We start from the raw sequence: 144,179 nt of genomic DNA, 5'->3' as shown, positions 1-144,179 counted from the left end.
CCTCCCGTACAGGACATTGTCCAGTACAGGATACTCTCCAGTACAGGACACTCTCCAGTATGGGACACTCTCCAGTACAGGACACTCTCCAGTACAGGACACTCTCCAGTACAGGACATTCTACAGTACAGGACACTCTCCAGTACAGGACATTCTACAGTACAGGACACTCTCCAGTACAGGACATTCTACAGTACAGGACACTCTCCAGTATGGGACACTCTCCAGTACAGGACACTCTCCAGTACAGGACATTCTACAGTACAGGACACTCTCCAGTACAGGACATTCTACAGTACAGGACACTCTCCAGTATGGGACACTCTCCAGTACAATCTCCAGTGCAGGACACTCTCTAGTATTGGCCTCTCTCCAGTACAGGACACTCTCCAATACAAGACACTCTCCAGTACGGAACACTCTCCAGTACAGGACACTCTCCAGTACAGGACACTCTCCAGTACAGGACTCTTTCCAGTACAGGACACGCTGCAGTACAGGACACTCACCATTACAGTAGACTCAACAGTACAGGACATTCTCCAATACAGGACACTCTCCAGCAGAGGAGTCTCTCCATTACAGGACATTCTCCAATATAGCACACTCTCCCATAAAGGACATTCTCCAGTGCAGGACACTTTCCCATACAGGTCACTTTCCAGTACAGGACAGTCTCCAGTACAGGATACTCTCCAGTACAGGACAATCTCCATTGCAGGACATTCTACAGTCCAGCAAACACTCCAGTACAGGATGCTTGCCCATACAGGACACTTTCCGGTACAGCATACCCTCCCGTACAGGACATTGTCCAGTAGAGGATACTCTCCAGTACAGGACACTCTCCACTACAGGACACGCTCCAGTACAGGACACTCTCCAGTACAGGACACTCTACAGTACAGGACACGCTCCAGTACAGGACACTCTCCAGTATTGGACTCTCTCCAGTACAGGACACGCTCTAGTACAGGACACTCTCCAGTACATGACACTGTCCAGTAATGAACTCTCTACAGTACAGGACTCTCTCCAGTACAGGACACTCTCCAGTACAGGACACTCTCCAGTACAGGACACTCTCCAGTACATGACACTGTCCAGTATTGGCCTCTCACCAATACAGGACACTATCCAGTGCAGGACAATCTCCAGTACAGGACACTCTCCAGTACTCGACAATCTCCAGTACTGAACTGTCGACAGTACAGGACTCTCTCCAGTACAGGACACTCTCCAGTATAGGACACTCTCCAATACGCGACTTAGGGTCTTGCGGGCTTTGATCAGTAAACATTGGTTGAATGGTGACAGATAGTGAGAAGGAGAATGACGTGGATTGGATTGTTGGCCAGTCTTGGAAACGAGATATTTACAGTGCACCTGTTGACAAATGGTTGAATACAATCCTGGAATTCATTGAGAGGGTGTTTCCGAGTTGGCCAAAACATATATTATCTAGAATTACAACACGGAAACATCAATTTTTCCAAACCAGACTGTACTTACTAATCCTGGGCTGAGCCCAGTGGAAAGTATCTTGAAGCACAGCTAAGTGTTTTGGCAAAAGCTGACTGGGATCAGTGAACTAAACACAGAGCGGAGATGAATCCCAGAGTACCCGATACAAGTGAGAATAGCTAACTGAAAATTCTCCAGTACAAGAGACTCACCAGTACAGGACAGTCTCCAGTACAGGACATTCTCCAATATAGCACATTCTCCCATAAAGGACATTCTCCAGTACAGGACACTCTCCACTACAGGACACGCTCCAGTACAGGCCACTCTCCAATACAGGACACTCTCCCGTAAAGGACACTTTCCAGTACAGGACAGTCTCCAGTACAGTATACTCTCCAGTCCAGGACACGCTCCATTACAGGACAGCCTACAGTCCAGCAAACACTCCAGTACAGGATGCACGCCTGTACAGGACACTTTCAGGTACAGGACACCCTCCCAGACAGGACATTGTCCAGTGCAGGACACTCTCCAGTACAGGACACTTTCCACTACAGGACACGCTCCAGTACAGGACACTCTCCAATACAGGACACTCTCCCGTAAACGACACTTTGCAGTACAGGACAGTCTCCAGTACAGGGTACTCTCCAGTCCAGGACACGCTCCATTGCAGGACAGCCTACAGTCCAGCAAACACTCCAGTACAGGATGCTCGCCTGTACAGGACACTTTCAGGTACAGGACACCCTCCCGTACAGGACATTGTCCAGTACAGGATACTCTCCAGGAGAGGACACTCTCCGCTACAGGACACTCTCCAGTACAGGACATTCTACAGTACAGGACACTCTCCAGTACAGGACATTCTACAGTACAGGACGCTCTCCAGTATGGGATTTTCTCCAGTACAGGACTCTCTCCATTAGAGGACACTCTCCAGTACAGGACACTCTCCAGCATTGGTCTCTCTCCAGTACAGGACACTCTCCAGTACAATCTCCAGTACAGGACACTCTCCTGTATTGGTCTCTCTCCAGTACAGGACACTCTCCAGTACAGGTCACTCTCCAGTACGGACCACTCTCCAGTACAGGACACTCTCCAGTACAGGACACTCTCCAGTACAGGACACTCTCCAGTACAGGACAATCTCCAGTATAGGACACTCTCCAGTACAGGACTCTCTCTAGTACAGGACCCGCTCCAGTATATGACACTCTCCAGTCCAGGACACTCTCCAGTACAGGACACTCTCCAGTACAGGACTCTCTGCAGTACAGGACACTCTCCAGTACAGGACACTCTCCAGTACAGGACACTCTCCAGTATTGGACTCTCTCCAGTACAGGACACGCTCCAGTACAGGACACTCTCCAGTACAGGACACTCTCCAGTATAGGACACTCTCCAATACGGGTGTAAGGGTCTTGCGGGCTTTGATCAGTAAACATTGGTTGAATGGTGACAGATAGTGAGAAGGAGAATGAGGTGGGTTCGATTGGTGGCCATTCTCGAAAACGAGATATTTACAGTGCACCTGTTGACAAAAGGTTGAATACAATCCTGGAAATCATTGAGAGGGTGTTTCAGAGTTGGCCAAAACATATATTATCTAGAATTACAACACGGAAACATCCATTCTTCCAAACCAGACTGTACTTCCTAATCCTGGGCTGAGCCCAGTGGAAAGTATCTTGAAGCACAGCTAAGAGTTTTGGCAAAAGCTGACTGGGATCAGTGAACTAAACACAGAGCGGAGATGAATCCCAGAGTACCCGATACAAGTGAGAATAGCTAACTGAAAATTCTCCAGTACAAGAGACTCGCCAGTACAGGACAGTCTCCAGTACAGGACATTCTCCAATATAGCACATTCTCCCATAAAGGACATTCTCCAATACAGGACACTCTCCAGCACAGGAGTCTCTCCAGTACAGGACATTCTCCAATATAGCACACTCTCCCATAAAGGACACTCTCCAGTGCAGGACACTTTCCCATACAGGACACTTTCCAGTACAGGACAGTCTCCAGTCCAGGACACGCTCCATTGCAGGACAGCCTACAATCCAGCAAACACTCCAGTACAGGAAGCTCGCCTGTACAGGACACTTTCAGGTACAGGACACCCTCCCGTACAGGACATTGTCCAGTACAGGATACTCTCCAGTACAGGACACTCTCCAGTATGGGACACGCACCAGTACAGGACACTCTCCAGTACAGGACACTCTCCAGTACGGGACACTCTCCAGTACAGGACACTCTCCAGTACAGGACACTCTCCAGTACAGGACATTCTACAGTACAGGACACTCTCCAGTACAGGACATTCTACAGTACAGGACACTCTCCAGTATGGGACACTCTCCAGTACAATCTCCAGTGCAGGACACTCTCTAGTATTGGTCTCTCTCCAGTACAGGACACTCTCCAGTACAAGACACTCTCCAGTACAGGACACTCTCCAGTATGGGACACTCTCCAGTACAATCTCCAGTGCAGGACACTCTCTAGTATTGGTCTCTCTCCAGTACAGGACACTCTCCAGTACAAGACACTCTCCAGTACGGAACACTCTCCAGTACAGGACACTCTCCAGTACAGGACACTCTCCAGTACAGGACACTCTCCAGTACAGGACACTCTCCAGTACAGGACTCTCTCCAGTACAGGACACGCTCCAGTACAGGACACTCTCCAGTTCAGGACACTCTCCAGTACATGATACTGTCCAGTATTGGCCTCTCACCAATACAGGACACTATCCAGTACAGGACAATCTCCAGTACAGGACACTCTCCAGTACTCGACAATCTCCAGTACTGAACTGTCGACAGTACAGGACTCTCTCCAGTACAGGGCACTCTCCAGTATAGGACACTCTCCAATACGGGACTTAGGGTCTTGCGGGCTTTGATCAGTAAACATTGGTTGAATGGTGACAGATAGTGAGAAGGAGAATGACGTGGATTGGATTGTTGGCCATTCTCGGAAATGAGATATTTACAGTGCACCTGTTGACAAAAGGTTGAATACAACCCTGGAATTCATTGAGAGGGTGTTTCAGAGTTGGCCAAAACATATATTATCTAGAATTACAACACGGAAACATCCATTCTTCCAAACCAGACTGTACTTACTAATCCTGGGCTGAGCCCAGTGGAAAGTACCTTGAAGCACAGCTAAGAGTTTTGGCAAAAGCTGACTGAGATCAGTGAACTAAACACAGAGTGCAGATGAATCTTAGAGTACCCGATACAAGTGAGAAAGCTAACTGAAAATTCTCCAGTACAAGATACTCGCCAGTACAGGACATTCTCCAGTACAGGACAGTCTCCAGTACAGGACATTCTCCAATATAGCACATTCTCCCATAAAGGACATTCTCCAGTACAGGACACTCTCCACTACAGGACACACTCCAGTACAGGCCACTCTCCAATACAGGACACTCTCCTGTAAAGGACACTTTCCAGTACAGGAGAATCTCCAGTACAGGGTTCTCTCCACTACAGGACACGCTCCAGTGCAGGACATTCTCCAATACAGGACACTCTCCAGCACAGGAGTCTCTCCAGGACAGGACATTCTCCAATACAGCAAACTCTCCCATAAAGGACATTCTCCAGTGCAGGACACTTTCCCATACAGGACACTTCCCAGTACAGGACAGTCTCCAGTACATGATACTTTCCAGTCCAGGACACGCTCCATTGCAGGACAGCCTGCAGTCCAGCAAACACTCCAGTACAGGATGATCGCCTGTACAGGACACTTTCAGGTACAGGACACCCTCCCGTACAGGACATTGTCCAGTACAGGATACTCTCCAGTACAGGACACTCTCCACTGCAGGACACTCTCCAGTACAGGACACTCTCCAGTACAGGACAGTCTACAGTACAGGACACTCTCCAGTACAGGACATTCTACAGTACAGGACACTCTCCAGTATGGGACTTTCTCCAGTACAGGACTCTCTCCATTAGAGGACACTCTCCAGTACAGGACACTCTCCAGTACAGGACACTCTCCAGTACAGGACACTCTCCAGTAGAGGACAATCTCCAGTATAGGACACTCTCCAGTACAGGACTCTCTCCAGTACAGGACACTCTCCAGTACAGGACTCGCTCCAGTACAGGACACTCTCCAGTACAGGACACTCTCCAGTACAGGACACTCTCCAGTACAGGACACTCTCCAGTAGAGGACAATCTCCAGTATAGGACACTCTCCAGTACAGGACTCTCTGCAGTACAGGACACTCTCCAGTACAGGACACTCTCCAGTACAGGACACTCTCCAGTATTGGACGATCTCCAGTACAGGACACGTTCCAGTACAGGACACTCTCCAGTATAGGACGCTCTCCAATACGGGACTTAGGGTCTTGCGGGCTTTGATCAGTAAACATTGGTTGAATGGTGACAGATAGTGAGAAGGAGAATGACGTGGATTGGATTGTTGGCCAGTCTCGGAAACGAGATATTTACAGTGCACCTGTTGACAAATGGTTGAATACAATCCTGGAATTCATTGAGAGGGTGTTTCCGAGTTGGCCAAAACATATATTATCTAGAATTACAACACGGAAACATCCATTTTACCAAACCAGACTGTACTTACTAATCCTGGGCTGAGCCCAGTGGAAAGTATCTTGAAGCACTGCTAAGAGTTTTGGCAAAAGCTGACTGGGATCAGTGAACTAAACACAGAGCGGAGATGAATCCCAGAGTACCTGATACAAGTGAGAATAGCTAACTGAAAATTCTCCAGTACAAGAGACTCACCAGTACAGGACAGACTCCAGTACAGGACATTCTCCAATAAAGCACATTCTCCCATAAAGGACATTCTCCAGTACAGGACACTCTCCACTACAGGACACGCTCCAGTACAGGCCACTCTCCAATACAGGACACTCTCCCGTAAAGGACACTTTCCAGTACAGGACAGTCTCCAGTACAGGATACTCGCCAGTCCAGGACACGCTCCATTGCAGGACAGCCTACAGTCCAGCAAACACTCCAGTACAGGATGCTCGCCTATACAGGACACTTTCAGGTACATGACACCCTCCTGCACAGGACATTGTCCAGTACAGGATACTCTCCAGTACAGGACACTCTCCACTACAGGACATTCTACAGTACAGGACGCTCTCCAGTATGGGATTTTCTCCAGTACAGGACTCTCTCCATTAGAGGACACTCTCCAGTACAGGACACTCTCCAGTACAAGACACTCTCCAGTAAAGGACACTCTCCAGTATTGGTCTCTCTCCAGTACAGGACACTCTCCAGTACAATCTCCAGTACCGGGCACTCTCCTGTATTGGTCTCTCTCCAGTACAGGACACTCTGCAGTACAGGTCACTCTCCAGTACGGACCACTCTCCAGTACAGGACACTCTCCAGTACAGGACACTCTCCAGTACAGGACACTCTCCAGTACAGGACAATCTCCAGTATAGGACACTCTCCAGTACAGGACTCTCTCCAGTACAGGACCCGCTCCAGTTTATGACACTCTCCAGTCCAGGACACTCTCCAGTACAGGACACTCTCCAGTACAGGACTCTCTGCAGTACAGGACACTCTCCAGTACAGGACACTCTCCAGTACAGGACACTCTCCATTACGTGACACTGTCCAGTATTGGCCTCTCACCAATACAGGACACTATCCAGTACAGGACACTCTCCAGTACAGGACACTCTCCAGTATAGGACACTCTCCAATACGGGACTAAGGGTCTTGCGGTCTTTGATCAGTAAACATTGGTTGAATGGTGACAGATAGTGAGAAGGAGAATGACGTGGGTTCGATTGGTGGCTGTTAAGTCTGTGAATTATTTAGTTAATTAAGACACAGACTAATGAGTAACAATAAAAACAGTTCTTTACTGGTTGGAGGTAGGGACTATACTGAATACAAGATTACTGCACAGTGCTTATATACCGGTGTGTTCACCCCCGGTATTACGTCTACAGCAGCCTGAGAAAGTAGTACATCTCTTAAGGTGGAACAGGCTTAAGCTCTCTTAAGGTGGAACAGGTTACATACACAACACTCCTCCCTGCTTAGCTTTATAGTCATCCCTCCATTTAACATAACGTAATAACATATATACATATATAACTTCATGTTTAACGTAACATATCACAGATTCAGTCTCTGCGGAAAACAGTTCACAGATTCAATCTCTGTGGTGTAGTCGGTTCACGTTACTCATTCAATAGTCCTTTCATGGATTTAACAGCTTGAACTTCCGAACTGATTTGGCTCCGTTCGGAGGGACCACGTGTGTGATCTGGTAGAGGTGATAATGGTTCAGATGAGTCATCTTCTGTTTTTACTTTTCCTTTTCTGCTTCTTGGAGACTCTCTGGGCTCCATTGTCAGCTGCCACAGCTGCCAGCTGCATGCGCAGTTCCTCCTTCTCTTCCTCCTGTATCCGTCATAGAGCCAGCTTCTCCCGATGTTCCGTAGACTTTTGGTGCTCCTCCATGATTTCTGCACTTTGGGAGTCGAAGTTACAAGCTGGGCAGGACAGGACATCGTAATATTCGGTGTCTTCCACCAGGTCATGGTAATATTCGGTGTCGTCCTAAGCTAGACCAGTGAGAGGGTCGTCTATTTCCTCCATACCCAGCTGGACGTTAGCCAGCTCTTGTTCCAAATCCAGACATCTTTCCTGAAGAGACTTCTTCATGTGTACCTCTGCATCCAGCTTTTTCTGGGCTTTCAGCAAGTCGTTTACTAGTGACCTCATTTGTGATTTTAATACTTCAACTTCCTTTGGAGATTGATTGATCGGACTATGCAATCCCTCTACCGGAGCAGCTGTTTCAGCGGTCTGTTGTTCTACATTGACGTGAGTCAGCGTACTTTTGGCATCCAATGGCTGCTCTGTTGCAGTCGTTTCAGTCTGTGTCATCACATCAGCCATCTCAATGACTTTTGAGAGCTCCGAACCCTTTTCCTTTGAAGATCGCAGCTCGTGTTCAAGTTTTTCCCATTTCAGAGTCTTGTCCCTCAGCATATGAAGGAGTTGGCTGACCGTTAACTCTTCTGACACCAGATTATGGCACGCACCTTCAGAACCTGAATCAGCTTTGATTCGTTCGGCCTCCTCGCGCAGATGGTTGGTGTGCTCCTGCTCCATTTTCTCCATCAGTTGCTTCTGTTGCCTTTCCAGATTCTCCCACTCTGTAACAAAGAACTTTTTTATTTCATTCATCTCTTGCTCAAAACGACAAATCATTTGTTCTAATTGCTGTTGTAGTTTGAAATGGAGTTGAGTTCGAGCCCAGTGTCCCTCAAAAATGTGCATATCAGTAGACTTGACAGACTCAGAATTCTCTGTTAAACTATGTTGTTGTTGCTCAGTGGAATTCTGTGCTGAAACTTTGTCTTTTGCACATGGGTTGGTCTTACCATCATCAGTTCTAGAGTCTGGGCTGATTATCTGCACTGAGTTCTCACTCTTTATGGCTTTTAGCGAATGCCAGTCCATATTTATGTTTCTAAACCACTCCCGGCCTAGTAGTGGTGGACCTCCCTCCGGTAGCACATATAAGTCCATTATTTGACTTCCTTCGCCCTTGTTGGCCACTGCAACCTTTATTGTCCCGATGGGGTACACTCTCTGCCCCGTGTAGGTTGTCAATATAATCTCCGTATCCTGTAGGGGAATATGTTGGAATAACCTTCTGTAATCTTTCTTATTCATGACCGACAATGCCGATCCAGTGTCCAATTCCATTTTTACTTGGACTCCTTCTATCTGAAGAGTAACCCAAATTGTCTGGAGGTCTGCACCCTTACCAACGTTGAGTACCCTTAAGCTAGCCAGTTCAATACTGCTTAAGCCAGCCAGTTCATTACTGCTAGCGTCTGAATCGGACTCCTGTTCGGCCACCTTGTGTACCTTTGCGTATTTCCCTTGCGGTGACTTCTTGTTGCTGGTCTTCTTCCCTGACCTGCATACTCTAGCTATATGTCCAAGCTTACCACATGTTCTGCATTCTTGGTTTTTAAACCAACACTGGTTCTGATCATGCGTTGTCTTTCCACAACGATAACATTTAACAGAACTCACACCCAATTTGTGTGCACTGAGCTCCGGTGACCGTAGCTGCATTACTGCCATGCCTCTCGCTGCGGCTTCGTGTGCTGCTGCCATAGTGACCGCCTTCTCAAGCATCAGCTCATTCTCCTCGAGCAGTCGCTTTTGTGTATCCTGTTTAAATAAACCACACACAAATTTGTCTCGTAGTGCATCTGTCAGTCCCGTTCCAAACTGGCAATATTTCGCTAATTTACGCAATTCCAGCAAATATTCAGCATTGCTTTCATGCTGTAGCTGCCTTCTGTCGTAAAATTTAAATCGTTCCGCTAGCATCAGCGGCGTGGGGTTTAGATGATCTTTCAGGACAGTAACAATCTCATCGAACGTCTTATCCGCCGGTTCATCTGGTGATAACAGGTGTTTCAATTGCCCGTATGTCTTCGCACCCATTAAATTTAATAATGTTAGAGCTTTATCTTGGTCACGAATTTTATTGGCCTTACAATAATTTTTTACTCTTTCAACATATATGGCCCAATCTTCGAGGTCACTATCAAAGGTGCTAATATTCCCGTGTTTAGGCATTGTAGATTTGCAATTTCTCAGATTTTATTTTCTTTACTTGTTATCAAAGATGGCGGCGTCCCGCTCTTGCCGTCGTCCTCCGCCCACAAAATGGCGGTTTTCCCGCGCTTGGCGGTCTTCACCCGTCCCCCGACGCTGTCTGTAAGCCCGAGTGCGGCCCTTATCTTTTATGCGATCGCTGATCGCGAAGCGGCTCCCGACCAAAGCGGCTCTCGGCCCTTATCTGGAGTGCGATCGCTGGCTTGAAACGCCTCCCGCTCGAAGCGGCTCTCGCGCCCTTATCGCAGATGCGATCGATTTGAAAGCGGCCCGGCCCTTATCTGCCGATCGCTATCGCCCTGTACCTCTGTCTTCCCCAGCCCTGTCTTCTACTCCGGTTCACAAGCTGATGGAGGCTTCAGGGTCCTAATGCCTGTCGCTTCCAGTGGGGTGGTGAGTGGTGAGGTTTGAAGCCTCTCTTCAACCGCCGTGGAATAACTGCTGCAGGGTAAGAACCTGACTCGTCGCCAGTGTTAAGTCTGTGAATTATTTAGTTAATTAAGACACAGACTAATGAGTAACAATAAAAACAGGTCTTTACTGGTTGGAGGTAGGGACTATACTGAATACAAGATTACTGCACAGTGCTTATATACCGGTGTGTTCACCCCCGGTATTACGTCTACAGCAGCCTGAGAAAGTAGTACATCTCTTAAGGTGGAACAGGCTTAAGCTCTCTTAAGGTGGAACAGGTTACATACACAACAGTGGCAATTCTCGGAAGCGAGATATTTACAGTGCACCTGTTGACAAAAGGTTGAATACAATCCTGGAAATCATTGAGAGGGTGTTTCAGAGTTGGCCAAAACATATATTATCTAGAATTACAACACGGAAACATCCATTCTTCCAAACCAGACTGTACTTACTAATCCTGGGCTGAGCCCAGTGGAAAGTATCTTGAAGCACAGCTAAGAGTTTTGGCAAAAGCTGACTGGGATCAGTGAACTAAACACAGAGCAGAGATGAATCCCAGAGTACCCGATACAAGTGAGAATAGCTAACTGAAAATTCTCCAGTACAAGAGACTCGCCAGTACAGGACAGTCTCCAGTACAGGACATTCTCCAATATAGCACATTCTCCAATAAAGGACATTCTCCAATACAGGACACTCTCCAGCACAGGAGTCTCTCCATTACAGGACATTCTCCAATATAGCACACTCTCCCATAAAGGACATTCTCCAGTGCAGGACACTTTCCCATACAGGACACTTTCCAGTACAGGACAGTCTCCAGTCCAGGACACGCTCCATTGCAAGACAGCCTACAGTCCAGCAAACACTCCAGTACAGGATGCTCGCCTGTACAGGACACTTTCAGGTACAGGACACCCTCCCGTACAGGACATTGTCCAGTACAGGATACTCTCCAGTACAGGACACTCTCCACTACAGGACACGCACCAGTACAGGACACTCTCCAGTACAGGACACTCTCCAGTATGGGACACGCACCAGTACAGGACACTCTCCAGTACAGGACATTCTACAGTACAGGACACTCTCCAGTATGGGACATTCTACAGTACAGGACACTCTCCAGTATGGGACACTCTCCAGTACAATCTCCAGTGCAGGACACTCTCTAGTATTGGTCTCTCTCCAGTACAGGACACTCTCCAGTACAAGACACTCTCCAGTACGGAACACTCTCCAGTACAGGACACTCTCCAGTACAGGACTCTCTCCAGTACAGGACACGCTGCAGTACAGGACACTCTCCATACAGGAGACTCAACAGTACAGGACATTCTCCAATACAGGACACTCTCCAGCAGAGGAGTCTCTCCAGTACAGGACATTCTCCAATGTAGCACACTCTCCCATAAAGGACATTCTCGAGTGCAGGACACTTTCCCATACAGGTCACTTTCCAGTACAGGACAGTCTCCAGTACAGGATACTCTCCAGTACAGGACACTCTCCATTGCAGGACATTCTACAGTCCAGCAAACACTCCAGTACAGGATGCTTGCCCATACAGGACACTTTCCGGTACAGCATACCCTCCCGTACAGGACATTGTCCAGTAGAGGTTACTCTCCAGTACAGGACACTCTCCACTACAGGACACGCTCCAGTACAGGACACTCTCCAGTACAGGACACTCTACAGTACAGGACACGCTCCAGTACAGGACAGTCTCCAGTATTGATCTCTCTCCAGTACAGGACACTCTCCAATATGAGACTTTGGATCTTGCGGGCTTTGATCAGTAAACATTGGTTGAATGGTGACAGATAGTGAGAAGGAGAATGAGGTGGGTTGGATTGTTGGCCATTCTCGGAAATTAGATATTTACAGTGCACCTGTTGACAAAAGGTTGAATGCAATCCTGGAATTCATTGAGAGGGTCTTTCAGAGCAGGCCAAAACATATATTATCTCGAATTACAACACGGAAACATCCAATTTATCGAAACCAGACTGTACTTACTAATCCTGGGTGTGCAGCCTGCGTGCGTGTACCCGATGCAGGCTGAGGATTTCTAACCTCGGGTTGAATCCCAGCTGCCTGTTTCCCTGCCTCCAGCTTAAACAGCTTACATTGATTCACATGGAACCATTTTGTGCGCCGGGGCATTTTTACTGCGTAGACCATGGGGCCGGCTTTATCGACTATGCTATAGGGTCCCGTGTACAGTGGCTCTAAACTCCCCACTCAGGCGTAGTTCCTAACCATAACTTGGTCCCCTATCTCCCACTGGTGACTCTTGCTAGGCTCGAGCAGCAACCGGTTATTCCGATGCTGCTTCCCCATGCTACTTGAAGCCTGTTCATAAATCTGTTTCAGGCGCTCGAGGAGTGTTCGGGCGAATTTATCCCGATTTATCTCCCGAAGCTGCCCTTCAGTAAGAACTGGGCTAACTTATACTGGTCCTCCCTCCTCAAGGGGATGGACCAAAGCCCATTTGAAATATCCAGCAGCGTGAACGTGGTCGCAGATGCTGGAATACTCCCGATGAGGTCGGCCACTGCTGCCACTGTGGGGGCGCACGCGGGGATATTGCTATTGAGCACCTGATAGTCCACCGTGGCTGTCCATGAATTGTCCGGTTTTCTGACCGGCCAAAGCGGAGAGTTAACATGGGTGGCTATGGGCCTCAACACCCCCTGCTGTACTAAAGAGGACATGGCTGCCTCCATGTCGGGCTCTGCTTCTCTGGGGAAGTTATACTGCTTCTGGGGCCGGGCCATGGGGTCCCCGTCTACTCTGACCTCAAACCCGGTGACCCTCCCGCAGTCGTGTTGGTGCGTGGCAAACACAGCTAGATTAGCCTGCCCGAATGCCTGAAATTCCCCCGGGACACTGTCAACCATGAGCCCGAGGTTGTAACCTTCTTTTGGCTTCACAGTACACAGGGTCCCCTTCCCTTCCTTGCTCGGGATGACTACTACACCTCCCCCTTTACCCGTGTTAGCTCCCCAAAGGCAATGATTGCGGAGATCCACGAGGATCCCGTGGCCCATGATGAAGTCGGCCCCTAGGATCCCCTTTCCTCCCTCCACTTCCCACTTCGCCAGAATGCATGTCCACTTGGTCTGGAGCGTGCCGAGCCGGATTGAGAGCGGCTTGGAGAACGCTCCCGCCTGTTCCTTGCCTGTGAATCACGATAGGACGTATGGAACCCCGCTAGACAGAGGTGAGGTGGTGGGGTTAGCTGCGTGGATCACGGTGCATGATGCTCCCGTATCCAGCAGATAAGTTCCTTTAACCTTCTCTACCTCCATCTGCACGAGCGGTCTCCTCCATCCATCATACCGGAGAGCACACAGGTGGACAGGCTGCACGGGCTCCAGTCATTGTGGGGCGTCAAAGGGGGCCGAGGGAACCACTACACCGGTGGTGGCTGCTATTTTCCCCTGGCTGGTCAGGAGGAGAGATCGTCGGGACTGTATCGACTCCAAGAGTGGCTCGATCGCAGCGGGAGGGATACCTGGCTCTGCCTTTTGGGCTGGGGCTGTGGAGTTCTTTACTTTATTGTCTTTCCATGGATTTTTACAGTCCTTGCGCCAGTGGCCGTCCTTCCCGCACCCGTAACAGTTTCACTTAGTCTGGGAGGGACGGTTCCCCTCCTGGTGCCATTCTCTATTATTCTGGCCCCCAGGTTTAACCTCATGGACTTTTCCCTTGGGTTGGGGCGTCTCGATACCCCTCATATTCCTAAACACTACCATGAGCTGGCGGATCACCGTTTCTTCGGTGGTCTGGGGGCTTCGGGGGTCAAACCAGGCCGCAGGCAGTTTGTCATTAGACAATGGAGCCAGTGGGCCAATTGGACTTGGATCAGTAATGTCCGCGCTGGCATTCCCGGGCATGCACTCCGGTAGACTGGCCACAGACTGTCTGCGAACGCCTGCGGGGACTCCCCTGGGAGCTGTACCGTTTTTTCCGCCTGGGCGAACGGACTACCGTCATTGAGTCCCATGGCCTCCAATATCTCATTCCTGAAATCCTCATAATCTTTCTGCCCCTTTTTACTATTCATCATATCCTGCAACTTGGACTGTTATTGCTATACTTTCTGCTTATTTGCTTATTGTTTTTATTTATACTTGTTTTTATTTTTTGCTTTTATATTTATATGCTTGTATTGTGGGAGTGAGTGGGGAGTAAGCATTCCTTTGTACTAGTTACATATGGCAATAAAATGATCTAGCCCTGTTCCTGGGACCAGGGACAGGGTCACTGGCAAGGCTTGCAAAACTAAGCAGAGCCAGGCCTGGTTAGGTACCTGCAGGGGTGACCATCAGGGAAGACCAGGTGCAGAAAGTCACAGAAGAAGCCCCGAGAAGGGGCGGTTGGTGAGAAGGTCACGGATAGGAGCCCCGAGGAGGGGCGGTTGGTGAGAAGGTCACGGAAGGAGCCCCGAGGAGGGGCGGTTGGTGAGAAGGTCACGGAAGGAGCCCCGAGGAGGGGCGGTTGGCGAGAATGTCACGGAAGGAGCCCCGAGGAGGGGCGGCTGGTGAGAAGGTCACGGAAGGAGCCCCGAGGAGGGGCGGTTGGTGAGAAGGTCACGGAAGGAGCCCTGAGGAGGGGCGGTTGGTGAGAAGGTCACGGAAGGAGCCCCGAGGAGGGGCAGTTGGTGAGAAGGTCATGGAAGGAGGCCCGAGGAGGGGCGGTTGGTGAGAAGGTCACGGAAGGAGGGGCGGTTGGTGAGAAGGTCACGGAAGGAGCCCCGAGGAGAGGCAGTTGGTGAGAAAGTCACGGAAGGAGCCCCGGGAGGGGTGGCTGGTGAGCAGGCCCAGGCGTTGGGCTGAAGATATGAGGAATGGTGGAAATGGAATGGCGGTGCGCACAGATGCAGCGGCTTTGCTTCTCCCAGGACAGTGCTATTTACATTAATGTTAATGTTATTTGTACTGGACTCATGGGAGCTTGCAAGATCACATTTCGTTGTTCATGTAATTGTACAGTGACAATAAAGTTGAATTATTATTGAATCTTGAAGATAGGGTCTGGAGGAGATCACTACCCAGAGAAAACAGCAGCATCTTAGCTTGCTCTGCGTCATCGCAGTCATTAGCGCACGCTGCCTGTTCTATGTCCCTGAAATGCAGAGAGGGGTCTCCCTTTTCGGTGAGCTTGGGGATGTGACTAACCATGGCCCTGGGCTGTTAGGTGACATGCGGCACCACAAACTGATTTTGGATGGCCCCTGGGTCCCCGTCATCAACGGGCGGGCCGTACCTCCTTTGTCGGAGGGGGGTACACCGGTCCTGGTCCCGGCCTATCTAGCGGGGCCGGCTGTGCTTCCCCTACCGCTTCATCCTCCACCCACCCTTGCTGCCAGAACTCCTGAAAACTCGGAGCTATGGGTAGCGGCCGTGGGACCTCTGATTCCCAAACCAACTTTGTTCTGGGTGCTGCCTGTGGGACGGTTCTGTTTGGGTTGCCGGTAAAGTCCAACTGGCCCGCCTTCAGGCTGATGAGGCATACCATGCCCTTTGCCCTCGATAAGGCCATGCCCAAGCTTTCTATCTCCTCCCTACAGGGCCCGTGATCTGCCTTCTCGAACCCCCGGTCGCAGGCTAGCTTGTATGCTGCCTTTACCTCCCTTACTTTCTCCTCCTGCTCTTTTAATTCTTGGGCGAGGTCGCAAATCATGTTCTGCAGCCTTATCTCACTGCCCCTCACCTCTCTGACCTGGTATTCTAAGTGCTCCATCTTGCGCCTAGCGCTGGCTTTAGTTTCAGCGGCCTGGTATTCCAGGCGCTCTACCCTTGCCTGATGTTCCCGTTGCGCTTCGCCGGCCCGGTCCTCCAGGCACTCTACCTTCGCCTGGTGTTCCCGTTGCACTCCGAGGGCCCGGGCCTCCAGGCGCTCTACCTTCGCCTGGTGTTCCCGTTGCACCTCGAGGGCCCGGGCCTCCAGGCGCTCTACCTTTGCCTGATGTTCCCGTTGCACTTCACCGGCCCGGGCCTCCAGGCGCTCTACCTTCACCTGGTGGTCCCGTTGCACCTCGAGGACCTGGGCCTCCAGGCGCTCTACCTTCGCCTGGTGTTCCCGTTGCACTCCGAGGGCCTGGGCCTCCAGGCGCTCTACCTTCGCCTGGTGTTCCCGTTGCACTCCAAGGGCCCAGGACTCCAGGCGCTCTACCTTTGCCTGGTGTTCCCGTTGCACTCCGAGGGCCTGGGCCTCCAGGCGTGCTACCTTTGCCTGGTGTTCCCATTGCACCTCGAGGGCCCGGGCCTCCAGGCGCTCTACCTTTGCCTGGTGTTCCCGTTGCACTCCGAGGGCCTGGGCCTCCAGGCACTCTACCTTTGCCTAGTGTTCCCGTTGCACTCCGAGGGCCCGGGCCTCCAGGCGCTCTAAGTTTGCCTGGCGTTCCCGCTGCACTCCGAGGGCCCGGGCCTCCAGGCGCTCTACCTTCGCCTGGTGTTCCTTGGCCGTCTGCTCTCTTTCTTGGCTTCACGCCCGAAGCGCCACTAGCACCTTCTCTTCTGCTAAAACCTTATCCTGCATTTCTAGGGCCAATTTCTTGAGCTTGGCAGCCTGTGCTGCTACAACCCTGTCCAGCACTAGGGCTTGGTTCTTGTAACATATTAACCAGACTGCCTTTTCAATTGCCCTCCTATGCTGTTTACTCGCCGTCCACTGGGCGGCGGCGTCTATGGGACGCTCGGCCTGTAACATAGCGCCCACCCATTTCTTGGCGATATTGACCTTTCTGCACACATAAGTGGACAACCTCCCTTCCATTGCGGTTTCTTCCTCCGCACCACTGTCTGTCATATCGTATACTGTCGCCGATGCTCCTACCTGGCTCGCCATTTCTGTAGGGGGTTTTTGGTTTGGTGTTTGTGTCTGGTCAGTCGTGTGCCTGAGCTGCTCCAGCCCCGTGTGGTTCGAATCACTTCCCCTTTTTGGTTCTGAGCACCGGAATTATTTACAAGTAGCGATATAGACAAACGAGACCAGTGGTTCGGTGCAAAGAAAACCAATGTTTCTTAAAATAGAGAAACAATTACTATACAGAGAAAATCACTATGGATGCAGCACAATTACATTAACGGATGAGGAGAAATGGACACATCGAGGGAAAATGACTAAAATGACACTTTAGCAATTCCCCTTAACTCCCACCCTTTACACTTATCTAGGTTATCTTATGATGGGCCAGAAAATTGATGCTCACCAGTCTAGGATGTTGAAACGCCTTCTCCGTGCCCTGTTGCCTGCTGATGTCTTAGGTTTTCACTGCCTCAAAGCAGAGATACCCCAGTAATTTAAACATAACTGCGGGTATTCTACTTCCCTGGATGGGCTCTTCATCAACGGTCCTTTTTGCTGGGTTGATGGTAAGGCAGGGCACCAGAGGCGAGGCGGGAGAGAGAGAGAGAGAGATACGGCTTCCCGAGGGATTAGTTATACCCTTCCCAGTAGCCCTTATCTCCTGCCAGATCAGCTCATTTCTTTTGTCTAATCTGGACGTATTGAAACTTATACAATGGGACCATTGACCTGGATGGCCGGTAATCGGTTTGAATGATCTCATCAGTGTTCCCCTTTGTCCAACTGGTTTCGTGATGGGGCCACTCCAGTCTGAATGCCCCGTTGATCGTTTGTAAACAGTCTTGATGTTCTCTAAACAAAGGCCTGAATGCTGCTGAGCTTGTCCCACTGCATATTCAATAGGCCCTGGCTGCTGTTGATTGTTTGTGCAAACAACCTTGATGGCTTTTAATCAGAGGCCCGAATGCCACTGGGTTTGCTTCTAATGCATAAATGCAGAAGGTCTGTCTGCATTCGAGTTCTGGAAAGTTCCATCTCACAGTCATCAGAATACAAGCTGTCAGTCCAAACTGAAACTTACAGGCTTTTGCCATGAGGCTGACCGCAGCCACCTTGTTGTGCCCTGGATTTTAAACTCAGTCCAACCAGGGTTTCTTTTTAGTAAACCAAAAGTAAATCTTCGGGGGAGACATGAAATTTGTGAATCCTTTCACCAGTACAGCACACTCTCCAGTACAGGACACTCTCCAGCACAGGACTCTCTCCAGTACAGGACACTCTCCAGTACAGGACACTCTCCAGCACAGGACTCTCTCCAGTACAGGACACTCTCCAGTACAGGACACTCTCCAATACGAGACTTAGGATCTTGCGGGCTTTGATCAGTAAACATTGGTTGAATGGTGACAGAGAGTGAGAAGGAGAATGACGTGGGTTGGATTGTTGAACATTCTCGGAAATGAGATATTTACCGTGCACCTGTTGACAAAAGGTTGAACACAATCCTGGAATTAATTGAGACGGTTTTTCAGAAACATAGAAACATAGAAGATAGGAGCAGGAGTAGGCCATTCGGCCACTCAAGCCTGCTCCGCCATTCAATGTGATCATGGCAGATCATCCAAATTCAGTACCCGGTCCCTGCTTTCTCCCCATACCCCTTGATCCCTTTAGCCTTCAGAAATATATCTAAATCCTTCTTGAACATACTTAATAAGTTGGCCTCAACTGCCTTCTGTGGTGGAGTGCTCCACAGATTCACCACTCTCTGGGTGAAGAAATTCCTACTCATTTCTGTCCTAAGTGGCCTACCCTTTATCCTTAGACTGTGTTCCCTGGTTCTGGACTCCCCGACCATCGGGAACATCCTTCCTGCATCTAGTCTGTCCAGTCCTGTCAGAATTTTATAAATTTCAATGAGATCACCTCTCATTCTTTTAAACTCCAGCGAGTACAAGCCAAATCGACCCAATCTCTCCTCATACGTCATTCCTGCCATCCCAGGTATCAGCCTGGTGAATCTTCGCTGAACTCCCTCCATGGCAAGAACATCCTTCCTCAGATAAGGCGACCAAAACTGCACACAATACTCAAGATGTGGTCTCACCAAGGCCCTGTACAACTGCAGCAAGACATCCTTGTTCCTATACTCAAACACTCTCGCTACGAAGGCCAACATACCATTTGCCTTCTTAACCGCCTGCTGCACCTGCATGCTTACCTTCAGCGACTGGTGCACAAGGATACCCAGGTCTTGTTGCACTTCCCCTTCTCCCAATCTATTGCCATTTAGATAATAATCTGCCTTCCTCTTTTTGCCACCAAAGTGGACAACCTCACATTTATCCACGTTATATTACATCTGCCATGTTTCTGCCCAATCACCCAACAGCAAGGTGGCATAGTGGTTAGCACTGTTGCCTCACAGCGCCAGGAACCCAGGTTCGAATCCGGCCTCGGGTGACTATCTGTGTGGAGTTTGCACATTCTCCCCATGTTTGCGTGGGTTTTCTCCGGGTGCTCCGGTTTCCTCCCACAGTCCAAAGATGTGCGGGTTAGGTTGATTGGCTATGATAAATTGACCCTTAGTGTTAGGGGGATTAAATATGTGGGGTTACGGGGTTAGGGTGGGATATGTGTTGGTATAGGGGTTACGGGGATCGGGTGGGATTTGTGTCGGTGCAGGCTCGATGGGCCGAAATGGCCTCTATCTGCACAGTGGGGTTTCTGTGATTCTGTGATATCCAAATCATCCTGGAGTTTCTCGACATCCTCCTCACAGCACACACGCCCACCCAGCTTTATGTCGTCTGCAAATTTGGAGATATTACATCTAGTTCCCTTGTCTAGATCATTAATATATATAGTGAATAGCTGGGGACAAGGACCGATCCCTGCGGTACCCCACTAGTCACTGCCTGCCACTCGGAAAAAGACCCGTTTATTCCAACTCTTTGCTTTCTGTCTGCCAACCAGTTCTCTATCCAAGTCAATACCTTGCCCCCAATCCCATGTGCCTTAACTTTACACGCCAATCTCTTATGAGGGACGTTATCGAAAGCCTTCTGAAAGTCCAGATACACCATATCCACTGGTTCTCCCTTACCTATTTTACCAGTTACATCCTCAAAAAATTCCAGTAGATTAGTCAAGCATGATTTACCTTTTGTGAATCCATGTTGACTTTGTCCGATCCTATCACTGTTTTCCAAATGCTCTGCTATTACATCTTTTATAATGGACTCTAGCATTTTCCCCACTACCGATGTCAGGCTTACCAGTCTGTAATTTCTTGTTTTCTCTCTACCACCTTTTCTGAATAGTGGGGTAACATTAGCTACCCTTCAATTCATGGGTACTGTTCCAGATTCCATCGAATGTTGGAAGATGATCAGCAATGCATCTACTATTTCTAGTGCCACTTCCTTAAGTACCCTAGGATGTAGCCTCATTTATCTTTCAGCTGTTTGTAAAAATTATCCTGTTTCTAAGAATAGCAAGTTCTCCCAGTCTCCTGGCCAACATTCCTCCCTCAACAAACACCATCATTGTTTAGCAGATCAAAGACCACGTGACATGGGTTCACCTCTCAATGTGAAGAAAGCTGCACATTCAGTTATTGCACATGGCTCGCACTCACTCTCAGACAGATGGGAAGAGGGACAGAATAATAAAGGATGTGGAACAAGCCTCAAAGGTGTAGGGTACTTGGGATTAAGACAGCTACTCCTGTGGAGGAGAGACACCAGTACAGACTGGTTGAGCCGAATTGCCTGTTCCCAGGGTATCATTCCAGGTAGCTCCCTGCTTGGGCAGCCCTCAAACACCCTCCCAATGAATGCCAGGATTCCATTAAATCTGTTGTCAACAGGGGCATGTTCATTATCTCATTTCCAAGATGGGCCAAAATCCAATCCCCGTTGTTTTCCTTCTCACTATCTGTCAAAATTCAGCCAATGTTTATTGATCAAAGTCACATGAACCAAAGTTTTGAATTGTTGAGTGTGTGTACCAGAATGTCTCCTGTACTGGAGACTGTTCTGTACTGGAGAGAGTCCTGTAATGGAGAGTGTGTAGTACTGGAGAGCATTCTGTACTGGAGTGTCCTGCACTGGAGAGCGTTCTGTACTGGAGTGTCCTGCACTGGAGATCGCCCTGTACTGGAGTGTGTCCTGTACTGGAGTGTGTCCTGTACTCGACAGTGTCCTTTTCTGGGGAGCATCCAGACATAGAAGATAGGAGCAGGAGTAGCCCATTCGGCCCCTCAAGCCTGCTCCACCATTTAATGAGATCATGGCAGATCATCCAAATTCAGTACCCTGTCCCTGCTTTCTCCCCATATCCCTTGATCCCTTTAGCCTTAAGAAATATATCTAACTCCTTCTTGAATATATTTAATGAATTGGCCTCAACTGCCTTCTGTGGTAAAGTATTCCACAGGTTCACCTCTCTCAGGGTGAAGAAATTCCTCCTCATCTCAGTCCTAAATGGCTTACCCCTTATCCTTAGCCTGTGACCCCTGGTTCTGGACTCTCCCGTCATCGGAAACATCTTTCCTGCATCTAGTCTGTCTAGTCCTGTTGGAATTTTATAAGCATCAATGAGATCCCCTCTTATTCTTCAAAACTCTAGCAAATATATGCCTAATCGACGCAATCTCTCTTCATACATCATTCCTGCCATCCCAGGTATCAGTCTGGTGAATCTTCGCTGCACTCTCTCCATGACAAGAACATCCTTCCTCAGATAAGGCTACCAAAACTGCACACAATACTCAAGGTGTGGTCTCACCAAGGCTCTGTACAACTGCAGCAAAACATCCTTGTTCCTGTACTCGAATCCTCTCGCTATGATGGCCAAAATACCATTTGCCTTCTTAGCCACCAGCTGCACCTACATGCTTACCTTCAGCGACTGGTGCACAAGGACACCCAGGTCTCGTTGCACTTCCCCTTTTCCCAATCTATTGCCATTGAGATAATAATCTGCCTTCCTGTTTTTGCCACCAAAGTGGATAACCTTGCATTTATTCACATCATACTGCATCTGCCAAGCATCTGCCCAATCACCCAACCTGTCCAAATCATACTGGAGTTTCTCTGCATCCTCCTCACAGCACACACGCCCACCCAGCTTTGTGTCATCTGCAAACTTGGAGATATTACATCTAGTTCCCTTGTCTAGATCATAGCACTGATCCCTGCGGTACCCCACTAGTCACTGCCTGCCACTCGGAAAAAGACCTGTTTATTCCAACTCTTCGCTTCCTGTCTGCCAACCAGTTCTCTATCCAAGTCAGTACCTTACCCCCAAACCCATGTGATTTAACTTTGCACGCTAATCTCTTATGCGGGACCTTATCGAAAGCCTTCAGAAAGTCCAAATACACCACATCCACTGGTTCTCCCTTATCTATTCTACCAGTTACATCCTCAAACAATTCCAATAGATTAGTCAAACATGATTTACCTTTTGTAACTCCATGTTGAATTTGTCCGATCCTGTTGCTGTTTTCCAAGTACTCTGCTATTACATCTTTTATAATGGACTCTAGCATTCTCCCCACTACCAATGTCAGGCTTACCAGTCTATAATTCCCTGTTTTCTCTCTACCACCTTTTTTAAATAGTGGGGTTACATTAGCTACCCTCCAATCCATGGGAACTGTTCCAGAGTCTATAGAATTTTGGAAGATGACCAGCAATGCATCTACTATTTCCAGGGCCACTTCCTAAACTACCCTGGAATGTAGATTATCAGGCCCTGGGGATTTATCGGCCTTCAATCCTCTCAATTTCCCTAACACCATTTCCCTACAAATACTGATTTCTTTCAGTTCCTCCCTTTCATCAGACCCTATGTTCCCCGGCATCTCTGGGAGGTTATTTGTGTCCTCCTTTGTGAAGACAGAGCCAAAGTATGTATTTAATTGGCCAGCCATTTCTTTGTTCCCCATTATAAATCCCCCTGATTCTGACTGCAAGGGACCTACGCTTGACTTCACCAACCTTTTTCTCTTCACATATCTATAAAAGCTTTTACAGTCAGTTTTTATGTTCCCTGAAAGCTTTCTCTCATATTCTATTTTCCCCTTCTTAATAGATCCCTTTGTCCTCCTTTGTTGAATCCTAAATTGCTACCAATCCTCAGGATTATTGCTTTTTCTGGCCAATTTATATGTCCTCTCCTTGGATCTTATGCTAACCCAATTTTTCCCTTGTTAGCCACGGTTGAGTCACCATTTTTGTTTTATTTTTATGCCAAACTGGAATGAACAAATTCAATGTTGGCCAAAATATATATTATCTAGAATTACAACACGGAAACATCCATACTTACAAACCAGTCTGTACTGACTAATCCTGGGCTGAGCACAGTGGAAAGAATCTTGAAGCACAGCTACAAGTTCTGGCAAAAGCAGACTGAGATCAGTGAACTAAACACAGAGCGGAGATGAATCCCAGGGTACCCGATACAAGTGAGAATAGCTAACTGAAAATTCTCCAGTACAAGAGACTCGCCAGTACAGGACATTCTCCAGTACAGGAGACACACCAGTACAGGACACTCGCCCATACAGGACACTCTCCAGTACAGGACACTCTCCAGTACAGGCCATTCTCCAGTACAGGACATTCTCCAGTAAAGGACACTCGCCCATACAGGACACTCTCCAGTACAGGACACTCTCCAGTACAGGACATTCTCCCATACAGGACATTCTCCAGTACAGGGCACTCTCCAGTACAGGACACTCTCCAGTATAGGACACTCTCCAGTACAGGACATTCTCCAGTACAGGACATTCTCCAGTAAAGGACACTCGCCCATACAGGACACTCTCCAGTACAGGATACTCTCCAGTACAGGACACTCTCCAGTAAAGGACACTCGCCCATACAGGACACTCTCCAGTACAGGACACTCTCCCATACAGGACACTTTCCCGTACAGGACACTCTCCAGTACAGGACACTCTCCCATACAGGACACTCTCCAGTACAGTGCACTCTCCACTACAGGACATGCTCCAGTACAGGGCACTCTCCAGTACAGGATACTCTCCAGTACAGGACATTCTCTATTACAGGGCACTCTCCAGTACAGGAAACCCTCCAGTACAGGACACGCTCCAATACAGGGCATTCTCCAGTACAGGGCACTCTCCAGTACATGATACTCTCCAGTAGAGGACACTCTCCATTGCAGGACATTCTACATTCCAGGAAACACTCCAGTGCAGGACATTCTCCAATATAGGATAGTCTCCCATAAAACACAATCTCCAGTACAGGACACTCTCCAGTACAGGACACTCTCCCGTACAGGACACTTTCAGGTACAGGACACTCTCCCGTACAGGACATCCTTCACTGCAGGACACTCTCTCATTCAGGACACTCTCTGGTGCAGGTCACTCTCCAGTACGGGATACTCTCCAGTACAGGGCATTCTCCATTACAGGACACTCTCCAGTACAGGAAACCCTCCAGTACAGTACATGCTCCATTGCAGGACATTCTACAGTCCAGGAAACACTCCAGTACAGGACGCTCTCCAGTACAGGACACTCTCCATTGCAGGACATTCTCCAGTGCAGGACAGTCTCCAGTAAAGGACACTCTCCATTAAAGTACACTCTCCAGTGCAGGACACACTCCAGTAGAGAGCACTCTCCAGTACAGCACTATCTCCAGTGCAGGACTCTCTCCAGTACCATACTCTCTCCATTATATGACTCTGTGCAGTACATGACACGCTCCAGTACAGGACTGTAAGGTTCTCAAAATTCTGAAGATTCCCTCAAACCAAGAAGATTACCCCAAAGAAGAGATTTTTGGACTGTTTAAAAGAATGTTGGGCCAAAAAGGGGCTTAAAGTTAAAACCCCAGGATTTTGGTTATTTTGAAAGGGCATGTCCAGGCCTGTGGAAGGCTGCGACAAAGGGGTTGTGATGGGCCTCTGTAAAACAAGCAGTTTGGGTATTGGCACAGACCAAACTGTCTGGGAATGTTCTGGGCTGCCTCAGTCATTTCACATAAATGACAAAAGGCCTACAAAAGAGCAGTTCCTGCCAAAATTACAGAGCCATCAAGAATATGCATAATGCAGTACATGCCACTGATCAACAAATGGGACCCTGACCCCAGCAGGAGAAGACAAAACTTACTAATTGGACCAAAGATTAAACCGTCATTTAAAGACAATTACGTTTCGATGGATCATTCTGAACCTACTTTACACCAACTTAAATCAATTAATATAGATGGGACCAGCTCGAAACCCATTAACGGATTCAAAACTATTAATTTTAACGAGCCTGCCAAAATTGACAATGGGCCAGAGAAGATTTGGAGGCAGATAAGCAAGGCCTCAAACTCTATAATTGGTCCTGCTTTTTCAGTAAAAGACGCAGACACAGCCGCACGGAGAAAGGTGAAGAGAGCAGTTTGGTTTGGGACCGTTCGATACAGCATGACTCGTGTAGAGGAGAAGAAGAAACAGGCTTCAAAATCCAAGTCAAATCATAAAAGTAACCCATCGAACGCCTCGCGGCAACCAAAGACCCCAAGAAACAAACAACCAAAAATATTACCAGCAGCTAGGTAATATTGGGCCACTGCGGCCAACAAGAAACCAACCTGGAAGAAACCAAAGATTCGCAAGTTTGTTTCCACTCTACAAACTATCCTGACTTACCCCTGGGTAAGATTTGATGAAAAGACTCTAAACCCTATTGCTGACCAAAGGAAATTGGGTACTTACCCGACAGATCCAATACGCACCTGATGGACATGCAAAGACTGAAAAAGCAACGCAGGTGAAGTCTTCTACCACGTCCGGGGTACGGCCGGCCCCAACTGCCACACCTAGAGAGCCCCAAAATTGCGAACCTCTACAACTGTCAAGAAAGTCATTTGGTGAGCATTTCCCTGGTCCTCTGAAGTCCAACTTAGTCAGTGTAGTGACTTGGGAGGGGTGAAGTATCCTGTCTATTGTTATTCTCCCTCGTATATTCCGAAGTTTCCCCCCTTTTTGAGTGATAAGATTATTATGTTGTGTATATTATCTTGTCTCAAATAAAATCCAAGTTATTTTCACCAACTCAGTTGTCTGTTGCAAATTCATTACAAGCCCCAAATAAGTCCAAAGTCTAGAACCAAGGGAGTGGGAGCGATTCGAACCACTCATAGGTCAGAGGCGAAGCTGACACACACACACCACCGCTTACAAGGACAATCTCCAGAATGGGACACTCACTTGTGCAGGCCACTCCCCAGCACAGGCCACTCCCCAGTACAGGGCACCCTCTAGTACAGGACAATGTCCAGTACAGGACATTCTCCAGTACAGGACATTCTCCAATATAGGACACTCTCCCGTAAAGTACATTCTCCAGTACAGGACACTCTCCAGTACAGGACACGCTCCAGTACAGGGCACTCTCCAGTACAGGACATTCTAGAGTACAGGGCACACTCTAGTACAGGACACGCTCCAGTACAGTATACTCTCCAGTACAGGGCACTTGCCAGTACAGGACATAGTCCAGTACAGGGCACTCTCCATTGCAGGACATTCTACAGTCCAGGAAACACTGAAGTACAGGACACTCACCAGTATAGGACGCTCTCCAGTACAGGAAATCTTCCAGTACAGAGCACTCTCCAATATAGGACACACTCCCATAAAGGACATTCTCCAGTACAGGACACTCTCCCATGCAGGACATTCTCCAGTACAGGACACTCTCCAGTACAGGACATTCTCCAATATAGGACAGTCTCCCGTAGAGGACATTCTCCAGTACAGGGCACTCTCCCATACAGGACACTCTCTGGTGCAGGACACTCTCCAGTACAGGATACTATCCAGTACAGGACACTCTCCACTACAGGACATTCTACAGTACAGGACACTCTCCAGTACAGAATACTCTCCATTACAGGACATTCTCCATTACAGGACACTCTCCATTGCTGGACATTCTCCAGTACAGGACAGTCTCCAGTACAGGAAACATGCCAGTACAGGACTATCTCCAGTATAGGACACTCTCCATTAAAGGGTACTCTCAGGTACAGGACACTCTCCAGTACAGGGCACTCTCCAGTACAGCACTATCTCCAGTGCAGGACTCTCTCCAGTACCAGACTCTCTCCATTATGTGACTCTTTGTACTACATGACACGCTCCAGTACAGGACAATCTCCAGAATGGGACACTCACCTGTGCAGGGCAGTCTCCAGTACTTGTGCTCCAGAACTAGCCGTGCATCTAGCCAAGCTGTTCCAGTACAGCTACAAAAGTGGCATCTCTCCTACAATGTGGAGAACTGCTCAGGTATGTCCTGTTCAGATAAAGTAGGACAGATCCAATCTGGCCAATTACTGCCCCATCCATCTACTCTCAATCATCAGCAAAGTGATGGAAGTTGTCATCGACAGTGCTATCAAGCGGCACTTACTCACCAATAACCTGCTCACTGATGCACAGTTTGGGTTCCACCAAGACCTTTCGGCTCCCAACCTCATTACCGCCTTGGTCCAAACATGGACAAAGGATCTGTATTCCAGAGTTGAGGTGCGAGTGACTGCTCTTGACATCAAGGTAGCATTTGACCGAGTGTGGCATCAAGGAGCCCTAGTAAAACTGAAGTCAATAGGAATCGGAGTGGAAACTCTCCACTGGCTGGAGTCATACCTAGCACAAAGTAAGATGGTTGTGGTGGTTGGCGGTCAATCATTCCAGCCCTAGGACATCGTTGCAGGAGTTCCTCAGTGCAGTGTCCTAGGCCCAACCATCCTCAGCTACTTCATCAATGACCTCTGCTCCAACATAAGGTCAGAAATGGGGATGTTCGCTGATGACTGCACAGTGTTCAGTTCTATTCAGAACTCCTCAGATAATGAAGCAGTCCATGCCTGCATGCAGCAGGACCTGGATGATGTTCAGGCTTGGGTTGATAAGTGGAAGGTCACATTCGGGCCACACAAGTGCCAGACAATGACTATCTCTAACAAGCAAGAGTCGAACCACCGCCCTGTCAGCCTCAGTGTCCTATTCTCAGGCTTGTAGTTCGTTTGGACCCACAAATTACAAGGGAAATAATTAATGATTCACCCAAAAGCTCTTAAGTTAATTAAGGTTATTTATTAAAGGAAAAGAGAGAAAAGAAAACAAAAACACTTACAGATTTAAATGGCAGTACAATGCCCTCCTCACTCTACTCTTACCAATAAAGATGCTCTAGTAATACATTGCCCAGATATGTTCTAAGTAAATGGTCATACAATCACCCGAAGTGGCCAGCTCCTGTTGATTGCAGCTCTCTCCTTCCAATGATCGGTCGGGTTCATTTCTTGTCGACTGCAGCCCTTCTACTGACCCCTTGACTGCAGTAACCAATTTACCGGAACAGCTTCTTTTATTTCTTTTTCCTTTCTAAGATTTTACATCGCCAAGGCCTCATTGATCCATCGATGATAGCCTTAGATCATGGTAACCAATAACATATTGTGGTTTTTGTTTAAAACTTTAGCTACACAATGTCTTTGTTCATTCTTGATAGCACCGTCTGGCTTCGCTGTTTTGCCATTGCTCAGCAGGTTTTAATGTCCAGCTTGGAAATTGTGCAAAAGAGGGCTTCTCTTTCTTACAGTCCTCCCTCAAGTGTCTAGTGTGACTTGACACACCAACAGACTTTTAATAGTTGTTTCCTTTCATCTTTCTCCACCATATTAAGCAAACTTTTGTATCATTTTCATCTATATCGATGAATCGATTCTGTTAGAAGGTAGATAACAATGACCAACTGTACAATCACCAGGACATGAGGCACGGTCCTGATTCAGGCCAATGTCCCACCAGGATGTGGTGGTTTTTATATTGTTAATTCTTGTCCTGGTTGCCTGAGTGTGTTGCTGTATCTGATAATGTTTCCTTGATTGCTCAATGGCCACTTAAAGCTTCATTAAACGTTCGGGCAGGGGCAGGATGTCACTTAGTAACATATTTGAGCAAGCTCAATGTAAACATGTTATTTATAAGCACTTCGGTAGTGACATCATGCTGATATATGTTCATTAACTCTTGTATCCCTATTCTAACGGGTTTAATCGGGGTCAACAGAAGTTATGATGATCAATCTGACAAGTGGTAACAGTCCCGTATTATATTGAGTTTCACTAGTAGTCACACAATATTCGCCTCCACCCCAAGTTCCTCCATATTGATGTGCCTCAATAATTCCGGGACTCGATGTTAGCGAAACAAAACAAGGCTTTTATTAACTTAGAAAGTAACACGTAAGAGAGAGAGGTATCTTCCTTCTGGAGACTGAGGCCAGACTGAGCTAGCTTACAAAAGGGGCCAGGTATGGGTGGAGCCCTACATACAGCACATTCTAGCACATTCCAATAAACAATACAATGAGGACTGGGGGGGAAGGGAAATGACACTGAAACCGACCACAGTCACAGGCAGTGATGAATGGAATATTTCATCACATTCACCCCTTCTATAGATTTAGTCTGTTCAGGGGTTTGATAGTCCTCTGCGACCGACGTGGCTGTTGTGGTGCCGCGGGTGTTGGCTGGGTGTCCCCGGTAGCCTCCTGGGTCTCTGCCGGGGATGCCGCCAGGGTTGTTGAAAGGGTAGTTGGTGGGGGTGCCGTTGGTCGGTGTTCTTCCGGGGGTGCTGAAAGAGTAGTGGGTGGGTAAGAGTTGCTGTGATCGTTGTTGCTGCTATTGCCGTGGTTGTTGTCGATGCCGGCTGGGGCGACATCTTTTATGGACACGGTGTCCTCCCTTCCGTCGGCGTGCCGGACATATGCGTATTGGGGGTTGGCGTGGAGTAGGTGTACTGGCTCCACGAGAGGGTCCGTCTTGTGGCCCCTCACATGCCTTCGCACGAGTACCGGACCTGGGGTGGAGAGCCATGATGGCATGGATACGCCTGAGGTGGGTTTCCGGGGAAAAACAAACATTCGTTCATGAGGCGTGGCATTAGTGGCCGTACACAATAGCGACCGTATCGAATGGAGCACATCCGAAAGGACTTCCTGCCAGCGGGAGATAGGGAGGCCCTTGGTCCTTAGAGCTAGAGTGACTGCTTTCCATACTGTCCCGTTCTCTCGCTCCACTTGGCCGTTACCCCGGGGGTTGTAGCTGGTGGTACGGCTCGTGGCGATCCCCTTGGACAGCATGTACTGGCGTAGCTCTTCACTCATGAAGGACGCCCCCCTATCCGTATGGATGTAGCTCGGCATACCGAACAGGCAGAACAGGCTGTTGAGGCATTTAATGACCGTGGCGCTGGTCATGTCTGGGCAGGGGAAGGCGAATGGGAACCGGGAGTATTCGTCCACAATGTTCAGGAAGTAAACATTGCGGTCGACGGACGGGAGGGGGCCCTTGAAATCTAAGCTGAGCCGCTCAAAGGGCCATGTAGCTTTGATTAAGTGGGCTCTATCTGGGCGGTAGAACCGAGGCTTGCACTCAGCGCAAGTGCGGCAGTTCCTGGTCAGAGACCGAACTTCCTCAATCGAGTAGGGTAAGTTACGGGACTTTATGAAGTGGAACAGCCGCGTGACCCCTGGGTGGCAGAGGTCGTTGTGGAGGGTCTGTAGCCGATCCCCGGTGGCGCTGGCACACATCCCTCGTGAGAGGGCGTCAGGGGATTCGTTAAGGGCCCCTGGCCGGTAAATGATGTCATACTCGAAGGTGGAGAGCTCGATCTGCCACCTAAGAATCTTATCATTTTTAATCTTCCCCCTCTGTTTATTATTGAACATAAACGCTACCGACCGCTGGTCGGTAAGTAGGGTGAAGCGTTTGCCGGCTAGGTAGTGGTGCCAGTGGCGCACTGCCTCCACGATGGCTTGGGCCTCCTTTTCCACGGAGGAGTGTCTGATCTCGGGCCCTTGGAGGGTCCTCGAGAAGAAAGCTACGGGCCGCCCCGCCTGGTTGAGGGTGGCCGCCAAGGCGAAGTCAGACGCATCACTTTCCACTTGAAATGGAGTGTTCTCGTCCACTGCCTGTAGCGTGGCCCGCTCAATATCCTGCTTAATGCTTTTGAAGGCGGCGTGGGCCTCAGCAGAGAGCGGAAAAGAGGATGCTTTCAAGAGGGGGCGGGCTTTGTCGGAGTAGTTGGGGACCCATTGGGAATAATAAGAAAATAACCCCAGGCACCTTTTCAGGGCTTTGGGAGTGTTGGGCAGGGGCAGCTCCCGTAGGGGGCGCAATCGGTCGGGGTCTGGTCCGATTTCCCCATTCTCCACCACGCTGCCTAGTATGCAGAGGCACGTGGTGTTGAAAATGCACTTGTCCTCGTTGTAGGTGAGGTTGAGTTTTTGTGCGGTTTCCAGGAACCTCTCGAGGTTCGAGTCATGATCCTGCTGATTGTGGCCGCAGATGGTGACGTTGTCGAGGTAGGGGAAGGTTGCCTGCAAGTGGTGGTCATCGACCATGCGGTCCATCTCCCTCTGAAAAACCGAGACCCCATTCATCACCCCAAAGGGGACTCTGAGGAATTGGTAGAGGCGTCCGTTCGCCTCGAAGGCGGTGTACGGGCGGTCCTCTGGTCTGATAGGGAGCTGGTGGTACGCTGACTTGAGGTCGATGGTGGAGAACACCCGGTATTGGGCGACTTGGTTCACCATTTCTGATATGCGGGGTAGCGGGTAGGCGTCTAGTTGGGTGTACCTGTTGATCGTTTGACTATAGTCGATCACCATCCGTTTCTTCTCACTACCCCTTACCACTACCACTTGGGCACGCCACGGGCTGTTGCTGCATTCAATAATGCGCTCTTTCAGGAGCCTGTCTACCTCGGTCGCGATAAACCGCCTGTCCTCCCAGCTGTACCTCCTGCTTTTGGTCGCTATTGGCCGGCAGTTAGGGGTAAGGTTCGCGAATAGCGAAGGCGGCTTTACCTTCAGGGTAGCCAGACCGCACACTGTGAGGGGCGGCTGGGACCCACCGTACTTGAGCGTGATGCTTTGGTGGTTGCACTGGAAATCCAGGCCCAAGATCACGCTCGCACATAGGTTCTTCATGATTAATACTTTAAAATTATCATATACAGTTCCGTTAACGCCCAATTGTACCGTGCAGTAACCCAGAATGGTCGATGTCTGGGTTTTATCAGCCATGGAGATGGTACCCTGAGCAGAGACCACCTTTAGGGAGAGTTGTTGTGCCAGTTCAGGGTGGATAAAACTCTCCGTGCTTCCACTGTCAATTAAACATTTAACCCGGCACCTGTTTACCTCGATGTCCACCATTGATTTGGATAGCGGGTGCGGCCTGGTCTGGTCCACTGTGACCGATGCCACTGTAGGGCCCTGATCGATACAAGATGGCGTCCACGCTGTCTGCTCATAAGATGGCAGACCCCACGAGGTCGGGCAAGATAGCGTCCAAGATGGCCGCTCCCACGGCGCACACGCGGCGGTGGCGGGTTTTCCGGCGGTTGGTTTTCCGGCGGGGTTCCCTCTGCCCACCTTCCCGAAGTGCCCCTTCTTACCGCACTTAAAGCAGGTGGTGCCTTTCACCGGGCACAGGTTTCTGGTGTGTTTTGGCTGCCCGCAGAAGTAGCAGTTGGATCCCTGACGCATCGCGGCTGTCGTAGGGCTTCTGGGGGGAGAGCGCGGCCCCGCCGGTGTCGGGCTGCCAGGCGGGGAAGATGCCTTCCAAGATGGCGGTGCCCTCAGTGCACACGTGGCGGCGTGGACGGCGCGGGCTGAAGAGTAGGCGTCCGAGTTTCTCTGGGTCACATTCAGGGATCGCGCGGTGTCCGCAGCCTGTTTCAGGTCCAACCCCGTTTTTTCCAGCAGTCTTTGCCGGATGTAAGTGGAGCTGAGGCCTGTGATAAAGGCATCGCAAACAAGCTCGTCAGTGTACACTGCGGCTTTTACATCTCGGCACTTGCAGTCTTTGCCAAGCATTTTCAGGATGCTTAGGAACTCCTCCACCGATTCCCCAGGTCGCTGTGCGCGAGTAGCGAGCAGATGCCTAGCATACACCTCATTCGTAGGCTGCTGGTAGTGCGCCTTTAAGATGTCGCAGGCGGCCAGGTACGTATCGGCGTCTTGGATGAGGGGGTAAGCCCGGTGGCTTACCCAATTCTGCAGAATTCCGAGTCTCATCCTCGCAGCGTCCGTAGCGTCTTTGACGGCTGCGGAATTGTCCAGGAAGAATTCCATACACTCAAACCAGTGTCCGAAGCATGCTGATGCGTCCGGAGCATGTTGATCCAAATCCAAACGTTCGGGTTTCAGGAGTTGATCCATAGTGTTGAAAAATAAGTTAATAAAATTGACGTGCCTCAATAATTCCGAGACTCGATGTTAGCGAAACAAAACAAGGCTTTTATTAACTTAGAAAGTAACACGTAAGAGAGAGAGGTATCTTCCTTCTGGAGACTGAGGCCAGACTGAGCTAGCTTACAAAAGGGGCCAGGTATGGGTGGAGCCCTACATACAGCACATTCCAGCACATTCCAATAAACAATACAATGAGGACTGGGGGGGAAGGGAAATGACACTGAAACTGACCACAGTCACAGGCAGTGATGAATGGAATATTTCATCACACATAGTACAATTAATTGTTTGTTTAGTAAGGTTGAAACCGCATAACAATTCATTATGTTTCTGGACTCTGTGAGGGCACACTATGGTCTGTCCATGCTTCTTATACCCCTGTAGTTCCATTCCTACTAAAGTCCCACTGATATTCACGAGATAAGGATGGTGTTGGTTATATGGTATATGCATCTCCCCTTGAAATATTCCAATATTTTCTAAGCGGTAAACTGGAATGGGATTTTCTCCCTTTGGTGCATTACGGAAAGTATAAGACTACTCCCAACAAAGTCAGGTTTGATCCTGATTTACATTTATGTCTTACAGGGTAGATTTGTGTTAGCCCCCTCAATTCACACGTGGTGATATTACTATGATATTTGACCAGAGCATTTAGCTATCGATGCTCGATCCAAGAGGGAATTTCAACCAATCTTAAATTCTCTGGTGCTTGTTCTACTAATCAGGATCCGTACATTTTGCACACGTCATTCCGTGCTGTCTCGGTAGAAGCATTTCTCTCTTCTCTGATTATTGCATTTACTGTTGTGGTGAGAGATTCCAATTGTGTAACTACATCTTGTAAATGTACTGTCACGATTTGATCTTCACTAAGTTCTCGATCCTGATTAGTATTTGTTTCTTGTAAAATTTTCTTGAGCTGTGCTCTCATATTTATAATTTGCTTATCCAAAGCAGCTAAATCTAAGCTATTTACAAGTGATGTTCCTATATTAAAGACGGTTGCCGCATCATTTACTAAGCCTCGCCTCCCTCTACCATGAGTTTCATCCCCCTTTGAGTTCCCATAGATCTGGTCCTCGTGACGAGACCCGTAACTATTACCATTTCTAGCCCAGAAATCATCAACAACTTGTTGCAACAGGTTTCCAAACAAGAGAGTGGTTTTTGGCTTACAAAATCCCAGTAAACCCATATTTGTTAAACTTATTATTACAGGCAGAACATAAGAAGAACTGTGGTCAGAGGTGAATTGGCATTCCCACCCGGTCAACACCTTTCGTCCTGGCTGTGCTTTATTGGAAAGAGGGGCTGAACTTATTTGGGGGTTTCCTCTGTCTCCCAGAGGTATGGTGGGGTTCGGGTGGGTGGGGTTCGGGACTATTGTGTCCAGATGAAGATGCCGAGGAGGATTGATCTTCCCCCCTAACACCCTCCTGATACAATAGCTGCGGTATCGGTGTCTCTTCAGCTTCCTCTTCTTCTTCATCTAGGATCCACGCCATACTTCTGACCACGCACATGATGGTCCCAGTCTTCCTAGGCTGCTTCGCCTAAGCTTCATTTGGTTAACATGAAACCATTTGACATTTTTAGGCAATTGAACTGCATACACCAAAGGACTTGTTTTATCTACTATACTGTACAGTCCCTTATGGAGAGGTTCAAAAACTCCTACTCTCGCGTAGTTTCTTACCATCACTCGGTCTCCGATGTCCCACTCCTGTGGTTTGGACGGAGCCAAAAGGAAAGTATTACCTTGATGCGTCTTGCCAATTTTGGCGGCAGCATCAAGTGAAGCTTTGTCAGGGTTTTCCATAAATCTTTCAGGAACTTATCCCTGGCTACTTCCTTGATTTGCTTTATGGTGAGGGTGGGAATTAACAGATGTTCCGGGGTCAGCAGAGGTCTCCCTCTCACCAATTAGTGTGGAGAATATCCCGTTCCCTTCGATTCCTTACTCCAGATTCCCATGAGGACCAGGGTGAGCACTGCATCCCATTTAGCATGCTGCGCGTTCAATTCCTTTCTAAGGGCTAGTTTCAAGGTGTGGTTCATCCTCTTTACAATCCCAGATGTCTGTGGGTTATGGGCGACATGTCCTTTCCCTTCAATTCCCAACATCTTCGGAGTGGCCTGCATTACCTTCCTCGTGAAATGGCTTCCCTGATCTGATTCTACCACTTCAGCAGTCCCCATCTGGAGAATACTTCCCTGACTAATGTTTTTGCTGTTCCAAAGGCTGCTGCTGATCTACATGGGAAGGCCTCCTCCCACTTGGTGAAATTGTCTACCAGGACTAAACGATATTTATTTCCCTTCTTGGCGGTGGGTAAGGGTCCAATAAAATCTATCTAACCGCACTGCCGCGGTCCTTCAACACGCTGTGTGTGTCCCAGAGGAGCCTTTCTCTTGTGTGGATCTGGGTTGTTAGCATCACATATGCGACATCTCCTACAAAAGCTCTCCACATCCTCTCTGAGGTGCGGCCACCATCCCACTTCTATTCTTTTCCAAGTGGTCTCGGGCCCCGGTGTCCTGCCCTGGACCTCCTTGCGCTAACTGAATAAACTCCCCCCGATACCCTTCTGGCACGATCCACTTGTCTCCTTTAAACAGCATTCCCTTCTTAATTTCTACCTCTCTGGCTCTGTACGGTCCTTCTCTCTCTGTCCCTCCCTCTTTCTTTTGTATGACTGCCTTCAGTAGCACATCTTTCAACTGAATAGTTTTAAGGGCGGGAGGGAGAGGCACCGTATTTGGGGTGTGAGTTGCGACATTCACTACCCCCGATTGATACGGGTTCCAGAAAACTCCTTTCTCTGCCCCCTTCCTGGCCAATTCTTCGGCCTTCTGATTACCCTCCCACCTAGTTTCATTCTTCGACCTTATGGATGTAATAGGCATGGCCCGTATCCTTCACAGACTCTAAAATGGTGGCTAATATAGGCGTCATGGTTTAAGGGTTTTCCATCTACTGATGTGAACCCGGTTCTAGCTCAGGTAGCTAGATACTCTGTACAAGAATTACAGGTGAACATTGAGTCGGAACGGAAGGTATGCGGAGGGGGAATTTCAACAGGATGCGTGTTGGGCACCAGTGGCGGGAAGCCATATTGCTTGTTCAGTTCTCGGTGGATCAGAAAGACCGCAGCCCGTTCCCCCCCCCCCGCCCCCCCTCTACAAAGCTGGAGTCGTTGCCATAAATACCTCTTCCCTCTGGATGGATCCCTGCTCTAAACCCTCCCTCAGTTTCCCTCTACAGTAAACGTGTGGGGCTCTCCCGGGTACTCGAGGTTAACCGCCAGCTTTGGACCATTTATTCTTTTTAGCTCGATGCTCCTCTCTTGTAATAACAAAGTCCATCTCGCTATCCTAGCACTAGATACTGTCCCTTCTTTGATTCTTCCGCCCAGCAACAAGCGGATCGGAGTGTGGTGGGTCAGTAACACGAGAGCCGGTAAACACCGAAAACTGCTTCACCGCCCAGAAAGTTGCCAGCAGGTGGCGTTCACAGGGGGGGAACCCTTTCCTGCCCCTGCTAAAACTCTGGCCACGATGCCACTGGTCACAAGTGGCTGTTCATTTCCTGCAAAAGGACTGCGCTTAAACTGGCATCGGTGACTGCAGCTTCCGAATAGAAGCCCATGTCAGGGTCCACAGCTCCCAGAGCTGGGACGGTCTGTAAGCCCATTTTCAGTTTAACAAACGCCTCTTCGCACTTATCGTCCCATTCCCACTTCACTCCTTTCCTCAATAATCTCAGCAGGGGCGCCACAGTCGCAGCGTACTCATCTTTAAACTCTCTACAGTATCCTGTCAGTCCCAAGAATGATCTGAGGGCTGTCAGTGATCCTGGGTGGGTCATTCTTGAACTGCTTTTCTCTTTGCTTCATCTATTGCTCGCTCCCCAGGTCGAATAATTAGTCCCAAGATCTGAACCTCTTTCTGCCCTATCTGTGCCTTCTTAGGATTTACCTTACACCCTGCTGTTTGGAGTAGCTCCAATAACTCCGCCAATAACCCCTCGTGCTCCTTCTCGCTCTCAGAGAGCAACAGCAAATCGTCTACGTACAATATCAGTCGATCTGGGCGACTGAACTCCAGTAAACAATTGGCCATGCTCTGGTGGAAGATTGAGGGGCTATTATGTAATCCTTGTGGGAGACAGCTCCACGTGTATTGCTGTCCCTTAAAGGTGAAGTTGAATATATACTGATCCTCTGGATGGAGAGGAATTGCCCAGAAACCATTTGAAATGTCTAAAACTGTGAATACCCTGGCAAACCTCAGGATGTTGACAGTCAGATCCCCCACTGCAGCCACAGTAGGTGCACAAGCAGGGATATTCTTGTTCAGCACTCTATAGTCAATGGTCATTCACCATGAACCATCTGGTTTCCAAACCGGCCAAATAGGTGAATTCACGTGAGTAGCCAAGGGTCTCAAGACTCCCTGATCCACCAAAGACATCACCGCCTTTTCCAAGTCACTCTCTGCCTCCTTTGGGAAGGTATATTGGGGAAAAATTCAGTTGCTTGCGCCCCCCGTTAGTGCATTAAAAGGGCACCAATTGGGGCGCAAAGCAACTAGCGCCCGGGCGCGGTGATGCTTGTGCCGCTCGCGAAATTAACTAGGTATTTTGCGGCGGCGCTAAACACTTCCGCCACGATCTCCTGCGCCGGCAAATTGTGATGTCATTCAAGTACGCAATGCCTCGTTAGCGCCCCGGACCGGATATTGAGTGGCACCCCCTGCCTTACTGCCTGCCGCTAGCAACGCCAGGTTGAGGGTGTAGGGGTTCGCAAAATCCCTCAGCCCCGAAGATACTGGAGATATTAATGGTGTGGAGATGCCGGAGTTGGACTGGGGTGGACAAATGTAAGAAGTCACACAACACCAGGTTATAGTCCAACAGCTTTATTTGAAATCACAAGCTTTCGGAGCGCTGCTCCTTCTTCAGGTGAAGTGGAGAAATGCATAAAGACACAGCTTATATAGTCAGAGAATCATGTCAGATGTTTACAGGTAACCTTTCCAACTGCCATTTATCACACCTCGGCAGAGAGATAATCACAGCAGTCAAGGTGTGAATGGTGTCCAAACAGGTCAGTCAGGGAAACATTACATCAAAGAACAATGAGGTGGGGTCACAAGGGGTCAAATATTGCAGATGCTGGGGTCTGTATGAAAAACAAAAAAACAGACAAAAAACATTTTTTTTGGCTGGAAATCACAGCAGGTCCGGCCGCATCTGTGTAGAGAGAACAAGCCAATGTCGACTCGAGTCTGGATGACCCTGCGTCAGGTGGGGTTACATGTAGCGTGACATGAACCCAAGACCCAAGGCGATAATTAGCGTGAGGCCGTCCTCATGGGTGCGGAACTTGGCTATCAGTTTCTGCTCGACGATTTTGCGTTGTCGTGTGTCTCGAAGGCCGCCTTGGAGAATGCTTACCCGAAGATCGGAGGCTGAATGTCCTTGACTGCTGAAGTGTTCCCTGACTGGGAGGGAACACTCCTGCCTGGTGATTGTTGCGCGGTGTCCGTTCATCCGTTGTCGCAGTGTCTGCATGGTCTCGCCGATGTACCATGCTCCGGGGCATCCTTTCCTGCAACGTATGAAGTAGACAATGTTGGCCGAGTCGCATGAGTATGTACCATGTACCTGGTGGGTGGTGTCCTCACGTGTGATGATGGTATCTGTGTTGATGATCTGGCATGTCTTGCAGAGGTTGCTGTGGCAGGGTTGTGTGGTGTCGTGGTCGCTGTTCTCCTGAAAGCTGGGTAATTTGCTGCGAACGATGGTCTGTTTGAGGTTAGGCGGCTGTTTGAAAGCGAGTAGTGGAGGCGTGGGGATGGCCTTAGCGAGGTGTTCGTCATCATCGATGACATGTTGAAGGCTGCGAAGAACATGGCGTAGTTTCTCCGCTCCGGGGAAGTACTGGACGATGAAGGGTACTCTGTTGGTTGTGTCCCGTGTTTGTCTTCTGAGGAGGTCTATGCGATTTTTCGCTGTGGCCCGTCGGAACTGTCGATCGACGAGTCGAGCGTCATATCCCGTTCTTACAAGGGCGTCTTTCAGTATCTGTAGGTGTCCATCGCGTTCCTCCTCGTCTGAGCAGATCCTGTGTATTCGCAGGGCTTGTCCATAGGGGATGGCTTCTTTAACGTGGTTAGGGTGGAAGCTGGAGAAGTGAAGCATCGTGAGGTTGTCCGTGGGCTTGCGGTAGAGTGAAGTGCTGAGGTGTCCGTCTTTGATGGAGATTCGTGTGTCCAGGAATGAGACCGATTCTGAGGAGTAGTCCATGGTGAGTTTGATGGTGGGATGGAACTTGTTGATGTTATCGTGTAGTCTTTTCAGTGATTCTTCGCCGTGGGTCCATAGGAAGAAAATGTCGTCGATGTATCTGGTGTATAGTGTTGGTTGGAAATCCTGTGCAGCAAAGAAGTCTTGCTCGAACTTGTGCATGAAGATGTTTGCGTATTGGGGTGCGAATTTGGTCCCCATGGCTGTTCCGTGTGTTTGGGTAAAGAACTGGTTGTCGAAGGTGAAGACATTGTGGTCAAGGATGAAGCGGATGAGTTGTAGGATGGCGTCTGGAGATTGGCTGTTGTTGGTGTTGAGTACTGAGGCTGTCGCAGCGATGCCGTCATCGTGGGGGATATTGGTGTAGAGTGCCGAGACGTCCATCGTGGCGAGGAGTGTTCCTGGTTCAACTGGTCCGTGGGTGCTGAGTTTCTGTAAGAAGTCTGTAGTGTCGCGACAGAAGCTGGGGGTTCCCTGTACGATGGGTTTCAGGATGCCCTCGACATATCCAGAGAGGTTCTCACACAGGGTTCCGTTGCCTGATGCGATAGGACGTCCAGGTGTGTTGGCTTTGTGTATCTTTGGGAGGCAGTAGAAGTCTCCCACGCGGGGAGTACGTGGGATGAGAGCATGTAGGATGCTTTGAAGGTCTGGATCGAAGGTTTTGATCAGTCTGTTGAGTTGGCGGGTGTGTTCTTTGGTCGGATCTGCGGGTAACTGTCTGTAGTGTTCCTGGTTGTCCAGTTGTCGGTATACTTCTTTGCAATAGTCCGTTCTGTTCTGTATGACGATGGCACCTCCTTTGTCTGCTGGTTTGATGACGATGTTGCGGTTGGTCTTGAGAGCGTGGATGGCGTTGCGTTGTGCTCGGGTGACATTCTGGACTGTCTTGTGAGTGCGGCTGATGAATCTGGCGTTGATGCATCTCCTGACAGCTTGAGCATACATGTCAAGCTTAGGGCAGCGACCCTCCGGAGGGGTCCAATTTGACTCTTTCTTCTTCGGTAGCTGCACTGCGGATCCCTCTGTCTGCTGTTCCGGATCATTGATTGTCTCATTGGGTTCGCTGCTGACATCTTGGGATTTGTGGAAGAATCCCGGAGCCTCATTCTCCTGATGAATTCCTCTGTGTCTGCCGTGAGACCGATGGGGTCCATTTTGGTGGTGGGGCAGAAATTGAGCCCTCGGCTGAGAACTTCAATTTCGTCTGGTTGAAGGGTGTGGTCAGACAGGTTGACGATGGATTTCCCTGTGGTTTCAACCGTGGTACCGGGGGAGGCTTGGTTGCTGCTGCTGGTGATGCCAAGTTTCTCAAGCTTCCTGTTCTTGGTGTGCATGTAGGTAGCGTAGCTCCGTTGCCTTGTTTGTTTGGCGGTGTCTCGTAGCTGGTCTGCTGTGTCCTGAGCACAGGCTGAGAACATGGACTCCATCTCGGTTTCGAGGTTGCGGCGTCTGCTGTAGAGCTGGTGTACGAGATGGTTGAGGAGTGTGCGAGAGGTACGACGGCAGAGTCTCTCAGCGTAGTCTGTGTTGTAGGTCGACTTGAGTGGGTTAGTGATCTGTAGTCCTTTTGGGATCTTGTCTGCTTCGATGTAGATAATCTACATCGTGGAAATTGTCTCTGGGTTCGACAATGCTTCAAAACGTGCCCAGAACCGCAAAAGGCTGCATTGAAATGGGCAGCCCGTGGACAACACCGGAATCGAGGAACTTCATGGAAAAATTTGCACACTTTAAGACAGTACACTTTATTAATAAAATTGTTCCCTGGAGTTTGGTAAATTGCAAAGGGGTTTAAAAATGGCCGTCAGAAAAGCATGGCCGGGACAATGGGGCTTGGAAAAGCAGCTCGCAGCTTGTGGATATCTGTGAAAAGTGGGAGGGTCAAGCAGTGGCAGCCAGATTCTGTCAATGAAAAATGGGAGTTTCCCTTCCCTGCTGACAATGATGTTTATTTACTGAAACCACAGGATGTTGACATAAGGGATTAAACCACTTGAGCAGTGACCACAATGAATGGGTTTCTGTTTACATAGTAATCCAACCCATTCAAACCCCTTACACACAATGAGACACACCGAAACTACGGAAAGGACTTTGATAGGGAACAGTTTATAATTGAATGGGTTTGAATCACCCATTACTCAGACAATAGGGCAGTTGGAACCCTTTTGTTTTAGCCAGAGGAACTTGGATGTGGGCGGGAACATTTCAGCCCCAGAATGAAGACACATTCAAACCACTCCAAGCTTTATTTGAATCAGCCAATCATGGCCTGTCTCTTGTGTATTCGAACTTTTCGGCGCGAATTTGCACACAGACCTTTTCAGCGCCAAACAGCAGGAGCTCACAGGTTATAAAGATAGCTTCTCAGGAGCTCTCTCTCTCTCTTATTTCCTTGGAACACAGGTGAGCAGGTTTCTGACTCCTCAGCAAGGCAACCTAGTAAGTAAGGAGTTAGAGGGTGGTAATTTAAGGGAAATTGCTAAGATTGTTTAATTAACATTGTAGCCATTTATCCCTCATTTTTGCCGTCTGCCTTCCCCTGTTAAACAATTTTACAGTGATTACTGTAATCGTGTGGTGTAGTTTTCTTTAGTTTAATAAAGTTTGACTTTCTCACATCCAGACCAGTTGTCCGTCTTTAATATATCATTAATTATAAGTTCCTCCAGTTAGAACTGGAAGGCTGGGTTTAGCGATTCGAGACCGCTGTTTGGGATTGGTCAGAGGTGCAGTGGCAAAGCTGCCTGACCAGGTAAATTACCGTAAACCAGGTAAAAGATTGGAATTGGTCACAGTGCAGGCAAAGGCTGCTGACCAGGTAAATTACTGTAAACCCCCAAAAAGATGCCCCCCTACAAGGGGAGCGTTATGCTGTCAGAAAGGAACTAGGCGAGCGCTATTTAAAGGTGACCGCTTCCTGCCTGTTTTTGTCGGTGACATTTTTGCACCATGCAGTCTGAGAGAGAGAGAGACTTCTGGAGAGATTCAACGCTGTGTGAAGGAGTTTTGAGAACTGAGCAGCACTTTGCTGGTTTATTTTGATTTGCCTTTCCTTGCTTCGCCAGCACTCTGAGGTAGCGTCTCACTCCTCGGCTTTTGTGCCTTAAGACAGGTGTGAAGTGCCTGATTTAGCACTCCAATCACCTCCAGGGCTGATAAAAGCCAAGTTTGCTGTTGGAGGCGATAATTAGCGCCAGGCGCTGAACATTGCGCATGGCCGAGAACGGCGCCCCAAATGGGGCGATACCGAATTTTTCCCCCATTGTTTCTGAGGTCGGGACATAGGCTCTCCTCCTATTCTAACCTGCATTCTGTCACCTGTTCACAATCATGCTTATGAGTGGCGAAATCTTCCCTGTTCTCATCCACTATCTGCCTATAACTTTCCGGGGTCCTACTCTTCAAAGTCCCCAGATCATAGGGTCCCGCTGAAGTTACCACCCACGCCTCTCCACGGCGAGGTGGGATAACCAATATTTCATCGGTTTGGTCCACTCCACCCCACAAACAGTTATTGTGCATATCTATAACTATATTGTGTGCCAGTAGCCAATTTGATCCCAATACTCCCATTCCCAGTTGATCCCAATGCATTAAGACACACGAGCAAAATACTGCGGATGCTGGAAATCTGAATTAACAACAGAAAATGCTGCAAACACTCAGCAGGTCAGGCAGCATCGAAGAGAGCCAAACAGAGTCAACGTTCCGGGTCGAGGACCCTTCGTCAGAGGGTCAGAGGGTGCATTAAAATACACGTCCGCTTGGTTTGCAGTGACCCTACCTTAAAACTTAAGGGTTTGGCTACCACCCCAGCCACTGATTTGCCCAAAACTCCTTTGAGTACATATGGTTTTCCAGTAGACCATGGGGAAGTGTTGGGAGCAACTGAGTCAGCTACTGTGCTCGAAGCTCCAGTATCTATTAAGTAATCTCCTTCCTTCCCCTCTACAACTATAACTACAAATGATCTATTGTACCCGTCGTACATGTGAGGACACAGGTACTCGGGCTGGGTGTGGCCCTGCCACGTTTGTTCATTGAGCAGTCCCTCAATTTAAATAAAGGAAACTACGATAGTCTGAGGAGCGAGTTGGGTAGGATTGAGTGGGGAATGGTGCTCAAAGGGTTGATGGTGGATAGGCAATGGCAAACATTCAAAGACCGAATGGATGAGCTACAGAATTTGTTAATCGCAGTTTGGCGTAAAAATAAAACAAAAAAGGTGACTCAACCATGGCTAACAAGGGAAATTAGGGATAGCATAAGATCCAAGGAGAGGACATATAAATTGGCTAGAAAAAGCAATAATCCTGAGGATTGGGAGCAGTTTAGGAGTCAACAAAGTAGGACAAAGGGATTAATTAAGAAAGGGAAAATAGAACATGAGAGTAAGCTTTCAGGGAACATAAAAACTGACTGTAAAAGCTTTTATAGATATGTGAAGAGAAAAAGATTAGTGAAGTTAAGCGTAGGTCCCTTACAGTCAGAATCGGGGGAATTTATAATGGGAAACAAGGAAATGGCAGACCAACTAAATGCATACTTTGGTTCTGTCTTCACAAAGGAGGACACAAATAACCTCCCAGAGATGCCGGGAAACATAGGGTCTGATAAAAGCGAGGAACTGAAAGAAATCAGTATTTGTAGGAAAATGGTGTTAGGAAAATTGATGGGACTGAAGGCCGATAAATCCCCAGGGCCTGATGGTCTACATCCCAGGGTACTTAAGGAAGTGGCCCTAGAGATAATAGATGCACTACTGATCATCTTCCAGAACTTGATAGACTCTGGAACGGTACCCATGGATTGGAGGGTAGCTAATGTTACCCCACTATTCAAAAAAGGTGGTAGAGAAAAAGCGGGGAATTATAGACCGGTAAGCCTGACATCGGTAGTGGGGAAAATGCTAGAGTCTATTATAAAAGATGTGCTAGCAGAGCACTTGGAAAGCAGTGACAGGATCGGACAAAGTCAACATGGATTTACAAAAGGTAAATCATGATTGACAAATCTACTGGAATTTTTTGAGGATGTAACTGGTAAAATAGATAAGGGGGAACCAGTGGATGTGGTGTATTTGGACTTTCAGAAGGCTTTCGATAAGGTCCCACACAAGAGATTAGCGTACAAAATTAAGGCACATGGGATTGGGGGCATGGTATTGACTTGGATAGAGAACTGGTTGGCGGACAGAAAGCAAAGAGTTGGAATAAACGGGTCGTTTTCCGAGTGGCAGGCAGTGACTAGTGGGGTACCGCAAGGATCGGTCCTAGGACCCCAGCTGTTCACAATATATATTAATGATCTGGACAAGGGAATTGGATGTAATATCTCCAAATTTGCAGACGACACAAAGCTGGGCGGGAGGGTAAGCTGCGAGGAGGATGTCGGGAAACTCCAGTACGATTTGGACAGGTTGGGTGATTGGGCAGAAACATGGCAAATGCACTATAATGTGGATAAATGTGAGGTTATCCACTTTGGTGGCAAAAACAGGAAGGCAGATTATTATTTGAATGGCAATAGATTGGGAGAAGGGGAAGTGCAAAGAGACCTGGGTGTCCTTGTGCACCAGTCACTGAAGGTAAGCATGCAGGTGCAGCAGGCGGTTAAGAAGGCAAATGGTATGTTGGCCTTCGTAGCAAGAGGGTTCGAGTACAGGAACAAGGATGTCTTGCTACAGTTGTACAGGGCCTTGGTGAGACCGCACCTTGAGTATTGTGTGCAGTTTTGGTCACCATACCTGAGGAAGGACGTTCTTGCCATGGAGGGAGTGCAGTGAAGATTCACCAGGCTGATACCTGGGATGGCAGGAATGACGTATGAGGAGAGATTGTGTCGATTGGGCTTATACTCACTGGAGTTTAGAAGATTGAGAGGGGATCTAATCAAAACCTATAAAATTCTGTCAGGTTTGGACAGACTAGATGCAGGAAGGATGTTTCTGATGGCCGGGGAGTCCAGAACCAGGGGTCATAATCTAAGGATAAGGGGTAAGCCATTTAGGACTGAAATGAGGAGGAATTTCTTCACCCAGAGAGTGGTGAACCTGTGGAATTCTCTGCCACAGAGGGCGGTGGAGGCCAATTCATTAAATATATTCAAGAAAGAGTTGGATATGTTTCTTGAGGCTGAAGGGATCAAGGGATATGGGGAAAAGGCGGGGACAGGGTACTGAGTTTGGATGATCAGCCATGATCACGTTGAATGGCGGAGCAGGCTCGAAGGGCCGAATGGCCTACTCCTGCTCCTATCTTCTATGTTTCTATGTTTCTATCCCCCTGGGTTAAGTGGACCTTGCCTTCCCGTTGGGTCTTTTGTTCTTTCATAAATGTGGCTACACGTTCCACTAGTTCCTTATAACTAGGGGCACTTGGCTCGGAGGTGTTCACCCCTTTACTTCCTCCTTCTCACTCCCTTTTAGGCCTCCTATATTCTCTTGCAAAATGGCCCCTTCCTCCACAATTATAACAAACCCTTTCATCTATCCCCAGGGTGGGCTTGAAGGGTTTGCCCTCCTGCTGCCATTTCCTGGGGGTTCCCTCTTTCACTTCGGACACCTTCCCTTTGGGCTGATTCACTTTACCCATTTCCTGCTTGTAAGCATCAACGCATGCCCCAAGGATTTTTTTTTTGTATTGGACATTTTGAATGACTGCTACTGCTGATTTGACCAGCAGTCTCTTTGGAAAGATGGGATGGGCCGAGGTGTTCGTGATGGACAGGAGATTCCAGCCAGGTCTACAAAATAATTATGGGAGAATTTCTGGGCAGACAGAATTCTCTGGGAAGACAATGGGTCCGAGTAGGTGACTCATACAGTAACGAGCACCTGGATGAGATAGCCCCAAAAGAAGGGAACCGGGCAAAAGAGGGCCATTGTAAATTAATGGGAAGCCACTCAGCCCAGGATCAGATGAGGAGTGCGGCCCATCATCTGCCATTAACACCAGCACTTAGATGGGATAGCCCCGAAAGGCGGGAAACCAGACAAAGAAGACAAAGGGTGATTAAAACAACATCACTGCAACTACACAGACCTTAATGAACTTGTAGGATATAGAGAAGGCAGCTTTGGCCATTCTCTCTTTTTTTTCGCTCTCTCTCCATTGCTCGAATCCACCACGAGCGACAAGAGCCTTGCCTTGCTCTTCGACTGTAGGAACGAACCTCGAAACTGGGACTTGGATACTGCATCGGCGATACGGAACCAGGAGACACGTTCTACATGGGAGCAGCGAGTAAGAAAACGAACAATGGGGGTGAGCATTGTCCAAGCCCACGCATCCTTAAGACCACCGGTACTGTGTGAGGGGGTGTTGTGTGTCCCAACCAATCCAGAGGGGTTTAGTGGGGAGGTTCTGTGTGTATTATATAGTGTATGTTCCGGGGTTTGTGGGACAAGTCCATGTTATACTCTGTATGCAACGCAGTGTGATTTTAGGCGTATTATTACGAGACAGGGGCCTGTTCGATGGGCCAAGTTGTATTGTTGTACTGTTTGTTTTACGCCACCAGACATTTTAGATACTGGAGGGGGGTGTGTGTGTTAATCTTATTAAACACCGTACGGTTGAGTCAGAAAAGCTTGTCTGTGTCCCAATCCTAATCCTGTTCACCGTAATTCCTGTCGTATAGAACTAAGTAGGAGGGGTGATTCGAACCACCAAAGCAAACCACCTACAGAATTGGCGACTGTTGGCAGGACGATAGGTCATGTGAACAGGATCATGGAAAGTTTAGAGGGCAAGAGATCTGCAATGGGGGACAGAATTTCCTCCTATGTGTTTGGTAAAGTTAATGGGCTCAATTTTGCCATTGGGGCGGGCCGGGGGCGTGTCAACTGTTTTTCAAGTCCTGAACCCGACTCCAATGTGAAGTGGGAAAAAAGTGCGATTTTCCTCTAATTGGGCACTTGATTTCCAGCGTGTGGGAACCCCCGGCCCAATGGGTCTTTCCATCCTGAAAGCCGCCGCCGATGATGTCATCAATGCTGCTGGATTTAAGGCCTGCAAGCAGCCTTGCTTCTTCTGGAGACTGAAAACTTTATGCCCATTGCTGTGATCGCTTCATTCAGCAACTATGTCCAGCAGTAGGCCAAAGTGTGCTCCACGGTTCGATGACGCCACCCTGCAAGCTCTGGTGGAGGGAGCAAGAGCAAATAAGGAGGTGCACTTTGTAGTGTATGTACTTTGCAGAAGGAACTATATTCTGCAGCCCCTGTATACTGCAGTACCAGTAGTGACCACCCCTGTATATAAGCCTGTGTAGTAACTTTGCATAGTAGTTCCAGTTTTGTCTCCACTCAGTAAACACCTGTTGTAACCAGCTCCTGCAGTCCATGTCTCAATTACACACGGACATAATACTGGTGACGAGCAGACCCGAAATTACCTACAGTCTGCACCACCTCATGGGGATCCATCCCTGAAGCGAAGTTATCAGAGGTCGAGGCCAGAAGGAAGAAGGAACAAAAGAAAAAAAAACAAACAAACAGAAGAAACGAGCATCGAGCGTGGGCAACCGCCTCAGATTCACCGGATTTGAAGATTGCAGGAGAAGCTGTCGAGAGCGGGGCTTGGTTATCCTGTCTATGGTGTTCCAGCTAATCGGGCTGGTGGCAGGTAGTACAGTGATCCTTCCTGGGCTGCGGCGGGTTAGAGCTCGATCGGGTGGCTTTTCAACGGGGCCAAGCAGCGTTGTCGGGAAGAGGAGAGAGAGAGAGAGGGTGGAGCACACAGGGCGCGGCCGGTGCTACGAAGCCGGGCAGCGTACAGACCCGAGAAGAGGGAGGAAAGTGTCCCGTAGGGTTTGCTCTGATGACGGGAAAATAAAAGAAATTAGAAGCGCAGAAAGCCGCGAGGAGCTGCAGTTTGCCATGGGGACCGCGGAGAGTGGCGTTAGCAGCAGCGCGGGGGGGAAGTGAGCGAAGACCATAGGGCATCGCCATCAAGGCATAAAAATGCCAGCAACAGTGCTAGCAGCAGCGGAGAAGACAGAAAGTGCGGGAGGCGCCATCTTAATCCAGCGGGGAAGAAGGCAAAGCGCAGGAGGCGCCATTTTGTTAAATCGGGGAAGAAGGCAAAGCGCGGGAGGCGCCATCTTAGATTTCCAAGATGCCGAAGACTGGCAATATCACTGCCTTCGATAATGCAATAGAAGACTGGACCACGTATGTGGAAAGAGTCAAAATATATTGCAAGGCAAACGAAGTAGCCGATGAGAAAAAGGCATCGGTACTACTAAACTTAATGGGTGCAAGAACGTACGGCCTATTGCGGAACTTGATCACTCCAGCCAAACCGATGGCGAAGAGTTTTAATGAAATTGTTGATATCCTACAGGAACACCTAAATCCTACACCGCTGCTGATAGCAGAAAGATTTAAATTCCACAGGAGAAATCAGCATAAAGATGAGAGCAATGCTGATTACCTTACGGATCTATGCAAGCTATCAAAGCACTGCCAGTTCGGAGCAGGACTGACAGACACTCTACAGGACAAATTTGTCTGTGGACTCCTGAGTGAAGGAACCCAGAAGAGGTTACTCTCAGAGAAAGAGCTGACGCTGGATAAGGCTTTCAGCTTGGCAGTATCGTATGAAGCAGCAGCAAGGGGAGCTGCGGAAATACAGCAAAAGCCACAGGAATATGGCACCCATGAAATGACACGGGGATTTGAAAAATGTTATTGCTGCGGCAGAACAACCCATGACCAGAAGGACTGCTGGTCCAAGGACAAAATATGCAGGCAATGCGGAAAGATGGGACACATTGCACGAGTTTGCAGGTCTGGAAAGAAGACTAACGACAACAAAAAGGCTACTAAGGAACAGTACAGGAAAGTACAAAAGATGACGGACAGTAGTTCTGAAGACCAGAAGAGCGATAGTGAATCCGGTAACAAGAGACTAAGCTGTCTCAAACTTCACAACGTAATCGTGAAAGAGGATCACCGAACCATTTGGGTCACCCTCACGATAGCAGGGTCCCAAGTCAAAATGGAATTGGATACAGGATCAGCCCTGACCATCATGAATCGATGAGACTATGAGCGGCTATTCTCACACATACCCTTGAAAGAGACATCCATTGTCTTGAAGACGTATACGGGGCAGAAAGTATACCTCAGAGGGAAAATAAGGGTGCCTGTCGAATACAACGGCAAAGAAATACAGAAATTATATCTGTACATACTGCAAGATGGTGGACCACCGTTATTGGGACGTGAATGGATCAGAAAGATAAGTTTAGACTGGCAGTCCATTCAGGCACTGACTGTGGCTGGTAAAAAGGATGACGACGTCACACCTGGATGATTGTCAAAAATCTTAGCTAACGCTAAAGAGGTATTTCATCAAGAACTGGGAACTCTTAAAGGCGTAACCGCCTCGATAAAAATAGAAGAGAATGCAATCCCCAAGGACCGGTACCGTATGCAATTCGCCCAGCTGTCGAGGCAGAGCTGGAGAATCTGGAGAATGCAGGCGTGGTATCTAAGGTAGAATGGAGCGAGTGGGCGACACCCATCGTTCCTGTCATGAAAAAAATGTTAAACAATAAGTCTGATGAGCCAAGGAAGGTTCGCATCTGTGGGGACTTCAAGGTGATGGTGAACCCAGTCCTTCAGGCAGTACAGTATCCTCTTCCGAGGATAGAAGATATTTTCGCCTCACTATTTGGAGGGAAGCGTTTTACAAAAATTGACCTAGCACAAGCATATTTGCAGATGGAGGTTGAAGAATCCTCTAGGAAGTATCTCACGATAAACACTCACAAAGGTCTTTACCAGTATAATCGACTGGTATTCGGAGTAGCATCAGCTCCGGCGATATGGCAAAGAGCGATGGAACAAGTCCTGCAAGGGATTCCGGGGACCCAGTGTTACTTGGACGACATCCTAGTGACAGGTGAAAATGACAGTGAACACCTTGCCAACCTAGAGCAGGTGCTCACTAGACTAAGAGAACATGGGCTATGAGCCAATCGCCCCAAGTGCGAGTTTTTTAAGAAACAGATATCGTATTGTGGCCATGTGATTGATGAAGAGGGGTTACATAAGTCCCCTTGCAAAATTGAAGCGGTAGTTAAGGCTCCAGTGCCTGAAAATGTGTCGCAACTGAGGTCCTTCCTAGGATTGGTGAATTACTACCATAAGTTTTTGCCGAATTTGTCCACAATTCTGCACCCACTGAACGCCCTACTCCAAACTGGAGTAGCTTGGAAATGGAGCGATGAATGTAAGCGGGCCTTTCAGAAGAGTAAAGACCTAATCACTTCAAGAGAAGTGCTGGCTCACTACAACCCATCACTACCGATAAGACTGGTGTGTGATGCGTCTCCCTACGGCATTGGAGCGGTACTGTCACATAAACTCCTTGATGATTCAGAGAGGCCGATAGCTTTTGCGTCACGCTCGTTAACTTCAGCCGGTCGTAACTACGCCCAGATTGACAGAGAGGCCCTCAGCCTGGTGTGGGGGGTGAAGAAGTTCAATCACTACCTGTACGGTCAGAAATTTACTCTACTAACTGATCATCAACCTCTTGTCTCCATTTTCAACCCTCAGAAGGGCGTCCCGATAATGACAGCGCAACGGCTACAGAGGTGGTCCCTTTTCCTAGGGGCACACCAATATGACATCGAGTACAAATGAACTAAACAGCATGGGAATGCTGATGGATTGTCGCGCCTACCATTGCCGACGGTGGAAGAAGCACCTGCAGCGGATCCTGTGTAAATATTCCACTCGACCATAGTCGAATGTCTACCTGTGACGAATGCAAACATAGAAAAGGAAACACGAAATGACCCGACACTCTCCAGGGTCTATGATTTAACGGTGAAGGGATGGCCAGCACATGGCGAACCACTGCTGCCAGCATTCTCGCCGAGAAGAGAACAGCTGTCAGTGTGCAGAGGAACCTTGATGTGTGGATCCAGAGTAGTAATTCCACCCAAATTGAAGGATAGAGTGCTCAATGAGCTTCATGAGGGTCATCTGGGAGAGGTAAAAATGGCGAACTTAGCCAGAGCGTTTGTGTGGTGGCCGGGAATCGATAGAGAAATCGGAGATGACCAAGAGCTGTACAGGATGCCAGAAGGTCCAAAACACCCCACCACAAGCCCCTCTACATCCATGGGAGTGGCCCTCATCTCCATGGCGAAGGGTGCACATTGATTTTGCTGGTCCATTTATGGACTCGATGTTTTTAATTGCGGTGGATGCACATTCAAAGTGGCCAGAGGTAATAGAAATGTCCTCAACCACCACAGAAAAAACTATCACAGTCTTACGAACCATATTCACCAGGAATGGGCTGCCTGAACAGATTTGCTCCGGCAATGGACCACAGTTTGTGTCTGAAGAGTTCCGGAGGTTCTTAAAGAACAATGGTGTTAAGCATTACACATCCGCCCCATATCATCCAGCCACCAATGGATTGGCTGAGAGGTTCATTCAAACATTCAAGAAGGCTATCAAGGCAATGTGTAATGAAGACATACCCCTACAACACAAGGTGGATAACTTCTTGTTTGCCTACCGGAATGCGACACATGCAGTTACCAACCAAACTCCAGCCATGATGTTCTTCAATCGAAGACTACGATGCCGCTTGGATTTGGTTAAGCCAAACATCAGAAGAGATGTGGAGAACAGACAGTTTCAGAATATGAATGATAGGCCGACCAGGAGTTTTAAGATAGGTCAACCAGTTTTGGCCCGGGATTACCGCACAGAGAAATGGCAGCCAGGAACGATCTGCACATGGCAAGGACCCCTAATGTATACCGTGGATGTTGGAGAGAGCATTGTAAGACGCCATGCTGACCAGATTCTAGAGTCACTGGAAAACGTCAATTCCACACCACGATCCGATACACCTGGTGATGAAACCGAAGTACCAATTGCATCTACCTCAGAATCGGTGATATTTGAAGCAGACGAACCAAACAACGACGTTGATCCCGAATCAACTTTGCCAGAAGAACCTGATACCCCAAAGAGGCGTTATCCAGACAGAATCAGGAAGCCTCCTCAAAGACTGAAGTTATAATTGCTTAACTTCAGCTAATGTATTTAGCAACTGTAATTGTAAATATGTTATTTAATTATTAATCGAATGTTATGTACTGCTTAGCTAAAAGGGGAGGAATTGTAGTGTATGTACTTTGCAGAAGGAACTATATTCTGCAGCCCCTGTATACTGCAGTACCAGTAGTGACCACCCCTGTACATAAGCCTGTGCAGTAACTTTGCATAGTAGTTCCAGTTTTGTCTCCACTCAGTAAACACCTGTTGTAACCAGCTCCTGCAGTCCGTGTCTCAATTACACATGGACATAATACACTTCCCTTCCTCAGGGAGGAAGAAGCCTCCCCAGCAGACTAAAGCTGTGTGGATGCAAGTGGCCCAGGAGGTCAACTCTATGTCTATGTGCCGCAGAACCTGGCTTCAGTGCAGGAAGAGGTTTCATGACCTTCTGCACACAGGAAAAGTGAGTATGACTTTCCCATCATCCTCAATATGATCCCCATCGCCTCTCCTCGCCAGCACTCCTCTTTTGCAACCTCTTCCTCCACACCCCACTTGAGACTGACATCCCTGCACCCTTACCCATTCCCTCTCTCTGTATGCTCACATTCACTTAACTATTCGACTATGCAGCCCTCACACTCCCTATCACTGTGATGCTATGAAAACAACTTACAACACACAGGGAGGGCCCTTGGTCTTGCCACCTCACTCCATCTTTGTGTCCTTCTAAGCATCTATGCTATGGATTCTCTACACTCACTCCTTCATTCTCACTCAAACTCCACTTGTGTCCCTCATTGCAGGAAAAGAAAGCCCACAATAAGAGGGGAAGAGCAAGGACAGGAGGAGGGCCACCCTCAGTAGCCCAGCTCACCACTTTGGAGGAGGCGGCCCTAGAGATCGTGGGAGTGGAGGAGGATGTGCAAGTGGGGGACGGACAGACGGGCCCATCAGAGCAAGCTGGTGACAGAATAGTTTTTCATCTCTCTCAATGACATTGCATGAGTCACTGATAATGATTCTGATGCTCTAACAGACAGACTTATGATCATCTGCTATATTCAATGTACATGCAACCTTGGCCTCACATCTCTGACTCTTTCCTTTACTCCCCCACAGGATCATCGAAAGCCCCCGCCCCCACTATCCAGGAGGAACAGCCTGAGCCTCCAGACTCCTCAGAGGAAGCTACAACCTCTGAGGGCACAGCGTCAGCAGAATTCAGCACACCCAGCACCAGCGCAGACACTCACCTCGGTGGGGCCTTCGCGAGATAGAGTAGTGTTGTCACCTGGTGTATCACAGCTCACAAGTGAGCATCAGCAGATGGTGGAGACAGGGACAGCAGTGGAGAGTCCTAGCCAGAGGGCGCAGGGCTCTGCCAGCTCAGCTCAGCTGCATGTCGACCCTGTGCCTCCGGGTCAATCCAGAGGAAGAGCGGTGCTGGAACTCCAGGAACAGGTGCAGGAGTCTGGCAGGCTTTGTCTCCAGGATCGCTGCGAGTGTGGAGCGAATGGAGGAGTCCATCACTAACATGAGCAGAGCCTACGGAAAGGATGGCAACCTCCGTGGAAAGGATGGCTACCTCCATGGTAAGCATGGTTACCGTAGAGGAGAGGATGGCTACGGTAGAGGAGAGGATGGCTACGTCCATGGAGGAGCTTAGTCGCCAGGGTATGGAAAACATGGTCATTGTTCAGAATAGACTGACATCTCTTGAGGAGCGATGGTCAGCTCTTGAGCAAACAAACCAGACCTTCATGCAAGTCCTCGGGAGTAGGACTTCCAGTACAGAAACGGGTCCTCATGGCCCCCATGAAGTGCAGCAAGGGGCTGTCAAGCCACTTGCTAGCTCTGTAGTGGGGCTGACCCATGAGAGGGATGTTGGTGGCAGACAACAAGTAAGTGGGGGCTCCTCTCCAAGCACTCACACGACCATGCCACTGCAAAGCCCTCAGCCAGAGTCCCACCAGAGTCCCCACCCAACTGAGATCGGCGTCTCACCCCCTGCACAGCCGCAGGAGCAACAGACTGTTGCCGAGCCCTCACAGGGTCGCAACCCCAGAGGACGTCCACCAAAGATGTTGAGACAGGAGCAGCAAGAAAGTGAGCAAAGGGCCTCCACATCTGCTGAAGCCACAGGGGAAGCACCACGTAGGAGCATGCGTAAGAGGAAGATAATGCACAAGTAGTCACAAGGGTAGTCACTTGGGTGTAATGTTATGTTTAATTTTGAAAAGCCATCAGATGGTTATTGTCATTAAAAATTCTGATGGAAAACTGTTGCAGTTGTGGCGTGTGTCATTTCGCTAATGGGACTTCCACATCGAGGGCTTAGGATGACTTGCAATTGTCAGTATGGTGGTCAGAGTGATAGGAATCCGCAGGTTCTTGGCCATTGTCAATGTTCTGATAAGAAGGTGCGAGGCAAATGTGTTTGATTGGGCAGGCTAAGCAAATCTGGCCAGGATAAGTGGGTGCCTTGCATCCCGAGCAGCAATGTGCTCGCATGCTGCTGTCGCTGGTTGATGTGTCTCTGCAAGCTGTTCGTTGGCGCTCTCCTCCTCCTCCTCCTCATCTGAGGAGGCTATGTGATTGTGACTTGTTCCTCAGGCATCTGCAAGCCACAATGCTGTGCCATGTTGTGAAGTGCACAGCAAACCACGACCATTCTGGAGACCCTGGCTGCTGAGTACTGCAGGGCTCCACCTGATTTATCAAGACATCTGAAGCGCATCTTCAGCAAGCCGATGGTTTGCTCGATTATGGCTCTGGTGGACATGTGGCAGGAGTTGTAGCTCTCCTCAGCTTCGTTGGATGGGCTCCTCAACGGCATCATTAGCCACGTCTTCAGGGGATAGCCCTTGTCTCCAAGTAGCCATCCGACAAGTTGCTCTGGTGGACTGAAGAGTGGAGGCATACTAGACTGGCGCAGGATAAAAGAGTCATGGCAACTGCCAGGGTACTTGGCACAAACATGCAAAATTTCCTTCTTGTGGTCACACACCAGCTGTACGTTGAGGGAGTGGAAGCCCTTGCGGTTGACAAAAATACCTGGATTGTGATGGGGTGCCTTAAGGGCCACATATGTGCTGTCAACGACGCCCTGCACCCTTGGAAAGCCTGCCAGATTGTCAAACCCAACCGCACACGTAGTTACACTGGCTTGATCCTTGGAGAAATTGATGTAATTATGAACGATGGCAAAGAGGGCATCAGTTACCTGCCTGATGCAAGTGTGTGCGGCCGCCTGGGAGACGCCGCTGATGTCTGCTGCTGATCCCTGGAATGAGCCTGAAGCAAAAAAGTTGAGTGCAGTGGTGACTTTGATGGCCACTGGTAAGGGGTGTCCACCTGCTCCTCTGGGCTGCAGGTCTTGCTGCAGCATTGCGCAGATGTCACCGACTACCTCTCGCAAAAGTCGGAGCCTCCTTTGGCACTGCTGCTTAGTCATGTTGAGGTAGCTGATCCTCTGTCTGTAGACCCTGTTTTGGGGGTATCTCCTGCGCCAACGTGCTTCCATGCGCTGGCGCCTTCTGGCCTGTGCAGCTTCAGGTGGGTGAGCAGCAGCTTGCAGCTCCTGCTGTTGCTGCTGCAATTGGTGCTGCTGTTGGTCAGGGTTCTGCTGCTGTGGCTGGTTTTTGTCCGAATCTGATGTCCAGGAGGAAAGGAAATAAATGGTTCCCATTCTTCTGATATACCTCAGTTGAGGAAGCGCTCATTCAAGATGGGGAGAGTGGTTTCCCAGGAGGTCACACTGGAGATGGGTGTTGTCTTGTTTTGCACACTTTGTACAAAAATAATAAATTGCAGGACAACGGAGTATTACAGTTTAAACTCTTTTATGAAGCATCATGTCTGTGAACTCAAACATACAGTACAGCACCGTGTGAACAAGATGGAGTCCGGACCCTGGGTCTTCCAAACCAATAGCAGTCCTTACATATGCCTGCAGGCCAATGACAACTCAGCATGTGATCACATGTGAATATAATAGGTATTCCTTACAGATGCCTGCGGGCCAATGATAAATCAATATGCAAATATTACAGGTGTCAGGCAAATGTAACATCCCCTTTCTTTTAAAAGAAAAATGTTATGCATTACTTTTGAACCTTTCTTCTACATAATGTTCTCAGTAGCATCAACATATAAGTAAACTCAACATTTATCTAGCACTGAAAACATCTCAACATTTCAATAACGATGTACAGTTTTTTTTTAGGGCAGTGATCCACCTACAACCTTTGACAGTTCACAAGGCAAGGATAAGTCTAGGCTTGACCTCTCGTCGGAATGACGGTGTTGTTCCTTGGTGTTCAGGAGCTGCCTGCGATTGCGGCGGCACACCTGTCCTTCTGGGATGCGGACGTGATACGATCACTCAGTGTCAGCTGGCTGGATGACGACTGCAGGCTTCCAGTAGTCATGCTCCTGGATTCTGATGGATTCTCCATTGTGCAGCGGTGGCAGTAGTCTGGCTGACCTGTCATAGTATCTCTTTTGGTGTTGCTGTCTCTGTACACGTTTTGCATGCACTTGCTTGTGGCTGACGACCTGCCAGGGCCTGTCTGGGATATGGTGAGGTATCATGGGCTCTTTGACATTTGATGGGCGGCGTTCTAGACAAATGGAACATTTTCTGACAATGTCCTCAATGTGTTTGCACATTCCAGGCCAAAAGATAATGTCACGTGCTCTTTGTTTGCATTTTTCCATGCCCATATGTCCAGCATGAATTTTTGTCAACATCTCTTCTCTGAGACTGGTAGGAATGATGATTTTCTCCCCTTTGAAGATGATTCCGTTGATTTGTGACAGTTCGTCTCTGTGGTTCCAGAATTCAGATATGCTCTGAGGGCATTTCCTCCTTTCCTCAGGCCATCCTTCATGTATGACTTTGCTCAGCAGTGTGAGTTGTGCATCTTTCTCTGCTGCTGCTCAGATCTCCTTCAGTTTTGAGTCACTCACAGGTAAGCTGTTGTACACCATGTGCACCTGCACATCCATGCCTTCACTGAGGCTGCTGTCCTGGTAGCTAAGAGACTTTCTGGAGAGCGTGTCTGCGACAGGAATGTCTTTGCCTGGACGGTGAATGATTGTGAAGTCGTGCTTCTGTAGCTGAAGGATCATTCTCTGTAGCCTTGGTGGGGCTGCGGCTAGTGGTTTCCTCATGATTGACTCAAGGGGCTTGTGGTCGGATTCCACAATGACTTGTCGGCCATAGCCGTATTGGTGGAAACGCTTACATCCAAACAGAATTGCATATAGCTCTTTCTCGATTTGAGCATAGTTGATTTCACTGTCTGTGAGAGATCTGGAAGCGTAGCCGACGGGCTTTCCTTCTTGCAGTAATACTGCGCCTAGTCCGTACTTTGATGCGTCCACTTGTAGTCTGAGCTCTTTGTTGGGGTCGAAGTAGGCAAGAACTGGTCCTGGTTCTCTGGTGATTAGGTCTTTCATTTTCTGAAATGCTGTGTCATGCTGTTTGTCCCACAGGAACTCATTAGATTGTTTGAGCAACTGACGCATGGGTGCGTTGATTTCGGAAAGTTTCAGGGCAAACTTGGCTAAGTAGTTAACCATGCCTAGTACTGTCTCTAGCTCTGCGCGGTTCTTCGGTGGCTCCATCTTCTTGATGGCGGAGATTTTCTCTGGATCCGGCTTAATGCCATCAGTTGAGAGGCGATGCCTGAAATAACTGATCTCGGTGGATCCGATTATGCTTTTCTCGGGGTTTAGCCGGATACCTTTCTCCCGTGATCTTTGTAGCATCGCACGGAGGTTCCTGTCATGTTCCTCTCTATTCCTGCCATAGATGAGGATGTCATCTACGATTGTGACTACTGCGTCGAGGCCTTCATAGGTTTTGTCGATCTTCCGCTGGAATTCATCCTGAGCTGAGATAAGACCAAATGGTAAATGCAGAAATCGGTAGCGTCCAAATGGTGTGTTGAACATTGTTAGCTTAGATGACTCTTCCATGAGCTTGATAGTCCAGTATCCTGATCGTGCGTCCATTGCACTGAAGTAACGTGCTCCCACTAGCTTGGGTGTGATGTCATCTAGCATTGGTAGAGGGTAGTGTGGGCGTTTGATAGCCTTGTTCAAATCTCTGGGGTCGAGACAGACTCTGAGCTTGCCTGTACGTGGTTTCTCAACCATTACTAACGCGTTGACCCACTCTGTCGGTTCTGTTTCCCGGACGATGATTTCTGTATTCTCCATGCTCTGCAGCTCCTCCTTCAGGCGACTATGTAGAGCAAGGGGTATCCTTCTTGGTGGGCAAACCACAGGGGTTTCTGCTGGGTCAAGGTGAATAGTGCACTCACTTGGGAATAGTCCGATTCCTTTGAAAACGTCAGCAAACTCCTCTATTACTGTCTGCTTCTGAACTGGTGCTGTCAATGATAGCACTAGCTTGACGCGGTCCATGTCTAAACATGCCTTTAGACCTAGCACTGGAGGTGCTCGAGTGTCAACAATGTAAAAGTCCAACATCATGTCACTTTCTTTGTACTTGCATTTCATCACGCATGTGCCTTTTACAATGAGCTGCTCACCTCCATAGCTGGTCAGTCTGCGTGAGGTGGGCTGTAGCTCACACTCATCCTTCAAGCTGTGATACTCACTCAGAGGAATTACGTTAACCTGAGATCCAGTGTCTAGTTTAAACTTAAGCTCTTTGCCCTGTTTTCCTATCTCAATATCGGCATAGGCTTGCTCAGTCTCTGAAATCTGTTTTTTCTGTGACACAGAATCAATAAACAGTTCCTCTGCATTTGGCTCTCTATCTGGCATTTGGCTGTCACTCACTGTGTGTACTGCTTTTCCGAAAACAGTCTTGCAAACTTTAGCAAAGTGGTTCCATTTACCACATTTAGTACATTGCCTTCCTTTGGCAGGGCAGTACTCCTTTTCTCCATGCCAGTTGTTTCCACAATATCCACAGTTTTTGAAGCGTTTTATGTCTGTGTCGCCCATTTTTAGAACTCTCGCTGTTCTTTCTGTTCTGAAACACGCTCTCTGGGCAGTGTTCTTTGGTGTGTATCTATTAACTGTGTGCACTGTCTGTTCACTCGAGCTACTCGTGGCACCGGTTATGGTTTTCAACTGTGCTTGGGCTATCTCGTGTGATCTAGCTATGTCTATAGCTTTGTCCAGCGTTAGCCCAGACCCAACATTCAAAAGTTTCTCTCTCACTTTAGCTGAATGTATTCCAAACACGATGCAGTCTCTGACCACCTCATCTTTATCTGCATATTCACAGTCTTTTACCAGCAGTTTTAACTCAGTCACGAACTGTTCAAACGACTCACTAGCTCCTTGTACTTTCTCCTGAAACTTGTACCTAGCGAATATCATATTTGTCTTGGGCATCACATATGATTCAAAACGGTCAAAATAACTTTTCAGTACCTTTGCTTCATCCGCGGTGAGAGACTATGTGTTATAAATGTCTCTCCCCTTTTCTCCGATCCACAGGAGTAGGTAGCTGCATCTTTCTTCCTCCCTTTGCTTTTTAGTGGACCCGAAAACATCAACTCCACGTGTTGCTTGAACTTGCTCCATTCTCTCGGTAAGTTCAAAGATTCCCAATTCATTCGAGGTAAGGGAGCTCCAACGATGCCCATTTCAAATCCCTGTTCTGACACCATGTCTTATTTTGCACACTTTGTGTAGTGTATGTACCTTTAAGAGAGAACTACTTTTACAGCTCCTGTATACTGTAGTACCGGCAGTGACCACACCTGTATATAAGCCTTGCGCAGTTCTGTTAGGTACTCAGCATTGCTTTCGTCTTTGTGTTGGTTCCTTTTATTGAACTTAAATCGTTCTGGTATCAGCAGCGGTGTGGGGTTTAAGTGGTCCTGTAGGATTTCTACTATGCTTTCGAAATTCTTGGTCACAGGCTTCTCTGGGGTTATTAGGTTTCGCAGGAATCCATAAGTTTTTGCACCCATGGAATTTAACAAAACCAGTGCTTTCCTAGCATCTGGCACTTCATTCGCCCTGCAGTACACCTCAATACGTTCCACATATGTCGCCCAATCTTCGACTTCATTGTTGAACGTAGAGATACTGCCACTCTCCTGCATCCCTGGGTGTGATTTAACTGTCAAAAATGGCGTCTCCCACGCTTCCCCTTCTTCTCCGCTGGCACAAAATGGCGTCTCCTGCGCTTTCCTTCCTTCCCACGCTCGCCCTTCTTCTCCGTTGCGGCTTCTAAAAATGGCACCTCCCGCGCTCTTCCTTCTTCTCCGCGGCTCAATGGCATCTCCCGCGCTCTCCCTTCTTCTCCCCGCAGACACTGTTCAGCCCTTGAACCCTGGCTGTGCTCTGCACGTTCTTTTTTTTTTTTGTGCGCCTTTCCTGTTTCCGCCGCTCGGCCCTGAACCCGGCTGTTGCTTTACCCTCTCTCTCTCTCCGTTTTGTTTTTCCTCGGCGCCGCTCGGTTTTCAACCCCCGGCTGTGCCCTGTGCGCTTCACCCTCTGTCTTACCCCATCGACGCTGCTCGGCTTTCTCTCTGCCGTCGGTCGGCTCCAGCCGCCGCTGTCCGGGAAGGGTCTGCGCTGTGCCTGTCGTCAGTCTATTGCTGATCGTCGTGGCTGGGGAACCAAGCCCGGCTCTCCACAGCCTCCCCTGCGATGTTCACTCTCTGCTGGACGACTGGGCGGTTGCTCGTGGTCGACGCCCGTGTTTCTGGCCTCGACTTTCTTCCACCGCCCTCCCGGAGCGAATCCTCGAAGGGAAATGCAGAGTTGCAGGTAGATTCGAATCGACACTCGTCGCCACTGTTAGATCCGTGATTCTGAGAGTATGATGTTTTTCAATAACCACACGGATGCTGTAACTTAACAATCAACAGGTATTTACTGGAGTAGGGTAGTCTCAAGACTGGGGGTACAGAGGCATGTGCAAGGCTTATATACAGGTGTGGTTGCTGCCGTTACTACAGTATACAGGAGCTGTAAAAGTTGTTCTCTCTTAAAGGTACATACACTGCACTTTGTACAAAAATAATAAATTGCAGGAAAACGGAGTATTACAGTTTAAACTCTTTTATGAAGCATCAGGTCTGTGAACTCAAACATACAGTACAGCACCATGTGGACAAGATGGAGTCCGTACCCAGGGGCTTCCAAAACAATAGCATTCCTTACATATGCCTGCAGGCCAATGACAACTCAGCATGTGATCACATGTGAATATAATAGGTATTCCTTACAGATGCCTGCGGGCCAATGATAAACCAACATGCAAATATTACAGGTGTCAGGCTCCAAACTTCCACAACAATGAGTAGGCCGCTAAAAGTTCCCCCAGACCTGAGACAACAAATTTCTGCCACCTGCAAATGATGATCACTGAAAACTCCTTTTTAATGGTGGAGCTGCAGCTGTTAGTAAGCAGTCCACTTGTGAGGCCGCCAGGATTCACTGGCGTGTTCCAGAGGAGATGTGCAGCACATGGGAAAAGTGGGAAAATCAGAAAGGCCTCTCAAAATGGGATTATAGAAGCAACTAAGTGGTTGTTAAGGCCTTAAGGGCCTATCCCGCCTCTTGGAGGCGGGATGGAAACGGGGTCAGAAAAATCGCATGTGGGAAAATTGCTCGGAGGTGGAATGGAGGCGGGATCGGGCCCGCCCGCCATTTTTTGCGATTATAACAACCCACATGCCTCCAATCCCGCCTCCTTGGGCCTGGCAAAATCGAGCCCAAGGCGTCCTCAGGATAGGGCTGCTGAGTGGACAGGGAGCAAGTAGCATAGAAAGTCTAAGGAAAAGGCGATTTGGCTCCTGTGCCTGCAGAAAGAGGTCCAACTGCTCAGGGAGCAGGTTGGAAAACTGCAGGCTGAGCTCACGGAATCAGAAGAAAAATCAGACGCAAGAGGGGTAGTGGGTAATAGATTAATGGAGGAGCTGCGCAAGGAAAGGCAGGAGAAATGTGCACAGGAGGAAACCTCCCGTAACTCCAGGGAGTACCTGCAGTGCCAGGTCACCGAGGCCAAGCTCAATGAGCAGGCTGTAAGGGACGCGAATGCCGTTTAACGGGTAAAGTTGATGGGCTAGAGGGGCAGCTTAGAGACATAAAGGCAGCCTACAGGGTAGCCAGGAGCAGGGGGTATGAGGATTTAAACCACGGGCCCTGCAAGAAAAGGATAAAAGGTCTGACCTAAGCCAGAGGAATGGTTTGCTTAACAACCCCGCGGGAAGCTCGGATGGACTGGGAAGAGGAAAGACAGGGGTCTGAGGATTGGGTCTAGGATAGTGAAGTCCCACTGCAACCGGAAACGCCACCGATACCAATGTACCCTCTGCGGCAGCAAAAGTACTGTCCGCCCGCACCTAACGGTGCTCAGGGCCCACTACAGAGCGATTACCTGGTCCCGTTTACCACCCCACAACTACAGGCTATGACAGCAAGCATGCCCAAATTAAGAAAAGAAGGGGACCCCTCCGTTCACTTCATGGAAGTGGAGCAATTTGGGGGATCAATGGATGTACTGAGGGCGAAACTCACAGGCTGTTACTATTTTCCCTGGATGGAAAATTGTACCAGGCCCTGTCCGCAGCCACCAAGCTGGGGCAGGGAACCACGGTAGATTTAAAGGAGGAAATCCTGAGAGCCATTTGACATACCCAGGGCAGTCCGTTCTCCCGAGTGGAGAGAACGCTGCAGCTGGCTGGCGAAGCACCACAGGCATTCACTGACAGGCTATGGCCTGTATACGAAAAGGCCACGGGTGGGATACTAGACAGGTTACAGCTGCAAGGGGGCCCCAGGAATCACTGGCTCAGGACCCATGAATAAGGGCAAAAGCAGAAGCCTAGTGTGACTCTGAGGACCTCGCGAATATGGACGCCGACGTGCTCCGTAAGATGAACCTGGCCTTTAAAACCGGTTCAGAGGAGGAGGTCAAACCCAATAAAGGTAAGGTACGTGAGATAAAGGCCAGTGAGGGTAGCAAGAAGGAATGGCGTCAGGAAGGGGTAGTGCAGAAAAGGCAAGGACATGTTTTGGGTGTGGTAAGACGGGCCACTGGAAGCGAGAGTGCCCGACCCAGAAAAAGGGCAAGGCCGAGGGGATCCTCCGGTGCAAAAGGGGCGACCGGGGAACCGTTGGACGTTCGGGGGGCTGCCCTTCGGGCGATTTTTGTGCAGGAGAAAGGGAGAGTAGATGCTGCCACGACAATGTGATCCCCACCTGCAGGGGGTGGTGTGGGTTGGCGCGTGCGCCCAGTCAGTTATGCCCCTGACTGTTGGTGAGCGGTTCGAATCGTTCCCACGCACCTGGGTTCTAGACACTGGACTTAGGTACAGGCGGCGATACAGAAAAGACTCGAGTAGACAGGTGGTTTGGTTGTAAGCAAAACCAAGATTTTATTGAAATAGAAATTAACACAATCTTACGAGAAGTATAAAATTACAGGCACATACAAAATAACTATATGCTTATACAGGGAATGGGGAACACATGGCACATCGAAGGAAAACAAGCTATCTTAACAATCCCCTTATCCTTACCCCACCCCTTATACCTAATTGGATTAAGCTATGAGGGGCCAGAATTCATGCTCACCAATCAAAGATCTGCTGAATTCAAACAGCGGTGGGGCTAGGGGTTCGCTCTTTGTGATCTCTGGGGCTTGCCGTTGTCACGTGGTCTCGGGGCGCTGCAAGGGCGTCGTCCAGGTACAAGTACCCCAAGGTTAAAGTCTTTGCTTGTGTACTTTACCTCGCAGGGATGATGGTTCCTCTTCCTCGCCCGGCAGTTGGAGTTTGCATGAAGATAGTCGCAGGTCAGCTGGATTGAAGGCCCGATTATTCGAAGCGTTCTTCAATCGTCTTCCCAATTCATCTCACCTCACCACCTCGCCTCGTCTCGTCCCGCCTCGCCTGGCCTGGTTTTTCCGTGTCCGCCTGGTGCAATGCCGAGCGTTCCTGATGGGATGGGAAAGGCACGGGCGGTGGCCAGGCGGTAAACGCGGGACGGGGAAAGAGCAGCAGCCATGAGGGCGAGGGGCTGGAGCAGGAGCCCAGAGCAAGAGAAGAGAGTGTCGGTTGCTGGGTGGCCTACAATTATACTCTTTTGGATGGCCCTTATCCACGCGCCAAATCAGGTTAGTTCATTGACCCAATCTTGTCGGGCTAGTTTAAATAATTGTAGCAATCTAAACTAACTGTTTTTAGATGGCCGGTAATCACACCTACTGGCCTGATTATCGACTTGTTTTGTTATTAATGCATCTTAATCGGCCTGCCCAGCCTCGATGGCTTCCTTAAGCTGTTTCGGATTATTTATGCAAACAACTTGATGGCCTGAAGTATAGGCCTAACTGGTTTTGGTCAGTCTGCGATTTGGCTTAATGCATAATTCAGAGTCCTGCTGTCTGCTTTTCAAAATACAAAAGTCCTTCTTCACAGAAACTGCAGCTTAGGTTTCGATTTCCCCAAAAGCTGCTTGTGCCACAGAGTCCAAGCTTTTAAAATCTTGCAGGCTTTTGGTCACGAGGTGCGGACGCCATCTTTGGGAACCCTTTTTAAAAAATGTCCATACAGGTTCCCTTTTTATTAATAATAACCTTTGGGGGAATGTGGAAATTTTGCAAATCTTTCACTCCCCCCTGTGATACTAAAACTTGCTTGAAGTATCATTGTTACAAGGTGAGCAAAATTTTTCTGATACTCCATAGTCAACCTTCCCCTGTAATTACCTATCTAATATACCCATGACACATGCACTTCCCATTCCACGAAAATGTAGTGTACATAAGCATACCGAGAGTAAATCACAGACTTTACAGATCCAAGCATGGAGGGGGTCCAACACCCCTGCACCACTTGGTACACATTCCTCTTTATTAAACGCGTCCCAAAAAAACAACAGAAAAACCTTTATTAAAAACAACAAACACAAAAAAACCAACAATCTTTAAATCAGAATACAAGGAAAAAGACTTAAACAGGCGTATCTCCCTCCAACTTCACATAATGTTCCTTCCAGATCTTCTGGTTTCGGAACTCTAACAACTGACCTTTTCCCTTACATTGAATGCAAACTAGATACAACACTATCCCTAAGTGACAAACCACGAGAATGTGGGAAGCCAGTCTGACCCATGAAGGGACTTCTATGTTATTGAAAATGTCCCACCAGGGTGGAATCACAATATCCAATATCTTAGTCCCTATCTCAACTGCTTTCTGCTCTAGAGTGTAAAAATGTTTCTGTGAAAGTATAACGGCTTTGAGTATTTTGGTACGGTGTTCAGGGAGAGGGGGAATTTCATAGCCCAAGTGCGCTACTACTTTTGCAAATTGGTAAAATTCTCCTTCACAGTGAGGTGAAGAGTGGAGGGTTCAGGAATGGGGACAATTCGTTCCTGGGCCACTTGAACTTCTGCCTCGGGTTTAAAACAGAAACTGCTGTCACTGACCGGACACCAGCTATGCTGTCTATGCTGGTAGTGGGACGCGCCTGTGGTGACACAATATGTCCCACCTCCAATATATGCTACCTGCGGGGGAACATGCCCTTGTGCCATTGCCTCCATGGTACAAGTTATAGGCTTCATGTGAGCAGCTCTGAACCCACACTGCGGTTTTGAAAAGGCATTCAAGTGCTGGGGACACAGGATTATGTGTGCTCCCCGGCTCCGGCACCCTGAGAGGTCAGTACCTGCCATAGCGTGCTCCCACTTAATGACGTAAGGCGGGACCGCTGTGAAACGAATGTGTGCACCCCCTTGAATGACTCCAATGTTCTCAACCTTGTATGCCGGTGCGGGTCGGGCTGTCCTACCCATGACCGGCATTCTAACTACTACTCCCATGATTGTGTGGTTGGACCGTCCACAATCCACAGGGGCTGGGTAGGCTTCGGAGGCTAGCTGGAGTTGGCATGGGCTTAATGCATTCTCAAATGAGTGGAGGGCTGCGAGGTGCTTGTTGCTAATCCAGGAGGGGACCAAACCCTGTTTTAAATCCTACAGATTACTGCGGCCTTCGCCCAGCAACCACGCCCCGTATAACACGCACACCTCATTCTGTGCAGCCTGGCCAGAAGCATTTCTGTCCTCCCTTATGAGAGCATTTACCGTCTTTGCGTGCTTTTCCAACTCCGCTATGATTTCTTTTAAATGGACCGTCATGGCCTGGTCCTCATGCAACTCCGAGCCCACTACCTTGTTCTCATCCAGTAATATCTTTTTTAACTGTGTTTTTAAACCGTTTATCTGGGTCTGCAGCTCTATGTCATCTAAACTGTTGATGACAGAGGACCCAGTATTAAACGCAGTAAAAAACATCATTCCATACTCCCCTTCTTTGACTCCCTGCATTACCCAAAAACTCTCGGTTTGTGGTGTACAGTTCGGTTTTGTCCACATGGGCGAAATTGAACTCATAAACCTTCATGAACATGTCCTTTAATAGGGCCTGGTATTGCTGCTCTGTTTCTTTGGGACACCACTCCGGCAAATGTACCTCGGTGAGATTTAAAATCATGGCGGCTACTGCGTAGTGTACCCCCTGGTACAGCATCTGATCGGTGTGGACTAGTACCAACCCATTCCCTGGTCCCTTGGTGGTGGTGGGACAACATTCCCTGGGTAACCTCGCCGCCTGCGCCGTGGGCGGGGCACAAGTTCAGTGGCATTGACTGGGATCGGGGTGTACGGGACCGCACACACCTTCAGGCTGGTATCCCACCTCATCCCCTTCCCGGTGTCGTGCCACAGCCGGTGGAAAATGATGGAAATGCCTGCGGGGCAGACCTCCTCGGACCCCCACATACAGATATAAATCCCTTGGTCCGGATCCCACCACTTGTCCCAACACACACTTAATCCTCCATGAGTCCCTGTAATTGTCCGGTGGGTGTTGTTCCCCAACCGTTCCCACTCGACTTCGGGGTTCCTCATGTCTTTGCTCAGCTTTCTGAGCCACCACCACCTATCCAGAGGAATGTGTCCTTTACACGTTAAACATATATGCTTTCCAACGGTGACGCTGACCCTCGTGGTAACGACCCGTACCCTGGGGCACAGGAGGGAGGTCTCCCCGTACGTGAATCCGGCTTGGCTGGAGTACTGAGACGAATTAGACCCCAGCCATCCTGGCCACCTTCCCTCGTGGACGTAAACGGTGGTTTCTTCCGCATCCCATTCACGCTTCCATCGGTCGCTATGGGCGCCTTGTCTCCCGAGCACCCATAGACGTGGGAATCCTGTACATCGCCTCTCCTCCCAGTGCCCATCCCAATCAGGGTGAATAGGATTACGATCCCCTTCATCCTGAAAGTCTTTCTGCAAAAAGATACAAAAGCATGCAGCCAGGTCCCCAAGAGATTCTCTGGCTTGGTGAAGCATGGTCGGGTCCCACGACCTCGACCCAAATATACACACTCTAACAGATTACTTACTCCAAACTACCCATCACCTTATTTAACTTAAACTACAACACCCAAACTTAAGCTAAATAATTAAACTTAACAATAAACAATAACCAAAACTTAAACTAAAACTATATTCATCCGCCGCCTGTCTCCGGGCGGCCAGGCTAATCCCTGGTTGGATTGTGGCTCACCGCTACCTCCGGCGTGACTGCACCGTCTTTCACTGTTGGTCCCTCGCAGCCCATGGCTGCTGGCTGAGGACCTCTGTCCTTGGACCTCTCCCTGACTCGAGGGGCGGCCCTTGGTAACTGGAGGGCTGGTGGCCATGGCTTTCTCGGCTGGGGCGTCCGTGGGGACATTCTAGGGACTTTGGCGGGTGGGGCTTTCTTGGCTGGTGGGCCTTTAACCCGAACCGCTGCTCCCCCAGGCTTGACCTCTCCTGAACCTGGGCTAGGGTCAGGTAACTCTTTGCAGCCTGCTGCTGCGAGCTGAGAGTCTCCGCCCCCAGGTCCCATGGCTGGGTCCGGGGCGGGGTTTTCGACCTCTGGTTCCTCCCTCTCTACACCTGGGTTAGGGGCGGGGTTTTCACCCTCAGGTCCATCCCCCTCGTCTAGATTCCAAAAGAGCGGGGGAGTGTCCCAATCGATGGGCGGGATGGCCCCTCCCTTCAGGCAAGCCACAGCGCCTGCCTGTGCAGTCTGTGAACTCGCTCCTGCTGCAGGCTGAGGATCTTTATCCTCAGATCTTTCCCCAACTGGCTGTTTTCCCCTTTCAGGGGTAAACAGCTTACACTGCTTGATATGGAACCATTTTGTACGCCGGGGCATCTTCACGGCGTATACTATGGGGCTGGCTTTATCTACAATGCTGTAGGGCCCCATGTACAGTGGCTCCAAACTTCCTACTCGGGCATAGTTTCTCACCATAACCTGATCTCCTACCTCCCACTCGTGGTGCTTTCTGAGTTCGAGCAGCAATCGGTTACTCCGATGCTGCCTTCCCATGTTCCCAGCCGTTTGCTCGTGGACCTGCTTCAGGTGCTCAAAGAGGTTTCGGGCGAACCTGTCCCGGTTTCTCCTCTCTGAGCTGACCCTCCGTGAGCACCGGGGCTAGTGCATGCGTGGGGGTCCGCATAACCCTGCTGGTCATTAGCTCATACGGGGAGTACCCCGTGCTTTTAGGCTGGCTGGCCCGGATCCCCATCAAAACCAGCGGTAGGACCTTGGCCCATTTACGGGGCGAGTCCACCATCTCCTTTCTTAACCTTTCTTTGAGGGTCCGATTCATACGCTCCACAATCTCTGATGACTGGGGGTTGTGGGCCACGTGCCATTTCCCTTCAATGCCTAACAGCATAAGGGTGCTCTACATCACCTGTCCGGTGAAGTGACTCCCTTGGTCGGACTCCACATACTGTGGTAGTCCCCACCGCGAGAACACTTCCTGGACCAGGATCCTGGTGGTACCCAGAGTTGTGGCTGTTCTGCAGGGAAAGGCCTCTACCCATTTGGCGGTGGGCAGGGGCCCGATGTAGTCAACCTGCATCGACTGCCATGGTCCCTCTACCCTCCTGACGTGTCCCATAGGTACATTCCATTTGTGGAGGTCGGGGTTATTAGCAGCGCACACAAGACAGCCTGCACAGAACTCGCGGACATCGTCCCTGAGTCCCGGCCACCATCCCGCCTGTTCCACCCGTTGCCAGGTGGTCACAGACCCGGGGTGTCCCGCTCCTGGACCCACATGGGCCAGTTAAAGGAATTCCCTCCGGTGCTGCTGTGGCACAACCCACTGTTCCCCCCGGAACAGCATACCCTCTTTACCGGAGAGGGTCGCTGTGCCGTACGGACCTTCTACTCCCTTTCCCTCAGCTACAGCGCTGAGGACTGCTTTGAGGACGGGGTCTTGGGCTTGGACCATCTTAAGGTCCAGGGCTAACGCTACCCCGACACTCCCTTGGGTCCCGTCCCTACCTCTGACCGCCGCCATGGGTCTGGACCCAAATGAGTCCCAGAAAGTGCCTGTGCGGGCACCCTCCTTGGCGAGCAAGTCAGCCTGCTGGTTGCCTTGGCCGCGGGGTTCTGTGGAGGAATGGGCTTTAACCTTGTGGATGAAAACCTCCCCTTCCTCCCTCACTGCTACCGTCAGCGGAGGTGTATCCGCGGCGGGACCAGATGGCCAGGTACTCCGTACACGAATTGCACGTGAACATGCTGTCCGACCAAATCATGTAGGGGGTGGGGAAGGTTTCGGGGTGTGTAATGACGTACACCACCACGGACAGTTCAGCCTGCTGGGCGCTCATGGTGCTGGGGAGCTTAATCGCCAGGGCAATGTTTGCCGCTGGGTCATAAACTCCACACTCCGTGAGACGCTCGCCAGCAGATACCGTGCTGGAACCGTCTACATAGATCTTGTGGCCTGTGGGAAGTATCCCGGCCCGTAAACCTATGTTTACTTCCCAAACCCCTTCGATGGAACACCGGTGGGCTGTTCCAGGATATACCAGGTTGGCTGCGAGCTTTGGCTCGCAGAGACCCTTCACCTTCAGATCCATCTGTGAGAGGAGCAAGGACCAGCGGGCACTGCAGGCACTGCTCACTGTCCCATCCTTGATCCTCCCGTCGAGAAGCATCTGGGTGGGTGTGTGATGGGTGAGGAGGGTGATGGCAGAGGTGCCTGTGAAGATCAATGATCTTTTCACAGCCCAATGTGTGGCCAAAAGGTGCCGCTCACAGTTGGAATAGCTCCTTTCCACATCAGTGAGTATCCTGGAGAAGTAGACCACCGGCCGCAGCCGGCCATGCCGCTCTTGGAGCAGCACAGCACTCAGGCTGTCCCCGCTGGCTGCTACCTCCAGGAAAAACTCTTTCCCCCCATCTATGGCCCCTAGAGCTGGCGCGGTCTGCAAGTCTTTCTTGAACCTGACAAATGCTGCCTGGCAACTCTCATCCCAAAGCCACTCCACTCCCTTGTGTAGGAGTCGGAGCAGAGGGGCTGCGGTGGCCGCATAGTCCTCAATAAAGTCTCTACAGCACCCGGTTAGCCCTAGAAATGACCTCACACCCGTTACTGTATTAGGGAGCGGTAGTTCTTGTACCGCCTCCCTCCTAGCCTTATCTATGGCCTTTTCTCCAGCGCGCACTGTCAGGCCGAGGAATTTCACCTCCTGCTCGCCGATCTGTGCTTTGTTAGGGTTTACTTTGAAACCCTTCTGCCCTAGCAGCTCCAGCAGTTCGGCCAATAGTGGACCATGCTCCTCTTTCGAATCAGTGAACAGGATCACGTCATCCACATATTGGACCAAATGTCTGGGCTGGCTAAAATCCTTTAAACTGTTTGCCATGCAGTGATGGAAAATGCTGGGGCTGTTGTGGAAGCCCTGAGGCAAGCAGTTCCATGTGTACTGTTGCCCTTTAAACCGAAAGGCAAACTTGTACTGATCCTCCCCCCTTACAGGGATGGACCAAAACCCATTGGAAATATCCAGCACCGTGAAAGTTGTTGCGGATGCTGGAATACTCCCTATGAGTTCGGCAACTGCTGCTATTGTGGGTGCACAGGCTGGGATGTTACTATTGAGCACTCGGTAGCCCACCGTGGCCCTCCAGGAATTGTCCGGCTTTCTGACGGGCCATAATGGAGAATTCACGTGGGTAGCTATTGGTCTCAGAACTCCCTGCTGCACTAATGAGGACATGGCTGTTTCCATGTCCGGCTCTGCTTCCCTGGGGAAGTTATACTGTTTCTGTGGTCGGGCCATGGGGTCCCCGTCTACGCTGACCTCAAACCCTGTGACCCTCCCGCAGTTGTGTTTGTGAGTGGCAAACGTGGCCAGGTGGGCCTGCAGAAATGCCTGGAACTCCTGTGGGGTTTTGCTGACCATGAGCCCGAGGTTATAATCCTCTTTGGGCTTCATGGTGCAGAGGGTCCCCTTCCCTTCCTTTCCCGGGGTTACTGCGATCTCTCCGTTCTTCACTTTACCTGCCCCCCAAAGGCAATGATTCCTCAAATCCACTAGGACCCCATGGCCTACAATAAAGTCGGCTCCCAGGACCCCTCTTCCACCATCCACTTCCCATTTCATCAGGACACAGGTCCACTTGGAGCGGAGCGGTCCTAACCGAATGGCGAGCAGGATGGAAAATGAGCCAGCCTGTTCCTTACCCAATGTTATGTTCATTAATAACTAGGCATTTTCATTATGAACAGCTAGCTTCTAGCTAGTCACTTTATTCATGCCATGTGGACTTCTGTAGTATCCATCTTGACTACTGCCTTGTGGGTAGCCTAGTGCATCGTGGGTAGTCCACTACTAAACATACATACAGCTAGACATACAGCTCCACCTAGTGTACCATTCTAGAATGACAGGTTACTGATCATTACATCCCCCTTTCTTTGAGGTTAAACAAAATCAATATCAATCAACTTTCAAGAAAAACGATAAAGATGATATCAGTAACACTTTTGTTAGTGCTCTATAAACATAAACATTTTCACAACAGTCAACACATTTTCAAAGCTTTACTTTATACTCAACGATTAAGTCTATCAGGCTTTTTTACTTCACGTGTGGATCTTCTCAGCACAGGTAAGTCTGATGTGTTTTCATGAGAGCCTGTATGTGTGTTTGTGTTAGATTGTTCTGGTGGTGATTGACAGGATGCAGTTGCGGCATTGTCATCAATCTGCTCTTGGATAGTCTCTTGTGGTTTTAGGAGGGAACGGTGGTTCCTCCTGAGAATCTGTCCTTCCTCAGTTCTAACAGTGTATGACCTTGGTCCTACTTCCTCAAGAACTGTAGCTTTCCTGTTCCATGCATCTGGATCCTCAATCCTGACAACATCATCCCTTGTCAATGGTTTCAGAGTTTTGGATGACTTGTCATAGTATGATTTCTGTTTCAGCTTTAACAGTTGAAGTCTCTGTCTCAGTTCCTTACTCTGCTTTTCTCTTGCAAAGCAGGGTAGCGTGGTACGCAACTTGCGACCCATTAGGAGTTCAGCAGGTGAAGAACCAGAGTCTAAATGTGAGGCTCGGTAGCTCAGCAGGGTGAGATAAGGATCAGACTTGCTTTCTGTCGCTTTCTTCAGTAGCTGTTTGAGAACGTGAACGCATTTTTCTGCCTTACCGTTCGACTGAGCATACAAAGGACTGGATGTGATGTGCTGAAAATCATACTGTGCTGCAAACTGTTGCCACTCCTTACAGTTGTAGCACGGACCATTGTCGCTAATGGCAATCCTGGGAATTCCATGTCTGGCGAAAATGGATTTAGCATGCATTATGACACTGCTTGCTGATGTGCTTGAGATCAGCGCCATCTCAGGATAGTTAGAATAGTAGTCAATCACTATTAGATAGTCTTTACCATTCAAATGAAAAAGGTCCATACCAACCTTTTGCCATGGTGCTGTTGGTAAGTCAGCTACTATCATTGGTTCCTTTGTCTGTTTGTTTTGGTGTTTCTGACATGTCTCATATTCACCTATCATGTTCTCAATGTCCTTATTTATGCCAGGCCAATAAACAGTGTCTCTTGCTCTCCTTTTGCATTTTTCAATTCCGAGGTGTCCCTCATGAATCCTTTTGAGCATGTCTCGACGTAGAGCCTGTGGAATTACTATTCTGTTCTGTTTTAGTAATAGTCCACTTGCGACACTTAACTCTGACCTAATGTGATAGTACTTTGAACAGGAATCTTTTGGCCAACCATTGTGAATGTTCTCTATTACTGTTTGCAATACTGTATCTGTTACTGTTTCTTCTGCTATTTGCTTTGATTTTGTGTCTGACACGGGCAGCGCAGCAGTGACCATACTCACATGAACATCCACGTCTTCTTCAGTAGAGCTCACATGACTCATTATGGGTGCTCGGGATAGTGCATCTGCTAGCAGTATGTGTTTGCCTGGTGTGTAGATCAGTTCAAACTCATATCTTTGCAGCTTCATCATGAGTCGTTGAATCCTTGGAGACATCTCATTCAGGTTCTTTTTTATGATAGCAACCAGTGGACTGTGGTCTGTCTCAACTGTGAAGGTGGGAAGTCCATATATGTAGCCATGGAACTTTTCTAGTCCAACTACCAAGCCTAGACATTCCTTTTCAATCTGGGCGTATCGACACTCAGAATCAGTCATAGACCTGGAGGCAAAGGCAACAGGCTTCCAATCTTCACCCTCTGCTTGTAGCAAGACCGCGCCTAGGCCATCTTTTGATGCATCTGTTGACACTTTGATTCCCTTTGTTGGGTCAAAAAAGGTGAGTACAGGTGTGGTTGTCAGCACTGTTTTGAGGTTCATCCACTCTTGTTCATGTCTTTCTGTCCATGCGAACTCATTTGTTTTATGTAGCAGGTCTCGCAGACAGGTTGTCTTGGCTGACAAGTTAGGAATGAACTTTCCAATGAAGTTTATCATCCCCATGATGCGTAGCACTCCTTTTTCGTCAGTGGGTCGGGGCATTTTGAGTATGGCGTTTATCTTTTCCATATCTGGCTCTATTCCTTTACCAGATAGGTTATCTCCTTGGAAAGTGACTTCCTGGATGCCAAACTGACACTTGGCTTTGTTGAGCTTCAGTCCATTCCGGCGTATGCTCTGTAGCACTTTAGTCAGTCTCTCATTGTGTTCTTTCAGTGTGGAGCCCCAGATGATGATGTCATCAACATAGACCCGAACTCCTTCCAGACCTTCAATTATGTGTTCCATCGCTCTTTGAAAGATTTCAGATGCAGATATTATCCCAAAAGGCATTCTGAGGAAACAATACCTGCCAAATGTTGTGTTGAAGGTACAGTATTTGGTGCTCTCTTCATCCAGTTTTAGTTGCCAAAATCCTTGTGAGGCATCGAGCTTTGTGAAGTATCTGGCACCTGACATTTCACTGGTGATTTCTTCTCGCTTGGGAATCTGGTAGTGTTCACGTTTTATGTTTGCATTTAAGTCCTTTGGAGCCATGCATATTCTTAGATCATTGTTCTTTTTCTTTACACATACCATGGAGTTAACCCAGTCTGTTGGCTCTTCGACTTTCTTGATGACTCCTAGTGTGGTCATTCTGTTGAGTTCTTTCTTGAGCCGGTCACGCAGGGGTGCTGGAACTCTCCGTCGAGCATGTACCACTGGTTGAGCGTCCTCCTTTAGCTGGATCTTGTAAGTGAATGGTAGAACTCCAAATCCTTTGAACACATCCTGGAAATTACTCACTACAGAATCCACCGAGTCATCTGGTCTGCTTATGGCACAGTTTATACGGTAGACTTTCTTGACCAGTTCTAAGTCCTCACAAGCTTTGTCACCTAGTAGTGAATCAAGCCCTTTAGCCACAACAGAAAACATGAGATGATGCACTTTGTCTTTGACTGTCACTTTAAGTCTGCATACACCTAAGCTATCTATTTTCTGTCCTTTATAGTTCTTCAGTAGTACTGACTTTTTCTGTATGTTGGGCTTTTCTTTCATATTTTTAATGTCACTCATACTGATTAAGTTTGCTTTTACCCCATTGTCTAGTTTCAATGTAACTAATGCTCCATTTACCTGCAGTGACATTATCCATTTGTCCTCTTTTACTGCATTAACTTTATGTTCAGCATTGTCCATTCCTGAGGGCTGCACATTTTCTGTATCCTTTTTGATATTGTCACATGACACCATTCCTACAGAAAATGTCTCACTTAAATCAGTGTCCTCAATCACATTGACTTGGACTTGTTGCCCTTTCTTTGTTTTTACTTTTGAAAAGCATTGTTTGGCAAAGTGATTCTTTCCATAACATTTTGTGCACATTTTTCCAAATGCTGGGCATTGTTTTGACTGGTGTTTGTAACCACAGCGTTTACAATTAAAAATTCCTTCCTCCGATTGCTTTTCAATTCTGTTCTGCCCATGTTTCTTCCCCTTGTAGGACACAGCCCCGACATCAGCACTATCACTTACTACAATCGTATTATTATGAATTTCACTGAAAGTCTTCGCGTGCTTTTGAGCTAGCTCACTGGCTTGGCATATTTTCACAGCATTTTCCAATGTTAGTTCGGTTTCTCTCAACAGACGTTCCCTGACTTTTTTTATCATGAATACCAAACACAATCTGGTCACGAATCATGGATGATTTCAATTCAGAGAAATTACATGTCTGTGCTTTCAGTTTCAGATCGGTCATAAAGCTATCAAAAGTCTCATTTTGCTGCTGTGTCCGTGAACAGAACACGTACCTCTCATAGGTTTCGTTCTTTTTGGGAGAACCATGTGTATCAAATTTCTTTAGCACACCTTCCAATTTTTCTCTGTTCTCCTCTTGATCAAATACAAATGTATTAAATACCTCTATTGTCTGTGGGCCTGCAACCGTGAGCAGCAATGCTATTTTCCTTGCATCTGGCATCGTACCGAACCCGATGGCAGCAATGTAGAGTTCGAATTGTTGTTTGAAAGTCCGCCAATTGCAGTCGACAGTCCCTGTGAGTTTCAAACCCTCCGGTGGCTTCAAATGCTCCATGTCGCGTTTCACAATATTCAGCAGATTTTACCAATCCTGGTACCATGTTATGTTCATTAATAACTAGTCGTTTTCATTATGAACAGCTAGCTTCTAGCTAGTCACTTTATTCATGCCATGTGGACTTCTGTAGTATCCATATTGACTACTGCCTTGTGGGTAGCCTAGTGCATTGTGGGTAGTCCACTACTAAACATACATACAGCTAGACATACAGCTCCACCTAGTGTACCATTCTAGAATGACAGGTCACTGATCATTACACCCGTGAACCCCGATAGGCTCTATGGGACCCCATTAGAGAGAGGCGAGGTGGTGGGGTTAGCTGAGTAGACCATGGTGCATGATGCCCCCGTATCTAGCTGATAGGTCCCCGTCACCTTTTCCACCTCCATCTCCAAAAGGGGTCTTTTCCACTCATCATAACGCAGAGAACACAGGTAAACCGGCCACAAGCCAGTCACAGTTGTGGGTTGAATGGGGCTGATGGGGTGAGTGCACCGGTGGCGTCTGCTACTCTCCCCTGGCCAGTCAATAAGGACCTCATGGTGTCCAAAAGTGACTCGACCTCTGCAGAAGCAATCCCTGCCCCCGCCTTTTGGGCTGGGGCTGTGGAATGCTTTCCCTTGTTATCTTTCCATTTGTTTTTGCACACCTTCCGCCAGTGACTATCCCTCCCACACCCTTAACAATTGGTCTTTGTGTTGGGGGGGTTACTCCCTTCCTGGTGCCACTCTTTCCTACCCGGTCCGTGTTTAACCTCATGCACCTTTCCCTTGGGTGGGTGTGCATCGGCTCCCCTCCTGTTTTTATAGGCCAGAGTGAGCTGCCTAATTATTGTACGTTTGGTGGTCTGGGGATTTTTGGGGTCGAACCAGGCTTCTGCCTTGTCCCGGACCTGTGGCAAACTGTTCGCCACCAGGCAGCGGAGCCAGGAGGTCCCCGTTCAGGAACACTCGGTCCGGCGTCCCCGGACAGGCCCTCCGGTACACCGGCCACAGCCGGTCCGCAAAAGCCTGTGGGGTTTCCCCTGGGAGCTGGATCGTCTTCTCCACACGGGAGAAAGGACTTCCCTCATTCATCCCCATGGCCTCCAGAACTGCATCTCTAAGCTCCTCATACCCGCTCTGCCCCCTTTTACACTCGTCAGAGAGGGATTGGAGGAGACTACTCTCCAGGGAGAATAGCAGCAACTTGCCCTTCTCAGCATTATCGCAGTCGTTGACGCTGGCTGCCTGCTCTACTTCCCTGAAGTGGATCGAGGGGTCTCCCTTTTCGGAGAGCCTCGGGGTATGGTTGACCATCGCCCTAAGCTGTTGGGTGTTAAAGGTAATACAAACTGGTTTTGGAGGGGTCCCTCATTGTTGCCATTGGTGGGTGGGCCGAACCTCCAATGCCGTGCCGGGCACATTGGTCCCGGCTCCGACCTCTCTGGCGGGGGTTGCTCCACCTCCGCCTCCACCTCTGGCTCCACTCCTGGTTCCACCCCCTCTTGCTGCCAAACCTCGCTGAAACTTGGCGCTACGGGTGGTGATCATGAGTTCTCCTCTCTCTCAACTGGGTTGTCCCTAGGCACTACCGGTGACATTTGAACTGTCCTCCCCTCGTTCCCCATAAAATCTACCTGGCCTGCCTTTGGGCTTATGAGGCATACCATGCCTTTTGCCTTCCGGAGGGCCCGGCTCAGATTTTCTATCCTCTCTTTACAGGGGCCGTGGTCTGCCTCCTCAAACCCCTGCTCACTTGCTAGCTTGTGCGCTGCCTTTACCTCCTGTACTTTCTCTTCCTGTTCCCTAATCTGCCTTGCCAAGCGGGCGTCCTTTTCCCGCAACCTTAACTCATTTCCCTTGGCCTCGGTGACTTGGCACCGTAGGTATTCGAATTGGGCCTTGTGTTCTCCCATTAAATGCACTCTCTCCTGATTCAGGGCCTGCAAAGCTACTAATAACTTCTCCCCTACCAGCGCCTTATCCTGGATCTCCAGGGCTGACTCCCTTAACTCGACTGCCTGTGCTGCAACGAGCCTGTCCAAAAGCTGGACCTGCTTTTTAAAGCACATCAGCCAAACTGCCTTCTCTAAGGACTTCTTGTGTTGCTTTCCCTCTGTTCACTTAGCTGCTGCATCTACCGGACGCCCAGCCTTTAACAGAGTGGTGATCCACTTCTTAGTGATATTCACCTTGCTAAACACATAATCAGAAATCCTTTCCTCCATCATGGTTTGCTCATCCGAACCATTGTCTACTGTATCGCAACCCTGTTGCCGGTATCCTGCCACGGTCTACATTTCTGTAGGGGGTGGTGTGGGTTGGCGCGTGCACCCAGTCAGTTATGCCCCTGACTGTGAGTGGTTCGAATCGCTCCCACGCCCCTGGGTGATAGACACCGGACTTAGGTACAGGCGGCGATACAGAAAAGACGTGATTAGACAGGTGGTTTGGATGTAAGCAAAACCAAGATTTTGTTGAAATAGAAATTAACACAATCTTACGAGAAGTTACTAGTATAAAATTACAGGCAAATACAAAATAACTATACTTATACAGGGAATGGGGAACACAGGACACATCGAGGGAAAACAAGCTATCTTAACAATCCCCTTACCCTTACCCCACCCCTTATACCTAACTAGATTAAGCTATGATATGGGCCAGAATTCATGCTCACCAATCAGAGATCTGCTGAATTCTAACAGCGGTGGGCCTTGGGGTTCACTCTTTGTGCTCTCTGGGGCCTGCCGTCGTCACGTGGTCTCAGGGCGCTGCAAGGGCGTCATCCAGGTACAAGTACCCCAAGGTTAAAGTCTTTGCTTGTGTACTTTACCTCGCAGGGATGATGGTTCCTCTTCCTCGGGCGGCAGTTGGAGATTGCATGAAGATAGTCGCAGGTCAGCTGGATTGAAGGCCCGATTATTCGAAGCGTCTCTTCAATCGTCTTCCCAATTCGTCTCACCTCACCACCTCGCCTCGTCTCGTCCCGCCTGGCCTGGCCTGGTTTGTCCGTGTCCACCTGATGCAATGCCGGGCATTCCTGATGGGACGGGAAAGGCACAGGCAGTGGCCAGCCGGTAAGCGCGGGACGGGGAAAGAGACGCAGCCATGAGGGCGAGGGGCCAGAGCAGTAGCCAAGAGCAAGAGCAGAGAGAAGAGAGCGTCGGTTGCTGGGTGGCCTACAATTATACTCCTTTGGATGGCCCTTATCTGTGCGCCAAATCAGGTTAGTTCATTGTCCCAATCTTGGCGGGTTAGTTTAAATAATTGTAGCAATCTAAACTACCTGTTTTTAGATGGCTGGTAATCGCACCTACTGGCCTGATTATCGGCTTGTTTTGTTATTAATGCATCTTAATCAGCCTGCCCAGCCTCGATGGCTTCCTTAAGCTGTTTCCGAATATTTATGCAAGCAACTTGATGGCCTCAAGTATAGGCCTAACTAGTTTTGGTCTGTCTGCGATTTGGATTAATGCATAATTCAGAGTCCTGCTGTCTGCTTTTCAAAATACAAAGTCCTTCTTCACAGAAACTGCAGCTTAGGTTTCGATTTCCCCAAAAGCTGCTTGTGCCACAGAGTCCAAGCTTTTAAAATCTTGCAGGCTTTTGGCCAGGAGGTGCGGACGCCATCTTTGGGAACCCTTTTTTTTAAATGTCCATGCAGGGTCCCTTTTATTAATAATAACCTTTGGGGAAATGTGGAAATTTTGCGAATCTTACACACCGCTCCCGTATGCCCAACACTCTGACTCGAACGCGCCCAGCCTGAGTACCTGTGTCCGCTCACGGACGATGAGTGGAGCAGACCTTGTGTAAAGATGGGGGATAGATAGGGTTCTTTGCAGCCGAGAGCGAGAGTCCTGAAGGTTGTGTTGCCTGCCTGGTGCCAGGGTTAAGGACATCTCCTCTGGGCTGGAGAGAAACTTGGAGTGGGAGGGGGGGGATCCAGTTGTCGTGGTCCATGTTGGTACCAACGACATAGATAGGACAAGGAAAGAGTTTCTGCTGAGGGAGTATGAGCAGCTAGGGGCCAAATTAACAAGCAGAACCACAAGCGTAATAATCTCTGGGTTACTACCTGAGCCACGAGCAAATTTGGCTAGTGTAAATAAATTCAGAGAGTTAAATGCGTGGCTCAAAGACTGGTGTGGGAGAAATGGGTTTTGATTCTTGGGTCACTGGCACCAGTACAGGGACAGGAGAGAGCTGTTCCGTTGGGATGGACTTCACTTGGCCAGTGCTGGGACTAGAATCCTGGCAAATCAAATAACTAGGGCTGTAGAGAGGGCTTTAAACTAATTAGTCGGGGGGAGGTTTCAATAAAAATGTCAGCAGAGAAGGCAATGGAGTAAGGTCGCAGTGGGGGAATTAAAAACCAGAGCATGTCAGGAAGGGACAGAATATATAAAGATAAAGGTAAAGTAGTAAAGGGGGTAAAAGCAGGAATAAATTGTCACAAAACATATTTAAAAGTTCTTTATCTGAATGCACGCAGCATTCGTAACAAAATAGACGAGTTGACGGTACAAAAAATACACATGGGTATGATCTGGTGGCAATTACAGAAACATGGCTGCTAGGTGACCATGACTTAGAACTAAACATCCAGGGGTATTTGACTATTAGAATGGACAGACAGGAAGGAAGGGGAGGAGGGGTGGCTATGTTAATAAAGGATGGAATCACTGCAGTAGTGAGAAATGATATTGGGTCAAAGGATCAGGATAGTGAAACTGTTTGGGTGGAGATAAGGAATAATAAGGGGAAAAAGTCACTAGTGGGCATAATCTATAGGCCTCCTAACAGTTGCAACTCTGTTGGTCGGAGTATAAATCAGGAAATAGTTGGGGCTTGTAATAAGGGAACAGCTATAATCATGGGAGATTTTAACTTTCATATCGACTGGACAAATCAAATTGGGCAGGGCAGCCTTGAGGAAGAGTTCATAGAGTGCATTAGGGATGGGTTCCTTGAGCAGTATGTTACTGAACTAACCAGGAGGCAGGCAATCTTAGATCTGGTCCTGTGTAATGAGACAGGATTAATAAAAAATGTCCTAGTAAAGGATCCCCTTGGAATGAGTGATGATAACATGGTTGAATTCCAAATTCAGTTGGAGGGTGAGAGAGTTGGATCTCAAGCCAGTGTACTAAGCTTAAATAAAGGAGACTATGAAGGTATGAGAGCAGAGTTGACTAAAGTGGACTGGGAAAATAGATTAAGGTGTAAGACGGTACATGAGCAGTGGTGTACATTCAAGGAGATATTTCACAACTTTCAAGAAAAATATATTCCACTGAGGAAAAAGGGGCGTAAAAGAAAAGACAGCCATCCGTGGCTAAGTAAAGTAATAAAGGATAGTATCCGACTGAAAACAAGGGCATATAAAGTAGCCAAATCTAGTGGGAGGATAGAAGATTGGGAAGCATTTAAAAGCCAGCAAAGAATAACTAAAAGATTAATTAAGAAAGGGAAGATAGATTATGAAAGCAAACTAGCAAAAAATATAAAAACAGATAGCAAAAATGCCTACAGTTACATAAAAAGAAAAAGGGTGGCTAAAGTGAATGTTGGTTCCTTAGAGGACGAGACCAGGAAATTAGTAGTGGGGAACATGGAGATGGCAAAAACGCTGAACAAATATTTTGTATCAGTCTTTACAGTAGAGGACACTAAAAATATCCCAACACTGGACAAACAGGGGGCTATAGGGGGGGAGGAGCTAAACATGATTAAAATCACTAAGGAGATGGTACTCGGTAAGATAATGGGACTTAAGGCGGATAAATCCCCTGGACCTGATGGCTTACATCCTAGGGTCTTGAGAGAAGTAGTGGTAGGGATTGCGGATGCATTGGTGGTAATTTTCCAAAACTCCCTGGATTCAGGAAAGGTCCCAGCAGATTGGAAGACTGCTAATGTAACACCCTTATTTAAAAAGGGAGGTAGACAAAAGGCTGGAAACTATAGACCAGTTAGCCTAACATCTGTGGTTGGTAAAATGTTGGAGTCCATTATTAAGGAAGCAGTAACAGGACATTTGGATAAGCAAAATTTAATCGGACAGAGTCAGCATGGTTTTATGAAGGGGAAGTCATGTTTGACAAATTTGCTCGAATTCTTTGAGGACGTAACAAACAGGGTGGATAAAGGGGAACCAGTGGATGTGGTGTATTTGGACTTCCAAAAGGCATTTGACAGGGTGCCACACAAAAGATTACTGGACAAGATAAAAAATCACGGGATGGGGGGTAATATACTGGCATGGGTGGAAGATTGGCTATCTAACAGAAAACAGAGAGTTGGGATAAATGGTTCATTCTCGGGTTGGCAATCAGTAACTAGTGCTGTTCCGCAGGGGCCAGTGCTGGGACCCCAACTCTTTACAATCTATATTAACGATTTGGAGGAGGGGACCGAGTGCAACATATCCAAGTTTGCCGACGATACAAAGATGGGAGGGAAAGCAGTGAGTGAGGAGGACATAAAAAACCTGCAAAAGGACATAGACAGGCTAAGTGAGTGGGCAGAAATTTGGCAGATGGAATATAATGTAGGAAAGTGTGAGGTTATGCACTTTGGCAGAAAAAATCAAAGAGCAAGTTATCTAAATTGAGAGAAACTGCAAAGTGCTACAGTACAAAGGGATCTGGGGGTCCTGGTGCATGAAACACAGAAGGTTAGTATGCAGGTACAGCAGGTGATCAGGAAGGCCAATGGAATCTTGGCTTTTATTGCAAAGGGGATGGAATATAAAAGCAGGGAAGTCTTGCTTCAGTTATACAGGGTACTGGTGAGGCCACACCTGGAATACTGCTTACAGTTTTGGTTTCCATATTTAAGAAAAGATATACTTGCTCTCGAGGCAGTTCAGAGAAGGTTCACTTGGTTGATTCCGGAGATGAGGGGGTTGACTCATGAGGAAAGGTTGAGTAGGTTGGGCCTCTACTCATTGGAATTCAGAAGAATGAGAGGCGATCTTATCGAAACATATAAGATTGTCAGGGGGCTTGATCGGGTGGATACGGGGAGGATGTTTCCACTGATGGGTGAGGCTAGAACTAGGGGGCATAATCTTAGAAAAAGGGGCTGCCCTTTCAAAACTGAGATGAGGAGAAACTTCTTCACTCAGAGGGTAGTAAATCTATGGAATTTGCTACCTCAGAGAGCTGTGGAAGCTGCGACATGAAATAAATTTAAAACGGAGATAGACAGTTTCCTCGCTGATAAGGGAATAAGGGGTTACGAGGAGTGGGCAGGGAAGTGGACGTGACTCTAGGTTCGGATCAGCCATGATCCTATTGAATGGCGGAGCAGGCCCGAGGGGCCGTATGGCCTACTCCTGCTCCTACTTCTTATGTTCTTATGCTATTATGTTCTTATGAGATGGTACACGGGGAGTACTTGGTGGACACCGGGCCCTCGTGCACGGTGATCCAGACAAGGGACCCGACCAACTCACCCTCGTCTAGCAGGATCCCATTCAGTCTCGTGGGGTTCACAGGGACCGAGCAGGCGGGGGCAATGTCCAAACCTTTGGCCATAGAACTAGGATCCCTCCATACCACGTGGGAGTGCGTCCTGATAAAGTGGGAACAGCCAGGATCAGGAGTCCTCGGGGCTGACTTTATGTTAGCCCATCATATAATAGTGGATTTAAGGAATCACTGCCTATGGGGGGCAGCGGATTCGGATAAAGCTGAGGAGGTGCTAGTGATCCCAAGAGATAGGGAAGGAAGGGGTAGTGTGTGTACTATGAAGCCTAAGGCGAGTTACGACCTGGAGCAATTGGTCAGTAATACCCCAGCCAAGTATCAGGTGAACGTGAGAGACTATCTCGCATCGTTCGCCACGCACAAGCACGACTCTGGCCGGGTGATGGGGCTAGAGGTCCGAGTACACTGGGACCCCATGTCACGGCCACAAAAGCAGTATAATTTCCCCAGAGAGGCAGAAGCCAACTTGGAAATGGCACTGGGATCCCTGGTAGAACAGGAGGTGTTGAGGCCGATAGCCACCCACGTGAACTCACCACTCTGGCCGGTTAGGAAACCCGACCAGTCGTGGAGGGCCACCGTGGACTATCGGGTGCTCAATAAAAACATCCCAGCCTGCACGCCCACAGTCGCGGCTGTTGCCGATCTGATAGGGAACATCCCAGCGACCACAACCACGTTCACGGTGCTGGATATCTCCAATGGGTTTTGGTCGATTCTTCTAAAAAGCGAAGGCCAATGCAAATTTGCCTTTATTTTTAAAGGGCAACAGTACACCTGGACATGCCTTCCCCAGGGTTTTCATAACAGCCCTTCCATATTCCACCAGTGTATGGAGGACGCCTTAAAGGGTTTTAGCTGACCTCAGCAACTAGTACAGTATGTGGACGACTTGCTTCTGTTCTCCGCCGAGGGGGAGGAGCATGGGCCACTGCTGGCCGAGCTGCTCGAGCTGCTGAGGGAGGCCGGGTTTAAAGTAAACCCGAAGAAATCCCAGATCGGCCGCGAGGAAGTCAAATTCCTCGGGCTGACGGTAAGGGCAGGGGAAAGGGGCATAGATGAGGCGGAAAGAACAGGAGTTACCAGTCCCCAAGGACATAACAGGGGTACGATCCTTCCTGGGACTCACAGGGTATTGCAAAGATTTTATTGAGGGTTATGCAGCTACGGCAGACCCTTTACTTTGGCTCCTCTGCAAGGGAGTCAGGTGGGAGTGGGACTAGAACTGCCAGGAAGCGTTCGCACGCCTCAAGGAGGATTTGCAGACAGCTCCCGCACTGGGGCCATCACCGGTGGGGAGGAGTTCTTTTTAGAGGTAGCAGCCAGCGGGGATAGCTTGAGCACAGTGTTGCTCCAGGAGCGACAAGGCAAGCTACGGCCCGTGGTCTACTCATCTAGTGTTCTCACCGAGATAGAACGGGGATTTCCAACTGCGAGAGGCATCTCCTGGCCATGCATTGGGCCGTAAAGCGCTCACAGCTCTTTACGGGATCACCCCTGATACTTCTCCGGGACAAGGGAGGAACACCGGGGGTAACTTTGACCCCGGACTTAAAACAAGTCCAAGCCCAGGATCCCGTCCTTAAGGCTATCCTGGGGCAGAAGGAAAAGGGCGAACAGGTAGAGGGTCCGTTCAGAGCAGCGGACATTACCGTTAAAGAGGGGATGCTATTTAAAGGGGATTGGTGGATCGTTCCCAAGCGGTACCAGAGGGAATTCCTCCAGCTGGCCCACAGAGGCCCAGGAGCGGGACACCCAGGGCCGGAAACTACCTGGCAGAGGGTAGAACAGGCAGGGTGGTGGCCGCAAGTCAGGGAGGATGTCCAGGACTTTTGCGCGGACTGCCTGGTGCGCGCAGCAAACAACCCCGATCCTCAGCGGAGGAAAGTCCCCATAGGACACACAAGGCGGGTAGAGGGGCCATGGCAGTCACAGAATCACAGAATCACAGAAACCCCACAGTGCAGATAGAGGCCATTTCGGCCCATCGAGCCTGCACCGACACATATCCCACCCGATCCCCGTAACCCCTACACCAACACATATCGCACTCTATCCCCGTAACCCCACGTATTTAACCCCCCTAACACTAAGGGTCAATTTATCATAGCCAATCAACCTAACCTGCACATCTTTGGACTGTGGGAGGAAACCGGAGCACCCGGAGGAAACCCACGCAAACACGGGGAGAATGTGCAAACTCCACACAGACAGTCGCCCGAGGCCGGATTCGAACCCGGGTCCCTGGTGCTGTGAGGGACCTCCAGGTCGATTACATCGGACCGCTGCCCACCACACAGGCAGGTAACAAATACTGCCTAGTCCTGGTGGACGTGTTCTCCAAGTGGGTGGAAGCCTTCCCTTGCCGAGCAGCCACGGCTTTGGTGACGGTAAGGACACTGCCGCTTTCAATCCTCATTCTGCCTTTCGGCCTTGTCTGCTCTCTCCTTTTGTCTGGACACTTCCCGTTCCCGTCTGTCACTCAGCTTCTGCATTTCTCAGACTTGGCTCTTCAGCTATAGAATTCCAGTTGCTGACGCTCCCTTTCACGCTCCCAGTTTTCTCTTTCCTCACTCAGTTCTTTCAGTCGGTCGATCACTACCTCCCAATCGCTAGCTCTTGCATCCTTTTCCTCGCTCTCTCTTCTTAACATGATCTTTTCACATGCACCATTTTTAAATTGTCTCTGGTATACCATTTCATCAGACAGCTTTTAGCAAACCCGAGCACCAAGTAGAAGCCAGCGTCCACTGTTGAGCCTCACAGACTAGATCTTCCCCGTCAATGATCACCCGAGCCCAGCCTTCTTTCAAAGCTAGCTTCCCTGCTCTATACTCAGTTACTAGCTCATCCACAGCTTTCTTCTTTGGATTTGGCTGCTTCATCTTATTTTCCCTTTACACGGGTCCTGCCGCGGTCACCACTGTCAGCCTCGGCGTCCTATTCTCAGGCTTGTAGTTCGTTTTGACCTGCGAATTACAAGGGAAATAATTAATGAGTCACCCAAAAGCTCTTAAGTTAAATAAGGTCATTTATTAAAGAAAAAGAAGAGAGAAAAGAAAAGAAAAATGCTTATACATATAAATGGCAATACAATGCCCTCCTTACTCTACTCTTACCACTAAAGATGCTCTAGTAATACAATGCCCAAATATGTTCGAAGGAAAAGGTCATCCAACCACCCGAAGTGGCCAGCTCCTGTTGATTGCAGCTCGCTCCTTCCGGCGATCAGTCGGGTTCGTTTCGTGTTGACCGCAGCCCTCATTCCGACCCCTTGACTGCAGTAACCAATTTACCGGAACAGCTTCTTTTATATCTTTTTTCTTGTAATGGTGAACAGGCTGTTACATCGCCAAGGCCTCATTGGCCTATCGATGATAGCCTTAGATCAAGGTAATCAATAATATATTGCGGTTTTTGTTATAAACTTAAAATTAAAGCCCACATGTGAAGACCACAGTAACAGTTGATTGGCTGGATAGCTCACGTGAATCTCAACCCTTTCGCTGGCAAACTTTCTGTTGAGGATTGTTTATTGAAGGGGCCCATTGAGTTCTGTGTTATCTCGTCAAGGCCTAATCCCTCATTGTTTACACAGAAGCCTCCTTCAGCTACACAATGTCTTTGTTCCTTATTGATAGCACCATCTGGTTTCACTGTTTGGCCACAACTCAGCAGGTTTAATGTCCAGCTTGGAAATTGTGTCAAAAGAGGGCTTCTCTTCCTTACAGCAACTTGACATTCAACGGCATTACCATCTCCAAAACCCCCACCATCAACATCCCGGGGGTTACCATTGACCAGAAACTTAACTGGACCAGCCACATAAATACTGTGGTAACACGAGTAGGTCAGAGACTGGGTATTCTGCAGTGAGTGTCTCACCTCCTGACTCCCCAAAGCCTTTCCACCATCTACAAGGCGTAAGTAAGGAGTTTGATGGTATACTCTCCACTTGCCTGGATGAGTGCAGCTCCAACAACACTCAAGAAGCTCAACACCATCCAGGACAAAGCAGCCTGCATGATTGGTACGCCATCCACCACCTTAAACATTCACTCCCTCCACCATCAGCCTACCATGGCTGCAGTGTGTATCATCTACAAGATGCACTTCAGCAACTCACCAAGGCTTCTTCGACAGCACCTCCTAAACCCGTGAACTCTACCACCTAGAAGGACAAGGCAAGCAGGTGCATGGGAACACCACCACCTCCAAGTTACCCTCCAAGTCACACACCATCCTGACTTGGAAATATATCGCCGTTCCTTCATCGTTACTGGGTCAATATCATGTAACTCCATCCCTAACAGCACTGTGGGAGAACCTTCACCACACGGTTTGCAGCAGTTCAAGAAGGCGGCTCACCACCACCTTCTCAAGAGCAACTGGGGATGGGCAATAAATGCTGGCCTTGCCAGTGATGCCCACATCCCATGAACGAATAAAAAACTCTCCAGTACAGGACACTCTCCAGTATAGGACACTCTCCAGTAAAGGACATTCTCCAGTACAGGACACTCTCCAGTACAGGACACTCTCCAGTACAGGACACTCTCCAGTAAAGGACATTCTCCAGTACAGGACACTCTCCAGTACAGGACACTCTCCAATACCGGACACTCTCCAGTACTGGACACACTCCAGTAAAGGACATTCTCCAGTACAGGACAGTCTCCATAAAAGGACACTCTCCAGTTCAGGACACTCTCCAGTACAGGACACTCTCCAGCACCGGACACTCTCCAGTACCAGACACTCTCCAGTACAGGACACTCTCCAGTTCAGGGCACTCTCCAGTATGGGATACTCTCCAGCAGAGGACACGCTCCTGTGGAAGACACTTTCTGTAATGTATATACCTTTAAGAGGGGAATTACTTTTTACAGGTCATGTATACTGCAGTACCGGCAGTGACCGCACCTGTATATAGCACTGAGTAGTAATCTGTACAGACCAGTTCCCGTCTGAGCCACGTTGAGTAAACACCTGTTATACCGTTCTCCTGCAGTCTGGGTCTTATTATACATAGACACAACATTGGCGACAAGGCAAGTTCGAACCTACCTGCAACTCTGCATCACCTCCCGGGGATTCGTTGCTGGAGATCAGTGGATTCGAGGTCAAGGCCAGAGACTCGGGTGTCGACCATGGGCAACCGCCCAGTCATCCAGCAGAGACTCGAGAATTGCGGGGGAGGCTGTCGAGAGCCAGGCTTGGCTTTCCAGTCGAGGTGGTCCAGCGAAACGGGCTGGCAACAGGTAGTGCGCAGACTCTTCCTGGACAGCAGCGGGCTAGAGCCCGACCGAGCGGCACAGCAAAGGGCCGAACAGCGTCGACGGGGGAGAGAGAGAGAGGGCAGAGCACACAGGGCACAGCCGGTGTTCAGGGGCCGAGCAGCGTTGAAGAGAGGGAGAGAGAGACGCGCAGAAACCCGCGAGGCGCCGCCATTGCCACGAGGACCGCCGAAAGCGGTGTTGGCAGCAGCGCAGGAGAAGCGCGCGAAACCTACAGGGTGCCGCCATTGCCACGAGAACCGCCGGGAGCGGCGTTGGCAGCAGCAGGGGAGGAAGGAAAGTGTGGGAGACGCCATTTTAAGCCATTGGGAGATGCCATTTTAAACCACACCCAAAATGTTGAAGAGTGGCAGTATCACCGCATTTGACAATGAATATGTCGAACGAATAGAGGTATACTGCAAAGCAAATGAGGTGTCAGATGACAAGTAAGCGTCGGTATTGTTAAATATAATGGGGGCAAAGACGTATGGTTTATTACGAAATCTAGTAACCCCAACGAAGCCAATGGAAAAGAGTTTTGAAGACATAGTAACGACACTACAGGAACATTTAAACCCCACACCGCTGCTGATAGCAGAAAGATTCAAGTTTCACAAACGGAACCAGCATAAGGATGAAAGCAATGCTGATTATTTAACAGAGCTGCGCAAACTATCGAAACACTGCCAGTTTGGAGCGGGACTGGCAGATACCTTAAGGGACAAGTTTGTGTGTGGCCTTCGAAGTGAAGGAACCCAGAAACGGCTTTTATCTGAAAAGGACCTTACGCTGGAAAAGGCTTTCAGCATTGCGGTATCATATGAAGCAGCAGCACGGGGCGCTGCAGAGATACAACAGAGACCGCAAGAATATGGCACAAACAAAATGTCATATAGAACAGAGAAGTGCTATCGCTGTGGCAGAACAACACATGACCAGAATGATTGCTGGTTCAAAGACAAATTGTGCAGACAGTGTGGGAAAGTAGGACACATAGCACGAGTCTGCAGGTCGGGAAAGAAAGCCAGCAATAAGAAATCTATCAAAGAAAAGTACAAGAAGGTACATAAGATGACGGAGAATAGTTCAGACGAACAAAAGAGTGATAACGACTCCGAAAGCAGGGAACTGAGTTGTCTGAAACTACATAATGTGATCACAACGGAGGATCACCGAACCATTTGGGTCACTCTCAAGATAGCAGGAGTCCAGGTAAAGATGGAATTGGACACAGGTTCAGCCCTAACAGTCATAAACCGACGGGACTACGAGCGGTTATTCTCACACATACCCTTGAGAGACACAAAAATTATTTTGAAGACGTACACGGGGCAAAAAGTCTACCCCAAAGGAAAAATAAGGGTGACCGTTATATATAACGGTAAGGAAACACCAAAACTAGACCTGTATGTATTGCAAGATGGAGGACCACCATTACTGGGACGTGAATGGATCCGGAAAATACAACTGGATTGGCATTCCATACAGGCACTGACTGTGGCTGACAAAAAGGATGACGACGTCACACCTGGGCGACTGTCAAAGATCCTAACTGACGCGAAAGAAGTGTTCCAGCAAGGACTCGGAACCTAAAAGGCATGACAGCGACGATTAAAATTGAAGAAAACGCAAGCCCAAAATTTTTTAAGGCCAGACCGGTACCTTATGCGATCCGCCCAGCCGTCGAAGCAGAGCTGGAGAGTCTGGAACGTTCAGGTGTACTGTCCAAGGTAGACTGGAGCGAGTGAACTACACCCATCATCCCTGTGATGAAAAAGTCATTGAGCAGCAAGCCTGGGGAACTAAGGAAGGTTCACATCTGTGGGGACTTTAAGGTAACAGTGAACCCGATCCTTCACACCGTACAATATCCACTTCCGCGGATTGAAGATATTTTCGCCTCGTTATCTGGAGGGAAACGCTTCACTACGATTGATCTGGCCCAGGCGTATCTGCAAATGGAGGTAGAAGAAGCATCAAAAAAATACCTCACAATCAACACCCATAAAGGTCTCTACCAATACAACCAGCTGGTATTCGGGGTAGCATCAGCTCCAGCTATTTGGCAGAGGGCAATGGAACAAGTCCTGCAAGGGATCCCAGGGACCCAGTGTTATTTGTACGACATCCTGGTCACGGGCGAAAATGGCAGTGATCACCTCGCCAACCTGGAGCAGGTGCTCACTAGATTGCAGGAATATGGGCTCTGAGCTAACCGCCCCAAATGCGAGTTTTTTAGAAAACAGATCTCGTATTGTGGCCACGTTATCGATAAAGAGGGGTTACATAAGTCCCCAGAGAAGATTGAGGCAGTAGTCAAGGCTCCAGCACTGGAAAATGTGTCACAACTGAGGTTGTTCCTCGGGCTGGTAAACTACTACCATAAGTTCTTGCCAAATTTGTCTACAATACTACACCCACTGAACACCCTACTGCAAACCGGGGTGCCATGGAAGTGGAGTGACGAATGTAGACGAGCTTTCCAGAAGAGCAAAACACTAATCACATCGAAAGAGGTATTGGCCCATTACAACCCAGCATTACCAATTCGGTTGGCATGTGATGCGTCACCCTACGGCATTGGAGCGGTGCTGTCGCACAAATTCTCGGACGGCTCAGAGAGGCCAATAGCCTTTGCGTCACGATCGCTAACCTCAGCCGAGAGTAACTATGCCCAGATTGACAGGGAGGCCCTCAGCCTAGTGTGGGGAGTGAAAAAGTTCAATCACTATCTGCACGGGCAGAAATTCACCTTGCTGACTGATCACCAGCCTCTTGTCTCCATTTTAAATCAGAAGAAGGGCGTTCCGGTGATGGCTGCGCAACGACTACAAAGATGGTCACTTTTTCTAGGGGCGCACCACTATGAGATTGAATATAAGGGCACGAAACAGCATGGAAATGCTGATGGGCTATCACGCCTGCCACTGCCTACTGCGGAGGAAGCACCAGCAGTGGATCCTGTCGAAATATTCCATTCGACTATAGTTGAATACCTACCGGTAATTAACGCTTGTATCGAAAAGGAAACCCGAAATGACCCAACACTGTCTCGGGTATACGATTTGACGGTGAAGGGATGGCCAGCACATGGCGACTCACTGTTGCCAGCATTCTCGACAAGGAGAGAACAGCTGTCAGAGTGCCGGGGGAGCTTGATGTGTGGAGCCCGAGTGGTAATTCCACCCAAGTTAAGGGATAGAGTGCTCAATGAGCTCCATAAGGTCATCTGGGAGGGGTAAAAATGAAAAGCCTAGCCAGGGCTTATGTGTGGTGGCCGGGAATCGATAAACAAATCGAGGACCTGACCAAGAGCTGCTCAGGATGCCAGAAAGTTCAAAATGCACCACCACAGGCCCCTCTACACCCATGGGCGTGGCCCTCATCTCCATGGGAACAGGTGCATATTGATTTTGCTGTTCCATTCATGGACTCAATGTTTTTAATAGCCGTGGATGCGCACTCGAAATGGCCTGAGGTCATCAAAATGTCCTCCACCACCACGGAGAAATCTATTGCAGTCCTACGGACCATTTTTGCCAGGGATGGCTTGTCAGAACAGATTTGCTCCGACAACGGACCACAGTTTGTGTCCGAAGAGTTCCGGAAGTTCTTGAAAAAGAATGGGGTAAGGCATTACACATCCGCCCCGTATCATCCAGCCACAAATTGATTGGCTGAGAGGTTCGTACAAACCTTTAAGAAGGCAATAAAGGCTATGTACAATGACAACATTCCGCTGCAGCACAAGGTGGACAATTTCCTGTCCGCCTACCGGAATGCGACACATGCAGTCACCAACCAAGCCCCAGCCATGATGTTCTTTAACCGAAGGTTAAGATCAAGCCTGGATTTGCTCAGACCAAACGTACGAAGAGATGTTGAGAGTAAGCAATTCCAGCACATCCATGAGAAGCCAACAAGGAGCTTCAATGTAAGGCAACCAGTCTTGGCCTGCGACTACCGAACAGAAAAATGGCAGCCAGGAACGATATGCACACGACAGGGCCCACTAATGTACACAGTGGACGTTGGGGAGAGCATCGTGAGACGCCATGCTGACCAGATCCTAGAGTCACAGGAACAAGTCAACCCCATGCCTTGCCCATACGTACCTGGTGATGAACCCGACGTACAGGTCGCATCTACACCAGAAACAGTAGCATCGGAAGCTGATGAACCAACCGACGACAGGTGGCCAGAATCACCTCCGCACCAAGAGCAAGACACTCGGGAAAGGCGCTATCCAGAAAGGATCAGGAAGCCTCCCCAAAGACTGAATATATAAATAGACTATTTTCAGCTAATGTTGCATGTTAAAAGTGTTAATTGTAATTAGTTTGATATTTAATTGTTAAATGAGTGTTATGGTACTGTTAATCTAAAAGGGGAGGAATTGTAATGTATATACCTTTAAGGGGGGAACTATCTTTTACAGCTCATGTATGCTGCAGTACTGGCAGTGACCGCACCTGTATATAGCACTGAGTAGTAATCTGTACAGACCAGTTCCCGTGTGAGCCACGTTGAGTAAACACCTGTTATACCGTTCTCCTGCAGTCTGTGTCTTATTATACACAGACACAACACTTTCCAGTACAGGAGCCTCTCCATTAAGGGGCCCTGTACAATGTGGCACATTCCCCAGTGATGGACATTGTCCAGTACAGGACACACTCCAGTACAGGACACTCTGCAGTACAGGACAGTCACCAGTAGGGTACGCCCTCCAGTATGGAACCATCGCCAATGCAGTGCGCTCTCCAGTACAAGGACACTTTCCATTCTGTGCACTATCCAGTATAGGACGATCTCCAGTACAGGACAACCTCCAGTACAGGAGACTCTTCAGTACATGATACTCTCCAGTACCGCACACTTTCCAGTACAGGACCCTGTCCAGTGCAGGATGCTCCTCTGAACAGGAGACTGTCTAGTAAAGGATGCACTCCAGTACAGGATGCTTTCCAGTGCAAGACAGGACACTCCCGAGGGAGGGCACCCTCCAATACGGAACTCTCTCCAGTATGGGACAATCTCCAGTGCAGGACAATCTCCAGTACAGGAAACTCTCCAGGAAGGGACACTCTACACTACAGGACACTCTCCAGTACAGGATACTCTCCAATACAGCAGACACTCCAGTACTGGACACTCCTCAGGATAGGACATTCTCCAATACAGGACAGGTCACTCTCCAGAACAGGGCACTCTCCATTACAGGACTCTCTCCAGAACAGGGCACTGTCCATTACAGGACTCTCTCCAGTGCAAGACACTCTCCAGTACAGGACACACTCCAGTACAGGACAGGACACTCTCCAGTACAGGACACTCTCCAGCCCAGGACAGGACACTCTCCAGTACAGAACACTCTCCAGCACAGGACAGGACACTCTCCAGTACAGGACACTCTCCAGTACAGGACATTCTCCAGCCCAGGACAGGACACTCTCCAGTACAGGACACTCTCCAGCACAGGACAGGACTTCCCCAATATTAACTGGGATAGTCAGAGTGTGAAAGGCTCAGAGGGTGTAGAATTCTTAAAGTGCATCCAGGAGAGCTTTTTGAGCCAGCATGTAGAAAGTCCTACAAGAGAGGGGGCGGTACTGGACCTAATTCTAGGGAATGTGGCCGGCCAAGTAGAAAAAGTGCTAGTAGGTGAGCACTTTGGTGATAGTGACCATAATATGGTAAGATTTAAGGTGGCCATGGAAAAGGACAGGGATGGGCCGGAAATAAAGGTTCTAAATTGGGGGAAGGCCGATTTTAATAGGATAAGGCAGGATCTGGCCAAAATGGACTGGGATCAGCTACTTGGAGGAAAATCCGCATCGGAGCAATGGGAGGCTTTCAGAAGGGAGATTGAGATCATACAATGGCAACATGTTCCCGTAAAGGTCAAGGGTGGTTCCAAAAACCACAGGGAACCTTGGATGTCAGGGGATATACGGGAATGGATTAGGAAAAAAAGGAGGGCTTTTGGTAGATACAAAAGGCTAAAGACGGAGGAAGCCCTAGAGGAGTACAAAAAGTGCAGGGGGATACTTAAAAAAGAAATTAGGAGATCAAGGAGGGGCCATGAAATAACACTGGCAAGCAAAATAAAGGAAAATCCGAAGATGTTTTATAAGTATATTAAGGGTAAGAGGATAACTAGGGAAAAAATAGGGCCCATTAGGGACAAAAGTGGCAATCTGTGTGTGGAGCCGGAAGATGTAGGAGGGGTTCTGAATGAATTTTTTGCGTCTGTTTTCACTATGGAGAAGGACGATGTAGACATAGAAATAGGGCGGGGGGACTGTGATATGCTCAAACATATTAACATCGAGCGGGGGGAGGTATTGGCGGTTTTAGCTGGCCTAAAAATGGATAAATCCCCAGGCCCGGATGAAATGTATCCCAGGCTGCTGTGTGAGGCAAAGGAGGAGATTGCGGGGGCTCTAACACATATATTCAGGACCTCTCTGGCCACAGGGGATGTGCCAGAGGACTGGAGAACCGCTAATGTAGTACCATTATTCAAGAAGGGTAGTAGGGAAAAACCGGGGAACTACAGGCCAGTGAGCCTAACATCAGTGGTAGGAAAATTATTGGAAAAAATCCTGAGGGACAAAATTTGTCTCCACTTGGAGAGGCAAGGATTAATCAGGGATAGTCAACATGGCTTTGTCAAGGGAAGATCATGTCTGACTAATTTGATTGAATTTTTTGAGGGGGTGACTAGGTGTGTGGATGAGGGTAACGCAGTGGATGTGGTATACATGGATTTCAGTAAGGCCTTCGATAAAGTCCCGCACAGGAGACTGGTCAAGAAGGTAAGAGCCCATGGAATCCAGGGTGCCTTGGCACATTGGATACAAAACTGGCTTAGTGGCAGAAGGCAGAGGGTGATGGTCGAAGGTTGTTTTTGTGACTGGAAGCCTGTGGCCAGTGGGGTACCACAGGGATCGGTGCTGGGTCCCTTGCTGTTTGTGGTCTACATTAATGACTTGGATATGAATGTAAAGGGTATGATCAGTAAGTTCGCGGATGATACAAAAATTGGTAGGGTGGTAAATAGCGAGGAGGGTAGCCTCAGTCTGCAGGACGATATAGATGGGTTGGTCAGATGGGCGGAACAGTGGCAAATGGAATTTAACCCGGAAAAGTGCGAGGTGATGCACTTTGGGGGGACTAACAAGGCAAAGGAATACACAATGAATGGAAAGACCCTAGGCAAGACGGAGGGTCAGAGGGATCTGGGTGTGCAAGTACACAGATCCCTGAAGGCGGCGGAACAGGTGGATAAGGTGGTAAAAAAGGCATATGGGATACTTGCCTTCATTAGCCGAGGCATTGAATATAAGAGCAAGGAGGTTATGATGGAGCTGTATAAAACACTGGTTAGGCCACAGCTGGAATATTGTGTGCAGTTCTGGTCGCCACACTACAGGAAGGATGTGATCGCGTTAGAGAGGGTGCAGAGGAGGTTCACCAGGATGTTACCAGGGCTGGAGCGCTTCAGCTATGAAGAGAGACTGGGCAGGTTGGGTTTGTTTTCCTTGGAGCTGAGGAGGCTGAGGGGGGACATGATTGAGGTGTACAAAATTATGAGGGGCATAGATAGGATGGATGCTGAGGAGCTTTTTCCCTTAGTAGAGGGGTCGATAACTAGGGGGCATAGATTCAAGGTAAAGGGCGGGAGGTTTAGAGGGGATTTGAGAAAGAACTTTTTCACCCAGAGGGTGGTTGGAGTCTGGAACTCACTGCCTGAAAGGGTTGTGGAGGCAGAAACCCTCACAACATTTAAGAAGCATTTGGATGTGCACTTGAAATGCCATAGCATACAAGGCTACGGGCCAAATGCTGGAATATGGGATTAGATTAGACAGGGCTTGATGGCCGGCGTGGACACGATGGGCCGAAGGGCCTCTATCCGTGCTGTATTACTCTATGACTCTATGACTCTATGACACTCTCTAGGACAGGGCACTGTCCATTACAGGATTCTCTCCAGTACAGGACAGTCTCCAGTACAGGACACTCTCCAGTACAGAACACTCTCCAGTACTGGACACTCACCAGTACAGGAATGAAGACTCTCCGGGGCAGGACACACTCCAGTACAGGACAGGACACTCTCCAGCCCAGGACAGGACACTCTCTAGGACAGGGCACTGTCCATTACAGGATTCTCTCCAGTACAGGACACTCTCCAGTGCTAGACACTCACCAGTACAGGAATGAAGACTCTCCAGTACAGGACATTCTCCAGTACAGGACACTCTCCAGTACTGGACACTCACCAGTACAGGAATGAAGACTCTCCGGGACAGGGCACTCTCCATTATGGAACTCTTTCCAGTACGGGACAATCTCCTGTAAAGCCCATTCTCCAGTACGGTATTCTCTCCAATACAGGACACTCTGCAGTGCAGGTCGCTCTCCAGTAAGGGACACGCTACAGTACAGGATATTCTCCAGTACAACAGACTCTCCAGTGCGGGATGCTCCCCAGGTCATGACACTATCTAGTACTGGACAAACTCCAGTAGAAGACGCTCTCCAGTGCAGGCAGCTCTCCAGTACAGGACATGACACTCTCCAGGACAGGGCAATCTCCATTAAAGGACACTCTCAGTGCAGGACAACCACCAGTACAGGACACTCGCCATTACAGGACTCTCTCCAGAAGATGACACTCAACAGAACAGGCCATTCTCCAGTACAGAATGCTCCCTTGCACAGGACACTCTCCAGTACATGGCACTCCCCAGTAGAGGACACTCTCCAGTAAAGGATACTGTCTAGTACAGAAACATTCCAGTGCAGGGCACTCTCCGGTACAGGACCCTCCCCAGAACTGGACACTTACCAGTACAGGAAAGGGCCCTCTCCATTATGGTACTATCTCCAGTAAGGTACAATCTCCTGTAAAGCCCATTCTCCAATACAGAGCTCTCTCCCATACAGAACACGCTCCAGTGCAGGACACTCTACAGTAAAGGAAACAATCCATTACAGCAGACTCTCCAGAGACTAGGGTCCTGAATTTAAATAAAGGAAACTACGATGGGACGAGGCGCGAGTTGGCTAGGTTGGATTGTGGAATGTTACTTAAAGGGTTGACGGTGGATAGGCAATGGCAAACATTTAAAGATCGCATGGATGAACTACAGAATTTGTTCATCCCTGTTTGGCATAAAAATAAAACAAAAAAGGTGACTCAACCGTGGCTAACAAGAGAAATTAGGGATTAAGATCCAAGGAGGGGACATATAAATTGGCCAGTAAAAGCAACAAACCTGAGGATTGGGAACAGTTTAGCAAAGGAGGACAAAGGGATTACTTAAGAGGGGGCAAATAGAGTGTGAGAGTAAGCTTACAGGGAGCATAAAAACTGACTGTAAAAGCTTCTATAGATATGTGAAGAGAAAAAGTTTTGGTGAAGTCAAGCGTAGGTCCCTTGCAGTCAGAATCAGGGGAATTTATAATGCGGAACAAAGAAATGGCAGACCAATTAAATACATACTTTGGTTCTGTCTTCACAAAGGAGGACACAGATAACCTCCCAGAGATGTCGGGGAACATAGGGTCTAATGAGAGGGAGGAACTGAATGAAATCAGCATTTGTAGGGAAATGGTGTTAGGGAAATTGAGAGGATTGAAGGCCGATAAATCCCCAGGGCCTGATAATCTACATTCCAGGGTAGTTTAGGAAGTGGCCCTGTGATATACCTATCAATTCATCCAATGAAAAGCGACGAGTTAAGATAGTAACTATAGGTTTTTATTGGCTAAATAACAGAGCCCACCCTCGTGGGTGATCGGCTCCAACAAGGAGGAATACCAGCCAGTCGACCACCTTTATACCTGGGCAAGCAGGCGGAGTCAGCTGTGGTCAGCCCAGGTATAACAGCGTGACAAGAGGTGACCTTGTGTAGTGATACAACAGTGTAAACAGTGATAACCATAGTGTAACGATATAAACAGTGATAACCATAGTGTAACGATAGTGAATGATAAATGTGGTTTACCACATTCACCCCTTGTTTAGATTTGAGTCCGGCGGGGTGAAGTGTGCTACCAGTTCGGGTATGTCAGTCTGTCCGGAGGCCTCGTAAGTCTCTCTGATCGGCGCAGCAGCGGCGGCGGTGATGCAGTATCCGATGTTAATGCTGGTGTCTGCGTGGTCGGCGAAGGCTCGTGGGGTTCCGGCATGCCGTCTACCTGGGGTGGATTTGGGGGGGTGGTGGGGGGTAATGGTGGTGTCTCAGGGGTGCCCGAGGGTGCAAGGTCTCGTAAGGAGACTGTGTCCTCCCGCCCGTCTGGGTATGCCACATAGGCGTACTGGGGGTTGGCGTGCAGGAGGTCCACCCTCTCGACCAGGGGGTCCATTTTGTGGGCCCTCACGTGCTTTCGCAGCAAGACGGGCCCCGGAGAAGTCAGCCATGTTGGTAGCGAGGTTCCCGTAGTCGACTTCCTGGGGAAAACAAACATTCGTTCATGGGGGGTGGCGTTAATGGCCGTGCAAAGCAGTGACCGGATGGAATGCAGCGCTGCCGGGAGGACTTCCTGCCAGCGAGAGGTTGGCAGGCCCTTAGACTTTAAGGCTAAGAGAACGGCCTTCCAGACAGTCGCGTTCTCTCTTTCCACCTGGCCGTTCCCTCGGGGGTTGTAGCTGGTGGTCCTGCTTGCAGCAATGCCTCTCGCTAGTAGGAACTGGCAAAGTTCCTCGCTCATGAAGGATGAGCCCCGGTCGCTATGTATATAGTTCGGGAACCCGAACAAGGCGAAGAGGTCGTTCAGGCATTTGATGACCGTGGTACTGGTCATGTCTGGGCAGGGGAAGGCAAAGGGGAAACGGGAGTACTCATCAATGATGTTGAGGAAGTACACATTACGGTCAGAGGACGGGAGGGGCCCCTTAAAATCGATGCGCAAGCGCTTGAAGGGGCGGGTGGCCTTGATCAGGCTTGCTCTGTCCGGCCTAAAGAAATGCGGTTTGCATTCGGCACAGGTTTGGCAGTTCCTGGTCATGGTCCTGACCTCCTCGATGGAGTAGGGCAGGTTGCGGGCCTTAATGAAGTGGTAAAGTCTGGTGACCCCGGGGTGGCAGAGGTCGTTGTGGAGGGTCTGCAGTCTATCAATTTGCGCGTTGGCGCATGTACTTCATGATAGAGCATCTGGGGGTTCGTTCAGTTTACCAGGTCGGTACAAGATATCATAATCATAGGTGGAGAGCTCGATTCTCCACCTCAAGATCTTGTCGTTCTTGATTTTGCCCCTCAGCTTGTTATTAAACATAAAAGCGACTGAACCCTGGTCGGTGAGGAGGGTAAATCGTTTGCCTGCCAGGTAATGCCTCCAGCGTCGTACTGCCTCCACGATCGCCTGGGCCTCCTTCTCGACCGAAGAGTGTCGGATCTCAGGGCCCTGGAGGGTCCTTGAGAAGAAGGCCACAGGTCTCCCCGCCTGGTTAAGGGTTGCTGCTAGGGCGAAGTCGGATGCATCGCTCTCCACTTGGAAAGGGATAGACTCATCCACCGCATGCATTGTGGCCTTAGCAATGTCTCCCTTTATGAGGGAGAAGGCTGCGCACGCTTCGGCCGTCAGGGGGAAGGAGGTGGACTTCATGAGGGGTCTGGCTTTGTCCGCATAATTCGGCACCCATTGGGCATAGTAAGCGAAGAGCCCCAGGGTTCTCTTCAGCGCCTTTGGACAGTGGGGGAGGGGTAGCTCCATGAGGGGGCGCATTCTTTCGGGGTCGGGGCCGATGACCCCGTTCTCCACTACGCAGCCGAGGATGGTGAGACGCGAGGTGTTAAACACACATTCCTCCTTATTGTAAGTGAGGTTCAGCCGTTCGGCCGTACGGAGGAATTTCTCCAGATTAACATCGTGGTCCTGCCGGTCGCGGCCGCAGATGGTGACGTTATCTAGATAAGGGAACATGGCCTGCAGCCCGTTCTGGTCAACCATCCGGTCCATCTCCCTTTGGAAGACCGAAACCCCGTTGGTGACACCGAAGGGAACCCTAAGGAAGTGGTAGAGGCGGCCATTCGCCTCGAAGGCGGTATACTGGCGGTCCTCAGGGTGGATAGGGAGTTGGTGATAGGCCGACTTAAGGTCGATGGTGGAGAATACCCGGTACTGTGCAATCTGATTGACCATATCAGATATGCGGGGAAGGGGGTATGCGTCCAGCTGGGTGTACCGGTTTATGGTTTGGCTGTAGTCGATGACCAGGCGGTTTTTATTGCCGGCCTTAATGACTACGACCTGGGCACGCCAGGGGCTGTTGCTCCTCTCGATGATGCCCTCCTTCAGGAGACGCTGCACCTCAGAGCTAATAAAAGCTCTGTCCCCGGCGCTGTACCGCCTGCTCTTGGTGGCGACGGGTTTACAGTCGCGGGTGAGGTTAGCGAACAGGGAGGGGGGCGGGACCTTGAGGGTGGATAGGCCGCAGGTGGTATGCGGTGGGCGGTTTAAAGGCTGCTGGTTGTCGACTGTGAGTGGGGGGAGGGGTCCACCGTATGCCAAAGTGACACTTTGAAGGTGGGATTGGAAGTCCAGCCTGAGTAGGACGGCAGCGCAGAGCTGGGGCAGGACGAGGAGTTTAAAATTTTTATACTCTGTGCCCCTAACCGACAGGGTCACAACACAGTAGCCGCTGATGTCTGTAGAATGGGACCTCGACGCCATCGAGATCCGCTGGCGCGTTGGCCGGACAGTGAGGGAGTAGTGGCTCACCGTGTCTGGATGGATGAAACTCTCCGTGCTTCCGCTGTCGAACAGGCAGGTCGTGGCATGGCCGTTTACTTTGATGTCCATCATGGACTTGGACAGGTGATGCGGGCGAGCTTGGTCCAGTGTGACGGAGGCTAGTGTATGGCTGAGCGAGCTGCTGTAGTCTGCGGGTGAGGCGGTGGTCGGGTCTGGAGACAAGGTGGCGGTCGAGTGTGGTGGACAAAATGGCGGCGCCCACGAGGTTGAATAAAATGGCGGAGAAGATGGCCGCCCCCACAACTCACATGAGGCACTGCTGGTGTCGGTGGCCTTGATCAAAGATGGCCGCCCCCACGACTCACACGAGGGGATACTGGCATCTGTGGCCTTGATGAAAGATGGCCACCCCCACAACTCGCCTGAGGCACTGCTGGCGTCTGTGGCTCTCCCCCTGCAGGCCTTAGCGAAGTGGCCTTTCTTGTGGCAATCGGAGCAAGTCGCATTTCTTGCAGGGCAGCGCGTCCTCGGGTGTTTCGCCTGGCCACAGAAGAAGCAGCCGGCGGCCCGATCGCGGGGCTCCGATGTTGCAGCCGGTACCGGGGGTGGCGGTCCCGATCGGTTCTGGGACGCCGACGCTGAGGTAGGTCCCAGAGGCGGCGGTGCGAGGGGTATTGCGGCCGGGGTCAGGCCGGAGTCCCAGGGTCGCGCAGCACAGTACCTGGAATACGCCTCGAGGTCCCGATGGGCCACTTCCAGAGAGCGAGCGAGGGTTGCAGTTGTATTCAGGTCGAGGTCCTTTGATTCGAGCAGTCTTTGCCGTGAGTAGTCGGACCGAAGGCCTTTCACGAAGGCATCGCGGATATTCCCTTCAGTATTTTCTGCAGCCGTTTCAGCTTTAAAGTCACAGTCCCTGCCGAGTGTTTGTAGCGCCCGTAAAAATTCATCTACAGACTCTCCTGGCTGTTGCGAGCGGGATCTTAGGAGATGTCTGGCATACATAGAGTTTACCGGGCTCCGGTACTGCTCTTTCAGCAGGTTGAGGGCGTCCTCGTATGTAGTAAGGTCCTGGATGATTGCAAATACTTTAGGGCTCACTTGGGCGGTCAGAACTCTTAGTTTGGATCCCGGAGGCACGCCGGATTCTCCCAGGTAGGATTCAAAACAGCTCAGCCAGTGTTTGAAGTCGAGGGCTGAGTTCGCTGCCTGTGGGTTTAGATCCAGGTACGGCGGTCGGAGGGCTCGCAGCCAGGCCGGCTGCTGTGGCTGTTGTAGCTGGCCGTTTGGCTGGTCGTTTGGCTGCTCCGATCCACTCATTTCAAAATTTAGCCAATAAAATTGATATACCTATCAATTCATCCAATGAAAAGCGACGAGTTAAGATAGTAACTATAGGTTTTTATTGGCTAAATAACAGAGCCCACCCTCGTGGGTGATCGGGTCCAACAAGGAGGAATACCAGCCAGTCGACCACCTTTATACCTGGGCAAGCAGGCGGAGTCATGGGTGGAGTCAGCTGTGGTCAGCCCAGGTATAACAGCGTGACAAGAGGTGACCTTGTGTAGTGATACAACAGTGTAAACAGTGATAACCATAGTGTAACGATATAAACAGTGATAACCATAGTGTAACGATGGTGAACGATAAAAGTGGTTTACCACACCCTGGAAATAGTAGATGCATTGCTGGTCATCTTCCAAAATTCTATAGATTCTGGAACAGTTCCCATGGATTGGAGGGTAGCTAATGTAACCCCACTATTTAAAAAAGGTGGTAGAGAGAAAACAGAGAATTACAGACTGGTAAGCCTGACATTGGTAGTGGGGAGAATGCTAGAGTCCATTATAAAAGATGTAATAGCAGAGTACTTGGAAAACAGCAACAGGATCGGACAAATTCAACATGGAGTTACAAAAGGTAAATCATGTTTGACTAATCTATTGGAATAGTTTGAGGATGTAACTGGTAGAATAGATAAGGGAGAACCAGTGGATGTGGTGTATTTGGACTTTCTGAAGGCTTTCGATAAGGTCCCGCTTAAGAGATTAGCGTGCAAAGTTAAATCACATGGGTTTGGGGGTAAGGTACTGACTTGGATAGAGAACTGGTTGGCAGACAGGAAGCGAAGAGTTGGAATAAACAGGCCTTTTTCCGAGTGGCAGGCAGTGACTAGTGGGGTACCGCAGGGATCAGTGCTATGATCTAGACAAGGGAGCTAGATGTAATATCTCCAAGTTTGCAGATGACACAAAGCTGGGTGGGCGTGTGTGCTGTGAGGAGGATGCAGAGAAACTCCAGTATGATTTGGACAGGTTGGGTGATTGGGCAGATGCTTGGCAGATGCAGTATGATGTGAATAAATGCAAGGTTATCCACTTTGGTGGCAAAAACAGGAAGGCAGATTATTATCTCAACGGCAATAGATTGGGAAAAGGGGAAGTGCAACGAGACCTGGGTGTCCTTGTGCACCAGTCGCTGAAGGTAAGCATGTAGGTGCAGCTGCTGGTTAAGAAGGCAAATGGTATTTTGGCCATCATAGCGAGAGGATTCGAGTACAGGAACAAGGATGTTTTGCTGCAGTTGTACAGAGCCTTGGTGAGACCACACCTTGAGTATTGTGTGCAGTTTTGGTAGCCTTATCTGAGGAAGGATGTTCTTGTCATGGAGGGAGTGCAGCGAAGATTCACCAGACTGATACCTGGGATGGCAGGAATGATGTATGAAGAGAGATTGCGTCGATTAGGCATATATTTGCTAGAGTTTTGAAGAATAAGAGGGGATCTCATTGATGCTTATAAAATTCCAACAGGACTAGACAGACTAGATGCAGGAAAGATGTTTCCGATGGCGGGAGAGTCCAGAACCAGGGGTCACAGGCTAAGGATAAGGGGTAAGCCATTTAGGACTGAGATGAGGAGGAATTTCTTCACCCTGAGAGGGTGTTTTTCAGTGCGGTCCAAACAGGGAGCTACCTGCAATGATACGCTGGGAACAGACAATTTGGCACAAACAGTCTGTACTGGTTTTTCTCCTCCATAGGAGAAGCTGTCCTAATCCCAAGTACCCTACACCTTTGAGGCTTGTTCCACATCCTTTATTATTCTGTCCCTCTTCCCATCTGTCTGAGAGTGAGTGCGAGCCGTGTGCAATAACTGAATGTGCAGCTTTCTTCACATTGAGAGGTGAACCCATGTCACATGGTCTTTGATCTGCTAAATAATGATGGTGTTTGTTGAGGGAGGAATGTTGGCCAGGAGACTGGGAGAACTTGCTTTTCTTAGAAACAGGGTAATTTTTACAAGCAGCTGAAAGATAAATGAGGCTCTGAAAGATAAGTGTTGATAAAAGGCGGTGAAGGAAATTGATGCGTGAGTGTCTTTGTTCCATTAGTTGAAAACAAACTGTCAATATCGAAGCAGCTCTGCATAGTCTGAATTCCAGTGAGGCAACCACCTTGAGCACAGTTTGGTGAGAGACAAACTCTAGATTGAGCACTGGGGAAGGCAGGCTAGAAGCACAGTGATGAGATTTAGCAAAATGTTGACTGAGACCAGCGAATTGAACACAGAGTGGAAACTAAACCCAGAATACAGTTATCAAGGCATATCAGCAAATTGAACTTTCTCCAGTACGAGATGTTGTCCCATACAGGACAATCTACAGGTCAGGTCACTCTCCACTGCTGGACATTCTCCAACAGAGGACACTGTCCAGTACAGGACACATTCCAGGACTGAATCTGTTCCAGTACAGGTCACGCTCCATTACAGGACATTCTCCAGCAGAGGACATTCTCCAGTACAGGACGCTCTCCAGGACTGTTAACTCCCCAGTACAGGAGACTATACAGTACAGGAAATTCTCCAGTACAGGACACTCTACAGTGCTGGATGCTCAACTGTACAGGACACTCTCCAGTACAGGACATCCTCCATTCCAGGACACTCTCCATTACAGGACACTCTCCAGTACAGGACACTCTCCAGTACAGGATGTTTTCCAGTACAGAATGCTCTCCAGGACAGGACACTCTCCAGTGCAGGACACTCTCCAGTGCAGGTCGCTCTCCTGTAAAGGACACTCTCCAGTACAGGACACTCTCCAGTACAGGACACTCTCCAGTACGGAACACCATCCAGTACAGGACTCTCTCCAGGACAGGACACTCTCCAGTACAGGACACTCTCCAGTACAGGACACTCTCCTGTAAAGGACACTCTTCAGTACAGGACACTCTCCAGTACGGGACACTCTGCTGTAAAGGACACTCTCCTGTACAGGACACTCTCCATTATGGGACACTCTCAAGTGCAGGATGTTCCCTTGTACAGGACACTGTTGTTGAAAACAAACACTCAGAGTCAAGGGTAGGCTGCGATATGAGAGAAACTTTATTACAATCATGCAGGGGAGTGCCTTCAGTGCACTGAAGTCTCTCAAATTTACAATGTTCATGGCAGTTTATTTATACATAATCAACCACTAGTTACCGGTTATGTAGGCTTTGGCAGATGCTTCCCTCTACCTCAACTGTCCCGGACCCAAGGTCCATACTTCTGCCTTTCTGCAGTTTTGTTTATCTTATCTGGCCTCCAGTTACCATTATCTTTTTTCCTTGTTCCTGATTCAAGGTTTCGTGAAGAAACTTTATTACAACGACTGCTACTGTTAAATGCTGACACTTAGCTTTGGTCTGATTTTTGTCAAACTTCCCATCATGCCTTGCAGTTACAGGAACATTTTAATAGCATGGCTTCTAACGCAAGTTTAATATACATGTAAAGGTTATCCAAACCTACAGGTTACTCTAGCAGTCCCTCCTGTCAGACCTCAGCTGATCCAGGTAGGACATACCTAAATCACTGAATTCTCTACTTGCTGGATTGTCCAGGGATCCAACTGGACTCCTGCAAGTGTCAAATCCATAAATTACATGGTCCTCTTACAGCCTCACCAATGTCCTAGTGACTTTGGCTGTACTTGGGACCCAGTCAGTCAGATTTATATAGCTTACGCGTCCCACTTTTCCCCAGTCTCTGAGAGTGGCACCTTGGCTACTGACACCGGGGCATATCCCCTATTTGACATCATCACCACTTGCACCACTTGGGATATGATCCGATTTTAATAGCAACAGATGCATATACTGATGATAAGGATGAGCGTGGAGGCGATGGCGGCTGCCATTCTACCTATGTCCCACCAGTTAGGCTGTCTTTGGCCCTCTCCTACTGGGCCTATGGCTGAAGCTCCCTGCCTTTTAGTTCCCAGCCTTCCAGCCGTTCTTTTGGCCAAATCCACCTCCACTCTTCCCCCTGTGAGGGCCTGTTTACTCCGTGCAATGTATTCCATTGTGGCATTCAAGGCCTGTTATCCGCCACCCTAGTGGCCCTCCCTGGCATATTATCCACACTCAACTCGTCACCCCTCCATGGGTTGAAGACCAGGCTGGCGAGGGTTCTGCCTGGTAGATGGAAATCTCCCAAGGTGAGAGAGTCTGAAACTTGAAGGCAAAATGTACGATTATTTGCACATACCAATCCTCCATAGAGGTAGTTCTTCTCATCGCTCAGAAAACACCACTGAGTCGGAGATGCCTGAATCGCCCTAAAGGCACCTTCCAGAGGCTCTACCATCACCACCACTGCTGAGCCCTCATCTATCGGTTTCAGGGTGTTACAGGTACACACTATGCAGTGCTCCGACTCAGTACAGCATTCATCCATGGTCATAAGGAGGGTGCCATTCTTGCCAGGTGCTACATATCCGCGGGTACTCACCCGGTACACCGATTCACCTCTGACCACTCCCAAAGACTCTACTTTACATCCCCCCTGATATGTCCCATTCTTGTGCCCCTGTGGCATCAGCATTAGAAATCTAAATGCATCCACTAGCCCTCCACCTGCTGGTCGGGTTACCAAGCTCTCCTGTCTATCTTCCTCCCAGTTAATCAGATTGAGACTGCTGACTTCCTTCTGCACATGCCGGGGCACCGTCCCAAACCTGATGTCTTCAATGTCTGATTCAACACTGTCAATCAAGTCTTGAGCCAGCAGGTCACATGCTCGGCCCTTGGACTGTAAATCGCTCGCCTTTATTACGGCTTTCCCGAGGTCCTCTATACCTCTCTGTAACCCGGTTCCCTGTACTTCTACTGCCATAAGCGCATAATCCATTCCATAGGCTGTGAACTGCAGGCCCTTGGTGCTTTCCTGCACCACCCAGGAGGCATAGCTACCCAGGCCCATGATTTGCCATGAATTTAGGACCGAGTTGGCACTTCCAAACAAGCCCCCCAATTCCCCTAATATACTCCATCTCCGCCGCCCCTTGGGGGACCCTACTTTGGGGGCTATGCGGTCCTTATAATCAGTAAGTAATCACTGCAATTTATGCTTTGCCCAAGTAATTGATGCTGGGTGATCACCACAAGTGGCCTCCAACGCTGGCACTATACTGCTCAGGTTATAGGTTACTTCTAAAGTGACCATAGTTACATCATGTAACAGTGCCTTCGGGCCCCTGACCATGATCATGCCATCCATTGGAGGTGGCACCGTGGTGGGACATCGCAATGGCTTTTGATATCCCCATGTTGTTAAATCAAAGCACCTTATGTTAATACATCCTGACCGCTTAAAAACATCGCTGCACAATTCTTAGCAATTTTGACCCTCAAGTCCTGGTTCCCAAATGAATGGGTGTAATTTAGTCCACCCTGCTGATGACCACACCCGTCATTTTCCCTCGCTGCCCCTTGTGCAGCGAGCAGGAGGAGTATGACTAACGTCCAAGTGCAGCATCATCATATATGCCAGTGACCGTTATATCTCCATCAGTACCCAGGCTAGGTTGTAGTTGTGTATAATTGTCACTCCTGGGTCCGATAACAGGGATCCAGACCGAGTTGATGGAGTCTGCTCGCATGGTGCCGGGATGGACATCAAGTTCATCTGACCAACCGCCCGGGGCACCGTACCCTGATATTTCCCTTTGTGATGGGCAGGGAGGCCGTTCCAATCGGTATGGTTGTCCGGGGGCGGACAGTTCATGGTTGTTGCCACAGATAGGGTCCCAGTATCCTTGTCCCATATTACATTTGGGATATATTTTCCATACCTTGGTCGTATGGGTACGTGCGGCGACCGGTCCGTGATCCATATATTGGGTTTCTTTACCCATTCCCCTTTCCCCCCCGGTGCCAGTTGATGCAAACAAGTACTTTTATCGATGTGCATGGTGGGCGCCTCCCATGCTACCGTAATTGTCAGGAGGGTGATTGATATCACGGCCATCCACCAGGCCGTCATTGTGAGACAGCTTTATCTGAAACAAAGTAATTAAGAGATCTGCTGCTAGCTCCCCTGTTGGTAGAAACAGAATGTGAGTCATACAGCTTAACCTGGGTTAATGTTTCCACCTACCCCCCTTTTTGTATGTCCAAACACACACATGTATCGCTGGTCATTAGGACCGTGTAAGGCCCAGACCACCAAGGCGCCAGCCCCTTTTACCATTACCCTGTCTCCCACTTTTGGGAGCCCCAATGACTCGGGTTCAGGCCCGCGCCCGTGTCGACCTGCCACTTCTTGCTGCTGCTTTACTTCCACTTTCATCCCTTGAAGCTGTTTACATAGCTCCGCTACATACCTTGTAATTCTATTCCTCAGTGGCCCTGTTTCACTACACCCTTCTATCACCCCTTCTGGTTTTCTCAAAGCCCTCCCAGCCATTAATTCATATGGAGTCAGTCCTATTGTCTGGTTGGGGGTTGCCCGCAACCTCATTAATATGGCCGGGAGGACATCCACCCAGTTCTTACCCGTGCTCGCAATCGCTTTTCAGGGTTCTATTCATACGTTCCACCTTTCCAGAACTCTGAGGGTGGTAAGGTATGTGGAACCTCTGCTTTACCCCCAATAACTGACATGCCGTCTTCATGACCCTACCCGTAAAGAGGGTCCCCTGGTCTGAATCTATTTGTAGGGGGAATCCCCACCGAGGTATCACCTCCTCTGCCAAGATTCTTGCGGCTGTATTGGCGATGCGATTTTGTGTTGGGAAGGCCTCTACCCAGCGAGTGAAGTGATCCATTCTCACCAGGCAGTAGGTCTTTCCCCTACTCTTTGGAAGGGGACTGGTGAAATCGATTTGTAGGTTTCCAATGGTCCCTTTGGTCTCGGTTGGTTTCCTATATGAACCTTTTTCCCCTTTCCTGGGTTATACTGCGCACAGATCAGACACCTCTTGCAGTGCTTTGTCACGTCCCTGCCCATGCCCAGCCACCACCAACATCTTCTTAGTGAATGCAGCATCCCATATTTTCCCTGATGTATATCCCCATGATGATAGATTGCTAGTAAATTCTGCCCGATACACTCGGGGGCTCCTACCTGGTCTGCACTTCCTACTTCCATACCCCAGTCACATCTTCATTTTCCCCATGATTCTCTCAATCTTCCTTTGACGTTTCATTGTACAGTTGCACCATATTTACATCCTCTGGTCCAATAGCACAAGCTGCCACCGGGGCCGGAGAAGGGGGCATATTTTCGGCGGCCTCTTTAGCCGCCATATCAGCCCATGCGTTTCCTTTCCTTATCCAATCATTCCCTTCTGATGTGCTTTTACCTTGACTACTACTACCTCCAGTGGGAGCCCTACAGCCTCCACCAGTACCTTTCCTAGCACTTCATGTCTAATGTGACCCCCTGAGGATGTTATAAACCCCCTTCGGGCCCATGAGGCCATATAATTGGGGACTACGCCGAACACATACCGACTATCGATGTAAATATTCACTCCTTTCCCTTGACAAGCCCGTAATGCTTCAATAAGAGCTACCAGTTCCTCTACCTGGGCAGAGTCCCCTCCTTCCAGAGCCCCTTGTCAGACCACATGACCATTCTTCCTCTCGCCTGCCAATCCCGTATGGGGTGTACCACTTCTAAATTTCCTAGAACCTTCGACAAACATTACCTCACATTCCCCTTCAAGTGGGCTATCTTTTACCCCACAACTTTCCTCATCCTCTACCGCTAGTTTACACTGATGTTCTTCTCCTTCCATTAATATGCCGCCTGCAGGGTTTAATCCACCGTCTTTAACAATCTGTACGGACTTATCCTTTGGGATAAGTACCGCTTCCCATGCTGGTCTTCGGCTCTCTGATACTGCTCTTAACCTTCCAGTATTAAGTAGGATATTGTTTATGTGGTTTGTGGGTTTCCCCCTTGATCATGACGGGTGTCATATCGACTATCCCGCAATCCTGTTTGTGTCTCACCCTCACCTCTGGAAATTGGGAACACACAAGCCCAAAGACGCCCTCAGCCGTCCAATCCAAATTCCATGTATCTCTTCACTTCAACTTCAATTTCAATTCCTCTAACAGGTACCAATGTGTTTAACTCTATTCTGATTATTTCATTAATTAGATAGTTTCTTGGTGGAGTATGTGTTAATGCAGGGACACAAATGTCTCCAAGAGAAAGCTATCAATTTACTATTCGTAACTACACTTTTCTGACTTTCACTAGAAAGCTAGGAAAGTTATCATTTGGTGGTGTAATTTTCCTGTTTCTATCTTACACCCTCAATCACTTCCTCTCTCCATTTTACACATCCCATTAATTACCATTCATATCTCATTAATGACTTTACCAACTAGCACAATATTTAAGATAGAAAACATATCTCAAACGTTCGCTCTTGGTCCAAGTTATTTTCACTTTCTATTTATCATTATTTTAGAGGATCTTTTATTTTCCCAAAAGTAATCCAATATATGGTGCCTGAGTCCATTTTGTCATTTCAAAATTATCCCAAAATCCAAACAGCAGTATTGTTGAACTGGTAGAAATGAAATTGAACATTGACAAAACCTATCAATTTATCTTATCAATTCCAATTTCAGAAGCATGTGATTCTCAGGCTGGATGGTTTACACGGTGTTTTAACATTAGAGACAGAAGTGCTACAATTAGTTTACAAGGTAACTTTCACATAACAAAAGAAAGCAGAGAATCCATTGTGGCTCTGTTTAAGAGCCCAAGGGGTTAATTTATCAAATCATAATTTTCCTTCCATCACTGTGGGGAAATATTAGCTTAAAATTAAGAAACTTAAATTTAATAATGTCCAATATCTTTAAATTTCTTCCAGCAATAATAAAGTTGTTGCTTGGTGAACTTAAACAGCTGTCAGTGGAAAGGGTTAACTCCTTCGTAGGTTTGTTAAGAAGGTGGAGCGAAACATTGTCAGGTGCACGCAATTGCGTTACTTCACGTAAATGTATTAAAAAAACTTTCCCGAACGAAAAAGACTTTCAGACTTTAACTAAACACGAACAGAACAGATAAAACAAAACAAAATTGCACATGCTTGCAGAAAACATACATTACGTCATATTTCTTATTGTCTTTTCTTCAGATGCCTTTCCAAATGACTGTAAAAATATTGAATACAACTGGAGAAAAATTAATTTTTCACATTTAAACAAATCAAATTGGTTTGGAAGATTTCACCATAGCAACCGTGACTCCAAGGTTAAACCTTAGACTGAAATCTTTTGCTAAACAAACTTTTTGTTTTTCTCAGTTTTTACACACCAGCTTAACTTAAATTGTAGTTTAAAGTTTTGTTTCAATTCTGGGTGCACAATCTTAGTCGCACATTCTTAAAACTTCCAAAATCCAACACAAGACAAAAGGGTTAAATGCTTTTGTAACACAGAGAAGTGGGTGGAGCTAAAACACACAACAGACATTTTTCTTTTTTTAAGGACAGACTTTCAGACAAAAGGGATACTGTAACTTCTTAAATATCCACAATGAGGAGAATTTTCACACTTTAACACGCACTTTCACACAAACTAAAATTCCAGAAATTTTTAAGGTTCCTTTCACTCAGCAATCTTGTGTTTTATTTGTCTCAGCACAGACGTTAAAAACTTCCTTGTCGGTAAAATTTTAGGTTTCTCTCTTTTTTCTTCTTTTTTCTTTAAATTGGCGTCTCAGCAGCTTTCCCTGGATTTACCAATCCCTGTTTTTTTTTCCTTCCTTTGCTGAGTTTTCAGATTTAGCCTGCAAATTATATGTTTTGTTAGGGTTGCTATCTGACACCTGGCTTCCTCAAGATTCTGCAGTGCGGAGCCTGCCTGAATCGCGTTTACACTCTGCTGTTGCATGATCGCTGTTGTATACGTGTGTTAATGGAGACACGGAATGCAGGAGTTGGTTTAACAGGTGTTTACTGAACAAAGTCTGGAGGTGAACTAAAAGATACAAGACGCTATACAGGCTTATATACCCGAGTGGTCACGACCGGTATTACAGTACACAGGAGCTCTTAAAGGTACATACACTACAATTCCTCCCCTTTTAGATAATTAGTACATAACATTTTAAGTAATCATTAATGAACATGTTTACAAGAACAATAATATACACATTTGCTGCAGTTAATCAATTATAAGTCAGTCTCTCTGGAGGCTTCCTGACTCGGTCTGGATAACGCCTCGGTGATGTAGTAGTTTTCGGTGGTGTAGTAGGTTCTTTTGGCAAGGTCGATTCGGCTTGAATGCCAGTGTCGGGTTCATCTGGTTCCAGTATCACCGGATCAGAGGTAGATACTATGTGTATCTCTGCTTCATCATTAGGCGTATAGAGTTGTGGTGTAGGTTGTCCCTTTTTGGATGACTCTATGATCTGGTCAGCATGGCGCCTTATTATGCTTTCACCAATGTCCATGGTATACATCAGCGGTCCTAGTCGTGCGCAAATAGTTCCAGGCTGCCATTTCTCGGTACGGTAGTCCTGGGCCAAAACTTGTTGACCTATCTGGAAGGTTCTAGTTGGCCTTTCATTCATGCCTTGAAATTGCCGGTTCTCTACGTCCCTTCTGATGTTTGGCTTGATCAAATCCAGCCGGCATCTTAGTCTTCTATTTAAAAACATCATGGCGGGAGTTTGGTTTGCAACCACATGTGTTGCATTCCTGTATGCAAACAAGAAGTTATCTACCTTATGCTGAAGTTTTATGTCTTCATTACCCATGGCCTTTATGGCCTTCTTGAAGGTCTGGACAAACCTTTCAGCCAATCCATTGGTGGCGGGATGGTATGGGGCGGACGTGTAGTGCTTAACCCCATTGCTTTTTAAGAACTTCTTGAATTCTTCGGACACAAATTGCGGTCCATTATCAGAACAGATCTGTTCAGGCAGCCCATTCCTGGCAAATATGGTCCTTAATACTGTGATGGTTTTTTCCGTGGTGGTGGAGGACATCTTTATTACCTCTGGCCACTTGGAGTGTGCATCAACTGCGATTAAGAACATTGAGTCCATAAATGGACCAGCAAAGTCGATGTGTACCCTTTGCCATGGAGATGAGGGCCACTCCCATGGATGTAGAGGGGCTTGTGGTGGGGCGTTTTGGACCTTCAGGCATCCTAGACAGCTCTTGGTCATTTCTTCGATGTCTCCATCGATACCTGGCCACAGCACAATCGCTCTGGCTAGGTTCTTCATTTTCACTCCACCCAGATGCCCCTCGTGAAGCTCCTTTAGCACTTTATCCTGCAGTTTGGGTGGAATCACCACTCTGGATCCACACATCAAGGTTCCTCGGCACACTGACAGCTGTTCTCTTCTTTGCGAGAATGCTGGCAACAGTGGTTCGTCATGTGCTGGCCTTCCCTTCACCGTTAAATCGTAGACTCATGAGAGATTCGGGTCATTTCTCATTTCCTTTTCAATGGTAGAATTTGTTACTGGTAGGCATTCCACTATGGTAGAGTGGAACATCTCCACTGGGTCCACTGTAGGTGCCTCTTCTACCGTTGGCAATGGTAGGCACGATAAACCGTCAGCATTCCCATGCTGTCTTGATCCTTTGTATTCTATGTCATATTGGTGTGCCCCTAGGAAAAGGGACCACCTCTGTAGCCTTTGCGCTGTCATAATGGGAACGCCCTTTTTAGGGTTGAATATGGAGACGAGGGGTTGATGGTCAGTCAATAAGGTAAATTTTTGTCCATGCAGGTAATGGTTGAATTTCTTCACTCCCCTTACCAGGCTGAGTGCTTTCCTGTCGATCTGGGCATAGTTACGCTCAGCTGAGTTCAATGAGCGTGACGCAAAAGCTATCGGCCGCTCCGAGCCATCAGGGAATCTATGCGATAATACCGCTCCTACGCCGTAAGGGGATGCATCGCACGCCAGTCTGATTGGCAGTGATGGGTTGTAATGAGCCAATACTTCCTTGGAAGTGATCAAGCCTTTGCATTTATGGAAGGCACGTTTACAGTCTTTGCTCCATTTCCAAATTACTCCCATTTGTAGTTGTGCGTTAAGAGGGTGCAGAACAGTTGAGAAGTTCGGCAAAAATTTATGATAGTAATTTATCAATCCCAGGAACGACCTTAATTGTGAGACATTTTCAGGTGCTGGGGCTTTTATGACCGCTTCAATTTTTTCAGGTGACTTATGCAACCCTTCTTCGTTAATTATATGGCCACAATATAATATTTGTTTCTGGAAAAACTCGCACTTGGGGCGATTTGCTCGTAGGCCCCGTTCTCTCAGCCTAGTGAGCACCTGCTCCAAATTGGTAAGGTGCTCGTTGTCATTTTCTCCTGTTACAAGGATGTCGTCTAGGTCGCATTGAGTCCCCAGAATCCCTTGCAGGACTTGCTCCATAGCTCTTTGCCAGATAGCTGGAGCTGATGCTACTCCGAAAACCAGTCGATGGTACTGGTACAGGCCTTTGTGTGTGTTTATCGTGAGATACTTCTTAGAGGCCTCCTCAACCTCCATCTGTAGATATGCCTGTGCCAAGTCAATTTTGGTGAAAAGTTTCCCTCCGGATAGTGAGGTGAAAATATCTTCTATCCTCGGAAGAGGATACTGTACAGTGTGAAGGACCGGGTTTACAGTCACCTTGAAGTCCCCACAGATGCAAATTTTTCTCTGTTCTTCAGATTTATCATTATTCAATGTTTTCTTCATGACCGGGGCGATGGGTGTTGCCCACTCGCTCCAATCTACCTTGGATAACATGCCTGCCTTTTCCAAATTCTCCAGCTCTGCCTCGACTGCTGGACGAATTTCGTATGGCACCGGCCTTGCCTTAAAAAACTTGGGAATTGCCGCATCTTCCACTTTTTTGAGGTGGTGACGCCTTTCAAGGTTCCTAGTTCCTGTTGAAACACTTCTTTGGCATTGGCCAAGATGTCTTTTAATCGTTCAGGTATGACGTCATCATCATTTTTTTTCTTACTGGTCACCGTCAGTGCCTGAATGGAGTGCCAGTCTAAACGTATCTTCCTGATCCATTCACGTCCGAACAGCGGTGGACCACCATCTTGCAGAACGTATAAATACAACTTCTGTATTTCCTTGCCGTTGTATACAACAGGCACCCTTATTTTCCCTCTGGGGTATACTTTCTGCCCCGTATATGTCTTCAAGATAATGGATGTGTCTTTTAAAGGTATATGCGGAAATAGCCGCTCGTAATCCCGTCGACTTATGACGGTCAGAGCTGATCCTGTATCTAGCTCCATTTTAACTGGGGACCCCGCTATCATGAGGGTAACCCAAATGGTCTGGTAATCTTCTTTGGCAATTACATTATGTAATTTGAGACAGCTTAGTCTCTTGTTTCCGGAGTCGCTATCGCTCTTCTGGTCTTCGGAGCTACTGTCCGTCATCATTTGTACCTTTCTGTACTTTTCCTTATTGATTTTTTTTCTGTCAGTGGATTTTTTGTTTCCAGATCGGCATACACGTGCAATGTGTCCCATCTTTCTGCATTGCCTGCATGCTTTGTCCTTGAACCAGCAGTCCCTCTGGTCATGGGTGGATCTGCTGCAGCGATAACATCTCTCGAAACCCCGTGTCATTTCATGGGTGCCGATGTCCTGTGGCTTTGGCTGTATCTCTGCAGCTCCTCTTGCTGCTGCTTCGTATGATACAGCCACACTGAAAGCCTTGTCCAGTGTCAAATCTTTCTCAGAAAGTAGCCTTTTCTGTGTTCCTTCACTTAGGAGACCGCAGACGAATTTGTCTCGTGGAGAATCTGCCAGTCCTGCCCCGAATTGGCAGTGCTTTGACAGCTTTCTTAATTCGGTGAGGTAATCAGCGTTACTTTCATTCTTGTTGTAGTAACCTGGGAGGTTATGAGTAACCTGATCCACCAGGTGGTGCTGTGGCAATTGCTCTCCTGAGTTAAGTCTGATCTGTACTGTTGTACTCTTTGTTTTTGCTGCCTCATGGCAGAAGCATTTATGTGCAAGGGTTGATTAAACCATGTTATGGAGTTAACCTGTGTCTGTCTCCATCTATGGCCAGCGCAAGATACCACATATGGCGACGAGAATAAAGGACGGAAGAGTTTTGGAGTATTCGGAAGAGGTGCTCGGGTTGGTTAGCAAACTAGTCGGAAAAGCACGAGGCTAGGCCGTGGGAGTCGAAACGGAGTTTGAGTTTTTGGCTGAAGTGACCGGACTCCAAGGATGGCAGGAACGGTAGGCTCCGTGGCACCTTTTGACAGCAAGTCGCAGTCTTGGGAGGAGTATATTGAAATACTGAGCCATTTCTTTATGGCAAACGAGGTGGACAGTGCTGAAAAGAAAAGGGCCATTTTACTGAGTTGTGTGGGAGCGCAAACCTATACACGGATGAGGAATCTGCTGAGCCCGGAGCGGCCAGGAGAAAAATCTTTTGACGAGTTGGTGAGTCTACTAAAGTATCATTTCAATCCGAAACCTAGTGAAATAGTACAGAGATGGAAATTCAATTCGAGGATTAGGAGGCCGGAAGAAAGCGTTACCGAGTATGTGGAGCAGCTTCGGAAGCTCGCACAGGACTGTAATTTTGGAAATGCACTCACAATCATGTTAAGGGACAGACTAGTATGCGGAGTTAACGACGACAGTATACAGCAAAGGTTGCTGTCAGAAGAAGGATTAACGTTTGAGACGGCACTTAAAAAAGCACAAGCCATGGAGACGGCTAACAAGGACATTAAGGACTTAAACAGGATGAGCAAGGAGAAATGGAGTAAACCAGGGGGAGGAGCTGTTTTCAAGATGGAAGCTGGAGCAAAAAGTCCACCAGTCGGGGTTGGGGATTGCTACCGATGTGGCGGGACAAGCCATTATGCAAAGGACTGCAGGTTTGCAAAGGCAAAGTGCCACAATTGTGGAAAAATAGGGCACTTAAAGAAAGTCTGTAAAAGGGCAGTGAGTGAGAGAAGCAGTGCTAAAGGGGCAAAGCATGCAAAAGAGGGGAGGGAGAAGTTCACAAAGCGGGAAAATTACATACAAGAGGAGGAAGAGTCTTGTGAGTATAGTGAGGAGGTTTTCACTGTATACAGTATAGACACTTCAAGGCCCAACGTACCCCCTCTCACTCAGTATTTGATAGTGAACGGAGGTCAAGTAAAGTTTGACATTGACACCGGATGTAGTGTAACCATAATGTCGCAGACTGAGTACGCCAAGCTATGGGGGAAGCAAAAGTACCAGAGCTAGGTACATGCCCCATTAGTCTCAAAACCTACACAGGACAGAAGGTGGAGATTTTGGGGGCGGCCGAAGTACAAGTGGAACACAAAGGAGTCACCAAAGAGCTTACGGTGGTAGTGGTAGCAGGGTCAGGGCCAAACCTGTTAGGGCGAGGGTGGATCAGTGAGTTGAGTGTGTACTGGCAGGCAATGAATAAAATGGAGGACAGTACAGAGGCACTGCAAGAAGTGCTGATGAAGCATGAGTTAGTGTTCAAGGACGAACTGGGCACCTTAAGGGGAGCCATAGCCAAGATTCATGTAGCCAGTGAGGCCACGCCTCGTTTCTTTAAACCAAGGTCGGTACCTTTTGCAATGAAAACCAAGGTTGAGGCGGAACTAGATCGCCTGCTAAGGGACAAAGTAATAGAACCAGTGAAATTTTCAGACTGGGCGGCACCAATAGTCCCGGTATTGAAGCCCGACGGTAACGTAAGGGTGTGTGGTGACTATAAGTTAACAGTGAACAGAGTATCATCACTGGAACAGTACCCCATTCCGAGAATGGAGGACATGTTAACATCGCTCGCTGGGGGAGAAAGATTCAGCAAACTGGACATGAGTCATGCGTATCAGCAGATATTGCTCGATGAAGAATCAAAAAAGTTTGTCACAGTGAACACGCACAAGGGGCTGTTCACGTATGCCAGGTTACCATTTGGTGTCAGTTCTAGCCCAGCAATATTCCAACGGACTATGGAGGGCATTCTGCAGGGCATTCCAAAGGTGGCTGTGTACTTAGATGATATTCTGCTAACAGGAAGTGACGATCAGGATCACTTAAAAACACTGGACAAAGTGCTACAGCAGCTGGAAGAGGCGGGGCTATGCCTGAAACGGAGTAAGTGTAGTTTCATGGAGAAGGAAGTTACGTTCCTGGGACATCGGGTGGATGCCACAGGCCTCCATCCATTACCAGGGAAAGTGTGGGCAGTGCCGGATGCACCTGCACCCACCTCAGTGACTGAACTGAAAGCCTATCTAGGGCTCCTGAATTATTATAACTGGTTTCTTCCAAACTTATCGATGCTGCTGGCACCCCTGCACAAACTGTTGAGAAAGGAGGAGCCATGGCGTTGGGGGCCAGAGCAAGCGAAAGCGTTTCAGCAGTCAAAGGAGCTACTTCAGTCCAGCAGGGTGTTGGTGCATTACGACGAGAAGAAGGAGCTGATAATGTCCTGCGACGCATCACCCTATGGAGTGGGGGCAGTGTTGGCCCACCGCACGCCAGATGGAGCAGAAAGGCCCATCGGGTTTGTTTCACGCATGCTCACAGCTGCGGAAAAGAACTATTCACAACTTGATAAAGAGGGCCGAAATGGCCTCTATCTGCACTGTGGGGTTTCTGTGAGTTCTGTGTGTGAGGGGTTCGCCATTATATTTGGAGTAAAGAAATTCCATAAGTACATATATGGGAGGAAGTTTGTAATCAGTACTGACCACAAGCCTCTTATTAGCTTACTGAATGAGATGAAAGCGGTGCCTCAAATGGCATCACAGAGAATAATGAGATGGGCAGTAATACTAAGAGCCTATGAATATGTGATCACGTACAGAGCCGGCAAGGAAAATGGGAACGCGGATGCTCTCAGCCGCCTGCCCCTCTCAAAATCTCCTCGCAGTACTTCCCCTGAGGAGCATGTCCTGATGCTGGATCAGGAGATCAGTCCCCTGATGACTTCAGCGCAAATCCAGGGCTGGACAGCCAAGGACCCCGTTCTGTCAAGGGTCCGTGAGTATGTGTTGAAAGGCTGGCCAGATCACCGTGAGGGACCGGAGTTCGCGCCGTACAGACAGAGACAGCACGAGCTCAGTGTCCAAGATGAATGTGTGCTATGGGGAGCACGCATCATAGTCCCAGAGCGGGGACGCTCTACTTTGATGGAACAGTTGCATCAATCGCACCCAGGAATGACTAGAATGAAAGGATTGGCTAGGAGCTACCTCTGGTGGCCTAACTTGGATGCTGAAATTGAGTCAAAGGTAAAGTCATGCACTATATGTCAGGAACAGAGGAAAGCACCTGCCGGGGCACCAGTCCATGCCTGGGAGTGGCCCAGCAAACCCTGGAGGAGAATTCACATAGACTATGCGGGACCTTTTATGGGCAAAATGTTTTTGGTGCTGGTTGACGCTCACTCAAAGTGGATCGACGTTTATCCAGTGAGCTCTGCAACGACTGATGCCACACTGAATTGTCTCAGGAACAGCTTCAGCACGCATGGTATTCCAGAAATGATTGTATCCGACAATACACAGTGTTTTGTTAGTGAAGGGAGCAAAGAATTCATGGTAAGGAATGGAATCACACATGTCACCTCGGCTCCATATCACCCAGCCTCAAATGGGTTAGCCGAGCAAGCCGTGCAGACCTTTAAGGAGCTTATGAGGAAGAGCTCAGGTGACACCCTGGAGACCAAGCTCAATAGAGCCTTGTTTAGTTATCGTATAACACTCTAAGCTACCACAGGGCTTTCTCCGGCTGAGTTGATGATGGGGAGAAAGTTGCGATGCACGTTAGACCTGATACACCCAGATCTCAAAAGCAAGGTTGAGACAAAACAAACAAACCAAAAAGCGTACCATGACAAACATACTAAAGCTCGCCATTTCGCCATAGGGGACTCTGTGTACACCCGGAACTTCGGTTATGGACCTAAATGGATACCAGGACTAATCCAGGACATTACAGGACCTGTGTCATACTCTGTGTTACTAGGGGATGGTCGAGGGGCTTGTCGGCATGTGGATCAGCTTTTCAGCCGGCAGCAGGGGGAACTGCCTCAGGTGGAACAAAGGGCAGTAGAGGAGGCTGTTCCAGGACCCAGCACGGCTTATAAGGTGCCAGTGGACACTGGTACTGCCAGGCCACAGCGGGACAGAGTAAAACTAACATCAGAGACTACTCCAATCTCAAGTGCGAATGAATCTGAGAATCCACCACAAGTGGAATTAAAACGTTCACAAAGGATTCGCAAGCAACCAGAAAGACTTATACAAACCTGTTAAATTAGTCAGGGGTTAACCATGGTTAGAGCATACTGGTTAATTAAAACGTAGTACCTAGTAAGGGTTATTGTTTAAGAATTGCATACGGCAATCTTAAGGGGGGAGGAGTGTAGTAACCTGGGAGGTTATGAGTAACCTGATCCACCAGGTGGTGCTGTGGCAATTGCTCTCCTGAGTTAAGTCTGATCTGTACTGTTGTACTCTTTGTTTTTGCTGCCTCATGGCAGAAGCTTTTATGTGTAAGGGTTGATTAAACCATGTTACGGAGTTAACCTGTGTCTGTCTCCATCTATGGCCAGCACAAGATACCACACTTGTGCTGATTCCTCCTGAAGAATTTGAATCGTTCCGCTATCAGCAGCGGTGTTGGGTTTAAGTGCTCCTGTAGGGTATCAACAATCTCCTTAAAATTCTTGTCCATCGGTTTGGCTGGACTGATTACGTTTTATAACAGCCCGTATGTCCTTGCACCCATCAGATTTAGAAGTACCGATGCCTTTTTATCATCCTCTACTTCATTCGCTGTGCAATATACCTCCACTCTTTCCACATATGTGGTCCAATCCTCTATATCACTATCGAAAGCAGTAATATTGCCAGTCTTAGGCATCCTGAAAATCAAAAATGGCGCCTCCCGCACTTTCCTTTCTTCCCTGCCGAGAAAAAATGGCGCCTCCCGTGCTTTCCCGCCGCTGCCGCTGCTGACAACGCTGTTCTCCGCGGTTTTTATTTACACAGATATTTTTAATAGTTGGAGACTCGTTCCCGCCGGACTCTCTGGGACTTTTCCCTCCCTCTGCTTGGTCCGAACGCCGACCTGCTTTGCAGAGCCGGCCGTCTCCCGAGTGTTGTATCCGTGTGTTAATAGAGACATGGAAGGCAGGAGTTGGTTTCAAGGTGTTTACTGAACAAAGTCTGGAGGTGAACTAACAGATACAAGACAATATACAGGCTTATAGGCCCGAGTGGCCATTACCGGCATTATAGTACACAGGGGGCTCTTAAAGGCACATACACCACAATTCCTCCCCTTTTAGACAACCAGTACATAATATTTTAAGTAATCATTAATTAACATGTTACAAGAACAATAATCTACACATTTGCTGCAGTTAATCAATTATAAGTCAGTCTCTCTGGAGGCTTCCTGACTCGGTCCGGATAACGCCTCGGTGGTGTAGTAGTTTCTGGTGGTGTAGTAGGTTCTTCTGGCAAGGCTGATTCGTCTTGAATGCCAGTGTCGGGTTCATCGGGTTCCAGTATCACCGGATCGGAGGTAGATACTATGGGTATCTCTACTTCATCATTAGGCATATAGAGTTGTGGTGCAGGTTGTCCCTTTTCAGATGACTCTATGATCTGGTCAGCATGGCGCCTTATTATGCTTTCTCCAATGTCCACGGTATACATCAATGGTCCTAGTCGTGTGCAAATAGTTCCAGGCTGCCATTTCTCGGTACGGTAGTCCCGGGCCAAAACTTGTTGACCTATCTGGAAGGTTCTAGTTGGCCTTTCATTCATGCCTTGAAATTGCCGGTTCTCCACGTCCCTTCTGATGTTTGGCTTGATCAAATCCAGCCGGCATCTTAGGCTTCTATTGAAGAACATCATGGCGGGAGTTTGGTTTGTAACCACATGTGTTGCATTCCTGTATGCAAACAAGAAGTTATCTACCATATGCTGAAGTTTTATGTCTTCATTACCCATGGCCTTTATGGCCTTCTTGAAGGTCTGGACAAACCTTTCAACCAATCCATTGGTGGCGGGATGGTATGGGGCGGACGTGTAGTGCTTAACCCCATTGTTTTTTAAGAACTTCCTGAATTCTTCGGACACAAATTGCGGTCCATTATCAGAACAGATCTGTTCAGGCAGCCCATTCCTGGCAAATAAGGTCCTTAATACTGTGATGGTTTTTTCCGTGGTGGTGGAGGACATCTTTATTACCTCCGGCCACTTGGAGAGTTCATCAACCACGATTAAGAACGTTGAGTCCATAAATGGACCAGCAAAGTCGATGTGTACCCTTTGCCATGGAGATGAGGGACACTCCCATGGATGTAGAGGGGCTTGTGGTGGGGCGTTTTGGACCTTCTGGCATCCTAGGCAGCTCTTGGTCATTTCTTCGATGTCTCCATCGATATCTGGCCACCACACAAACGCTCTGGCTCGGTTCCTCATTTTCACTCCACCCAGATGCCCCTCGTGCAGCTCCTTTAGAACTTTATCCTGGAGTTTGGGTGGAATCACCACTCTGGATCCACACATCAAGGTTCCTTGGCACACTGACAGCTGTTCTCTTCTTTGCGAGAATGCTGGCAACAGTGGTTCGCCATGTGCTAGCCATCCCTTCACCGTTAAATCGTAGACTCGTGAGAGATTCGGGTCATTTCTCGTTTCCTTTTCATTGGCAGAATTTGTTACTGGTAGACATTCCACTATGGTTGAGTGGAACATCTCCACTGGGTCTACTGTAGGTGCCTCTTCTATCATTGGCAACGGTAGGCGCGATAAACCATCAGCATTCCCATGCTGTTTTGATCCTTTGTATTCTATGTCATATTGGTGTGCCCCTAGGAAAAGGGACCACCTCTGTAGCCTTTGCGCTGTCATAATGGGAACACCCTTTTTAAGGTTGAATATGGAGACGAGGGGTTGATGGTCAGTCAACAAGGTAAATTGTTGTCCGTGTAGGTAATGGTTGAATTTCTTCACTCCCCATACCAGGCTGAGTGCTTCCCTGTCGATCTGGGCATAGTTACGCTCAGCTGAGTTCAATGAGCGTGATGCAAAAGCTATCGGCCGCTCCGAGCCATCAGGGAATCTATGCGATAATACCGCTCCTACGCCGTAAGGGGATGCATCGCACGCCAGTCTGATTGGCAGTGATGGGTTGTAATGAGCCAAAACTTCCTTGGAAGTGATCAAGCCTTTGCATTTATGGAAGGCACGTTTACAGTCTTCGCTCCATTTCCAAATTACTCCCGTTTGTAGCAGTTCGTTAAGAGGGTGCAGAAGAGTTGACAAGTTCGGTAAAAATTTATGATAGTAATTTATCAATCCGAGGAATGACCTTAATTGTGAGACATTTTCAGGTGCAGGGGCTTTTATGACCGCTTCAATTTTTTCAGGTGACTTATGCAACCCTTCCTCATTAATTATGTGGCCACAATATGATATTTGTTTCTGGAAAAATTCGCACTTGGGGCAATTTGCTCGTAGGCCCCGTTCTCTCAGCCTAGTGAGCACCTGCTCCAAATTGGCAAGGTGCTCGTTGTCATTTTCTCCTGTTACAAGGATGTCGTCTAGGTAGCATTGAGTCCCCGGAATCCCTTGGAGGACTTGCTCCATAGCTCTTTGCCAGATAGCTGGAGCTGATGCTACTCCGAAAGCCAGTCGATTGTACTGGTACAGGCCTTTGTGTGTATTTATCGTGAGATACTTTTTAGAGGCCTCTTCAACCTCCATCTGTAGATATGCCTGTGCCAAGTCAATTTTGGTGAAACGTTTCCCTCCGGATAGTGAGGCGAAAATATCTTCTATCCTCGGAAGAGGTTACTGTACCGTGTGAAGGACCGGGTTTACAGTCACCTTGAAGTCCCCACAGATGCGAATTTTTCTCTGTTCTTCAGATTTATCATTATTCAACATTTTCTTCATGACCGGGACGATGGGTGTTGCCCACTCGCTCCAATCTATCTTGGATAATACGCCTGCCTTTTCCAAATTCTCCAGCTCTGCCTTGACTGCTGGATGAATTGCGTATGGCAACGGCCTTGCCTTAAAAAACTTGGGAATTGCCGCATCTTCCACTTTTATTGAGGCGGTGATGCCTTACAAGGTTCCTAGTTTCTGTTGAAACACTTCCTTGGCGTTGGTCAAGATGCCTTTTAATCGTTCAGGTATGATGTCATCATCATTTTTTTTCATACTGGTCACCGTCAGTGCCTGAATGGAGTGCCAGTCTAAACATATCTTCCTGATCCATTCACGTCCCAACAGTGGTGGACCACCATCTTGCAGAACGTATAAATACAACTTCTGTATTTCTTTGCCGTTGTATACAACAGGCACCCTTATTTTCCCTTCGGGGTATACTTTCTGCCCCATATGTGTTTTCAAGATAATGGATGTGTCTTTCAAAGGTATATGCGGAAATAGCCGCTCGTAATCCCGTCGACTTATGACGGTCAGAGCTGATCCTGTATCTAGCTCCATTTTAACTGGGGACCCCGCTATCATGAGGGTAGCCCAAATGATCTGGTAATCTTCTTTGGCAATTACATTATGTAATTTGAGACAGCTTAGTCTCTTGTTTCCGGAGTCACTATCGCTCTTCTGGTCTTCGGAGCTACTGTCCGTCATCATTTGTACCTTTCTGTACTTTTCCTTATTGATTTTTTTCCTGTCCGTGGATTTTTTGTGTCCAGATCGGCATACTTGTGCAATGTGTACAATTTGTCCGCATTGCCTGCATGCTTGGTCCTTGAACCAGCAGTCCCTCTGGTCATGGGTAGATCTGCCGCAGCGATAACATCTCTCGAAACCCTGTGTCATTTCATGGGTGCCGAAGTCCTGTGTCTTTTGCTGTATCTCTGCAGCTCCTCTTGCGGCTGCTTCGTATGATACAGCCATACTGAAAGCCTTGTCCAGTGTCAAATCTTTCTCAGAAAGTAGCCTTTTCTGTGTTCCTTCACTTAGGAGACTGCAGACGAATTTGTCTCGAAGAGAATCTGCCAGTCCTGCCCCGAATTCACAGTGCTTTGATAGCTTCCTTAATTCGGTGAGGTAATCAGCGTTACTTTCATTCTTGTGCTGATTCCTCTTGAAGAATTTGAATCGTTCCGCTATCAGCAGTGGTGTTGGGTTTAAGTGCTCCTGTAGGGTATCAACAATCTCCTTAAAATTCTTGTCCTTTGGTTTGGCTGGAGTGATTAAGTTTCGTAACAGTCCGTATGTCCTTGCGCCCATTAGATTTAGAAGTACTGATGCCTTTTTTATCATTTTCTATTCCATTTGCTGTGCAATATACCTCCACTCTTTCCACATATGTGGTCCAATCCTCTATATTGTTATCGAAAGCATTAATATTGCCAGCCTTAGGCATCCTGAAAAAAAAATGGCACCTCCCGCGCTTTCCATTCTTCCCTGCAGATAAAAAATGGCACTTCCCGCGCTTTCCCGCCGCTGCTGCTGCTGACAACGCTGTTTTCCACGGTTTTTATTTACAGGTGGAGACTCGTTCCCGACGGACTCTCTGGGACTTTTCCCTCCCTCTGCTTGGTCCGCACGCCGACCTGCTTTGCAGCGCCGGCCGTCTCCCGAGTACTCCCCCCTCTGTCTCTGTTTGCCTCTGCCTTCGCTGCTCGGCCCCGCTGCAGAGCCAGCATCCGCCGTCCAGGAATGATTATTGCAGTACCTGCCACCAGCTGAGCTAACTGGTGAAACCACCATTTTTCCTTTTTTTTTCTTGCTTTTCTTGAATTTCGTCTGAGGAATCGATCTCCTTGAGGTGCTGCCGAATTGCAGCTAAGTCCGTTTCCAATTCGTCGCCACTGTTGTATCCGTGTGTTAATAGAGACACGGAAGGCAGGAGTTGGTTTCACAGGTGTTTACTGAACAAAGTCTGGAGGTGAACTAACAGACACAAGACAATATACAGGCTTATATAGCCCGAGTGGCCATTACCGGCATTACAGTACACAGGGGGCTCTTAAAGGCACATACACCACACCGAGTGCTCCACCCTCCATCTCTGTTTGCCTCCGCCTTCCGACTCGCTGCTTGGCCCCGCTGCAGAGTCACCCGATTGAGCCCCAGCCCGCCGCCCAGGAAGGATTAGTGCAGTACCTGCCACCAGCCCGGCTAGCTGGTGAAACCACAGTTTTTTTTTGTTTTTTTTTCTTCGACCTTCGTCTGAGGAATCGATCTCCTTGAGGTGCTGCCGAATTGCAGGTAAGTCCATTTCCAATTCGTCACCACTGTTGTATCCATGTGTTAATGGAGACACGGAATGCAGGAGTTGGTTTTAACAGTCATGTTTAACAAATTTGCTTGAGTTTTTTGAGCAAGTAACATACAGGGTGGATAAAGGGGAACCAGTGGACGTAGTGTATTTAGACTTCCAAAAGGCATTTGACAAGGTGCCACACAAAAGATTATTGCTCAAGATAAAAAATCACGGGATTGGGGGTAATATTCTGGCGTGGGTGGAGGATTGGCTCTCTAACAGAAAGCAGAGAGTTGGGATAAATGGTTCGTTCTCAGATTGGCAACCAGTAACTAGTGGTGTTCCGCAGGGGTCAGTGCTGGGTCCCCAACTCTTTACAATCTATATTAACGATTTGGAGGAGGGGACTGAGTGTAACATATCAAAGTTTGCAGATGATACAAAGATGGGACGGAAAGTAGTGAGTGAGGAGGACATAAAAAACCTGCAAAGGGACATAGACAGGCTAAGTAAGTGGGCAGAGATTTGGCAGATGGAATACAATACTGGAAAGTGTGAGGTTATGCACTTTGGCAGGAAAAATCATAGAGCAAGTTATTATCTTAATGGCAAGAAACTGGAAAGTACTGTAGTACAAAGGGATCTGGGGGTTCTGGTGCACGAAACTCAAAAAGTTAGTATGCAGGTGCAGCAAGTGATTAAGAAGGCCAATGGAATGTTGGCTTTTATTGCTAGGGGGTTGGAATATAAAAACAGGGAGGTATTGCTGCAGTTGTACAAGGTATTGGTGAGACCGCACCTGGAATACTGCATACAGTTTTGGTGTCCATACTTAAGAAAAGACATACTTGCTCTCGAGTCAGTACAAAGAAGGTTCACTTGGTTAATCCCGGGGATGAGGGGGTGGTCATATGAGGAGAGGTTGAGTAGATTGGGACTCTACTCATTGGAGTTCAGAAGAATGAGAGGCGATCTTATTGAAACATATAAGATTGTGAAGGGGCTTGATCGGGTGGATGCGGTGAGGATGTTCCCAATGATGGGTGAAACTAGAACTAGGGGGCATAATCTTAAAATAAGGGGCTGCTCATTCAAAACTGAGATGAGGAGAAACTTCTTCACTCAGAGGGTGGTAGGTTTGTGGAATTTGCTGCCCCAGAAAGCTGTGGAAGCTACATCATTAAATAAATTTAAAACAGAAATAGATAGTTTCCTAGAAGTAAAGGGAATTAAGGGTTACGGGGAGCGGGCAGGAAATTGGACATGAGTCTAGGTTCGGAATGGTCATGGCCCTGTGGGTAGTGGAGTGGGCCCAGGGGCCATGTAGCCTTGTTCTGCTCCGACTGTGTTCTAATTCTGTGTTAGATTTCAGGAGATGGTTTTATTCCTGTTCCTGGCTGGGGTGGAGATCGCCTTTACAGAAGGTAAGTACTGTAGAAAATATAGGGACAGAGTGATCTCCTGGAAGAATTTCGATCGCCTAGATCGGTCGGAGAGGAATTTCCCAGATTTTTTTCTTCCAAATTGGCCATTGGGTCTTTATCTGGTTTTTCGCCTCTCCCGGGAGATCACATGGGTTCGGGTGGATGCAGAGTGATAGAAGATTTGAGGTTAGGATCAGATCAGCCATGATCTTATTGAATGGTGGAGCAGGCTCGAGGGGCCGATTGGCCTACTCCTGCTCCTATTTCTTATGTTCTTATGTTCTTATGTGTTTACTGAACAAAGTCTGGAGGTGAACTAAAAGATACAAGACGCTATACAGGCTTATATACCCGAGTGGTCACTACCGGTATTACAGTACACAGGGGCTCTTAAAGGTACATACACTACAATTGCAGCAGACGAGGCAACTTGACACTGCAGAACCTCGATCCGATTTTGTTGTTCTAACATTTTATCATCCTGCGTGAGGATAACAACATCATCTTGCTCCCAGTCTGCTGCCTCTCTTTCTAAATCATCCCAATCAACCTCCTCACTATCATTCCTTCCACTTTGCACTGAGCTTGCCTTCACACTTGGCGCCTACCTTTTTAACTGTTCCACTAACTCCTCTTTTACCTTCTCCCGTGTGGCTCCAATCTTACACATTTTTTCAGGTGGACCTGACAAAGAACCATTATAGTTTTCTCCTCCTTATTTTTGCTCTCCTTACTCCACCATTCTTTCTGTCAGTCGGGAACCCATTCAGGATCCTAGCCTTCCTTTCCCATTCTTTTTATTACCTTGTCATGTTTATTTAACAAATACTCCGTGATAGATCCCTGAGGACCGGGCTTTCCTTCGGCCATCTTACCTACTTATCTCTTTAGAAACCGTGGGGGTCTCCTACCCCCAGAGAGACACATGTTAAGCTCTCTCCCCCAGCCCACTCCTGGCCTTCAGCGACCACAACCACTTTGCAATGTTGACCTCTCTCTATCTCACATGACAGCCGTTCTGACTCCGTATTGTTCGACATCCCTGATAGTCTGAGGGGCCGCTCCATGCACACAGACCTAACTACTGCGTGGTATAAATTAACATACTCACCCCACTTCATCTGTTCATCCCGGAACAGTGCCCTGGTATTGGTACTAGCAGCGGATCCTGCCGACTACGCCAAGTTTTTATGGAAAGAAACCACTCGGGGTCACGGGAAGGCTGCGATATGAAATAAACTTTATTACAAGCATGCAGGGGAGATCCTTCAGCGCACCGAAGTCTCTCAAATTTACAATGGGTGTGGCAGTTTATTTATACATAATGAACCATTAATTACTGGTTACGTAGGCTTTGGCAGATGCTTCCCGCTGTATTGATTTCTTTGTGGGTTCAATGACGAGACATTTATGAAAGAGAATGACTTTTTATCTAAAGTATGTTCAACTCAGTTAACAGCATTTACAGGAGACATCAGGCTACTGATGCATCTAGAACGAAACTGAAACTAAACTGAACTGCCTTGCTTCTCTCGGTCACATGCCCTCTGCTGGTCAGGCACAAGCAATCAATACATGCAAAAATGCTATTAAGGCATCATAATCGAACAGGCAAATACCATCTCTATTTGCTGATATCATTACATCTCCTTTTCTTAAAACAGAAGTATTTTACTTTTAACTAACAACATGTTTTCTTTGTATTAATCTGCATTTTACCTGTAACACTTAATGAACTTACATTAGCATTATCATGATCAAGGTTTTTTAACCTTGCTTTGTGTGTTCACATGAAATATGTCAATACACTAGAACTTGAAGAAAGAATAAGATAACATTACTTCCTTCTATAACAATAGTCCTTAAATTTGCTCAATGAGTCTCTCAGGAGGCTTCACGTGTCTTGAGGATTTTCTGATTGATTGTCCTTGAATCTGAGTTGTTGCCTCAGATGATTGGTTCTCAGCTGTGTGATCAGGTTGTTCAACAGTATCAGTCTCTTGACCTGCTGTGGCTGGTCCCATGAGAAGATCTCGATGATTTCTTCTTGGAACAGCACCCTCATCTGTCTGAATGGTGTATGATCTTGGTTGAACTTCACTCAGGACAGTTCCCTTCTGAGTCCATGTGTTTGTTTAGTCTTTGAACCTTACTTGGTCACCAGTGTGGAGTTCAGGTAGGATTTGTGTTCCTCTGTCATAGTAGTACTTTTGCTTTTCTTTCTGTTGTTCTTTGAACTTCCTCACTTTCTCCCCCTCTTTTGTTTTCAGGAGGTTCTCCGGGATGGGTAGGTTTGACCTTAGCCGATGTCCCATCAGGAGTTGGGCTGGTGACATACCACACTCGAGCGGCGTTGTGCGGTATACAAGCATGCTCTGGTAGAAGTCAGTTCCACTGTCTTTTGCCTTGTACTTCAGTCTTTTCACTGTGTTTGAGGGCTCTCCTGGGTCAACAGCTCTGGACAACGTGTCTGCTGTATACATCAGCTTACCTGGTGTGTACGCAACATTCAGTTCATCATAGACTGTCTCTCCTTCGCTTTCCACAACGAGGACTCTCTTTACCAGGTTCAGTCTCTCACAGGCTTTTAAACCTAGTATGGCTTGCACATCCTTTGGCACCACGATTAATGCTAGCGTGTGCTCTCTGTCCTTGTGTGTTACTTTGACAATGCATCTTCCTTTCACTGGTATATCAGTACCTGAGTATCCTGTCACTTTCACTTTTATTCCATGTATCTTTGGTCTGGGTCTAATTTTCTTAAAATCAGTCTCTGATATCACATTAACTTGTGCTCCAGTATCCAATTTAAATGGAATGTGTATGTCATTCACTTTTAGTGTCAACATCCAGTCTCTTTCTTCTTTTTTGTTTTCAGACACAACATCTACATAGAACTCCTCTATCTCGCTTTCATCTACTGCATGGACCTTACTTTGTTGCGCTTGGTTCTTGCAGCAACGGGCATAATGGTTGTTTTTGTTGCAACTATTGCATGTTTTACCATATGCTGGACACTTTCTTCGTGGATGCTGTGTACCGCATCGACTACATGACTTTCGATTGTCCCTTTCATTTTTGTTCGCTGGCCACGCCTCTTTTTTCACATTGGCGCTCGTTTTGTTAAACGGTTTGTGTCCGTTCATTCTCAATGCATCCACGTTGCAGCTACTGTCACTGAACAGCTCCTTTGCCTGCAACTTCACAGTCTCTGTAGCCCTACACAGTGCTATGGCTTTTCCCAGGTCTAGATCTTGCTCTCTTAGCAGTCTTTCCCTTAGACCATTATCTGGAATACCACACACCAGTCTGTCTTTTATCAGCGAGTCTGTCAGTCCCCCAAATTCACATGATTTGCTTCTGTTTCTCAGTTCAGTCACATACTGATCAATAGTCTCACCCATTTTCTGTACACATGTGAAAAATCTGTGCCTCTCAAACATCACGTTACATTTAGGTATGCAGTAGGCCTCAAACTGTTCCATTATTTTATCTAACTTCATTTTGTCTCCATCAGCAGCGAATGTGAAGTTATTATACACCTCCAGCGCTTCATCACCCACGACATGTAAGAACAGTGACGATTTCTTTTTATTACTTTTCTCGTCAGCTCCGATTGCCGCTAAATACAACCCCACACGTTTGAATCTCCTCCAATTTTCAGCCACATTACCTGTCAACTGTAGCGTCGCCGGTGGGTGTAAACCTTCCATTTTTTTCACTTCGTTAGCTATTCTCCAATGGTAAGCAACGATGTTCTCTTTTGGCTTGCTAATTTGTGGAGAGCTGATTTAACTTCAGATTTTTTCTCTTCATCTCTTTCAATCCCACTTCTGACACCATGTATTGATTTCTTTGTGAGTTCAATGACGAGACATTTATGAAAGAGAATGAGTTTTAATCTAAAGTATGTTCAACTCAGTTAACAGCATTTACAGGAGACATCAGGCTACATATGCATCTAGAACAAAACTGAAACTAAACTGAACTGCCTTGCTTCTCTCAGTCACATGCCCTCTGCTGGTCAGGCACAAGCAATCAATACATGCAAACATGCTATTAAGGCATCATAATCGAACAGGCAAATACCATCTCTATTTGCTGATATCATTACACCCGCTATCTCAACTGTCCCAGAGCCAAGGTACTTATTTCTGCCTTTCTGCAGTTTTGTTTACCTTATTCGGCCTTCAGTTACCATTATCTTTGTTCATTGCTCCTGATTCAAGGTTTCATGAAGAAAATTTATTACAACTACTACTAGTGTTAAATGCTGACACTACGCTTTGGTCTGATTTTGGTCAAGCTCCCCATCATGCCTTAGAAATCGCGGGGGTCTCTGACCCGTAGAGCAACACACTTTAAGCTCTCTCCCCTGGCCCTCTCCTGGCCATCGGCTAAACCTAAAATCGCGGGAATATTCTAACCCCAGTATAGGTGTGGTGTGGAGATGCACACTTGGTGTCCACTAGAGGGCTCCCTACTCAGTACCACACTGCTTTTTAAAAAATCCAGCACTTTTTACATAAAACCCTTTGCTCACTACAGCAACTAGCTTCGTGGCTGTTACTCAAAAACACAGCACTTTAATTCAGTTACTGTAAAAACAGCAAAGTGTTCACCACAGCACTACAGCTTGATGCAACACTCCTTTAAATACAGTTTCAAGTACAGCATTCTAAAACTGCTACACCTTTTAATACAGTTTTAAATACCGGACTCAGTGTTCACTATAGCACTACCCTGCTAGGTGCAACACTGTCTTACTCAAATAGGGGAGGAAAAACGGACACAAATGAGGGAAAATGACTAAAATCACAATTTCTAATGAAATTGCCACTTTTACTCCCACCCCTATGCCTATCCTAAATTGCCTTGTGGAAGGCCAGAAAAATATATGCTCACCACTGCAATGCCAGCTCCGTGCCCTACGAGATCGTCACTGTCCCGAAGTAAAGAAAACACCCAAGTGTTTTAAAAGTAAACTGCTGGTGTTCTTACTTCTTCAGACAGACTCCCACGCTGTAGAGGGGCACACGGAGGCAAGCCAGAGAGAGAGAGAGCTTCTGGGAAGGTATCTTTTTATACCCCAATTTTGGGGCCGAAATGTTCCCGCCCACATTGGGATTTTCTGGGCTAAAACAAAAGGGAGCCAAACCGTCCACTTGTCTGGAATGGGTTTGAATAAAGTTGCAGTTTAAATGTGTCCATTGTCTGTGATGGCTGTCGAATAAAGCTTGGAGTGGTTTGAATGTGTCTTCATTCATCCTGATGGGTTTGAATGGAGTTGTATTACTATGTCCTGGGAGGAAGGTAAACAGAAACCCATTGTCTGTGGTCACTGAAACCGCAGCCTAAGTGGTTTAATCTTTTGTGTCAACAAGGTAGCAGTTTCAGTAAACAAATCGATCACCTGCTGCAGGGTGGGGTAACTCCCTGAATTGCTTTTGATTGGCAGATTCAAATGGGCTACTCCCCAGTGTAAACAAACAGCTTGTAGGTTACCTGACCTGCCCAATACCACAGGGTGATTGACAGCTCGGGCTCCATTCAAATGCTAATGGCCTGTCTGTCCTTTTTCCTGCTAAAATTCTGTTTCCATGAGGTTCAAAACTCAAGAGTACATCTTTTTTTAAAAATAAAATGTACTATCTTAAAGTGTGCGATTTTCACAAAGTCCTTTGATTCCAGTGTCCAAGTGCTGCTTAGCTCACGGGCTCCTTAACGCAGCCTTTTGCGGTTCTGGGCACGTTTTAAAACATTGTCCAACCCAGAGACAATTTAAATCATGCAAAGTCTTCGTCCACGATGTGGATTAATATTTCCCGATCTTCGGGGCTGAGGGGATTTTGCAAACCCCTACAGGGCACTCTCCAGTACAGGACACTCTCCAGTATGAGACATTCTCCAATCAGTGGGGATCACCAGGTCAGGACATTCTCCAGTATATGACACCCTTTAGTAAAGGACACTCTCCAGGCAGGGCACTCTCCAGGACAGGGCACTCCAGGAGAGGACACTCCAACACATGTCACTCTCCACTACAGGACAATCTCCAGTACAGGACACCCACCAGTACAGGACTCTCTCCAGGACAGGATACTCTCCAGTTAAGGACAATCTCCAGTATAGGACACTCTCCAGTGCAGGACACTCTCCAGTACAGGACACACTCTAGTACATGACACTCTCCAGTATGAGACATTCTCCAGAATAGGACAAACTCCAGTTGAGGACACTCTCCAGTAGAGGACACTCTCCAGTACATGACCATCTCTAGTACAGGTCACTCGCCAGTACAGAACACACCCCATTACAGGACACTCTCCAGTACAGGACAGTCTCCAGTACAGGACATCCTCCAATTAAGGACAAGCTCCAGGAGAGGACACTGTCCAGTACAGGACACTCTCCAGTACAGGACACTCTCCAGTGCAGGACACTCTCCAGTGCAGGACACTCTCCAGTACAGAACAATCTCCAGTAAAGGACAATCTGCAGTATAGGACACTCTCGAGTACAGGACACTCTCCAGTACAGGACAATCTCCAATTAAGGACAAGCTCCAGGAGAGGACACTCTCCAGTACAGGACACTCTCCAGTACAGGACACCCTCCAGTGCAGGACACTCTCCAGTGCAGGACACTCTCCAGTACAGAACAATCTCCAGTAAAGGACAAACTCCAGAAAAGGACACTCTCCAGTACAGGACACCCTCCAGTACAGGACACTCTCCAGTACAGGACAATCTCCAGTATGAGACATTCTCTTGTACAGGAGAACCGAAAGTACAGGACAATCTACAGTACAGGATGCTCTCAAAAACAGAACACCCTCTAGTATAGGACACTCTCCAGAACAGGAGAATCTCCAGTATGAGACATTCTCTAGTACAGGCGAATCAAAAGTACAGGACACTCTCCAATACAGGACACTCTCCAATACAGGACACTCTCCAATACAGGACACTCTCCAATATAGGACACTCTCCAGTACAGGACACTCACCAGTACAGGACACTCTCCAGAACTGGACACTCTCCAGAACTGGACACTCTCCAGCACAGGACACTCTCCAGTACAGGACACTCTCCAGTACAGGACACTCTCCAGAACTGGACACTCTCCAGTACAGGAAACTCTCCAGTACAGGACACTCTCCAGTACAGGACACTCTCCAGTATAGGACACTCTCCAGTACAGGACACTCTCCAGTACAGGACACTCTCCAGAACTGGACACTCTCCAGTACAGGAAACTCCACAGTACAGGAATCTCCCCAGTACAGGGCACTCTCCTGTACATGTAACTCTCCTGAACAGAACACACCCCATTACAGATGGAGGAGGGTAGCTAATGGATTGGAGGGTAGCTAATGTTACCCCACCATTCAAAAAAGGTGGCAGAGAAAAAGCGGGGAATTATAGACCGGTAAGCCTGACATCGGTAGTGGGGAAAATGCTAGAGTCAATTATAAAAGATGTAATAGCAGAGCACTTGGAAAGCAGTGACAGGATCGAACAAAGTCAACATGGATTTACAAAAGGTAAATCATGCTTGACTAATCTACTGGAATTTTTTGAGGATGTAACTGGTAAAATAGATAAGGGAGAATCAGTGGATGTGGTGTATTTGGACTTTCAGAAGGCTTTCGATAAGGTCCCGCATAAGAGGTTAGCGTGCAAAATTAAGGCACATGGGATTGGGGGCAAGGTATTGACTTGGATAGAGAACTGGTTGGCGGACAGAAAGCAAAGAGTTGGAATAAACGGGTCATTTTCCGAGTGGCAGGCAGTGACTAGTGGGGTACCGCAGTGATCGGTCCTAGGACCCCAGCTGTTCACAACATATATTAATGATCTGGACGAGGGAATTGGATGTAATATCTCCAAATTTGCAGATGACACAAAGCTGGGTGGGAGGGTATGCTGTGAGGAGGATGTCATGAAACTCCAGTCCGATTTGGACAGGTTGGGTGATTGGGCAGAAACATGGCAAATGCACTATAATGTGGACAAATGTGAGGTTATCCACTTTGGTGGCAAAAACAGGAAGGCAAATTATTATTTGAATGGCAATAGATTGGGAGAAGGGGAAGTGCAAAGAGACCTGGGTGTTCTTGTGCACCAGTCGCTGAAGGTAAGCATGCAGGTGCAGCAGGCGGTTAAGAAGGCAAATGGTATGTTGGCCTTCGTAGCAAGGGGGTTCGAGTACAAGAACAAGGATGTCTTGCTGCAGTTGTACAGAGCCTTGGTGAGACCGCACCTTGAGTATTGTGTGCAGTTTTGGTCAGCTTACCTGAGGAAGGACGTTCTTGCCATGGAGGGAGTGCAGTGAAGATTCACCAGGCTGATACCTGGGATGGCAGGAATGACGTACGAGGAGAGATTGTGTCAATTGGGCTTATACTCACTGGAGTTTAGAAGATTGAGAGGGGATCTCATCGAAACCTATAAAATTCTGTCAGGTCTGAACAGACTAGATGCAGAAAGGGTGTTTCTGATGGCCGGGGAGTCCAGAACCAGGGGTCATAGTCTAAGGATAAGGGGTAAGCCATTTAGGACTGAAATTAGGAGGAATTTCTTCACCCAGAGAGTGGTGAACCTGTGGAATTCTCTGCCACAGAGGGCGGTGGCGGCCAGTTCATTAAATATATTCAAGAAAGAGTTGGATATATTTCTTGAGGCTAAAGGGATCAAGGGATATGGGGAGATGGCAGGGACAGGATACTGAATTTGGATGATCAGCCATGATCTCATTGAATGGCGGAGCAGGCTCGAAGGGCCGAATGGCCTACTCCTGCTCCTATCTTCTATGTTTCTATGTTTCTATGTTACAGATTACGCTGCATTGCTGGACGCTCTCCAGTGCAGGGCGCTCTCCAGTGCGGGACACACACCAGGATGGGACACACTCCAGGACAGGCAAATACCCTTTACAGGACCCTCCACATTTAAGGACAATTTCCAGTCCAGGACACACTTCAGTACAGGACACACTCCAGTACAGGACCCTCTCCAGTCCAGGACACACTCCAGTACAGGGCACACTCCAGTACAGGACACTCTCCAGTCCAGGACACCCCGCATTACGGGATACTCTCCAGTACAGGACACTCTCCAATCCAGGACACACTCCAGTACAGGGCACACTCCAGTGCAGGACACTCTCCAGTACAGGACACTCTCCAGGACAGGACATTCTCCAGGACAAGACACTCTCCAGTCAGGATACTTTCCAGGACAGGGCACTCCAGGAGAGGACACTCCAGGACATGTCACTCTCCACTACAGGACAATCTCCAGTACAGGACATTCACCAGTACAGGGCACCCTTTAGTAATGGACACACTCCAGTACAGGACAATCTCCATTACAGGTCACTCTCCAGTACAGAACACACCCCATTACAGGACACTATCCACTGCTGGACACTCTCCAGTGTGGGGCACTCTCCAGTGTGGGACACTCACCAGGGCAAGACAGTCTCCAGTACAGGACACACTTTAGTAATGGACACACTCCAGTGCAGGACACACTCCAGTACAGGACAGTCTCCAGTACAGGACACCCTCCAGTACAGGACACCGTCCAGTACAGGACACCGTCCAGTACAAGACATTCTCCAGTACAGGACACTCTCCAATAAAGGACACTCTCCAGTATAGGACATTCCCCAGAACAGGAGAAACTCCAGTACAGGACACTCTCCAGTACATGACAATCTCCAGTACAGGACACTCTCCAGTACAGGACACTCTCCAGTACAGGACACTCTCCAGTACATGACACTCTCCAGTATGAGACATTCTCCAGAACAGGACAAACTCCAGTTGAGGACACTCTCCAGTAGAGGACACTCTCCAGTACATGACCATCTCCAGTACAGGTCACTCACCAGTACAGAACACACCCCATTACAGGACACTCTCCAGTACAGGACAGTCTCCAGTACAGGACAGCCTTCAGTATGAGACATTCTCCAGTACAGGACACTCTCCTAAACAGGAAACTCTCCAGTATAGGACACTCTCCAGTATAGGACACTCTCCAGTACAGGACACTCTCCAGTACAGGACACTCTCCAGTACAGGACATTCTTCAGTACATGACACTCTCCAGGACAGGACAATCTCCAGGACAGGACACTCTCCAGGCAGGACACTTTCCAGGGCAGGGCACTCCAGGAGAGGACACTCCAGGACATGTCACTCTCCACTACAGGACAATCTCCAGTACAGGACACTCTCCAGTAAAGGATACTCTCCAGTACAGGACAGCCTCCAGTATGAGATTTTGTCCAGTACAGGACACTCTCCAGTAAAGGACACTCTCCAGTACAGGACAATCTCCAGTACAGGTCAGTCTCCAGTACGAGACATTCTCCAGAACAGGACAATCTCCAGTACAGGATAGTCTCCAGTACAGGACACTCTCCAGTGCAGGACAGTCTCCAGTACAGGACAGTCTCCAGTACAGGATAGTATACAGTACAGGACACTCTCCAAATCAGGACACTCTCCAGTACAGGACCCTCTCCAGTAGAGGACGCACTCCAGTACAGGACACTCTCCAGTACAGGACACTCTGCAGTACAGGACACTCTCCAGAAAAGGACAATCTTCAATACAGGAGACTCTCCATTACAGGGCACACTCCAGTACAGGACACTCTCCAGTACAGGACTCTCTCCAGTACAGGACACTCTCCAGTACAGGACTCTCTCCAGTACAGGACACTCTCCAGTACAGAACAGTTGCCAGTACAGGACACTGTCCAGTACAGGACAGTCTCCATTATCAAACATTCTCCAATACAGGACAATCTCCAGCACAGGATAGTCTCCAGTATGAGACATTCCCCAGTACAAGACACTCTCCAGTACAGGACATTCTCCAGTACAGGGCACCCTTTAGTAATGGACACACTCCAGTACAGGACAATCTCCAGTACAGGTCACTCTCCAGTACAGAACACCCCCCATTACAGGACACTATTCACTGCTGGACACTCTCCAGTGTGGGGCACTCTCCAGTGTGGGACACTCTCCAGGGCAAGACAGTCCCAAGGACAGAACACTCTCCAGTATAGGACACCCTTTAGTAATGGACACACTCCAGTACAGGACAATCTCCAGTACAGGACAGTCTGCAATACAGGACACCCTCCAGTACAGGACACCCTCCAGTACAGGAGACTGTCCAGTACAGGACACTCTGCAGTATAGGACATTCTCCAGTACAGGACACTCTCCAATAAAGGACACTCTCCAGTATAGGACATTCTCCAGAACAGGAGAAACTCCAGTACAGGACACTCTCCAGTACAGGACACTCTCCAGTAGATTATACTCTCCAGTACATGACAATCTCCAGTACAGGACACTCTCCAGTACAGGACACTCTCCAGTACAGGACACACTCTAGTACATGACTCTCTCCAGTATGAGACATTCTCCAGAACAGGACAAACTCCAGTTGAGAACACTCTCCAGTAGAGGACACTCTCCAGAAAAGGACAATCTTCAATACAGGAGACTCTCCATTACAGGGCACACTCCAGTACAGGACACTCTCCAGTACAGGACTCTCTCCAGTACAGGACACTCTCCAGTACAGAACAGTTGCCAGTACAGGACACTCTCCAGTACAGGACAGTCTCCATTATGAAACATTCTCCAATACAGGACAATCTCCAGCACAGGATAGTCTCCAGTATGAGACATTCCCCAGTACATGACACTCTCCAGTACAGGACATTCTCCAGTACAGGACACCCTTTAGTAATGGACACCCTCCAGTACAGGACACCCTCCAGTACAGGACACTGTCCTGTACAGGACACTCTCCAGTATAGGACATTCTCCAGTACAGGACACTCTCCAATAAAGGACACTCTCCAGTATAGGACATTCTCCAGAACAGGAGAAACTCCAGTACAGGACACTCTCCAGTACAGGACACTCTCCAGTAGAGGACACTCTCCAGTAGACGACACTCTCCAGTACAGGACACTCTCATAAACAGGACACTCTCCAGTATAGGACACTCTCCAATATAGGACACTTTCGAGTACAGGACACTCTCCAGTACAGGACACTCTCCAGTACAGGACACGATCCAATACAGGACATTCTCCAATACAGGTCAGTCTCTAGTATGAGGCATTTCCAGTACAGGAAACTCTCCAGTACAGGACATTCTTCAGTACATGACACTCTCCAGGACAGAACAATCTCCAGGACAGGACACTCTCCAGGCAGGACACTTTCCAGGACAGGGCACTCCAGGAGAGGACACTCCAGGACATGTCACTCTCCACTACAGGACAATCTCCAGTACAGGACACTCTCCAGTCCAGGACACTCTCCAGTACAGGACACTCTCCAGTACAGGACAGTCTCCAGTACAGGACCCTCTCCAGTAGAGGACACACTCCAGTACATGACACTCTCCAGTACAGGACACTCTCCAGTACAGGACACTCTCCAGTACAGGACACTCTCCAATACAGGACACTCTCCAATACAGGACACTCTCCAGAAAATGACAATCTTCAATACAGGAGACTCTCCATTACAGGGCACACTCCAGTACAGGACACTCTCCAGTACAGGACACTCTCCAGGATGAGACATTCTTCAGAACAGGTCAATCTCCAGTACAGATCAGTCTCCATTACAGGACAATCCCCAGTACATGACACTCTCCAGGACAAGACAGTCTCCAGGACAGGATACTCTCCAGTACAGGACACCCTTTAGTAATGGACACACACCAGTACAGGACAATCTTCTGTACAGGACAGTCTCCAGTACAGGACACCCTCCAGTACAGGACACTCTCCAGTATAGGACATTCTCCAGAACGGGAGAACTCCAGTACAGGACACTCTCCATTACAGGACAGTCTCCAGTATGAGACATTCTCCAGTATCGGACACTCTCCAGTGCAGGACATCTCTCCAGTACAGTCCAGTCTCCAGTACAGTACAGTCTCCATTTTGAGCCATTCTCCAGTATAGGACAATCTCCAGTACAGGAGACTCTCCAGTACATTGCAGTCTCCAGTTTGAGGCATTCTCCAGTGCAGGATTCTCTCCAGTACAGGACACACTCCAGTACAGGATAATTTCCACGACAGGACACTCTCTGGTACAGGACACTCTCCAGTAGAGGGCACTCTCCAGTACATGACACTCTCCAGTAAGAGACATTCTCTAGAACAGGACAACCTCCGGTACAGGACACTCTCCAGTACAGGTCACTCGCCAGTACAGAACACATCCCACTACAGGACACTCTCCAGTACAGGACAGTCTCCAGTACAGCACAATCTCCAGCACAGGACAGTCTTCAATATGAGACATTCTCCAGTACAGGACAATCTAAATTGCAGGACAATCTCCAGTACAGGACACTCTCCTAAACAGGACACTCACCAGTACAGGAGAGTCTCCAGGACAGGACACTCTCTATTACAGGACACTCTCCAGTCAGGTCCAATCACCAGGACAGGACACTCTCCAGTATAGGACACCCTTTAGTAAATGGCACTCTCCAGTACATGACACTCTCCAGGACAGGACACTCTCTATTACAGGGCACTCTCCAGTCAGGGGCAATCACCAGCACAGGACATTCTCCAGTATATGTCTCCCTTTAGTAAAGGACACTCTACAGGACAGGACATTCAGCAGTACGTGACACTCTCCAGGCAGGACACTCTCCAGGACAGGACAATCTCCAGTACAGGATAATCTCCAGTACAGGATATTCTCCAGTACAGGACAGTCTCCAACAGGACACCCTCAAGTACAGGACAGTCTCCAGTACAGGACAGTCTCCAGTACAGGACAATCTCCAGTACAGGACAATCTAAAGTAGAGGACAATCTCCAGTACAGCATATTCTCCAGTATGAGACATTCTCCAGTACAGAACACTCTCCAATACAGGAAACTCTCCAATACAGGACAATCACCAGAATAGGGCACTCTCCAGAACAGGACAATCTACAGTACAGGACAATGTCCAGTAAAGGACACACTCCAGTACAGGACACCCTCCAGTACAGGACACTCTCCAGTACAGGACACCCTCCAGTACAGGACACTCTCCAGTACAGGACATTCTCCAGTACAGGACACTCTCCAGTATGAGACAATCTCCAGAAAAGGACAATCTCCAGTAAAGAACAATCTCCAGTACAGGACATTCTCCAGTGCTGGACACTCTCTAGTGCAGAACACTCTCCAGTTCTAGACACTGTCCAGTGCGGGATACTCTCCAGTGTGGGATACTCTCCAGTGCGGGACACTCACCAGTCAGGGGCAATTACCAGGGCAGGATACTCTGCAGTATTGGACACCCTTTAGTAAAGGACAATAGACTTTACAGGACCCTCCCCATTACAGGACACTCTCCAGTACAGGACAGAATCCAATATGAGACATTCTCCAGTACAGGGCAATCTCCAGTACAGTACACTCTCCAGTATGAGATGCTCTCCAGTACAGGACACTCTCCAGTACAGGACACTCTCCAGTACAGGACACTCTCCAGGTTGAGACAATCTCCAGTACAGGACACTCTCCAGTACAGGACACTCACCAGTACAGGACACTCACCAGTACAGGACACTCTCCAGTATATGACATTCTCCAGTATGAGACATTCTCCAGTACAGGACAGTCTCCAGTACAGGGCACACTCCAGTAGGAGACACTCTCCAGTACAGTACACT

The sequence above is a fragment of the Somniosus microcephalus genome, chromosome 20 (assembly GCF_052327205.1).
Source record: "Somniosus microcephalus isolate GS21.2 chromosome 20, FLI_Smic_1.0, whole genome shotgun sequence".
NCBI lineage: Eukaryota > Metazoa > Chordata > Chondrichthyes > Squaliformes > Somniosidae > Somniosus > Somniosus microcephalus.
Note: the sequence above shows the minus strand (reverse complement) of the source record.